Genomic DNA, 144,179 nt, shown 5'->3' with positions numbered 1-144,179 from the left:
CTGGGGATGGGCCTATAGTGGTGGGAGTGAAGATGAGGTGCATTGGGAGCCACTTGTAGAATTTGGTTTTCCTTTTTTTTTTAAATTATTTTATTTTATTTTATTTCAAAAGAAAATCCCAAAAGTCTACAAATGTAGCCAAAAGCTAATATGAAATGAAGAATTAACCTAATGATCAACTTAGGATTTATAGATATCCTAAGTTGATATTACAGATGACTAAACAATAATCAAATAATAAAGCAACTATAAGTGCTCCAATGTCTTATGAAATGAGCATACTGGAACCTAGTCAATACATAGGTCATGATTGTCATAAGTCATGATTGCCTTTGCAGCATGTATATAGCACATCCAGCAGATCCAACATGGCAATATAACACAACATTTTCCATATGTTGACCCTCCCTCTAGGGAATGAGCACTAGGTGCTAATACCACCCAATGAGGTAGAGTCATCAAGTGGATCATGTGTGTGCTATCATGTAAAGACCTGCAAGTCAAAAAACCAATTCATTCAAAGCCAAGCTCATTTCCTATATGTACAGCAACAGCAGCAGCAGTGCACTGCCTCCTTCTATGTTGCATGTTTCTGAGCCTACTTTGTATAAACAATTCCAGCTGCAATATTTCAGAAGCTTCAGCAGCTGTTTATAGCGAACGTAACAGCCAAGTAGCAGCTTAAGAGTGCAGCAATTTGGACTCAAAGATGGCATCTTTCAGTCTCAAAATGCTCTGCCCTTGAAGGGCAGCGGTAAATGGCAAGAAAGCAGCAGCAAATATGTCTCGATGTAGCAGGAAAATGGCCAGCGAGCACAGCAGTCCGTGGCCCAAATGCATTTTCCTGTTCCAGTTGAATTTCCATCTTCTGCAAATTCTCAGTTTCAGCCAGTGTCATCTCATGTTGCTTTCGGCCTTTGTTGATGAGCTTTGAGTTGCTGAGTATGTTGATTTCGGAGTATATCATGCACATTTTCATGTTGTTTTTTATGTTGTTTTCGCTGGTTTCAGTGCGATTCACTCCTGTTGGTATCTCATTGAAGTCTTTTTTTTTTTTTCTTTCCATGTATCCTTGAATCTGTTTGTCTCCTGCTTTTTGGATTGTCCATGTTGTGGTCCTGCTTGTTTAATGCTTATGTATGAGGTAGCTGCAAAACAAGGAAACAATGTTAGATAAAAATTGTTTCCCATGTTCTCCTCCCACAACAGGATTTGAACATGGGAAAAATGACTTGTCCTGCTTCCTTCAATGTGTCCATTCATCTCTTGCATGGTCTGATCCTTATGTATGGTAATTGTAACTTATCATTGTTAATCCATCTCCTCCCTTGAATTCCCAACTCCTGGAAAGATTCTGAATCCACTTCTCCATGATCTAGTGCCAAATTAGCCAGGTGATCTGCTAGCATATTACCCTCTCTCATTATATGTATCACCCTAACTGTTTTATTATTCATTAATCTCCAGATTTCCTCCACCATTTCAATTATCTGCCAGGGAATTTCCCAAACTTTGAGTATGATATTCTTTAATAAAAGAGAGTCTGTTTCAATTATAATATGTTGATACTGCCTTTCCTTCATATATCTCAGAGCTTGTACTATAGCCATAGCTTCTGCCTGAGTATTAGTACAAGTTGGTTCTTCCATCTCCTTTGCCTTAGCAGCTATCAAGTCTCCAGTCTCATTTCTCACACAAAATCCCCATGATCCTCTTCCAGGATTTCCTCTAGACGCCCCATCGGTATTGCATTTCACCCAACCAGTATCAGGGGGCTTCCAGAGAACTCTAATAACCTTAGTTCTTGGGGTATAAGATTGCAAAGTCTGCACCAGTGTATTCCAGTTGTAGGCTGCCTGTTTGAAATTGCTTCTTCTTACCTTCATGAACATTATAATGGTGTGCATAATTTGATATATCAACTTTACCTTGGACATTTTCCCTCCATGTCTTATGGCATTTCTCCTCTTCCATAGTTCCCACACAATAATAGCTGGAACAACCTGAAAGATGTACTTCACATGATGATTAACATGAGTGTCCCACCATAAGTTAAAAAGCTGACTTAGATGTAGGTTTTGAATATTGATGCCTATAGGTCTGCAGAAGTACTTCCAGGTGTATTGTGCTACTGGTGACTGACGAAACACATGAGATATGGTTTCTATTTCTGGTTCCTCACAACAATAACACCTAGAAGGAAATTGAAAGCCCCATCTCTTCACTACATCATCCAGTGGTACCTTTGCTCCCCATAATCTCCACAAGAAGAAAGAGATTTTGATAGGCAAACCTTTTACCCACATCTTCTTGTATAGTATATTAGGTTCCATCCTTTGTCTAATTAAATTAAAAGTTGTCCCAACAGTGAATTTGCCTCTAGAATCAGGTTTCCAGTGAGGTTTGTCCAGTTCCTTCTCTTGACCAGGTGGCTGCAGTTTCTGGATAATATGATCAGCTAGATTCTCTGGTAGCAACTCCCTTATCATGTCTTCTTCCCATCTTCCTTCAGTCACCACTTCTTTAATTAGTACCACAGTATTGTCCCTTCTGAAGTTTTCAGGAATGAGTTTGTATAGTGCTCCCCATCCTGTCCAGTTATCAAGCCAAAAATAAGAATTTCCTTGCTTAGTTTGCCACCAGATTTCTGATTCTATCTCATCTCTACATTGCAACATTTTCTTCCATATGTATGTTCCTCTCTTCCAGTGGACAGTGACTGCATGATCTTTTTTTAGATACTTATTACTCATGTACATCCTCCACAATGATTGTTTGGTTCTGAAATTCCACCATAACTTTGAAAAGAGTGCCTTGGAAACATCTTGTAAGCTTCTAAAACCCAACCCCCCTTCCTCTTGAGGATGACACAAAGTAGTCCAGGAAACCCAATGCTTGCTAGAATTCCCAACTGAATTACTCCAAAAAAATTTAGCGAACATTCTATGGATTTGTGCCAATACCCCTGAGGGAGGATCACAAGCTGATAGCAAATGAATAGGCATACTCTGTAGTACATGCTTTATTAGTGTAACCCTTCCGCCAATCGATAACAATTTTCCTGTCCAAGATTTAAGCCTATTAAAGATCTTATCAGTAATTTCCTTGTAATGTGCTATCATTCTTCTTCCATAATATATTGGTACTCCCAAGTAGGTGAAAGAAAACTCCTTTCTAGGAATTCTGGTATTGTTATTTACCATGCTTTCCACCTCCTGGGTAACATTATGATGGAGAAATACTGCACTTTTTCCTTTATTGATCTTCTGCCCACTCACTTTCTCATATGCTGCTAAAGTTTCCATTACCACTTGTAGAGATTGTTCCTCAGCAGAAGTAAAGATGATGGTGTCATCTGCATATGCTAAGTGATTTATATAGGGGCTCCACTTAGGCATTCCAAATCCCGAAAACCTTGAGTTATAGTGCAACGCATTCAGCGCCCTAGATAGACATTCCGAAGCAAGTATGAATAAGGTAGGAGATAGAGGGTCTCCCTGCTTAACACCCCTTGTTGATTTGAAGAAGCCACAAGGCTGACCATTAATAAGAACCGAATACCAATTGTTGGAGATGATTCTATAGACCATGTCTATTAGAAATTCTCCAAAACCCATTTTCCGAAGCACTTTAGTTAAGAACAGCCATGATACTCTATCATATGCTTTTGTCATATCCAACTTGATAACAACATTAGCAGGCCTACCTCTTAACCTCATATCATGTACAATCTCCTGGACAAGCAAGATATTTTCTACAATACTTCTTCCCTTCACAAATCCTGCCTGCTGGGGGGAAATTAAGCTGGGAAGTATATGAACTAGCCTCTCATGAATGATTCTGGAGAATATTTTACTTGTAAAATTACTAAGACTGATAGGTCTCAGATCTGAGAAAGAATCAATCTCCTTCTTTTTAGGAATAAGCACTAGATTTGTACATGTGATGTATCTAGGAAGTTCATGGCCACAAAAGAAAGATCTCACCATCTGCATCACATCCTTTGCAATTATGCTCCAGCAAGATTGGAAGAATTTTCCCGTGTATCCATCAGGGCCACCTGCACTATTTGAATTTAGCCCAAACACTGCTTTCTTCACTTCCTCCTCTTCTGGTAGTTCATTAATTTGTGCATTCTGCTCAGCTGTTATGAGGTGGGGTATGTGATCCAATAACTCAAAATTTGTAGGTATCTGCTCCTCAGAGAATTGATCAGAATAGAATCTAATAGCTTCTTGAGTTATCTCCTCTTCCTGCTCCAGCCACACTCCATTTTGATCTTGAATTTTCTTGATTTGTAACCTTTTCCTTTTCCCATTCACATGCGCATGAAAGAATTTTGTATTTCTGTCTCCGTCTTTAAACCATTGTAACCCTGCCTTCTGTTTCCAGAACTTTTCCTCCACTGCATAAATCCTGATAAGATCTGCTTGTACTTTCTGCAACCTCTCTCTATTCGCCTTTGTAGGATGTTGTTCAAATTCTGCCTCATGGACTTTAATCACTTCTTCCAGTGTGGCCACCTGTTTAAAGATATCTCCAAATGTTTCTTTGCTCCATTTAGTCAATGCTCTACTCACCTTTTTCATTTTGTTGTGGATGTTGAAAAAAGGATCAGCTCCATAATGCCCCTCCCAATTTTCCCTAACAGTGGCCAAAAAACTATCTTCCTCGATCCAGAAGTTAAGAAACCTGAATGGTTTCTTAATAATTCTAGTGTCAGTTCTGTGGGATAGCTTCAATGGAGAATGGTCAGACCCTTGTTTGATTAAGTGTTCCACTTCAAAATTGGGGAAAAAATTATGAAAGGCCTGATTTCCAAGACATCTATCCAATCTTTTAAAAATACATGCTTCATCAGATCTTTCGTTCCACCAAGTATAAGTGCTTCCTGAAAATCCAAGATCCTCTAATTGGCAGATGCTCAAGAAATGTGCAAAGTCTTCTACTTCTGGATAATTAACAGGTAACCCACCAAATTTCTCTGTAGCATCTAGGATGACATTAAAATCTCCCCCAACCATCCATGGTGTCACCATGTTTGTTGATAGATCATATAAGTCATCCCACAAATTGATCCTATAAGCCCTTTCAGTGCTTGCATAAACCAGTGTAATATTGAACACTCGGCCAGATTCCAAGTTAGTCAGTGTAATGGATAATAATTGTGTAGTATCTTTTGTAACCTCCGCCTGAAAATCCTCATGTACAAAGACCCATATTTTTCCATTAATGTTGTGCCATGCAGTTCCCATTCCCAGCCATAATTTATACATGTCAATGTGTCGTGAATGTTGAAAAGGTTCCATTAGTGCGATATAGTTGAATTGATTTTGTCTATGCATCAAAACCACTCTCTCAAAGGCCTGTTGAGTGTTTACAGACCTAATATTCCAAATGAGTGTGCTATTCATTGAGAGTTTCCTTTGGCATAAGCTTTCCTTGTTAGCACACCACCTATTGCCTTAGGTGGTACACTTTTTCCTCTATTTTGTGTTGCTTGTCTGTTTGCTTTTGCTGTTTGTCTAGGAGAGATATTTCGCATATCTTGGTTTGCCAATGTGACTGATTCACTGCTTTTTTCCACTTCATCATCATCCCCTATGTCATCCACTTTGCCCGGTTCTACTGATTGTTCCTCAGGTGCATTGGTGGATATTGAGTCTGCAACCTCTCTTTCATTATCCTTAATTTTACCTTCCTGTTGATGATTACTGCCTGTTGCCCTATCTTTGTTTTCTCCTTTGTTAGTACTTTGAACCTTTTCAATATGTTGTTCTCCTGTATGAGTTCCTGCTAATGTGCCACCTTCCTTCTCATAAGTTTCATATGTTATGCCTATCCCATCAGGAGGTTTCTCAGAAATGACATTGAGTTGTTGCACTTCCCTATTCTTTGTTATCTCCTCTTGTTGAATTGAAGATAAGTTGTCACTGTTTTGTTCCTTAGTTAGCTCCTTATCAGTGATTTTGTTCTCAACATTCATCTCTACATTATCTGCATTTATATCTTGTGGCTGCATTTTATCATTGTCCCGTATTTCAAATGATTCCTGCACTGCTTCTGAGGATTGTTGAGTTTTGGCTTTGTTGTTTGTACTCTGAATATTGGTGCACTCATTTCCGTCTGTGTCCTTTTCTTGTGCGTACTTATTACATTGGTTTTCCTTGTTTATAATCTCCTTGCTTCCCCTTTTCTCCTTGTTGTGTGGTGTTTTTTCACTGGTATCATGTGTTGATTTCTTGTCCAGTGACTGATTTGTGTTGTTTTTGTCTTGCAGCTTTCCAAATGATGCTTCAACCCATGGTTTTGTTGTTTCTTTCACTGCTTCTGAAGAACCAACCATTGTTTTGCTTGTTTCAAGCTCATGTTCCTCCTCTAAATTCACCAAAGCATCAAACTTATTTTTTGTGCCTTCATTTTTATCATTGTTGATTGTATGTTCATTCGTCTTATTTGCATCTCTTGCATCTTTGTTTTCCTGAGTTGTAGCATTATGTTTGTTGGTCCCTTTTTTACTTTGAACCACATTCCATGCTTGATTTGTTGGTTTCCCATATTTGTGCACTTGTTTGTGCCTCTGATCTGTAGGTTGTTTATCTGCTTGATCTTTTTGTTTCTGTCTTTGATCCGCTCTTTGATTGGTTGCTTGCCCCTCTTCTCCCGGTCTGTCTTTAAGATTTTCTTGTATGTTTTGGTTATTCCTTTTGAGTTTATGTTTTCCATTGTTGTTTTCTTCTCCTCCGTCTTTTTGCTCTTCCTTTTCTGGTCTGTGCTCAGGATGTAGTACCCAGCAACCTTGCATATCGTGTCCTTGCAGTTTACAATGACTGCAGTATTTTGGCAAGTAATCATATTGTATAGTTTGCCACTTTGATCTGATTTCCCCGGTTTTCTCATCTAAACAGTTTATTTGCACTCTCTTTGGTAATTCTTTAAGAAGATCAACTTCCACTTTTACCCTAGCACAACTAGGTCTCGTTTGATTGTTCGTGGCCTTGTCAATCACTAATGGTTTCCCTACTGCATTGGCCAGGGAAAACATGGATTCCTTATCAAACAAATTAGTCGGTAATCCAGGGAAAGAAATCCATGCAATAGCTATTGTAGTTTCCTCTTCCGGGTTAAACCATGGATCCCATATTTGAAATCTTACTGGGAAAATTCTATTTCTGCATTTAATTTCCCAAGCACTTGATGCCAAAGCAGCATAATCTTCAAGTAAGGACAATCTAATCAGTATATGCCTATCCTCAAGGAGTCCAGTAACACACTCACCTTTGATCTCCAATTGAGTTGGAAGACATTTTCTCAGTTCATGAATATCTGGTCTGCCATACGAGAATTTTGCAATCAGTGCATATTGGAGTTTTTGTCTCACACATAATATTTCAAATTCTTTCTTCGTCCACATTAAAGTAGGTTCTCCGTGTAGATATGTAATAGGTTTGATGTTTAAAGGCTCTGGTGTTTGGGTATTTGCGAAAGTTTTTAGGGCTGTGGCATATCCAATTAGTGATGATGGTTGAGTCGCAGGCTGACCATCCACCGGAGGTGGCTGGCTGCCAGCCGTTGAGGCCATAGAATGATGATGTTGATGCTAGGGTTTTGGTGAGAAGAGAGTTATATCGAAAATGGCATGAAAACATCTGTCAGACAAATTATCGAACAGGTTGCAGGCGTCCTACTGTGAGCTTGGTTTCAACAACAATGGTGAGTAGTCAGCCCTTCCAAAAAGTTAGGAATAACACAGCAGACAATTCATGAGGCAATTCGAATTTCGAAAATAGTTGCTTCAACCTCGATTACCGACTAATTATTTTAGGCAATTGGTTTTCCTACTTCTATTAGGGAAATTATTTTCCTCATTTTTAAGGAACTTATTTTTGTAGAGAAAATATTTTCCAAAAATTATGACCAACCAAATGTGAAAAAATTGAAAACGTTTTCTGAAAAATATTTTCCTTCATATTGAACACACCCTTTATTTGTTTTAATCCTCCAAATTTTTGCTTCTTTAGTAAAAATAGAATCTTGTGTTTCTTTGTATTTAATAATTCTCCTTCCAAACTTCCTTCCTCATAAATAATTTATTCCTTAAAAGTTATTCAATTATGTGACTAAAATACTTTAATAATTATGAATACTTACCAACAAGAAATGATTAATGTGTCACTAGATTAAATTAATTATGCAACAGAAAAGTATGACATACATTATATTTTTTAAAATTTAATTTACTATTTTTATATAATGAGTTTGGAGCCAAACTTATATATATATATATATATATTATGTTTTTTATCTAATTGGATTTTCAAAGTCTCTTCATTCTACAGCTTCTATTTTTCACTTGGTTTGAGATTTCATAAGAATAAGTGATTCTGAAATTCACGTGTCCTATTCGAAGATTTTCCACATTTTTTCCTTTTTTCCCCATTCATTCTTGTCTGCTGATAAGAAATGGGAGTTATATTTGGCCCGATCCCCATCAACCATTGGCCACCACTATCAATTTATCAACCACAACATATTATTTTCTTTTCAGATAATATCTCACGTGGTCACTCAATTAAGTGTGGTTCACTCAAAAAGTCATTCAATTTTGTTTTCTAATCTAAAAGTCACTCAAGTAAGGGTAGTTTAGTCAGAGAATCACTTAACTTTGTTTTCTAACCCAAAAGTCACTTAACTATTGATATTTGACTTAGACAGTCACCTAGACTATTTAAGTGATTTTTTTGTTAAATTTTGCAGACAGAAAATTTTTATTTAAAGCCAAATTTAATTATAAGAAATTATAAGATACACGTTTTAACCATTTTAATGACTCGACTCACTAAAAATATATTGACGAAGAGCCAACAGATCTAACTTACATAAATTGATAAAAAAAAATATTGAAACTTTCTTGCAACACTGATTTGTCAATTTATGTAAGATGTATCCATTGGCTCGTGGTGCTTTCTGACTAAATTCGATTCTCCATTGCATGAAGGAAACTAGCATAATCTGAGGTCAATTTTCGATTTTTCTTCAAAGCAAGAAGCTTGAAAGTATGAATTTCTCATGTGTATCGTCTCACCGAGAAAATATCTGAATGTCTACAGATTTTCTCGATAAACTGATTAAGTGTTGTGTATCTATGAAAGGCACCAGGGATGAATTGAAAAAAAAAAAAGAAAAAAAAAGATGATGGCTCCTAGACAGGGCTTGAGGAGCCACTACAAAAAAACTATTAAGTTGTGGCGGCTTATTTATGGGGGTCATAAGAAATCCCCACTATAAATTTATTTTATGGTGTTTGTGTCAACCCCAACAAAATAGTTCTCTTATTGGCGGTTTAAGGGGGGGGGGGGGGGGGGGTTGTAAACGACCCCCACTATATATTCAATTTGTGGCATTTGTTTCAACCTCCCCAAAATTGTTCTTGTTGTGGAGGTTACTTTGTAGAGGTTTTTAATAACCTCCACAAATACATCAAATTTCAGTTGTTTTAAAAAAATTTGCAATTCGATATAAATTGACATTACTAACTAAACTTTTAGTCATTTTTCTACCTTATTTTTTTTAAAGGGAAAATAACACTGTATGATAATTTGAGGAAAATATTTACCCGGGTTAGTCAATGTTTATCTTTTTATCCAAGCTAGCCATCGACGGCAGCGATGGAGAAGAAGGAAGAGACGAGGTAATTGGGCACACTGTCGCCAGTTTGGACACGTTTGCCGGTGACTGTGCACTTTATGCTTGTTGATAAAGGAATCTTGTTGTCGCCGTCGCCAAATCTAGGTTTTCGGTAAAGTATTTATAAACACCTCTTATACACTATTATGCACTTTTATACGGTAGAAATGTGTATAACCACCTCTTATACATTATGTACAAACCCCTCTTATGCATAAACACCTCTTGTATAAGTTTTTATAACATTGCATACTAGTGTAAAAGTGTGTATAAACACCTCTCATACAATTATTATACACTTTTTATACAAGGTTGATACATTGTCTACAATAGATGTATAAAGTTGTATATTGTTGTATAATGTTGATACTGTGAAAAAGTGGCGATGCGAGTGTAATTTAACAATATGGCTAACTCAAATATAATTTTATATGTTGGATTATACATTAGAAATTTTTCCCTTTTTGAATTGAATCAAATTACACATTTTAGTTAAAACTCCGTGAATCAATGCAATTTACGTCAAGTTCTATCCCGTTGTAATTTGTTGTCCTTTTGTCCCTCACTTTCACAAACGATACTTATCTCTTAAGAAGATAGAAAAATAACATAGAGACGAGAGTACATCAGGGTAGTCAGTAAGTCTTATTGAACAATATGTAGGAACGACGAGGCCAAGTACAATGACTGTCGTGAAATAAAATGCTTTAGATTGACTATAAATGATATACTTCCAGAGCATCGATACATGATAACATTGATGCACCGCTAGCCCGGGTGGCAAAGCAAGTTTGTACGCAACTTAGTCAACCCGCTCCAAGTTCTCATATGACCCAATGTGCCTCAAAATCAGCTTCCTTTTCTTCCCTAACCTGATCATACCTCTCATAGACAATACTTTCAACAACACATGTTCTCCACCCATAAATATTGTACCAAATCACGTCTCTGTGTATCCTTATATAACTGTTGCCTACTCTGATTTGTATGAAGAAGCTCCTGAACCACTTTAACCTTTTGCAAGGCCTATCATACCACCTCTTGATCAAAAAGATGTTTCACCCGGTTTAAATTAACTAACAGTAGAACGACACCGACGCTGATATAATGCCTCAAACTGGACCATCTATATGTTGGACATCAAAGCATTATATCTCCTTTTCAAAATTGTAATTCATTTTTTCAAGTTTACATTAACATTAGAGCTGATATCAATTTGATTGAATTTTTTATATATTACAAAAAATTTAACCATGAGTTTTTGCTTGTAGCAAACACTTTAATCTTGTTGCAAAATTTTGTGGATAATATAATAAATTTATAGTGTAAAAATAAATTGACAACAATACATTTTCATGGCTGCTAAAAACTATTTTTTTTATTGATGACAAATATACTAGTAATTTTCTACACAAATTTTTCTTTCTTCATTTTTATTGTACCTTTTTCCTAAATTTGCAGGAAAAATAGGCGGCAAACGTTCCCTCCTTTTTCTTTTTCCTTTCCCAGAAAGAAATCCTCAATCTCATTCTTTCTCTATCACATTATCTCTAATTTTAATCTTCCCCCTGCTGTTTAATTTTGAGTGCTTTATCATTAGACCCATATTTCTTAAAAATAAGAATCTGCTAATATAATTCTATTTCTGCTTGGGAATATAATTTATTGGCTGCATCTTTTTGTGTGTTTTGTATTTCTGCCCGGATGTATCTATTTGGGCGAATAAACTTTAGAATGTGACTGCTCGGGTTCAGGTTATTTTTCTCTTTTTCTCTTAATTCTATTTATTTTCCTTATCTCAGGAGCCATAGAATTTGGGGTTTTCAGTATTGCAGTTATTGCTTGAACCAATAATGGAACCCTCATGCGCAATTTAGTTTAATTTTTTTTAAGGAGTGTTGACATTCAAGAAGGACTATTCCTTGGCAGATATTTTCTCACATAACTTGGAGAATATGATTAAGTATTGTTAAATAAGCTTCAAAATATATTAACATTTCACACAAATGGTACCTCCAATACTAGATCTTTTGTTTTTGACTACAGATTAGTCAGAGTTGTAGTAAAGAACTAAAGATTTCTTTTATTTAAAACCAAAAATTCAAATAGTATAATTTACTGCTTGTGCGATGTTGAAATTGCTTAAAAAGACCCATAAATTTCTATTCTTTCTTATTATATAGAAATGTCAATTTGAAGCACGAACATATGCCAATTTTGATCTGAGCTCCTGTTGTCTGTTTCTCTACTTTTGTTTTGTAAACTTTAAAAGCATCAAGTGCTTCTGATTTGTTAAACAGAAAATAGAGATACATGTACCTTGAATAGTCATCAATAAACCAGATATCTTTCACCATTCAAGCAGGTGGTAGGAAAAGGTCCACAAATATCTGTATGTATGATCTCAAGCAATTGAGAACTCTTATTGGCACATTTAGTGGATTTGTTGGTCTGCTTACCTTTTATGCAGTCCACACTAGTCCCAAAGTCAAAAAAATTAAGAGCTTCTAGAACCCTATCATTAACTAACCTTTTGATTCTGTCAATTGAGATATGTCCCAATCTCTTGTGCCAAAGACTTGATGAGTTCTCATTGATAATAGATCTCTTAGTGTCAACTTCTTTATCATGCAACAGAGTTAAAACATTACATTCAATCGTGGGGTCGAGCTCAAATTTAAATAATCTTCCATCCAAATTTCCAAACCAATAACTTTATTATCTTTCAAAAGTTTCACTGAAGAATAATGAAAATTGAAATCATAATTAGCAACTGATAGTCTTGAAAGAGAAATTAAATTTCTAGAATACGATGGAACATAAAAAGTTTTTTTTCTAAATCTAATTGAAATCCATCTTTCAAAATGAGCCTATAAGTCCCTACGCCTTCCACATGTGATGGCATCCCATTGCCGAATAAACTTTTTGTTCACTTGCTATCGCTTTCCTCACAGTTAGAAAACCCTGCATGGTTTTGGCAATATGAGTTGTGGAACCAGAATCGATCCACCATGTACTATCAGAAACTTCAGTAAAATTAGATTCATAACATACAATGGTAAAATTACCTTTCTTCTCAAGTCATTTCTTGTATTTTGGGCAATCTTTCTTCCAGTGTCCCTTCTTTCTGCAGAAACGGCAAGAATCTTTATCAATAATGCCTTTCTTCTTCATAGGAACACTTTTGCCCTTCTTCGCATTTCTCTTATCATGAGTCACCAGTTTAACACTTTCAGGTATCTCATGCTTCAACCTCTCCTCTTCTTGAACGCATGGTCAGGAGTTCATTGATTGACCATTTATCTTTATGTGTGTTGTAAGATACCTTGAACAGACCATATTCCGCAGGAAGAGAGTTAAGGATAAAATGCACAAGAAATGGTGTAGACATATCAACCTCAAGGGACTTGAGTTTAGCAGCAATGTATCTCATCTCCATAATGTGCTCGCACACTGTACTACGCCTATCAAAGGTCAAACTTGAGAGCCTCTTCATAAGGGTGCTGGCCAGCGCCTTGTCAGAGCTTACAAATTGTTCTTCAATAGCCTTCACGTAGGCTTTGACCTTATCACTATCAGGGATGGAACCCCTAATGCTTTGGTTTATATGAGCTTTTATGAGCATCAAGCTCAAGCGATTAAATCATTCCCACAACTCATAATAAGCCTTAGCATCTGGCGTACTTGATTCCGTTGCTTTAGGTGGTTCTTCCACACGGATTGCCATATCCAAATTCGAGCACCCTAAAGTGAGAAGGACTTTCTCCTTCCATTCAGTAAAGTTGTCACCAGATAGCATCGGAATACAAGCATTCTCGTTAAAGATAACAGTAGAAAAAGTTGTGTAAACTTCAAAACAAGGATGCACACATAAGCTATGAAGTACAAACAATCAAAGTGAATCGCGTAAATACCAATTCTAAGTAAATTCTAGACCTTCCTGTGGGCAGAGGTTGCAACACATGCACAGAATTTACTTAACTTTATTAGACTAGTAAACCAAAATAAAACTAGAAAACAATCCGTACCTGTGGGCATAGGATAATTTTCAAACTGAAAGGTTTACTATCTCATTCCAATTAATCTCACCAAAATAGTTACCTCCCTGTGGGGCCGGGTTACCATTTTAATGAGATAACTAGACTAAATAGATGTCATTAAAAATTTAATCACTAAACTTTATGCGATTAGATAACTTTATTTTCTTTTATATCAAGTACTCAAATGCTGTGGCTACTTTCAAGCACATGAGATAAAAGAAACTCAGAATGACATCTCAAATAATTAAACTTAATAATCAATGGGCTACTGGATATAAGCATAACGCTTACCCCAAAGGTTGATCTTTATAATTAAGCTGTATAAAACTTAAAGAGTAGCTAAAGTTTGTCAACATCAGAACATGACGAAAAGGCATAGTCAAAATTATCATGCTATTGGTTTCAGGACTTAATGAAAATCTCTTATCACTTTTATTAAATTAGATAACATTGAAGTTCTAAATATGTGAATAAGATTTTACCAAATAATGGATTCAACTTCAAATAGCCAGTGATGTCACCAATTCTTATACGTAAATGAATATAAAAGCTCACATTTGAATCCTTCAATCATTAGAATTCACGCATAAAGAAACTAAAATAATCAAAACAATTGCATAAGTACACATAGTTGGTTGTCAAGGTACTAAATTATGATTCCACGTCATATTCCTTAAACACAAAACTAGGTCTTTCATGTGCGCAGGCTATTGCCGCCACTCTTCAATCTGGAATCACTAAGTATTCTTTATGTGAACAAAGAAAAACATACTTGAATTCGGCAGTAAATGCATATTACACGGATAAATTTTTAAAACAAGAATCAGTGTTCAACTCCATTATCATCGCTTCAGAAAAATCAAATTGAATAAACCGGCACGAAGATTTGTTTTCAGAATTGAAATTCACGTTCTATAATTTCACAAACCTTTTCAGAGTTCAATACTATGGAGTAACACACAATTTTCATGAACACAAATAGATATTGAACAACACAGTAATAACCACAACAACCCACTAAGAACAGAATTCTATAGTTGTGCGTTCTTATCCCGTTTAGATCCAATCTAATTAGAATTGAACACTGAATACCACGGCAAAAGGTGGGCTCTAATACCACATGTAGCATTTCTAATAACAAACTGTAACAAGAAGCAAAGAAAATCGTAATATTCTCGAAATAATTTCAAGCTACTGCTTTCTATGAACAAACACGTGTGTACTTCAATGTTGCTTACTGGTTTCTATAAGCATGTGTATATTTATCTCCTCGATTAACTTTGTATGTGTGCTTTGTGTTATGATATACTATTAACCATGTGGTTCGATTATAGTATTATGTTTTATTCTTTTTGGAATAATTGTTTATTTATTTATTCAATTTAATAAAATCTTATTTTAAATAGATCATTTGTTCATATGTGTGCCTTTTTACTTATATAGTCGACGATTTGGTGTATCGAGTTTTAGCTCATGCACAGAAGATTAAATTGTCGGTTCTTATAAGTTATAAAGTTAATGTTCACAATCAAAGATGAAACTGGGCAAGGTATCTTGATGATTGTAGCATAAGATTAAAATATAGAACCCGTTTGGATTGGCTTATAAGTTGCTTATAAGCTGTTTTCAGCTTTTTTGAGTGTTTGGCTAGCCAGCTTAAAGTCATTTTGTGCTTAAAATAAACTCAAAAAAATAATTGGGCCCATTGGACTTAGCTTATCTAAAGCAGCTTATAAGCTGAAAACAACTTATAAGCCAAAAAAAAATAAGTTAGACTATCCCAATTTATTTATTTTAGCTTATAAGCTGTTTGCAGCTTATAGGCATAAGCCTATCCAAACAGGCTCATAATCTATCTTGATTATGAGAATGGTTTTATTCCAACTTCTTAGGCTAGTACATTTGTATGTATTGAACGGACCAATAGAGATAAGTGTTTTTGTACTGAATATATAAAACAACTTCTCTAGCTCATTAAATGTACTTATACTCTTAATCTTGATATGATTGTTATGATCGATGCGCTTTATTCATTATTTTGATTTATTAAAAGGTACGACTCAACTACTAGTCAATGTATTCCTGGTAAGTTGGATAATGACAAAGTGCATTTGTGAAATAACAATTAGTTGATAGAATCTATGTCTCGACCTTGAGATTGATGATACCCGTTTATGGATGCTTATAAGTTTTCATGTGAAAACCCTGCAGGTGGATTTTGTATTCGTCACATGAAATAAGTTAAGCGGAAGTATAAAGGATTAAATTAGTTGATGAATTAAATTTTCAGTAATTTAATTTATTTGATTGCTATCTGTAATCTTAACATGGGAAGTTAAATAAGTTTTAATGAAAGATTTCGAAATTAAACAGAGGAGTGCAATTATAGTTTTTTAGTGGAATAAATTATAATTTATTGTGGTAGGATTTAATTCACCCATATTCCGAATTAATACCGCAATAGGAAGCCTCGTTATTAAATCTGTGGTCCCTGTTCTGCCTGAATATTCTAGAATACGGAAAATAAAAGGAAAAATAATATCCTTAGTGGGTAAGGAAAGGGCTACACGTTTTTGGGTTAGGGTTTTACCCTAAAAACGTGTGTATATAAGCAAAGTCATTCAACCCTAAGTGATATTCATGTTTTAGCCGCAATACTTGCCACTCAAGTATTACGTTCACAGAAGTTCAGGATACACAGCAGAAGATCGTAGACCTGGAGAGCACGGCTGCTATTGAAGATTTGTGCAACAGCTTCAAAAGTTAGTGTTCCAATCTCGTGTTTGATTATGTTTGTCTAGTTTTCATGTAAGAATATGATCTTGGTTGCTTACTTCCGCTGCGTATATATGCTTATTTTCCATCACTTTGCAGTTAGAGTATAGGACATCTAGCGACTAGCGTGCTCTAAGATCCAACTTTGTTCCAACGAGGTAATTGTTTAGTTCAAATGTTTATTTGTTTGATCTATATTTTGTTTTGAATTGGTGATTGCGATTGTGTTGTTTGGGGGTTTTTTATTTTTGGATAGCATTCTAAACAGATGATGATAGAATGGTGTAAGGAAAGAAATTTTATAATCAGATTTAGAAAATATAGAACTTGTAGTCCAAACTGATACAAGTGCATTTAGAGAGTATACTTTGTTCTATTAGCCGGTGATACATTTTACAAGTCAAAAGTCTTTGGTACCAATTTAAAATGTAATGACCTTCCCAAGCAGAAATTTCTTATAGTGATTTGGGTGAAAACAAACAAACAGACCTCAAATTGAAAATATATTACACTTGTTCCAAATTGATGGTCTGAAACATTATTTGATTTTTATTATCTTTGGTTCCTAATTTGTTTGTATTTCACTTAGTTGATACTTTTTTGTATTTATGGCTGCACAATTCGCTTTATTTCAATTTGTATTCTCTTTGTAATTTGAGTTTCTATGCATTAGTTTGTCTCTGATATGCACGAATAACCAAGATGATTAAATTTCCTTTTGTTTCTTATTTTGGCCTTGACATTCTTGGTTATTATAGCAGTTGACTGACCTTGTATGCCTTTGTAGAAACAAAGTACTGCATTCAAACAACATTGTTGCGTCTTTAGCTTCTTGTAACAAAATCTTAGTTTTACACGTGTTCAATCTGTCTACAACTCTTGTTATCCGTAATTCTTATCGAAGTTCGATACATATTCTTCGAGCTCTATGCGCCTTAGTTGTCATATTCTAAGTTGCTCGAACTCGGGTGCAGGTACCCGATAGGGTACGGATCTGAGTGTCGGATTCGGCAAAATCTAAATTTTAAGATTCGGGGGTGCAAATATAGGTATGGATACGGGTGCAGGGATTCGGAAAAGAAAATTCAAACTAAAGGAATAGAGCTATAAAGAGCACCCCCCTTGAATTCTTGGTTTCTCTCTGTTTGGCCAATGAATATGAGACAAAGGGAATATAATATTGAAGGTATACCATTTTCCATTTCTTAAGTCTGTTTTATCTTTCATTTTGAGAAATCAAAATCTCAATTTTCCCCCAAAATTTATCCATTGACTCCGGTCAAAGTTTCCGAAGTTGGTTGACCGTATCCGAGACGTATCCCGCACCCGCACCCATTCCCTATCGAGACCGGTGCGACATAAAAAACGAAGAGTCCGTGCAAGTTAGGTCATGTTGACACCCAATTTTGTCCCTCATTTATTTCAATTTATTGCCTGGAGCTTCTAAATTTATCGACGAGCTAAACACTTTATTTTCACTATTATTTTTACTACTATTAATATCGTTACTTTCGTTTCACTATTTTACTATCAAAATTACTAGTATTACTTTATCACAAATTTTAAATGATTCGTCATCGTTTCATTTTAGGATTTGTACTTGTCAAATTAATTTTACTTTATTAAATCCTTTACATTCTACATACTAATTATTAATTGTCTTCACGTAGTATATATTGTACTAGTTGTTAAATTAGAAGCTCAGGAATAATTAAAATAAAGGAGGAAAGACCAATGTTTTTCAGCCAAATTAATGGCCCAAAATACATGACCATTTCTTACCCGTCCAGCCCATTACCCATTGAAATAAATCAACCACCTACGAACACCACTTATAACACACCACCTCCAGTACAAAACACTCCCACCGTCCAAACTTATCCAACCCAGCATATACAAGGGGGACATTTTGCCACTCCTAACGCACAATATGTTCCTCCGGTATATGCCGCAGAAACACAAGCCTTTACCAACCCAGTAACGGTCAGGTTCCAACCCGAGGTGGATCAATACGAGGAAATGGAAAAAGAGGAAAAAGCAAGGACAGATGATATGTTGTTAAAACAAATCCGTAGTCTCAAAGAAGCAATGAGAAATCTTCAAGTTGCTAGGGGAAGCAAGAGTGTAGAATACGAAGATCTGTGTGTTCAGCCTGACGTCAACTTGCCCGTAGGCTACAAGCCACCGAAATTTGACACATTTAATGGGACAGGAGACCCTCATACGCATTTAAGGGCCTATTGTGACAAACTGGTTGGAGTAGGTAGAGACCAAAATATAAGGATGAAGCTATTCATAAAAAGCTTATCTGGTGAGGCTCTTACCTGGTATACACAGCAGGACGTTCATAAGTGGCATGGTTGGAGTGATATGGCACGAGACTTTATGGACAGATTCAGTTTCAACACCGATATCACACCAGATAGAGTCTACATGACTAAGTTAACCAAGAAGTCAACTGAGTCGTTTCGTGAATATGCACTGCGTTGGAGATCAGAAGCAGCCAGGGTTCAACCTCCGATGAATGATAGAGAAATGACTGCTACCTTCAATGAATGCCAGGCTGGCGTATTTTATGAGAAAATGATAGGTATGATGGGACAAAAATTCACAGAAGTTGTCCGAACGGGAGAAGCCTTAGAAGAAGGAATCAAATCAGGAAAGATTCAGGATCTTACTGCTTTGCAAGCAGTAAATAAAGCTATTCAATCTGGTTCTATCAGCGGGGTAAAAAGGAAGAAAGAAGACGTAGCTGTAGTCATGAACATCCAAGGGCATAGGCCAAGCCAAGCCATTACATACTTTAACCACCCACAACAACCTTTCTACCCTTACCACTACACTGAACCCTACCAAGCTCCACTAACTCCTTACTCTGTCTACAACGCCCAAGAAAATTACTACCAACCCCGAGCACCTCCACATCAAAATCCACGTCCATATCAACCCGTCCAAGCTCCAACTTACCAAAATCGACCACATGCCACACATAAAGCCCGTCCAAACCCTGACACCAAAAACACCCGTAATTACACTCGGTTCGCTGAACCCTTGGCTCAATTGTTTGAAAGAATGAAAGCAGCAGGCGTGATACAACCGATTGAAGGGAAAATTCCCGATCCTATTCCAAAATGGTTTGATGGTTCCAAGCGTTGTGCATACCATTCTGGAGTTGCTGGGCACGCCACTGAGGATTGCTATGGCCTCAAAAACAAAATCGAAGCCCTGATTAAGGAAGGAGCGATCCGGCTCACTGGAGCTCGGCCCAATGTGGACAACAATCCTTTACCTGCTCACGAAGACGCCAAGATTTGAAAGAAGCCAGTGCATCAATTGGAAGGGTGGAAAGGGGCATGTCATCAACTTTTGTCGCTCCCGTGGGAACAATCCAAAGACAAACACACATGAAGATTATTGCTATAACTACTCACAATACCGAGACATCGACCATCCGGGGTGCCGAACCAGGAGAAACTTTGAAGAATTGGACTCTTACTCCGTCCCTGGTTCGCCAGGAGTCTTGGTAGTTTGAACATGTGAAAAACTTTTGGCAAATCTGTCAAATCTACGATTGTGACATAAAATGAACGAATAGACAACATACATCTCGAGGGAGTAACAAAGAAATTAGAGAACAAGACAAGATTCCACTTGGAAAGAAATTGAAATAGCCGATAAACAATGACACAAGCATGAAAGCTATCAGTCAAGAAGACATTTATCAGACTACGCTACGAACTACGCTGACCTGATTCCTGTGACGGGATACGTAGGCAGCCCACATAGGGTTCGGTTGCATTATAACATAAAATCAGAAATCCTTATGTAAGAAGAATTACACATGACTTGATTCCTTTGGCGGGATTCGCAGACCTTCGACATACGGGTCAGTCATATTTAGGTAGAAGTCCAACAAACCTTTTACCATTTACATAACAGAACTACGCTGACCTGATTCCCTCGGCGGGATACGTAGGCAATCCATATCGGGTTCGGTCCCTTTATTAGAAAATTTCAAACCACATTCTATGTACCTTACGAACTACGTTCTGACTTGATTCCCTTGGAGGGATACATATGCAACCTATACAAGGTTCGGTCACACCACAACATAAGTCTAGTATACCCTTCTGAGCCCAAAACTGGGGCATATTTTGAAAGATTAGATAAGAGAAAGTTGGACATCGACAATATTAAGGCTACCAGATAGGGAATAGTATAGACAAATGGCTTTTCAATTGTTTCAGAAGTGTCACAATCTGAAGTTGGCAGAAATATTTTACAACTTACATACGTATATTTACATATATATCTTTCCTTACATACATACATTTACATATATATATATATATATATATATATATATATATATATATATATATCACAACTTATATACATATAGTTACACTTCCTTATACATATACCTACATACCTACCTTTCAGATGAAATACTTTCTTTCAATTGTTTCACTACTATTCATTTACCGAGGCTTGAATGGAGATCACAAAATCCAAACAAACAAGACGAATGGAGCGCCAACAACGTCAAGCTTCGAGTCAACACGAATCAACTTCCCCCTCCCAAACTAAGAATTTTTCTTTGAGTGCAGGAACCTAAAACCGCGAGATCAACAGTCAAGTCTATCAATCAAGGCCAAAAGGAATCAACATCAAATCTCTGAAAACAACCGGAGGCATCATTTGGCTATTCAGCCTCATATGCATAAGCCAGACGGCTACACTATGACTTTACCAATTACTTTATCACTTACTTTACCAACTTTAACGACTTTACCCTGAACTTTACAGGAATTATCATTGAGCCTCCGAAGACAACCGGAGACATCATGCACTTTACGACTTTACCTCGGATTTTACGGGAATCTTCATCAAGTCTCCGAAGACAACCGGAGGCATCATTCGGATATACATCCTCATATGCATAAGCCAGACGGCTACATTATGACTTTACTCTCTACTTTATCATTTACCAACCTTAACGACTTTACCCTGAACTTTACAGGAATTATCATTGAGCCTTCGGAGACAACCGGAGACATCATCCACTTTACGACTTTACCCCAGACTGTACGGGAATTTTCATCATCTCCGAAGACAACTGGAGATATCATATCATTGAGTCCCGACAACAACCGGAGACATCACATGGCTACACGGCCTCATCTGCATAAGCCAAACGACTACACTTTTACTTTACTCTCTACTTTATTGCTTTACTTTACCATCCACTTTACCTTAAATTCCGCAGACATCATTTATCATCGAGTCCCGGAAGACAGCCGGAGGCCTTATTACTATCATTAAAATTTCTAAATACAACTGGAGATATTATTACATCCTCGGCATACGCATCACACATTCATTCAAGTCCCTGAAGGCAACCAGAGATAACAGTTGGCCACACTGCCTCATTATAAGCCGCACGGCTTCGCCTTCATTCTCACACTCATATTTACTATCATTTTACACTTTTTATAAGTTTTGCACTTTCAACTTTACCCGACTTTATTAATGATTATGACATGAATTTCAGCTTTGACACAAAGTACAATTTGCAGAGACACAGCGCAACGTGGAACTTTATCTTACGTAGTGAACTGGGCAAACATGCTGAAGAGGAATATCAAACTCACAAGCAAGGGTCACGGATCTACTCTCGAACTCGACTCTAGTACTTTAATTAACCCCGAAATTATCGGAATGTTATAAATTATTTTGACCCCGGTTAAAATAGGGTATAACAGCTTGGCGACTCTGTTGGGGATCACTTAGGTTCTAACCATAACGGACTTAGTTTAAATAGGATTTGTGTGCTTATTTTAATTACTTTATTTGTTTGTTAACTGTTTTACATGCTATTAATTGTTTGGTCGATATAAACTGTTTGTTTGATATAAACTGTTTATGTGTTACTTGCTTTGATAAAACTGTCATTCCGTATCATTTTCTTCCACTCCTGGAAAACTCACACACTTAAACCGGCTTCGCGGTTCGCGCCCGTGCACTACTAAATTACCCCTTAAGTTGGATTGGTCTAGTGGATTTAGTCGATCGGCGGTGCAGTCGACGGCCACGGACTTTTCACTCCCAAGTTGTCCGCTTGGGGGAGCCTTGTGTCATAGGAAGCCAACTTTTAGTTAGCCTAAGATAGAGCTAAACCAACACCTTTATTAGGAGCATACATCTCATGACCTAGGAGGCTTAATACCCTTGGTGTATTAAACCCATTAGTTGACTTTACCCAAACGTCCAAGCGGGTTCACGACCCCGAGTGACACTAATCATACTTTATGTGCATGTTTGAAGGATAATTGTGCCTAAATATTGACTATTTTCTCTAATTAATTAAACTTTAGGACGGAGGGAACGACTAATGTTTCTATGACAGGTATGGATTTGCATTGGAGTACAACAAATGACGAAGACCAAAGACATCACAAAATAGAGCTAGACGTTGTATTACTTTACTTAGGAAACATTTTATGTTGTACTCATTTGATATGTAATAAATATTACATTACTTTTGTACTTTATTTTGGGAAATAGAATTTGTTCAATTAAACAAAAGCAATGGGATGACGTATTATGACACACTTTACCCTTCAAACAAACGTTAGGCCTACCTCTGGCACAAAGAGGTCACATGCATATTAGGACGCGTTATTGTTTCATATACTCATTTACATCGGTTTGACAACTTGTTTGACTATTTGTTACATGACTTACTTGACTTTATGTGATCATGACTTTACCTAGATATGTTAATGAGACTAACATCATTTCCACTTTATGTTTCTTTTTATTTTATTCCCAAAAAAGTTAATTCGTGTTGACACTCGAGCTGGCTGACCATCCTTACCTCACAAGGTCAAAGACATCATCATTACCGCGACGTAGTTGGGCTATTCAAGGAAAAGGAATTATTATGTCTGATCCAGCCGCATCTATTTCAACTGGTTTGGAAAATATCGTGATCTCTAGTGATCCCCCCGAGACTTCCGAACACGGTACTACTATTCAACGTGATGAACATATCGCCCGCCTGACTCAAGAGATTGAGGATCTACGTGGAGAACTGAATCGGATTAGGGACTTGACCAATTTATCCATCACACTCCAAAGTCTGCCTCCTGAACCCAGAATTGTCGCACCAAATCTACCTCGTTTTCCATCATTCGAATCTCCAGTCCCTGAACATTTCCCTCTATAAAATAACGCGCCTAACAACAACAACTTACCTCCGATCACCCCCGCAAATCCACCAAATCCATCATCCGTCTATACCCCTCCACAGAGTCTTGGGCATACAACCCCGAACTCCAAAAAAAAAAAAAAAAAAAAAACTCCAGCTTGCACAAGAAGTCGCACAAGTACAAAAGAAAGGGCCAACAAAACGAAGCAGATCAGCGTCAGAGCACATAAATACCAAGCACAGACATAGTGCGACGCTCAGGGAAGGATTAGTCACTCCTTACGCAAATAATATCCTACCCTTTTCCCAAGCCTACATTACAACCCCATTAACAAGCCCTATGTGATTCTATGCTAAGGGTTCTCACATTAGTGGATACTTACATGGCGGCCAAGCTTATGGTATCACAATTGCAAGCATTGAACATCTTTCTGAGTTTGAGTGTACTTCTCTAGACGTCCCAAAGTTCAAAAATACTGAATATGTGTGAAAAAGGACTTTCTCTCTGGTGAGGGCACTTGAAACATGAGGAAAGGTATAGTTCAAATTCTTTGAAGCAAAATTAACTCTTGCTTGCTTGTAAGACAAGAACAAAACTAACCTCATTATTTCATGTGCATTGTGTGGTGAGCTTTAGACAGCGTTCAATTGCATTGCATTGTGATCTAGAACTTGGCCTGAATGTTTGTTGAGGCGAAATTATGAGTAACACTTGGTATAGGAAAGGATCGAAGGCCTTCTTTGACCCGTTTGAGCCTTTCTAGCCTACCAAATGACATTATCCCTAGCATTCCCCTTTTGAGCCTAAAGCCTTTTCTTTGACAACCACATCATAAGCCTATACCATTTCTGCGTGCTTACATGCACTATCCCTCTCTTGGCCCAACCTCCCTAAGCTAGCGTACTAGAAATGTGCAATCGCGGATAAAGATCCAAGCTGAAGTTTCCAATGACAAAAGATACAAAAGTCCCATAAAAACAATGACGAACAACGACCTCCAAAGCAAGAAGGAGCCCAAAAAAAAAAGTCATTCGGGATCTCAGACATACAACCCGTTATTCCTTTTTATTTTTTTTCACATTTCGGCATACATCCCGAGATTAGCATTAAGACTTCGGGCATACAACCCAGGTCAATTCTCTTAATCCCCAGCAGAGTCGCCAAGCTGTTATACCCCATTTTAACCGGGTTAAATTAGAGTACAATATATTGGAGATTCCTAAATTGCTTTATTTTAAAGGCCCAACACAACTCCTCTCGAGTCCGCCCATATGGTAGCAGCCAGTCCGCAGCCAAACAGGGAAATAAAAAATCTGGGCCGAAGCCCAATAGGCGTGACAACAGCAGCAACACATATAAATTGTTATTGGGCCGAAACCCAGCTGTAAACAGATCACAGCAGTCCAAATGGGCCAAGCCCATTTACATTACATCTACCCCTCTATTTTTTCTTTTTGTGTGTATTTAACGTGTATTGTATGACTAACATTTTTGTTTGTTAATTTAGATAAAACTTAGTGACATTAAGGGTTTCAGTTTAGTAATGAGTAGTTAATTCCACAAATTACATTCACTTCTATTTTCTAAACTATTTATAGTATCTATAATATTTATTTGGAGTAATTGATTTTCAAATAGCGTGCCTACACATTCTTGGGTTAAAGGAATCATTTTCCATTCTTACCATCTTAGGATTTTCAAAACATCACAAATTATACACAAATGTTAGCTTATTTTGAGAAATAAAAAGGCAAGCTAGTTCTGTGGGTAACCTCTTCATTTTAGCTTCAACGCTTGAACCATATATTTGTTAAAACAAAACCTTATGTAGTCTATATTAAACTATTAGTCTTTTGTAAGTCTTACTTTTAAATAGCACTTAAAATCTTATTTTATACAAATAATTATTTTCTACAAGTCCTATTTTAAATAGCATTCTTACAGGTCTATCTATAACTTTAGCCATATTTACAAAGCTACGTTTTTTTCTATAATACTATATTTACATTTAGCCTAACTAATCATAAGTCCGGTCGGTTAACCATTGTTAATGGGTCTTAAAGGATGCCTAATACCTTCCCTTTAGACTAATTGAACCCTTACCTAGAATTTTAAGTTTCGCAGACTTTTAAAACAGAGTTAACTTTAAAATAACTTTAATAAATTTAGGTGTCCTAATTCACCATAAATAATTAGGTGACGACTCTTTAAAATAAAGCAATTTAGGAATCTCCAATATGTTGTACTCTAATTTAACCCGGTTAAAATGGGGTATAACAGGTCATATTCCATCTTCAGTATGCTTTACCTGCAAACTCTGGCAATTTCTTAAGTAACTTCTTTCTGTACATCACCTCAATACAGATACATATGTGTTATTGATGCTTGATTATGGTATTTTGGCTGACTTTATTGGTTAATAGAGTTGTAAACGGTAAAAATCGGATATATGTTAAATCGGTAAGACCGGAGACCGAGGGAAGAAAGGGATAAGCATGTGCACGAAGGCTTTCTTTCTGAACTGGAGGAGCGCTTGAACCGAAGCAAAGGAAGGGCATCATTTGGCCCGGCTTCTCCATAGCCGAGTTGGTCGTGGCCGTTGGTCCGGGAGATCCGTTACGCGATTGCCACGCATCGATACAGTCCTGCCATGTTTAACTACCAATCGTACGGGTGTCAGACCGTACGACTAACCTAATCCAACCTAACCCATTTCAGATTTTTTCTTTATTTTTGAGGGGCCTCATGTTTTATGAAGCCCATGGGGCAATACTATAAATAGGGGTCATTGCCCATGTTGGCTTCCTCATATCAAGAACATTTTGTACTAGAAAATATATGCAAATCTCTCTCTCAATATCGGACTTTGGTCCGGATTCATTGTGTTCATCCCTTAAGTCTGTTCAATTAAGTAGTACTCATATATTAATAGACACTCCAATCTATAACGAATCTCTGGTCATTATTACTTTTTTCATATAATATCCATACATATCGTTTTCCACCGAATAGATTGAGGCTTAACCATATATCCTATAAAACTACTCACAAATTTAATTGATTATCCAAATTTAGGGTAAACAGTTTGGCGCCCACCGTGGGGCTAGGATAATAGTGGTCTTTGATCTTGATCTCTATCTTACCAATCAAAATTAAAAACATCTTCTGTTCGTCTCTGAAAAAACGGACCAAATGGCTAACAGTGGGCAATCTGGTCACGTCAACAACAATGAGACCGTGGCCGAAAATGAAGGCAGCGGGCCACGAGGATTACCAAACCCCGCTGACCCTAACCCCGTTAATTCGAAGGAGGGCCTCAACCGACAAAAAACAGTGGACCAGGAGAATGCCGCCCAGCCATCCACTGACCCTTTAAATACTCACAATTCAATTACTTTGTCCCGGACACAGGGCCGGAAAGAGCTGGATACCCCGAATGGTAATTTTTGAAATGTTGCAGGAACAGAGAGCGGCGATTGCCAAACAGGGAATCGTAATATCCCAGTTGCAAAACGGAAGAGATAAAACGACCCCGGAGAAGGCGAAGGGGGTTGCTGAACCCAGAAGAGATGAGGCACGGATGGTTGAAAGCAATGGGTCCGGAGCTGGTTCATCCACCGAGGTTCTGAGAATGCTCGAAACGTTGGCGAAGCGGGTAGACTCGACCGAAAAAAGGGTGGAAACATACAACTCTCGGGTGGATCAAATCCTGGGGGCTCCGCTTATTTTGAAAGGGTCGAATTCAAAGAGGTACATCCAAAGGCCTTTTCCTCCGAGTGCGGCTCCGAAATTGATCCCGAAAAGGTTCAAAATGCCGGATATCCAAAAATATGACGGCACAATGGACCCTCACGAACACGTGACCTCATACGCCTGCGCTATAAAAGGCAATGATATGGAGGAAGATGAAATCGAATCCGTGTTGCTGAAAAAGTTCGTGGAAACTCTGTCAAAAGGAGCATTGACTTGGTACGACCATCTGCCCGAGCATTCAATCACTTCTTTCGAAATGCTCGCCAATGCGTTTGTAAAAGTGCACGCCGGAGCAAAAAAGGTGCAGGCTCGGAAGGCGGATATTTTTCGTATAGCTCAAAGAGACGATGAGTTACTGCGTGAATTTGTCAACCGGTTCCAAAGGGAATGAATGGAGCTCCCCCCGGTTCCGGAGGAATGGGCTGCACAAGCTTTCACAAAGGGGCTCAATGTTCGGAGCTCGACGGCTTCGTTCAAATTAAAGGAAAGCTTGCTGGAATACGAGGCAGTGACATGGGCAGATGTCCATAATCGATACGAGTCGAAGATTCGGGTGGAGGATGACCAACTTGAGCTTCCCTCGGGGCCAGTAAACATGAACAAAAGTTATGAGAGACCAAGGAAAATTACGAACCGGAGGCGAGGTCATCGAGGGAAAGGTATCGGCCATATTCCCATTCAGAGAAACCAAGCTTCAGGACGGAGAAATCCAGGGATAGCCCGAGCCATTTCTCCGGTCGGGGTGATAAACGGGTCGAGCGCCCGTCGAACAGTCGAGGTCTCTCATTCAGGAGTGATGCCGGAAGCTCTGCCGGCAATAAAGATTCACCGAGGATATCGGAGTACAACTTCAACGCCAGCACCTCGGACCTCGTATTGGCCATTGGCCGTATTCCGGATGTAAGATGGCCGAGACCTCTAAGGTCGGATCCGGGCCAGCGGGACCCAAACATGATGTGTGAATATCATGGAACCCATGGACACAGAACTGAGGATTGTCGCCAGTTAAGAAAGGAGGTAGCCTGGTTACTGAAGAATGGCTATCTTCGAGAATTGCTAAGTGAAAGAGCCAAAGGTCACTACAAGGAAAGGGAGACCCATAAAAGGGCCGAGCCAGTGGAACCCCAGCATATAATCAACATGATAATTGGGGGCACCGATACCCCACGAGGGCTGGTGATGAAACGAACCAAGGTCTCTGCTGTGTATGAAAAGTGCGGCCGGGATTACATACCCGAGGGTTCCATCACTTTCAGTAACGAGGACGCAGAAGGCATCATTCAACCGCACAATGATGCATTGGTAATCTCTATTCTTATCTTTAAAACTCAAATTAAACGTATTTTGATTGACCCAGGTAGCTCGGCCAACATCATCCGGTGGAGAGTGGTCGAACAGCTAAGGCTACTCGATCAGATTGTACCGGTAGCCCGGGTACTCAGCGGGTTCAACATGGCAAGCGAAACCACAAAGGGGGAGATCTCATTGTCGGTAAACATCGATGGCACTATCCAGCAAACGGTGTTCTATGTAATAGAAGTTGATATGAAGTATAATGCATTACTGGGTAGACCCTGGATACATAGCATGAGGGCCGTGCCGTCGACATTGCATCAGCTGCTAAAATTCCCGACTCCAGAGGGTATAAAAACCATCCGAGGTGAACAACCCGCTACAAGGGAGATGTTTGCGGTCGAGGAAGCGACACCTCAACCCAAAAAATCGGATCAAAAGGAAGAAGATTCAACCGGGGAATAGGACACCAAATAGCAATCAAAGCAGCCGGGGTATGAAGAGGATGATTTTGGTGTACCCAGATCATTCGTCATGTCAGATGACTCGGATGCAACCAAGTCAACAGTAGAGGAGCTGGAGCAGATCATCTTGTTCGAATATTTACCGGACAGAAAGGTATACGTAGGCACGGGGTTAACCTCGGAGCTCAGGAACAAGTTAATTGAATTTCTTCGAGCTAATGCCGATTGCTTTGCATGGTCCCACATAAATATGACAGGTATACCACCGGAAGTAACAACTCACAAACTCAGTTTGGACGGGAGGTTTCCCCCGGTAAAGCAGAAGAGAAGGCCCATGGCAGAAGCAAAACACGCCTTCGTAAAAGACGAGGTAACAAAGCTTTTGAACATAGGCTCTATCCGAGAGGTAAAATACCTGGACTGGCTAGCTAACGTAGTAGTGGTGCCGAAGAAAGGTAATAAATTTTGAATGTGTGTTGATTACAAGGATCTAAACAAAGCGTGCCCGAAGGATTCAGTTCCGTTGCCTCACATCGATAGAATGATCGATGCGATAGCCGGGCATGAGATGTTAAGTTTTCTCGATGCCTACTCCGGGTATAACCAAATTCGGATGCACCCGGAGGATTAAGAGAAAACATCCTTTATTACCCGATATGGGACTTACTGTTATAATGTCATGCCTTTTGTACTAAAAAATACCGGTGCAACTTACCAACGCCTAGTTAATGCGATGTTCGAAGAACAAATAGGGAAAACAATAGAAGTTTATATTGACGACATGGTGGTCAAGTCCCTGGAAACAGAGGACCATTTAAAACATTTGCAGGAAACCTTCGATGTGCTCCGCAAGTATAACATGAAGCTCAACCCGGAAAAATGTGCCTTCGGTGTCCAGTCTGGCAAATTCTTGGGTTTCATGGTGTCAAACCGGGGGATTGAAATCAACCCGGACAAAATCAAGGCCATCGAGGACATCGAGGTAGTGAATAACGTCACAGGAGTGCAGAGGCTCACCGGATGGATAGCGGCGTTGAGTCGCTTCATATCGAGGTCCTCGGATAAGAGTCATCGTTTCTTCTCCTTACTGAGGAAGAAGAACGATTTCGTTTGGACACCGGAGTGTCAAAGAGCTTTACAATAATTAAAGCGATACTTGTCCAGCCCACCGCTGTTGCACACACCAAAAGTGGACGAGCAGTTTTTTCTCTACCTTGTTGTCTCCGAGGTAGCGGTAAAATGCGTTTTGGTCCGAGAAGAATCAGGTACGCAATTCAAAATTTATTATGTAAGTAGAACTTTGGGGGATGCGGAGACCCGTTATCCCCACTTGGAAAAATTGGCATTAGCATTGGTAAGTGCTTCTAGAAAACTCAAGCCCTACTTTCAATGCCATCCGATATGTGTAGTGACTACTTACCCCCTAAAAAACATCATGCATAAACCAGAATTATCGGGTAGACTAACTAAATGGGCCGTAGAAATTAGCGGATATGATATCGAATACAAACCTCGAACGGCCATCAAGTCCCAGATCTTGGCCGATTTTGTGGCGGATTTCACCTCGGCTATGGTCCCCGAGGTTGAGAAAGAACTTCTGCTAACCTCGGGAAAAGCCTCGGGTATTTGGTCGCTACATATAGACGGGGCCTCGAACCTCAAAGGTTCCGGGCTAGGAATCGTCCTTAGAACCCCGGCCGGGGATGCCGTTCGACAATCCATTAGAACTGTTAAATTGACTAACAATGAAGCCGAGTATGAGGCTATGGTTGTAGGTTTGGAATTAGCCTAAAGTATGGGGGACGAAATAATTGAGGCGAAGTGCGACTCGCTCTTGGTCGTAAACTAGGTGAACGACGTCTTCGAGGTCAAGGACGAACGGATACAGAGGTATCTGGAAAAAGTCCAAGTGATACTACGCCGATTTAAATAATGGACCATACAACATGTACCGAGGGAGAAGAACAGTGAAGCCGATGCATTGGCCAATTTGCGATCTTTGATCGAAGGGGAAGAAATCAACCTCGGGACTACGGTGCACTTGATGAATACGGCGATAGAAAACAGACATGCCGAAATAAACACAATGGGTTTAACTTGGGATTGGCGCAACAAGTACATCGATTACTTGCGTGAGGGAAAGTTCCCGAACGACCCAAAAGAATCACGGTCATTAAGGACGAAAGCTGCGCGTTTCTGCTTGGTAGACGGCCAATTGTATCGACGGTCTTTCTTCGGACCCCTGACCAAGTGTTTGGGTCCCGGAGAAACGGAATATGTGATGAGAGAGGTGCACGAAGGAACCTGCGGCAACCACTCCAGTGCTGAAGCTCTGGTCTGAAAGATTATCAGGGCCGGTTATTATTGGAACCGGATGGAAAAAGAATCAAAGAATTTTGTCCAGAAATGTGACGGGTGTCAGAAACATGCACCGATGATTCATCAGCCCGGGGAGTTGCTGCATTCGGTGGTGTCACCGTGGCCTTTCATGAAGTGGGGAATGGACATTATTGGTCCATTGCCATGGGCACCAGTTAAAGCCCGATTTATTTTGTTTATGACTGACTATTTCTCCAAATGGGTTGAAGCACAGGCCTTCGAAAAATTAGAGAAAAGGAAGTCATTGACTTCATAAGGGACCACATCATCTGTCATTTTGGCATCCCTGTCGAGATAACTTGTGATAACGGTCCCCAGTTCGTGGGCGGCAAAGTCAACGATTTCCTCGAAGGGTTGAAGATCAAGAAAATTGTATCAACTCCATATCACCCGTGTGCGAATGGACAGGCGGAATCCACGAACAAAACAATAATCCAAAATCTGAGGAAAAGACTCGAAGCATCAAAGGTATTGTTGGCTTACAGAACCACATCGAAATATAGCATGGGGGAAACTCCTTTATCATTGGTCTACGGGGCCGAAGCCCTTATTCCTGTAGAAGTTGGTGAACCGACTCTCCAGTTCAGCTATACCACCGAGGAGTCAAACGAGGAGGCTATGGCCGTAAAACTCGACCTCACGGATGAACTCCGCGAAAATGCGTTGGTCCGTATTGCGGCCCAGAAACATAGAATGGAAAGGTACTACAATCGGAGAGCCAATTTTCGGCATTTCCAAGTTGGGGACTTGGTGCTTCGGAAAGTTACCTTGAACACCAAGAATCCCAACGAAGGAAAATTGAGCCCGAACTGGGAAGGACCGTACAAGATAACCGAGATAACGGGCAAAGTATCGTACCAGTTGGAATCCATGGACGGGCAACGGTTGCGCAATAACTGGAATGTGGCTCATCTGAAAAGATACTATTGCTAAGGTATGGACTCCCCATGTTTTTCTTTTAACCTTTCTCTTTTGCAGGAGGTGAAGTACCGGATAAAGTTAGAATCTAGGTCTGAAATCACGTGTTGCACTTTTTTCCTTAGTACGGTTTTGTCCCAAAATGGGTTTTCCGACAAGATTTTTAACAAGGCAACAAGTACAACGTGTTACTCGACGAAGACAAGGGTAAACGCCCGAAAACTCGAGGCCACACCCTACGAATGGGGACTTAATAGCGCTTACCCGATCTTGCAGCTCGGATAAGCACTGGGGGACTATTATACCCACTTCGAAGTTTACCCCGGTTAGCGAAAATCGGAGGAGCTCAACAAAATAAAATCGGACCTATAATATTAGGTTTCGATGTAAGGACCAAACAATCAGAATGAATCGTGTCCACGCAATATTTACTACGACAAAACCAAGAACCGGACCTTCTGCATTAGGTTCCGATGTAAGGACCAAAAGATCACAATGAGTCGTGTCCACGCAATATTTGCTACGGCAAAACCAAGAACCAGACCTTCTGCATTAGGGTTCCGATGTAAGGACCAAACGATCAGAATGAATTGTGTCCATTTAGTATTTGCTACGGCAAAAGCAGAAGGAAATAGAACTCCCATAATGTATGTACAAATACTTGCAATACAAAAATCATAGAAAGTTTGGATAACGATATCTCAGATGTCTTCTTGTTAAAACACTACCCCGATGATTATCGCCGTATTTCGGCATTACTTCATTCATATACCCTATTCCTGGCGCTACGGTCGAAATTCGACGAAGGCGACAAGGTCATAGTGAACCGAGCCAAAGTTGTTAATCCCTTAAACGGGGACTTTTACATAAAAATTTAGCTTAGGCTGAGATTAAGGTGTTCGAGAAATACCGGCCCAATATATATAAAAAAAAAAATAGCCAAAAAATACCGGCCATAAAAATGCCCATCGTAATTCGGAGACGTCCGAATTCACAAAGCATAAGATAAGTCCCACGGGCAAAAACTCCAAAAATTCACGGACAAAATGTACTGGATGAAGAGAAAAGCCGATATTCAGGCACAGTCAGAAATAATGATTCCTTAAAACGGACCGACAATTCGGGCAGAAGTCATAACGAACATTCAAACAAGGTAAAGAAAAATGCATGTTCTATTTATACAAAAGATTTTACATCAGAGACTCCTACAAAGGCAAACAAAAAAAAGGCTAAGTACAGGCCCTAATCTATCTGGTATGGCTGGATCCGGAGTGTTCGGACACTATCCGCTCGGAGTCGTCGGAGTCAGCCCTGAGGACACCCTTAGCCTCTTCCTCGACTCTTTTAGCCTCGAGAATCAGGACCGGAAGATCCGCAAAGCCATGCTCGGCTTGCTCAAGGGTGATCCTCTGAGACTTCCATTTTTCATACTCAGCAGCAATGGTAGTATGAGCCTCGGCGGCCTCCATGCTCTTTAGAGCTTCTTCCAAATCGGCCTCGGCCTGGGCTAGCTTTGCCACCAGAACAGCCCGAGCCTCTTCGAGGACACTTTGCATTTGAATGTACGACTCGAGCTCGGCCTTGAGAGTGTCATTAGCATCGACTGTCTCCTGGAGCTCGGTTTTTAGATCATCACATATTTGGGCCCTCTTCTACGCCTTCTCCTCGAGCACCTTCATACGCTCTTTATACCGGGCACTTTCAGACTGGAGCAGCCGATGCCTCTCGGATATGCTCGTAGCTTCGGACTTGACAGAGTCCAGCTCCTCCCGGAGTTGAGAGATGGTGGTTTCGAGCTCACCAAGCTTTGAAGAAAGACGAGTGTTATCTTGGCTAAGGCCGATCTTATCCGTTCGAGACTCCGGTTATATTCGGCCATCTCGGCCAGCTCACCCTTTAATCGATGGTTTTCAGCCTTTGTTGCATCGAGCTCGGGTTGGAGGTTGGAAAGAGTAACTGCTCGGTTCAGCTCATCCTCCTTCACCCGCAGAAGGTGCTGAAATTTCTCCGTTTCTCGGCCTTGGGCATCCAGTTGGCCCTTAAGATCGTCCATCTCTTACTGAGCACGGACAAAGGCTTCGTTGACAAGCACCACACTCTGCAAATGAAGTCAAAAACTTGAATAAACGAGAATAAAATTCTCAATGAAATTACGCGAAGATGGCTGATATACTTACTCGATTGTCCGCCTGCATACCCTCATTAATGAGGCACTGCCAAGGGACTCCGTTCATCTTTCGTTCGTCCGAGTCCGAGACAAGAGGCCTCAGGTAGCTTGCCACACCCACCGGGCGAGAAAGAAAACTACCATCCTCGGGAACAGTGATCACATCCGATCTTGTCCTCCTCGGTTCCACACTAGGGGCCGAAAAGGTGCGGACCAAGCTATCCCAAGCACCGGACTCAGTGGTCCGACTAGCCGCCCTCATGGCTCGAGGGATCGAGAGATGTCCGAAACCAGCAGTTTCGCTGGTAGCAGGAGGGGTGTCCGAAAACATGTCTTCAAACTCATCCGATCTTGAAGCCGGGGCTGGAGAACTCGGAAGGACTTCAGCAGCTTCGGCAAAGGCAGGGATCTCCGAAGTTCCAGCAGCCTCATGGTCGGGCATCGGATGAACATCAATGGGGACTTCGGTCTCCGGGACCGACTCAGTCCTTTGACCGGCTTTGGCAGCGGGTGCCTCCCCAGGTCTTCTTGTCCTTTGCAGAGGTGTCTCTTCGGAAGAAACATCGCCTGAAATGTCAATGAATTCAATCGACCTTAGAGGAGTCGAGTAATGAATTTCTTCCTCACCTGTGTATAATGCCGGAGCTGAAGGTCCTTCCCTAGCTGAAGGAGGTGGTGAAATGGTAATGCCCCCCTCTGGAATGTAAGCCACGGAAGGGGAAACACTGATCCTCCGAACGAGGAGCTCGGGCTCTGCTTCATCCCTTAAAGTCCTAACGACACTCCTCGCCCTTTTCTTCGGTTTCGGCCCTTTTTCCGATGGCCTTTTTCTCTTGGCGGCGGCAATAAGGATACGAGATACACCTGCTGAATTGAACTCGAGTACTGACGTTGCGGGCTCAGCTGCTGACTCCGGCCTTAGATCCACCGAGCCCTTCGGTAAACCTGAAAATCAAAGACGTTACAGAAGGGTAGAAGATGCAATGAGTACGGATAAAAACAAAGTGTTACCGTGGTTCTGGGCGACCCATCGGCCACGTGACAGGTGACCCCACGTCCAATCGTCGTGGGTATGTTGGCTGAGGAGAGCAGTAACTCATTCATTGAGATTCCGAATGACCGGAGGAATCCAACCCACAGTTAATATAAATAAGAAGGCAAGTAATGAGAAGGTGGGAGAACTGAAGTTCGACAAAACATACAAAAGCAATTACTAAAGGAGTTCAGACTTACGATTATTATTCCACCTTTCCGGGAAAGGCATGCAGTTGTCCGGAATAATGTCCAAGGTCCGCGCCCGGACATATCGCTCCAACCAGTCCCGGTCTCTATCTTCGTCCATTTTTGAAAAAATTGGATTCCGGCTACGCTTTGCGAGTTTTATTACGCCACCCCGGAATAACCTAGGGGAGTATAACCGTATTAAGTGGGCCAGCGTGAATTCCTGCTCTATATTATTGGCTAACAGCCGGAGGCAGGCCACGACCCTCCAAACAATCGGACCAATCTGTGCCAAGGTTACGTTATCAGTCCGGCACATTTCTAAGATGACCGGATCGATCGGGGGGTCGAGCTTGAGGGTGAAAGGATAAGTATAAACATATAAGAAGCCCTCCCGATGGTCGGTAACCGATTCGTCCGGCCCAGGGGCAAAAACTTGGACTGAGCGGTTGTCCTACCCACAGTCAGCCCGGACTAAGTCGAGTTTATCCTCGGTAATGGACGAGGTATATCGTCTCACATCAAACCCTCTATCGGATACCGGAGAAAGTTTTTCAACCTCAAAATCTTTGTTGAAATTAGGTTTGGCCAGTACAATATCCGAAGCAGTAGGCTCGAAGGCGATTTTTGCCTTAGGCGGTGAGTTGGCTCGGTTCCTTGAGAAGAAACCGAGGGAACATCATGTGAAGTGGTTTCGGTGTTGGTAGACATTTGAAAATATGGAAAAGAGAGATTGGGTGAATTCGAAAAGGAAGTTAAGAACAGAAGTGAGAGGAACCGTCAGAATTCAAAAATGGTCAAGAACAAAGGAATGAAAGGTGATTAGAAGAAACGAAATGAAGAGATGAAATGAGGAACTGAAGATGATGAGATGAAATGGGTCGCAAAATGAAAATGTGAAGTGGAAGAAGGCGTTATATAGATACGAGATGGAGGCGGTTGTAGATCCCGGTCAACCGGGGAGCGCCACGTGTCCTATAATTAATGAGAAGCGGATTGAAACGACGTGCGTTACGGCGGTTGTCAGAGCTGGCCGTCCGGTGCGAGACACGTGGCTGATGACAGACGGGACGTGACATAATTGTTCCCGCCAAAATGAAAAGATAAGAACGAGCATTCGGAACCACCGGGTTTTGATTCATCCACTTCCCGTTACTCCGATAAAACTACGGTCCGGGAAGTGTGGGGACTATCTGTATACGGTAAAAAAATCGGATATATGTTAAATCGGTAAGACCGGAGACCGGGGGAAGAAAGGGATAAGCACGTGCACGAAGGCTTTCTTTCTGAACCGGAGGAGCGCTTGAACCGAAGCAAAGGAAGGGCATCATTTGGCCCGGCTTCTCCATAGCCGAGTTGGTCGTGGCCGTTGGTCCGTTTGATCGTGGCCGTTGGTCCGGGAGATCCGTTACGCGATTGCCACTCGTCGATACCGTCCTACCATGTTTAACTGCCAATCGTACGGGTGTCAGACCGTACGACCAACCTAATCCAACCTAACCCATTTCAGAGTTTTTCTTTATTATTGAGGGGCCTCATGTTGTATGAAGCCCATGGGGCAACACTATAAATAGGGGTCATTGCCCCACTTTTAGGGAGTTGGCTTCCTCGTATCAAGAACATTTTGTACTAGAAAATATATACAAATCTCTCTCTCAACATCGGACTTTGGTCCGGATTCATTGTGTTCATCCCTTAAGTTTGTTCAATTAAGTAGTACTCATATATTAATAGACACTTCAATCTATAACGAATCTCTGGTCATTATTACTTTCTTCATATAATATCCATACATATCTTTTTCCACCAAATAGATTGAGGCTTAACCATATATCTTATACCTACTCATAAATTTAATTGATTATCCAAATTTGGGGTAAACAAGAGTATTCATTTTTGTCTGTTGGTATTGTTGTATTTATCATTGTTGTTGTTTGATACAGAATCACGTGAATAGTATAGCAGAAAGAGGGAAGATTTAAAGGTTAAACTATAAAGACAAACATGGGAGGTTAGTCTTTATCATGAGACCTGATACCAAGTTCACTTTCACTTTTTCCCTCTTTATACCAAAAAAGACACCTGTGCAGATTTTAATAAAATCTGTATTGATGAAACTTTACTTAGGAATCATTGAGTTCATTTCTCACCTCTAGGCCCGCCGTATGATTTATGCTTAATCTCTTTGCTTGATATTGCAAGTTTTTTGAATAATTTTCTTAACCCTTGGGATAATACTACATCCACTGTTCTTTCACATGTACTTTGGTGCTGAACTTATCGTCTTTGATTCTTCATCTAGTGAATGATCTCTTTACTGACAATCTTCATTGATTCGTGACTTACTGAAAATTTGTGAAAGTTTACTAATATCTTCGATAGGGTGGAATCTAATTACACCTGTATGTAGTGGATGCAAATTTGCTTTAGGTCATGATTTCTTGTTATTTTCATTCCATTATTTCAGCCTAGTGATGCGGATCGAGAGTGAGCCTACATCGCCTTTGCAGAATCATCAATCAGTCACTTAGTATTTTTTTTCATATTTATCTATGTGAAAACATTTTATATCTTTATGAAGTTAAAGTTGTACAATTTAAATTATCAAAAGGAGCTTGTATTATTTTAGTTTGGCATGAAGTCAAATTTGTGTTGTTTCGTACTATAGAAAATTTATTGGGAATTTGGTTTATGTTATATGCAGTATTATAGTATGGTTATATATACACGCAGGCTTGAAGTAATTTTTTTGTTTAGAATTTGAAATAATTTTTGGTGGTTATAAACCCTCACAAATTAAATTATAAACAATATTTAGACTAAATTGTGGGGGTCATAAACCCTCCGAAACATGAGTTTTTAAAAATCTGAAATCACATTTTAGAGGTTATAAACTGCCAAAGATTGATTTTGAAAACCTCCACAAAGTCAAATTTTATTTTGTGACGGGCGTCGTGGAGGTTTTAGAAAACAGCACAATACCGCTCGCGGCATTGATAACCGTGGCGTTTTCAAAAACCACCACAATTATGTTTGTGGGGGTCGGAAACTGCCACAAATCGATTAAAAAACCTCCACAAATTAGGTGTTTTTGCAGACATGAAATTTTTATTTAAAGCCAAATTTAATTTTAAGAAATTACAAGATACGCGTTTTAATCATTTTAATGACTCGACTCACTAAAAATATATTGACGAAGAGCCAACAGATATAGCTTACATAAATTGACAAAAAAATATTGAAAATCAATATCTTAATTCAGAAACTTTCTTGCAACACTGATTTGTCAATTTATGTAAGATGTATCCGTTGGCTCGTGGTGCTTTCTGACTAAATTCGACTCTCCATTGCATGAAGGAAACTAGCAATATCTGAGGTCAATTTTCGATTTTCTTCAAAGCGAGAAGCTTGAAAGTATGAATTTCTCATGTGTATCGTCTCACCGAGGAAATATCTGAATGTCTACATATTTTCTCGATGAACTGATTAAGTGTTATGTATCTATGAAAGGCACTAGGGATGAAAGAAAAGAAAAAGAAAAAAAAAAAAGATGATGGCTTTCTAGACAGGACTTGAGGAGCTTACAGAATCCAAAAATAGATTTCCTTCGTTCAACCCTCTCCCAAATTTTTGTGTGTGAATTAAGATATTGATTTTTCATATATTTTCTAATATATGTTTTATATGAATTAAGATATTTATTTTTTAATATATTTTTGTCAATTTCAGTAAGTTGTACCCGTTGACTCTTGGTCAATATACTTTTAGCAGCTTGGATCGAGTGGGGCGAGTTAATAAAATGGTTAAAATTAGGTATCTTTTTATTTCTTAAAATTTGACTTTAAATAAAAATTTCATGTTAACAAAATTTTAATGAAAAAATCACTTCAATAGGTTGAGTGAACTTCTAAGTAAAATACCAACAGTTGAGTGACTTTCCGAGTAAACTATCCATAGTTGAGTGACTATTGAATTTAAAAGTAAAATTGAGTGACTTTTTGAGAGAACTGACCTTAAGTGACCATACCCATATTTTCTTCCCCACACCATTATCCTTAAAATTATAAAAGTTCTTTTAGCCACTAATTTATTGCGAGGAATCATTATAGACATTCCAATATTTTAATTAAAGCTGTCAGAGTGTTCTAGATCAATGTCCAAAGTCCTCATGAATGGCCACGGATTCTTTATTAGCACTTGTCATTATTTTTATGTCCAAAAATTGTTAATGCAACTTGAACCACAAAAACCGTAACAACTTCTCACGGTCTGGATTAATCAGAGGCATGTTTCAGAAGGGACAACTTAACACTTGCTTACTGTTCTCATCACCAAATACTTATAAAATCTTAATAAACAATAATAAGGCTTCTTAAACCTCTCCTAAGCTTGCTCACATGAATTACTTAACAAGTAGGTTGGTAAGCTTAATTTTAAAAATGCTTAACTTCTTTGAACAATAACATGTTTCTCCATTTCTTATCAAAAGCTTATTTCTACCAACAATATTCGCAGGAATTTGAATGCACAGTTCAACTACTTGTGTGGTCTTATGCACATATCAAAAGATGATATTATGTGAAGATAGATGGTATGTCGAAATTAGAAAAGGAAATATAAATAAATGAAGACCAAGACCCCTCCACAATCTTAAATTAATAGCTACAAAATGAGTTAGGTCATTGCACATATTTCAAAAATATTAAAAATGACCCTCAGTTAATATGAACTAATTAACATGTATTTTTCTTCAATCTAAGAATTAAAGTAATAATATTGTATGGGAATTAAAAGTTTACCTCATATATATATTTCATGATTTAATTAAGTGTCCTAGAATTTGAGATGGGGAAATAATATTCAGTCTTATCTTGCTTGAAATTAAAAAAGAAAACTTCTTGAATTAATATTTTATGTTATGTAATATGCTATTTTAAGTTTTCAAATAGAATAAAAACCTTTCTACTTGTAAAATAAATAAAAATTAAAAATTAAAAACAAGACAGGCCTTCCATATTTTGAAATAGAATGCCATAAAGATCTAGTACTACTAAGTTATTTTCGCTTGAAGACTACTACTAAGTTAATGGTACATAATAACACACATTGAATGGAAATTTCACCAAATTATCATATTAGAATCTAGTCACTTTCAATGGTGGAACCAATTGGCTCCAGAGTCCGGAGGCCTTAAAAAAATAAAGCCAATATAAGTGTCACAGTTGGACCAATGCCATGCTTGATTCTTTAAATTACACTCCACTAGAAAACCTAGAAGACGCGAGGGTTTTGAAGTCAATTATAAGAAAGTCTTTTGTTGGAGAATGACGAGAGATCATAATAAATACTCCCTCCATCCTGATTTAAGTGTCCCAAAAAAAGTATCTCTTTCTATTTTTAGTAAGTTGATAATTCAAATATCATACATGACAAAGAGTCCGGAACCTATATGACCCAAAAAAAAAAGTGAAAATGAATCAAAATACCCCACGAAAAAAAAGTGATACCAAAGTACCCTCAAAGAAGTAAATTACTGCATTATTCTGTTTTTTTTTTGTTAATTACTTTCTTTCAAATTTCACACTTTTCCATACTTTGGTCATAGATTAATCATACTTCGAGACTCCGGAACTTCAATTTTTTATATAGAACCCAAATTTTTTTGTGCGATTAATAATGTAGGCTCAATACATCAAGGATACACAAAAATAAAAAATAAAAAATAAACTTAAAGCTAATGATAACAAATTTTCAAACAAAAACTTACTTCGAGCACTTTTCAACCACTAAAACGACGACCCGAAGTTTTGCGATTAAAATGTAGGCTCAATACATCAAGGATACGCAAAACTTCGGGTCGTCGTTTTAGTGGTTGAAAAGTGCTCGAAGTAAGTTTTTGTTTGAAAATTTGTTATCATTAGCTTTAAGTTTATTTTTTATTTTTTAGGGTTTAGATTTAAGCATGTTATTTTTTAGTTAATGCGTAACTTTATTTCGAATATGTTGTGATTTTTTAAGAATTAATTTAGGATGTCACACAAGTTAGTTATAATTAACGATAACAAAGAGTAAAATAAATTTTATCATTAAGAGATAGATACGCAAAAAATATACTTAATATTTACTTAAACTATACAACTTATTACATATAGACAATCGTCAATTGGTCCCAGGTGTAGTAGACTTGAGAATACCATGAGGCCTAAGGCATATACGATCTTCACCACTCTCGTCATCGTCGCTGTCTCCTTTTCTCCTCTTAATAACAGGACGCTCTTCGTCATGATCATCCGCCCTTCCCTTCTTTGTGCTCTAGACGATAAAGTGCTTCTTCTTGAAATCTCGTACCGTTGATACGCTCAGAACGTCCGGTCAGATAGGCTCATCCTCATCGGGGTACGGGATCGCACGCGCCAAAGGATGAACGTGAACAAACATATAAAAATTAGTACTAATTTTAATTTATATTGAATACATTAACGATTGTTAAAAATCAAACCTGTGTATAGACGGGTGCATGAGTAGTCTCCTGAAAGGGCCCCTAAGGTGGGTCTGGTGCAGGCTGAAGTTGGAGCGGTGTCCTGTCAATATAATTTTAAAAAATAATTATATTGAATATATTATAGTTTGTTGGAAATCAAACCGGTGTACCGACGGGATTTAGTTTATCGTTCGTTATTCATTTTATGATTGTAACATTATGTTGTATATTAACTATCTAATTCATAATTAATAATTGCTAACTAATTATTCTTCTAACTACAATTAAATTAATAACGAACTAATCATTTAACGAAAAATTATATTAACTAACTAATTAATCATTAATTAAATAATTAACACATAAGATAGATAACTACTTAGCACATTAACAATTAACATATGATAAAAAAAATTGAATGAATAAATTAGAAATTACTTAATTAACAAATAATAAGGGATTAATTTTCTAACTAACAAATTAGCATAGAATAAACAACTAATAAATAGTTTAAGTAAATATTAAGTATATTTTTTGGGTATTTATTTCTTAATGATAGAATTTATTTTACTCTTTGTTATCGTTTATAACTAACTCGTGTGACATCCTAAATTAATTATAGAAAAGTGAAAAAATGTTCGAAATAAAGTTACGCATTAACTAAAAATAACACGCTTAAATCTAAACTCTAAAATAAAATAAAAACTTAAAGCTAATGATAACAAGTTTTCAAACAAAAACTTACTTCGAGCACTTTTCAACCACTAAAACGATGACCTCAAGTTTGGCGTATCCTTGATGTATTGAGCCTACATTATTAATCGCACAAAAAAAAAGAGTTCTATATAAAATATTAAAGTTCCGGAGTCTCGAAGCATGATTAATCTATGGCCAAAGTACGAAAAAAGTGTGAAAATTTAAAAGAAAGAGAGTAATTAACCGGAAAAAATAGAATAACGCAGTAATTTACTATGTTAGTGGACTTAACTGAGCCGTTACAGTTAAGTCCAATCATGCATTAAATTAATGTGCTATGGGTACTTTGATATCACTTTTTCTTGTGGTATTTTTGATCATTTCCACTTTTTTTGGGTCATTTAGGTTAAGGGTACTTTGGTATCCTTATAACCACAAGATTAAAAGTGCGGATTGCCCTTCAAAGGCACTGGTCTTTAATTTTTGTCCCTCAAATTGATGGTCTTTAATTTTTGCTCTTCCCCTAATACCCCGAGGTTCTGGATTTGAACCCCAGCTCAGTAAAAAAAAAAAAAGGAATTTCGCAAGGCAGAGGTTTAAAACTCTGCCTTAAGAGAGAGTTTGAAACTCTGCCTGAGGTAGAGTTTTGCATTCAAAACTCTGCCTGAGGCCTAACTTTGCTACTAAACTCTGTCTTGCGAATTTATTTTTTGACTGAGCCAGGGTTCGAACCCCAAACGTCATGGTATTAAGCGAAGAAAAAAAATTAAAGACCGTCAATTTGAGGGACAAAAATTAAAGATCAGTGCATTTGAAAAAAAGTTAAAAAGTGTAGTCTTTCTTAAATGCCACGTTAAAAACATCGATAAATATTTTTGGAGGGTAGCAGAAACTATTTTTCAAAAGTTAAAAAAAGTAGTTTTTCTTAAACTATTTTTATTGAGAAAATACACGAACACTTTTAAAAACTTGGTCAAACATTATTTGTTACTTAAAAGTGCTTTTCAAATTGATTAGTAAAACACTTTAAAAAGCATTGCTTCTATACTTTTTTTAAAGAAAAAGTTACATGGTGTAAATAACATTTAAGAGGTATTTACTTATAGTAACTATACTTTCAATTAATTATTTGCCATAGCTAATACTATGTAAATAATTACTTAGCATAGACGGAGAGGGTCGGCGACGGTGGTGTTGTTGGTATGGAAGTGACGAAGAGGAGAGGAGAAGTAGCGGTAGTGGTAGTGGTAGTGGTGTTGTTGTGGCGGATGGCGGCGGAGATACGCTGAGATGGGAGGAAGAGGACGAGGGTTGTTGGAGGCGGCTGTAGGAGTGACGGTGGCGTTATCGATCTGGTCGGCGCCTCCGCCTCTTCCTCCTTCACACCGCCGGCACTTACGCCTCAGTTGATTCACTGGAGTTCAATGTGATTTTTCTGGCATGCTTCGTCGTTGCTGCTACTGTCATAGATCTGGCCTACTCAGATCTGAGTACATTTTAGTGTATTTTATTTCTTGTATCTCAGATGAGTGTATATTTTATTTCTTGTATCTAAAATAAGAGTATATTTTGTTTTTTGTATATCAGATCTGGGTGTATTTGAGTGTATTGGTTATTCTTTTTAGTGTAAATACGGTGTTTCTTTTTATATTTTTCGCATGTATTTATGTATTTCGAATGAGAGTATTTTGTATACAAATGAATATAGTGAATTGAATACATATTTTTGTATAGAAATGACTATAGCGAATTGAATACGGCTGAATCTCTCTCTCTCCCTCTCTCTCTCTCCCTCTCTCTCTCTCTCTCTACATATATATATATATATATATATATATATATATATATATATATATATATATATATATATATATATATATATATATATATATTTGCACTTATGTTGTTTAAATACAACGGAATTTAAATATAATAAGTTTAATACAGTATAAAAGTAGCTACGAATGAATACATTCGAATTGAATACAGTCGAATTGGAATACAATCGAATATGAATACATGTTACTTTAGCTACGAAATGTAATTAGTAAAGGCGTAGCTATGTGTCACGTCCTTAGTCTTCAACTAAGCGCACGTGCGACACTTGACAACTCCCTCAAGTTCTTGTACAACTTGCTCATGATCTTGCTATGCCAAGTCAACCTAGTTTACTACGGTCAAGATCGCTAAGGGAATAGCAATTGAGAAAGACACGAGAAATTTGCTAGAAGGAAGTTTTTTATTATAGAAGACTTAATTGATTTGCTTGATGGTTTTTTACAAATGAATGACCCTCCTATTTATACTACTCACCTAGGGACTAGTATGTAAATAATAATTATTATACAAGTCCCCACATATTTACAAATAAGCCCCTATTCTAGAAATCTCTACACAACTAGATTATTCTAAGGACTTTCTATGCAATTCCATAAGGTTCTAAGGACTTCATGAGAAATCTTCATATTTCTCTAAAACCTTCTCACATAAGCTAGCCTCCTTTCTATGTAAGCATTCACATAAGCTTCCTACATGGCAAAAATAGTTCCACGTGGCACCTAGGTGGCATGATGACGTGGCGGGTCATCACACTCTCCCCCACCTGATGTTGCGACGACCACGGCGCACTGCTGCTGCTTAAACTCTTGACTCTTGTTTTTAAATTTCCACAAGTCTTCGTATCGTTCACATGTGACCTCTTCCGGTGATTGCCCTTTCCAATGCACGAGAAAAATGGCAATGGCTTCTTGCCCTTGTTTCCGCCTGGCCTGGTAGTCAATGATAGCTTCAATCTTCCTATCGTGTGAAGTGGTGACGGTAATCGGTGCATGACTTGACCCTTTTCCGGTTCATGCTCCAACGCAATCTTGTGATCCTGCTCACGCCTAAGAGGCAAGCATTTAGGTAGCTCTTTGGAAATACCATTTTTGTTTTCTTCGAGCAAATTATCTTCCTCCAAACTTGTAATGGTTGCCATGAATGTTGACTCCTCTTTCTTGAGCCTCTTGACAAGCTGCATAGCTGAAAGTTGTGCATGGCCCTGTCCATGCGACATAGTCACTGTAGGCACCATGCAAGCGCCTTCTCGCTCCATGACCAAGAGACGTTGGAGGTAAGGATCGATCATCGCGTGGCAATGTGTAAAGAATTCTTGCCGCAAAACAATGTCAAAAATATCCATAGTAGTGGCGGTAAAATTTGTCATACCTTTCCAATCGCCCAATTTGACACTAACGCCATTAGCTACATGATGTGCCGTGATTTCGGCACATTTTATGCCTTTGTAACTGTCACGACCCAGCTAGGGGCCACGACGGGTACCCGGAGCTAGTTACCGAACACCGCTCATTCTACTGCTTATCTTGATCATTTAATACTCTTTTATCAATTTTACATACCAATTGTAGGAAAAATCATATTTAATCAAAATATAAATACTTTATATACATTTGCCCTTGGCCATCAAAATAATATACATACATATGAAAACATCTTGTGAGACCATCTAACCCACACTGCGTATCTACGAGCCTCTACTAACATAATGAATACATGGACGGAACAAGACTCCGTCATGCCCAAAATATGCATATATGAATGTACATCAAAAGAATAGTCATAAGCACCTCCGAACAATGGAGTGCTATCTACCAGCTGACAGCTACTGAGGGCCTGGGCCAAGCTCTCCTCCCTGTCTACCTGTGGGCATGAACACAGCGTCCGAAGAAAGGACGTCAGTACGAATATTGTACCGAGTATGAGAGGCGTACATAATGAAAGGAAACATCAGTAATCTGCGAATAACATCAACATGAGACATATGGATCTGACTGATAATCATAAATGAAGTAATGCATGCTATCTTACTCATACTCATCATCATAACATGTATGCATCATATGCAAGCTGCCCGTCCATGTCGGAACGGTGTGATAATCAATAATATTAGCCCGCGTCCAGGCCTCCCGCGTCCGGGGTACCATCTCATGCCGCCCACTAGTGGTGTCTGCCCACGCCCGTAGGTCGTGGTGTATCCGTATCGCCGCCCGCCGAAGCGGTGTCTGCCCGGCCAACTAGGCCCGGTGTGAAATGCTCAAGACATGCTCAATATAAATGCTCATAGTAATATGCTTATCGTAAAATACTTATCTTATCATAATACGTATATAAGACTCATGATTAACTTTACTCTATCGGGGTGACGTAAGGTCGTGATCCCCCGATTACATTATGAAACCATCATGGACATTCCGCCTCACCTTGAAAGGACTAGTACATAAGGTGAGTGTAGGCAAGGAATAACATCATCATCATTCTAGTGTCATCATATCGTATAACTCATCTCATATAGACACTCATAAGTATAAGCTTTTAACTTCTTAGAATGCAAGAACTTATTAAAGGAATAGGAATTCAAGTTAAAGGATTCATGTCATTAGAAAGAAGGACTAGCCTCACATACCTTGGTCGTTTAGCTAAGATATATCTCGCTTGTTCTCCGTCGATATCACATCTTTACCTTCATAAGAGAATTCGGATCAACATTAGTAAACTAACTACAAGAACGCATCGCTCATTCTAGGAAAAGTTGGGCAACGCTTCCTTCGCTGATACTACCTTTCTCGCGTTCTATATCAACTCCCAATATTCATAATATTATTCGCAATATCATAATCGACAATCGTCATTTACGTACATTTGGCAAAATCCACCATTTTCCTAAAATTTTCCTTTATTTCTACTTCTAGCTCATCCTTGCGTTTTCATGCATTTAATGCCTGTTTCATGATAAGAACATCATTTATAACGTATTTGTATTCACAACACTTCAATATTCATAGTCCAATTCCACTATCATTCCTTTATGTCACTATTCACTCAATAATGACTCATTTCTATGTTCTTCTACATTTCAAGTGTCTAAGCTTTCCAATACTTCAAACAACATGGAATAATCATGAAACTTACCTTGGATGATGGTTGAACAATCCCTAAGTTGAAATACTTCAATTAGCCAAAACCCTAGTTCTACCTTCTTGGGAATTTCTTGACTTAGAAGATCCTTTGATGTGTTCTTACACTTGATTCCATGAAATTAGTGTTGTTGGTCTTGATGTTCCCTTTAATTCTCTTGAATTCTTGTGGAGGAATTATTTGGAGAGTTCTAGAATGTCTCTTGAGGTGTATGGATGAAAATGAAGTGAAATGAGGCTTAAGTCCCTTTTAAAAATCACAAATCTGATCTTTAATGAATTCTTGTCGGGGTGAATAGTGGTCGTAAACCACCATATACGAACCGTATTTTGATTTACGGTCCGTCCACTGTGGTCGTTTTTAAGCATTCCAAAAACAGAAAGTTTGGCTGGGGATTATGGCGATTTACGACTGAGGTTTACGGTCCGTAAACCAGTTTACGGGTCGTCCTCCAAGTCGTGTTTAACCATTTCAAAGACAGAAAGTTTTGGCTGATGGACATGGTAGTTTACGACCTGTTTTACGGTCCGTATACCAGTTTACGGGCCGTAAACTGGATCGTATTTAACCATATTCAACATTTACATAAAGTTGAGATTTTTGACAAGCTGGAGGACGACTGCACTATACGGTCCGTAAATCACTTTACGGGCCGTATAGTGCCATATACGACCACTGTGCTGAAAATTTTCCACGACTTTCTTATTTCCAAAAATTCTTAATTAGCCATTCCCAACTTAATAAAACATCATTCACTCAAACTCTTCATCACTCCACTCATCATACAAGTACGGAGAAATTTCCGAAGTGTAACAGTAACTAGAAGTGTTGCTTGTTTTTAAGTGTTTTTACATCGTTTCTTATGTTATTTTTGTGTTTTATAGGGTTGGTTGAATAAGGATCGGAATTGATATGAAATGCCGAAAAAACAGACAACTTGGAGCTAAATGACGGTCCGTAACTCGAGTTACGGACCGTAACGTGATCCGTACCAGAGAGGATACGTGCCGCTATGAAGGACGGGTCGTAACGCGTATGACGGTCCGTCGATCATGTTACGCTTCCCGTGTTATAAATGAAACATTTGAGTTACGGTTGAAGCTACGGCCCGTAACACCATCGACGGTCCGTCGACTGTGTTACGGTGCCTAAGCTAATTGAAGTCCTTAATTTGAACCAATGAAATGTATAATTGAACAGCTTCTCGTATATCATATCTAACTTTGCCTTCCACAGCTATGGGTAACCCAATGCAAGGAAAGAAGGTTTCACCCAAGGTTGCAGGCAAAGGAAATGGTCGTGCTGCAAGCAAAGTCACCTCACGGTTGCGCGATGAAGATCAAAGCAAGGCCACCAGAGCTACAAAGCAGCCTGCTGCATCTACCAGGCCAGCCACACCATCCAAAAGTTCCTCCGGGTCTGATACGGAGAGTTCGTCTAGTTCGTCGAGCCATAGTGAACCCAGGCGGGCTGTCACTGCAACACACCCGAGCTTGCAAGAAAAATGATATTCAACCTGGAGAATTTCGGGGCAGTGGTCCTGCAAGCGGATCGAACAGATAGGCAAGTCAAGCAGCTCATGACTGAGCTGAAATTGTACACAAAAAGAGCTATTGATGCAGCGTTGCGGCCAATAAAAGAACAGATGGATAATGACCACCTACGGATCCACTCTCGGATAGATAGTATTGAGAACAGAATGACTGAGCTGACTAGGACATACCCTGCTATGGAGTTGGGCACTATTCAGAGTGAGTTGCGGTCTGTCAAGGATGATGTGCAGAAATTGAAGGCACAGGAAGTGGCTGTTGTGACGGACCAGCATCCGAAAGTACACACAGAGTTGGTACAGAGCTTATACCAGCCGGTTCAGAGTCTACTTGGGGATGATGAGATCGAGGACACAGTTGAGGAGGAGCACGACGAGGAGTTGGAAGAGGATACCCATTCTTTGGCTAAAGGGAAGCGCAGGAGAGCCACGTCAGATGATGAAAACCTCGAGCCCATCCTCCAGAGTCTTGATCCATTTGCTGCTTTGCGCCCACAGAATGAGGAGGAGGAGCGGCGCACTTTGAAGAAGCTCCGACATGAGTCTCGGCTGGGTTCTGACACCACTGGAGCTACTTCTAGCTCTGCCCATCCCATTGAGCCGGCTCGCCATACTTCTCCCCCACCATCTGCGACTGGGACTTCTAGTGTTGGCTAGCCTGACACCATTATTGCTCCACCTCATGATGCTGCTGCAGATCCGAGCGCCTAGTGTGCTCCAAGGAGGCCCTCCGTTCTTTTGATGCATTATATAGATGCCTTGAGGGGATGCATGTTTCTAAGTTGGGGGTGTGGGTAATTGCTGTTTTTATTGGTATTATTGGTATTTCTTTGGTATATTGGATATTATTTGTTATGGTTTTTATTTTTGTGGGTATTTTATCCCAAATTGTGATAGTAGGTATGTGTTTAGGACAATTGTTATTGCTTTTGTTTTTGTTGGTATTGTTTTTATTATTAAGTATGTGTTAGGACCTTCTTCGGTTGTTCTTTGCCATGTGTTCTATTCCCGAAGAATGTTATTTTTATGTTGAACCTGGCATGTTTAGGATGTTTAATTAAGAGTAAAGTAATGATGACTTAAGTGGTGGTGGTCCGTGTTTCTAGCATATATAAAAGTGGTTTTTACAAGTCAATGATATCCCACCGAAAAATAATTTGTGATGTACATCAAGAATGGGTTGTTGATATTGACATGTATAGTTCTTTTAATGACATTGCAAATAAAGGGTGTCCATGTACGTGAAATCTTCAAACGGAAGTGAAGTTAGAATATTTAAACAATCCTTATGCCATTGGGTTGTGAGTTCTTAGTTTCTATTTGTATATGATGCGTGTAATCTAGAACTTGCCCGGTTGGTTGTGCGTGAATTCTAAGGAGAGTTTGATTGTGAAGTGATCTTAGGCTTTCTTTGTATTGACTCCAAAACCGGTTTATCTTAAATGAGCCTAGCCCATCAGAAAATGATCCCTAGTCTCCCATTTTGAGCCTATAAACTTTTTCTTTGATTAGCCGTGAACTAACCTCCTTCCCTTCTGTGAATAAACCCATTTGGCACCAAGTCCCTCCTTGACACTGAAGAATGACAAATGAGGCTAAAAGCCTAAGTTGGGGGTGATAAGTGAAAAATGCGGAAAATGAGCTTAAAAGCCTAAGTTGGGGGTGATAAGTGAAACATGCGGAAAGTAAGGCCAAAGGCCTGTTGGGGGGTGATCGTGAGTATTGCGGGGCATGATTCAGTGTGGATATATATATAAAAAGAGAAGTAGATATATAGATATATAAGTTCTAAATAAATCCACGCTGAAGCTGTAGGGTCAGAAATAAGAGGAAGAAAGGTGAATGAAGTCAAAAAGAAGCGTCAAGGAGGGTGAGTCACCACTATCCAAATATTCATCCTAACCGTCCCTAAGCCAATGTTACAAGCCTAAAAAGACCTAATGTGATCACAATCAAACTGTTCAAAGTTGAAGGCATGGAAAATAAAGGCAAGCCTATGGTATGTGCACGCATGGTATGCAAATTTCTTTGTGAGTGTGAGTGTCCTTCTGTCTCTTTAGTCTTCTGTCCCATTTATTTTGTAAATATGTGTTGGGACATTCTTTGGTCTATGTGAGGGTGTATGGATTGTAGATTGCAAAGTAACTAGCTTTCCGAAAGATGAAATTCATGTGCATAGAGACTCCCATACTATGATTGTGTCATTAATTGAGGTTGCATAGTGAATTTCAATTCTTCTGAAATGTGCGTCTTGTGTCGCAAATAGGAGATGGACAAGAGCATAAATATTTTTCTTGGATTGAAAAGTCTGTGCTAGAAACACATGCCAAAACCACCGTAGTCATTCTTATTTTTCTAGATGTCGTGTGTTAGTAGTGAGTCTTATTGTAGTTTCTTGAGGACAAGCAAAAGCTTAAGTTGGGGGTGTTGATGTGCCGTGAATTTCGGCACATTTTATGCCTTTGTAACTAGAAGTGTTGCTTGTTTTTAAGTGTTTTTACATCGTTTCTTATGTTATTTTTGTGTTTTATAGGGTTGGTTGAATAAGGATCGGAATTGATATGTACTGCTGAAAAAATGGACAACTTGGAGCTAAATAACGGTCCGTAACTCGAGTTACGGACCGTAACGTGATCCGTACCAGAGAGGATACGTGCCGCTATGAAGGACGGTCCGTAACTCATGTTACGGGCCGTTACGTGTACCGTAAGCTGAGGAAAATTTCCAGAAAGTTGCCAAGTAGTGTCACAGGTTACGCCCAGAAGGACGGTCCGTAACTTAGGTTACGGGGCGTAACGTCGTGGCGTAACGCATTGAGCACTGAACACTGAGGCCAGGATACGCTGGGAGATACGGACCGTAACCTAAGTTACGATCCGTCGCATAGTGGCCGTGACATCATGCTGACAAAAGGACGGACCGTAACCTGTGTTAAGGTCCGTAACGATGCCACGTAGGGGTGTTTTTGTCCAGAAACATGACGCGATTTTTGGCCCTATAAATACTTAAAGTAGGGTTTTAAATTCATAATTCAGATTTCTCTTGGGAGCATTAACTTTAGGTCTTTAATATTAGAAGTGGTTGGAGCATTTAAACCAATAACTTCACTTTCATTCCATATTGTATTTGCATCGTAAGTGTTGACACCCAATTTTGTCCCTCCTTTATTTAATTCTATTCATTCAGACGTCTAAATTTATTGACGAGCTAGATACTTTATTTTCACTGCCATTTATATCCGCTACTTTTATTTTTTTTACAAGTATTAATTTATCACAAATTTTAAATGTTCATCGTCATTTCACTTTCGGGTTTGGAATCGTTAAATTTATTACAAGACAACATTTTGTAAATCCTTACTTTCTATATACTGTTGACACCTAATTTTGTCCCGCATCTCCTCCGAAATACCTATTTATACTTCTGGTATTTCGAGAAATTAAAAAATATGCATTTAAGTTTTACTATAATTATTAGTCTTTTATTAACACCCACGTTTTATTTATACTTCTGCAGTTTATTATTATCATTATTATTATTATTGTTATTATTATTATTATTATTATTCTTAAATTATCATTTTTATTATTAATTGTCATTAATTATTATTTCTTGTTATTTTCATTATCATTATCATTATCATTATTATTATTATTAATTACTAATCATTATTATCAGCGTTATTTGTTATCAATTATTAATCATCATTATCATCGTTATTTTTTATTATTAATTATTATCATTATTCTATCAATAATTGTTATTTATTATTTATTATTATCATCATTATTATTTCTTATTATTTTTATCATTATTATTTTATTATTACCCCTATTATTGTTATTATTATTAATTTATTATCATCTTGTTATTATCAATAATTGTTATTTATCGTTATTATTTTTTGTTTATTAATTACTATCATCTTTATTGTTATTATTAATTATTATCATTTTTAATTATCAATGTTTGTTATTTACCATTATTATTATATCTATTATTATTTTTATCACCATTATCATTATTACCATTATCATTGTTATTTAGCAGTATTACTACCGCTATTTATTTGCTACTATTATTTAGTATTATTGAAACTTGCATTTCTCGACGTTTCTACCAACTTCCGCACACACATCGCATTTATTTCGCACATTTAAATGATAGCGTTTGTTATTAAATATTATTGCACGGTCATTTGCGACATCATATAATTTTTACCCGGGACTTTTTATAATTACATATTTCCGTATTAGGTGATATTCTGGCATCCTTAGTATATCGTTAATCAAAATGTGTCTCTTATTCAAATTTAAAAGTCAAACTATTTCTTGCACTCAGTCCGTATTTTGACTTACCGAACCCCAAATCAAAGTCCGATTAATTCCTAATATTTTTGGACTAGACCATATTTTTTATCTCAATTTTTAGATCAGTCCATATTTAGTTTACCAATCCATTATTTTAAATACCCAGTCTAAAATTTGACTCGGTCCACAAATGGACCGGGTCCAATTCATTTTTTCAGCAAAATGAGGGAAACCCTAAAAAGGGTTTCCCCTTCATCTCCTCATTTCACACCGCCGCACCCCTTCCTCCCTTTCCCTCATTCCCGCTCCTCCTTTTTCTTCTTTTCTTCTTTTTCCGCCTCCCTTATCTCTCTCTCCCTTTCGCCGCCGCTCCCATCTCCCACCATTTCTGCTCCACTTCCCTCTGTCCCCCACTATTCTCTTCTACGCTCCTCTCTCTCTTCCTCAAACCCGAATCGAAAACCCTATAAATCTAGGACGAATTGTTCTGTCAAAGGGCGGAAATTTGGGGAATATCTTTAGGGATTTGGGGGAGATAATACTCAACACTTTTTTTTACTCTACCTAAGCTTGTTCCAAATTCTTTTGTTAGAGTTCGTGGAGTTGAAAACGAAATCAGTCCTACGAAAGGGGAACAAGAAGCCGTAACCGCAAAAATCCCCTACTAAAATATCGATTTTGATCATAAAAGAGTCTTTACTCGAAAGGGAACAGCCAACAATCACCCTATTTTTGGTTGGAAATTTTTGTTACTTTAATCGGGTTCTTCGAGTTCGAGTTTAAATCCGAGACGTCAACACCCACTTCACTGCACCCACAAAAGGTCAGCGTATTTCTTTCATTTCGAATTTAAAATCCGTGATGTTGTTCGTGTATGTCGTTGCTTCGGTTTTGGTTAAATTTCAGTTTACCAGTTTAGTGGTATTGTGTATGTCCAAGTTTTAGTTAGTCTAATTTCAGTTTAGTAACGAATAATGTTTAATTTACCTGCTGGTTATGTTAGTTGGACAATGTTTGTGAGTTGATGTTTTGATCGAAATTGTTTTATTGGGTCTGAATTACTGCTACTATGCGACCAGATATCCCAGTATGCCTTAGCAGGGTTAATTTCAACTGTGATTAAGTAATCAGGTACAGAAATATTTTCTATAGTTTCACAATTTCATCTTGATATAGAAATGAAGCCATTTTCATTTGGTCTGAAGGTATTTTGTAAAAAATAGCAAAGATCCTCCACATTTCGTGTTTTGAAAATTTTGTTTTGATCTGTTAACCTTTGTCTAGATACGATTTAATGATAAATACATTTTCATAAGTTTGGATGAAAGATCTATACATGTTGTCTTATGGTTAAACTGCAAATGTCTCCTTTAAGTCAAGAAGAAATTTGTTGCTGTTGAAGCCAAATGCATTTGCTTGTGATCAGTTTACCTCACTTTCCAGGGAGCACAGAGAGGTTTTGGCTTAGTTGATTTTCTGGTTTGATCTTTTCTTTGCCCAGTCGTAACAACTTTCCTAGCATTGGTTTTTCCATGTCCTGCTTAGTCATTGAATTCTAAAGGAAAACATGCTATGTATTTAAAATCTAGAATACTACCAAATGTTTTCTCTCAATCTTAATACATGTTTAGTTGGGGTTCCAATTTGCTCATTCTTTTAAAAAAAAAAAGAGTTTGCTTCTCTGTCAAACTGAACGTGGGGTGCTGTTAAAACAATTTGAAGGTTCACTTTGCTAAATTTAAAGTCTGCATCCCTACATCTGCTTTCAATATGTCTACAAAATCAATTGACGAGTGTATGTTCCAGTTGGTCTGGCCTGAGATTTAGCTCTAAAGATTCTGGGCATGCATAGTTTTATTAAGGCCTTGTATGTGTTCATTTCAGTCTGCTGCAGTGCCTTCCTGTTTGAAACCTCTATGTATTACTGTATGGAAAAACTCCACTCAGCTCTACATCAATGTTTGAGTTGGTCATCAACCTAATCTGCCTTGGCTTGTCCTCAGCAGCTGCATACTTCTCCCCTTTGCCTTGCCTATGGCTGCTGCCTGCTATTTGTCTTTGCTCTTTCAAAGGGATATATGTTCGATTTTGTTACTGTTTGTGTCATTAAGGTCTTTTATGACGCGAATTTCATACGTACTTGCCTGTGCATTGTCTCCTGCTCATGCCTACATATGCTTCTGAGATTATTTCTGATTTAATCTGTTGTGTAGTGACTGCTATACGACTTGCCTTGGTTTATTCCCTTTATGTTGAACATGCTAATCGACCATGATACATCCCTACTGTCATACTCAGTTTGTTATTTGGGCTATGTTTCATCCAGAGTTGATTGTTCTCTCTTTGCTGCTACCTGTCTAAATTGTTTAACTCTTCACATACATTTAGTCATTGCATAGTACTTTACCAAGATCTCTGTGTGACTCTGTTTTGGGGTTGGGCAGTATGTGCTATAATCTTGCTAGCTAATCTGGAATTCTGGGTCCTAGAATGTAGATAGAGGGTTCTAAAGTTTGTTTTCTTTCAATACAAAACATGGTATCTATGACCTTCACTGGGTAATCTGAGGAACTTGCACATGTTGGGGATCTTATTTTGGTCAGAATGTGATTGAAATATACCATGCAATCTGCCTATGGGAACTTCCACTGTTTTCCTGGTCTGTCTCATTTTTAGTAGCTATGTACTGCTAAGCCCATGTCTGAAAGTTGCTTTGCTTGTATATTGCAAAGTATGTTTATATTTTGTATATTTAACATTATTCATTGATCGTATACTAATCATTTTTTTCTCATTTTTATGCATGAACATCGCATATGGGTCCTTCGGACTCGTTTTCTTTCATATCTGGCGTTGGGCTAAAAGCCCAACACAACTCCTCTTGTGTCCAGATCCCTGACCGCAGCCCAACAAGAAAACAAAAATCCGGGCTGAAGCCCAATAGATGAACAGTTCTCGCAGCAATACATTAAAGCTGCTGGGCCGAAGCCCAACAGCCAACAGATCACAGCAGCAACATAAGTAGATTTGTTGGGCCTGAGCCCAATAAACGTGAACAGTTCAGCTGGGCCCTAATAAATAGGCCAAACCCGTTTACCCGTTTACCCGTTTACTCTCTCCCTTATTTCTATTGTTGTGTATTCTTATTTGCTTTGTATGACTAACATTTTACCTTTTAGGTAATTTAGATAAATCCTAGTGACGTTAAGGGTTTTAGTTTAGTGATGGGTAGTTAATTTCACAAATTACATTCACTTCTATTTTCTAAACTATTTATAATATCTATAACATTTATTCGAGCAATTGATTTTCAAATAATATGACTACATATTTTGGGTTAAAGGAATCATTTTTCACTCTTACTATCTTATAAATTTCAAAACGTCGTTAAATAGGGATCCAATTATATTTTATAAACATTTTTAAGATTTACCCAATTATACATTTTTTTTAGCCGAAATTGGTTAAATAATGAGTGATAAAAAAATAGAAAGAAACTTATGAACTTTTCATCATACTTAAGAATATAAGTCTAGGCATTTCTACACCATCGTATTCATATAACATCATTTTTATTTTCACATTTGACGAATCATCTTTTAAAAGGCTATCAATCATAAGCAAATTACCCTATTTTTCACGAATCTTGTTTTTGAATAATATTACTATATTTTCAAATTAGGCTTTAGCAATATCTTCATGTCTCATTTAACATTTAGAATCTTTTGTTACACAAATTATTATGTTTTCTATAAGTATTATTTTAAATCACACTATTATACTTCCGCTTAAAACTTTAACAACATTTATAAGTCGTATTAAAGTACTCTTTTATACAAATTATTATTTTCTACAAATTCTATTTTAAATAGCATTCTTACATATCTATCTATATCTTTCGTCATAGTTACAAAGCTACTTTCTTTTTTTATAATACTATATTTACACTTAGCCTAATTAATTATAAGTCCGGTCGGTTAACCATTGTTAATGGGTTTTAAAGGATGCCTAATACCTTCCCTTTAGACTAATTGAACCCTTACCTAGAATCATTTGGTTTCGTAGACTTTACAATAATATCAACTTTAGATTATAACTTTAATAAACTTTAGGTGTCCTAATTCACCATAAATAATTAGGTGGCGACTCCTTAAAACAAATAAACAAAAAACAGGAATCTCCAATATGTCGTACTTCTACTTTAACTCCGGTTAAAAAGGGGTATGACAGTAAGTATATCATGTTAACTTTCAAGCTTTCTTTGTTAGCAAAAATTATGAGTAGCTAATTTTAACGCTAAGGTTGTGGATCCCATGATGGATATTATGTGAATGGGTTTCTACTATTGATATATGCGTAATGGTTGTTAGTATTTATTCTATCTTTGTGCGTTAGCGTTGGTTAATGATTGCAAGCATTAGCCTAAGCCATTATATTAACTTTTCTTGGGAAAGAGAGTTAGTATTGGTAAGATCGAATAACAATGACTCGAGGCGTTAACACTCATTTAATAGACTAACTTAGGGATAAGAACAAGTCTAAATTGGCATTGTTGGTCGCTCTTCTTTTGCAACTCTTTTATATTCGAAAGAATCATAAAGAGGAAATACGGCTTAACTGTTGGGAAACATTAGGAAGTCCTTAAGAGATCAAGTGCATATTCATAGAACAACCATTAGAAATATATCACATTGAAACCTGAAGCATAATATCTAATCAAGTTGGGGAACACAACCTTAGTATTTATCTCGCATTAAATACAATGCCAGTCAAAATATTCAATTACATTATTCAACAAATATTTCAAACTATCAGGGATAGGATTAAAGTCTTTAAAGACTAGTATCGCATACGATTAGTATCCTTTTCTCTCCATATTCCCTGTGAGATTCGACCCCAACCTTGTTTGGGTTACTATATTTGACAACGTCCGCTTTACGCCATTAATAGGTGTAATTTGAGTGTATCACTACACCACGAGCATTTTCTGGCTTAGCATTCACAGTCTTGACGAGGGCGTTAATTGGAGCAAGCTTCAACTCTAGTCTCTTCGCTGCAGCCTCGGTCACAAAATTGTGAGTCGCCCCAGTGTCTACCAGTGCCCTAGCGGACTTGTTATTGATGGTGAGATCCACGTACTGGTTTTTATTATCATTGGTTTGACTTGCTTCGCAACAACGCCATATAGTCTAATCGTCCCCAACTGTGCGATTCCCGTACTCTGTGTTTGCGTCTGCTCATTTCTTTCATGCACCATAGCGCTAAGGCTCTTCAAGTCAGGGCAATTTTTTAAGTTGTGCGGCCCTCCGCATAAGTAGCATCCCTTCTTCTCGTTCTGTGCCTTATTTTCGGCATAGCCCTGACGACCACTTGACTTCTTACCGTCGAACCTATTCTCATTTTGAGTCTTAGAGTATTGTTGATGCGACTCCTTGCTCTCGCCACGATCTCCCCCACCTTTGGCATCGCTACCCCTTGACTCATTGCCTTGGCCTTTGTCGTGCTTGTCATGCTTGAAGTCCATCAAAGACTCGGCCTCCGCTATGGCCTGGTCTATGTCTGCGACTCGACGGCGTTGCAACTCCTGCTTAGCCCAATTTTGCAACCCGTTAATAAAGTGAAACAATAAGTCATCATTAGTGAGGTTAGGAATTTGAAGCGTAAGGGTGGTAACTCCTTAACATAGTCTCGTATGCTCCCTATTTGCTTCAACTCCCTAAGTTTGTGCCTTGCCTCGTACAAAACATTACTTGGTACGAACTGTCGCTTGAAGTTGTTCTTGAACTGATCCCATGTGCTAATTGTGCATAGACCTCTCTCAGCATCGGCGACCTTTCTTCTCCACCATAGCATGGCAGTCTTTGTTAGGTACAACACAGCGGTGTTGATCTTGGCCTCATCATCCCTCACTTTGCCATGTCTGAAATAGTTCTCCAAGTGCCAAAGAAAGTTCTCCACCTCTTATGCATCACGAACCCCTTTAAATACTGGTGGCTTGGGAGCCTCGATCTTAGCTTCCCTCGTCATGACAACATTGTTGGCTGCCTCGGTCACGCCAACATTGACCTGCTCTTCGAGTGCCACTATCTTTGCCTTCATGGCATCGATAGTACTCAACGCCTCCATGAGTCTGCACTCTAAGGCAGTGATGGTTTGCTTTACCTCAATCTCAGCCTGCATACGCCCCTCCAAGTCATTTTGGATGCTTTCAATTTCTTCAAGAGTATGCCCCTCAAGAATGCTAAGAGTGCCCTCCACCTTTCCCAAACGTTGGCCAAATATGTCGATGGCGTTCATCCCCACATTAACCTTCATAACCCACTCTTTACCGAGCGAGGCATCTTCGGACAGGACCTCCACGTCATCCTTGCTCGCCTTAGTGGTAGATGGTTCTTAGGAAGTAAGCCCTTCATTTGACACAACCTCTGGTGGCACCTCTTGGCTCTAGTTGGCGACAATCCTCTTTTTGTTATGGCCTTTCTTGCCAGCAGCATCCTGGATGACGTTGGCTTGGGTTTTAGCAGCGTTGATTTCTCCGTCGTTTGTCATTCCCTTAGTCGTAACCTTCGCTCTGATACCACGTTGTCACGTCCTTAGTCTTCAACTAAGCGCACGTGCGGCACTTGACAACTCGCTCACATTCTTGCACAACTTACTCATGATCTTGCTATGCCAAGTCAGCCTAGTTTACTACACTCAAGATTGCTAAAGGAATAGTAATTGAGAAAGACAAGAGAAATTTTCTAGAAGGAAGCTTTTTATTATAGAAGACTTAATTGATTTGCTTGATGGTTTTTTACAAATGAATGACCCTCCTATTTATACTACTCACCTAGGGACTAGTATGTAAATAATAATTATTACACAAGTCCTCACATATTTACAAATAAGCCCCTATTCTAGAAATCTCTACACAACTAAATTATTCTAAGGATTTTCCATGCAATTCCATAAGGTTCTAAGGTCTTCATGAGAAATCTCCATATTTCTCTAGAACCTTCTCACATAAGCTAGCCTCCTTTCCATGTAAGCATCCATATAAGCTTCCTACATGGCAAAAATAGTTCCACGTGGCGCCTAGGTGGCATGATGACGTGGCGGGTCATCACATATGCCTAAAAAAACCCAAAGTGTAGTCATTTGTGTAAGTTTTCTTTTTTTAAAAGCACTTCTCATAAGTTGATTATGCTGTGTCAAACATGAAGTCAAAATAGGGCAATTTGCACGATTGCCCTTATTCGGGAGTGATCTTTAATTCCCCCCCCCCCCCCCCCCCCTTAAATTACTGGTTTTTAATTTTCACTCTTCGCCTAATATCCCAAAATTTTTGGGTTTGAACCCCGCTCAAAAAATAAATAAATCCCAAAATAGAGTTTTGTAGCAAAATTAGACCTATTCGGGCAAAAGTTAGGCCTTAAAGCAGAGGTTTGCCTTAAGGCAAACTTTTGTCCAAAATTAGGCATTAAGATAAGTCTTTGTCTTAAGGCCTAACTTTTGCCCAAAATTAGGCCTATTCGGATAAAATTTAGGCATTAAGGCAGAGTTTGCCTTAAGACGAACTTTTGTCCAAAATTAGGCCTTAAGGCAAACCTCTGCCTTAAGATCTAACTTTTGCCGAATAAGCTTAATTTTGAGATAAATGTTAGGCCTTAAATCGAGGTTTCACAAAAAGTCTAGCCTTGTGAGGCTCTTAGAGTGAAAATTCGAATTCAAAACCTTAAAATATTTTCAACCACTTTGTTAAATCAATGGCGAAAATTAAAGACTAGCAATTTAAGGTACAAAAATTAAAGAACAGTGCGTTTGAAGGACAATTGACACAAAAAATGATCAAAATACGGACTTTATTAAGCCTCTCCACTTAACTCGGGGCAGGACTCGTTTCTTCTAGGGTCTTCCATTCATGATTCATCCCAAATTCCCATGCAACAATTCCCTAATTAAATTAATTTTCAGCCTTATCTTGCATGAAATTAAAAAAGAAATCTTCGTGAATTAATATTTTATGTTATGTAATATGCTATTTTTAGTTTTCAAATAGAATAAAAATCTTTCTACTTGTAAAATAAATAAAAATTAAAAATTAAAGATAAGATAGGCCTTCCATATTTTGAAATGAAATGTCATAAAGATCTACTACTACTAAGTTATTTTTGCTTAAAGAGTACTACTAAGTTAATGGTACATAATAACACACATTGAATGGAAATTTCACCAAATTATCATATTAGAATCTAGTCACTTTCAATGGTGGAACCAATTGGCTCCAGAGTCCCGAGGCCTTAAAAAAATAAAGACAATATAAGTGTCACAGTTGGACCAATGCCATGCTTGATTCTTTAAATTACACTCCACTAGAAAACCTAGAAGACGCGAGGGTTTTGAAGCCAATTATAAGAAAGTCTTTTGTTGGGGAATGACGAGAGATCATAACAAAATACTCCCTCCATCTTTAAATGTCTCAAAAAGAATATCTCTTTTTATTTTTAGTAAGTTGATAATTCAAACATCATACATAATAAGAAGTTCGGAACTTAAATGACCCAAAAACAAAAGTCAAAATGAATCAAAATACCCCAAGAAAAAAAGTGATACCAAAGTTACAATTAATGCGGTAATTTACTACGTTTTTGGACTTAACTGTAACGGCTCAGTTAAGTCCATTAACGCAGTAAATTACTGCGTTATTCTTTTTTTTTTTTTTGGTTAATTACTCTCTTTCTTTTAAATTTTCACACTTTTTCCGTACTTTAGCCATAGATTAATCATGTTTCGAGACTCCGGAACTTCAATATTTTAGATAGAACTGATTTATTTTTGTGCGATTAATAATGTTTCAGTGGTTGAAAAGTGCTTGAAAAAAGTTTTGTTACGTTGTTATCATTACCTTTAAGTTTTTTTATTTTTTAGGGTTTAGATTTAGGCATGTTATTTTTTAGTTAATGCGTAAATTTATTTCGAATATGTTACAATTTTTTAATAATTAATTTAGGATGTGACACGAGTTACTTATAAACGATAATAAAGAGAAATAAATTTTATCATTAAGAAATAGATACGCAAAAATATACTTAATATTGACTTAAACTATACAACTTATTACATATAGACAATCATCAATCGGTCCCACATGTAGTAGACTTTAGAATACCATGAGGCCTAAGGCATATATGATCTCCACCACTCTCGTCATTATCCCTGCCCCCCTTTCTCCTCTTAATAACAGGACGCTCTTCATCATGATCATCCGCCTTTTCCTTCTTTGCGCTCTTGACGATAAAGTGCTTCCTCTTGGGATCTCGTACCGTTGGTACGTTCAGAGCATCCGGTCAGATGGGCTCATCCTCATCGGGAGACGGGACCGCAACATAATCATCCTCATCGGGATACGGGACCACAGGCGCCAAAGGGTGAATGTGAAAAAACATATAAAAATTAGTATTAATTTAATTTATATTGAATACATTGACGTTTGTTAAAAATCAAAACCTGTGTATCAACGGGTGCATGAGTAGGCTCCTGAAAGGGCCCCTGAGGTGAGTCTGGTGCAGAATCTGAAGTAGTCTCATGAACGGGATGCTGAGAGGATCAAGCTGGAGCGGTGTCCTGTCAATATAATTATTCAATATAATTAAAAAATTATATTGAATATATTAACGTTTGCTAAAAATCAAACCGGTGTACCGACGGAATTTAGTTTATCGTTTGTTATTCATTTTATGATTGTAAAAATTATGTTATATATTAACTAACTAATTCATAATTAACAATCACTAACTAATTATTCTTCTAACTACAATTAAAGTAATAACGAACTAATTCATTTAACGAAAAATTATATTAACTAACTAATTAATCATTAATTAAATAATTAACACATAAATTAGATAACTACTTAGCACATTAACAATTAACATATGATAAACAATTTGAATGAACAAATTAGCAATTACATAATTAACAAATAATAAGTGATTAATTTTCTAATTAACAAATTAGCATAGAATAAACAATTAATAACTAGTTTAACTAAATATTAAGTATATTTTTGGCGTATATATTTCTTAATGATAGAATTTATTTTACTCTTTGTTACTGTTTATAACTAACTCGTGTGACATCCTAAATTAACTATAGAAAAACTGTAAAATATTCTAAATAAAATTACGCATTAACTAAAAAATAACACACTTAAATCTAAACCCTAAAAAATAAAAAATAAAACAACTTAAAGCTATTGATAACAAGATTTCAAACAAAAACTTACTTCGACCACTTTTCAACCACTAAAACGACGACCCGAAGTTTTGCGTATCCTTGATGTATTGAGCCTACATTATTAATCGCACAAAAAAAAAAAAATGGGTTTTATATAAATATTGAAGTTCTGGAGTCTTGAAGCATGATTAATCTATGACCAAAGTACGAAAAAAGTGTGAAAATTTAAAAGAAAGTAATTAGCCAAAAAAAAGCATTAAATTACTGCGTTAAGGGTACTTTGGTATCACTTTTTTTTTTCTTGGAGTATTTTGGTTCATTTTCACTTTTTTGGTGTCATTTAGGTTAAGGGTACTTTGGTACCTTAAAATCACAAGATTAAAAGATATTTCATTCTTTTGTGCGGATTGCCCTTCAAAGTCACTGGTCTTTAATTTTTGCCCCTCAAATTGGTGGTCTTTAATTTTTGCCTTCGCCTAATAACCCGAGGTTCTGGGTTCGAACCCCAGCTCAGTTAAAAAAAAATATATCGCAAGGCAGAGGTTTGGATTCGCAAGACAGAGGTTTGAATTCGCAAGGCAAAGTTATGCATGCTTGAGGTGGAGTTTAAAAGTTTGCCTGAAATAGAGTTTTGCATTCAAAACTTTGCCTGAGGCCTAACTTTGCTACAAAACTATGCCTTGTGGTTTATTTTTTCTTGACTGAGCCAAGGTTCGAACCCCAAACCTCAGGGGCGAATTTGTGTGTAAATTTTAGGTCATGGAAACACATGGTCACTCGACTAATCTCGATATATTATGTGTATAATTCTGAAAATATATCTAATATTAGCTAAGTGAACACATGGTCATAATAGGAAGTGGAGCATTGGTCAAAGGTTATATTTGTATTCTCAAGGTCACGGGTTCAATCCCCAGCTTGGGCAACTTTTTTAATCTTTACTATTATTTTCTAAAGCTACCTTTTTACCTTCCTTTTTATATTATTACTCAAGTAAAAAAGTGTTTTTACTTCATATTGCATCATATACTTTTCTTTCCTTTATTTCTAATTATACCAAGTCCCAATAAGTATAAAAAAAAAAAAAAAAAAAAACTTCATGCCTGCACTACAACGATGAACTCATGAGTCATGACAATCAAGAAACTTAGAAACTAATGTAATTAATTATCTTTTGCTCGGGAAGTCGATGTCCCCATAAAAATTTATATCTTATCTTAAAGCAATGGTGAACCCATCCTCATGAAATCCTGGATTCGCCTCTGCCAAACCTCATGGTATTAGGCGAAGAACAAAAATTAAAGACCACCAATTTGAGGGGCAAAAATTAAAGACCAGTGCCTTTGAAGGGTAATCGTGCAAATGACTAGTATAGTATACATATCTTTAATTTAAGACCACAAAATTTATAAATCACTCTTTATTTCTTAAACTCCTTGCCTAATCAAACTAAGACAATGGAACGGAGTATGAAATCAAATCACAGGGGGCCGGTACCAAAGATTTCTGTTATACTCTAAAATTTGCATATTAATTTGCCATTCAAATGCTTTGGATACCTTACTTTAATGGTTGATTCATTCAACATCCTGTAAAATTTTCAATGTTATGAGGTTTTATAATTTGAATAATAACGGTAAATGCATAGTTTGTATGGTAAAATCAATTAATTTCTAAAACTTGCACACACTGCACACACTTACCTTACCTTCTATTATTTGTTACTTTTACATAAATATTTCTTTGAAGTTGGTACGACGGATACTATCTAATCTTAATTTGTCCACATGAGGTGACTAAATCAATCCAAAAAGGTACTAGTTTATTACTCCTATGAAGTAAAAATTGTGTAAACTCATATAAAGAGATTATAATTACTCTCAAACAACTTGGTACTTTAATGGATTTATCGACAACTAATAAATCTCCTGATCCTTGAGCCTCATACTATGACTTAGGTACCTGTTATTTATAGTACTTAAACCATCGTGTAGTATTTGTTTATATTAGTTATTTATATCTAAGTTCATCCAGTTTATGTGCCACAACTATCATTTGGGAGTCAAAGGAATAATTTTTATTTTTTCTCATACATTTTTAACCATTTTAACTATTAGTATGACAAGTAGTTGCTGTCTATATAAGTTCTAAATGTTACATATATCATTTCTTAGAAATGAAACTTTTACATTCGAGTTTACACAAATAATTTGATCGTCATACTTAAGCACCGGGAATAATAGCCTGTTTGGTCAAGCTTAGGCAACTCAAAAGTGATTATTATTATTATTATTATTTAAAAAAAAAAAGTGTTTGACCAAACTTTTAGGAGAAAATAAATATTTTTAGAGGGTAACAAAAACTATTTTTCAAAAGTTAAAAAGTGTAGTTTTTCTTAAACTATTTTTATTGAGAAAATAAACACACTTTAAAAAACTTGGTCAAAAATTATTTGTTACTTAAAAGTGTTTTTCAAATTGGTTAGTCAAACACTTTAAAAGGCACTGCTTCTATACTTTTTTTAAAGAAAAATTTACATGGTGTAAATAACATTTAAGAGGTATTTACTTATAATAATTATAATTTAAATTAATTATTTGCTATAGCTAATACTTACTATGTAAATAATTACTTAGCATAGCTATAACATATATATATATATATATATATATATATATATATATATATTTAAAGAAAATACTGCATTAGAGAAAAAAGTACATTGAGAAAACAAAAAAGCAGTCTATTTTCTCCACCAAATCTGACTTGATGGCTTTGGATTTGCTGGTTATATCTTTGCTGCTCTGATGACTCGTCAGAGGTGAGCTCCACCACCGCTATCGACGGAGAGGGTCGGCGACGGTAGTGCTGTTGGTGTGGGAGTGACAAAGAGGAGAGGAGAAGTAGTGGTAGTGGTGGTGTTGTGGCGGATGGCGGCGGAGATACATCGAGATGGGAGGAAGAGGACGAGGACGAGGGTTGTTGGAGGCGGCGGTGGCGTTATCGATCTAGCCGGCGCCTCCACCTCTTCCTCCTCCACGCCGCCCTCAGTTGATTCGCCAGAGTTCAATGTGGTTTTTCCAGCGTGCTTCGTCGTTGCTGCTACTGTCATGGATCTGGCCGGCTCAGCTGAATATCTCTATTTTTTTTTTTTTGCACCTATGTTGTTTGAATACAACGGAATTTAAATACAATAATTTGATATAGTATAAAAATAGCTACGAATGAATATAGTGAAATACAGCCGAATTAAAATACAATCGAATTTGAATACATATTACTGTAGCTACAAAATATAATTAGTAAAAACGTAGCTATATCTAAAAAAAAAAAAAAAAAACAAAGTGTAATCATTTATATAAGTTTTCCTTTTTGATAATCACTTCTGATAAGCTGATTTTGCTCTATCAAACATGAAGTCAAAATAGGCAATTTGCACGATTCCCTTTATCTGGGGGTGGTCTTTAATTTTTTACCCTGAAATTGCTAATTTTTTAATTTTCTCCTTTCGCCTAATATTTTGAGATTTTGAGTTTGAATTTTAATTTAGTTAAAAAAATCGCAAGATAGAATTTCATAGTAAAATTAGACTTATTCGAAGTAGAAATTTGTCTTAAGGTAAACTTTTATTCAAAATTAGGCATTAAGATAAATTTCTATCTTAAAATTTAACTTTTGACCAAAATTAGATCTATTCGGGCAAAATTTAAGCCTTAAGGTAGGTTAAAATTAGGCTTTAAAGCAAATCTCTGTTTTAAGGTTTAATTTTTGTCTGAATAAATCTAATTTTGAGACAAATGTTAGACATTAAGATTGAGGTTTCATGAAAAGTCTTGTCTTATGAAACTCTTGTTCTTTTTTTTACTGAGTGAAAATTTAAACTTAAAATCTTAAAATATTTTTAACCGCTTAAAAAAATTAAAGGGGCAATTTAAGGGACAAAAATTAAAGGGGGCAGTGCGTTTGAAGGGCAATCCGCACAAAAAAAAAAGGGTCAAAATACGGACTTTATTAAGCCTCTCCACTTAACTCGGGGCAGGACTGGTTTCTTCTAGGGTCTTCCATTCATGATTCATCCCAAATTCCCATGCAACAATTCCTTAATTAAATACTACTTTCAGATCAAAATGAGCGTTCATTTATTTTTTTTATTAAAAAAAATATTTACTTGTTAAATTTAAAAAATTAATCTTATTTTTTAAAATTTAGCTCTATTATTAAATGTTATGGGATTAAATTTCAATACTAATTTTTTTATTAAAAAACTATTTACTTATTAAATTTAAAAAATTAATCTTATTTTTTTTAATTTATTTCTATTAAATGTTATGGGATTAAATTTCAATAGTGATTTAATTAGAAATTATTTGATCAGATTATTTATTTTTATTTAAAAATTAATATTTTTTTAAAAGATATGCAAATGACTAAATAAATATTTTTTTTACGTGGAGGGAGTAACTACTAGTAATATTACAAGCATAATCCCCAGTTCCAGAGTCTTCCCCGCAACTTCAATCTCAGCCTTATTTAACACGTGGTAGGCCACAATCAAATAATCATGAGAAACCAAGTACCCTTGCGTTACTTCTAATTCATCTGCTCTCTTTTCACTTCACCTCTATATATTTCACCACTTCCCCATAATATTTTCTTCAATTCAGTCCACTGAGACCAAATTAATTAAATTTTCTCCATTATCTACAACTAAAATCCATTAACCTCCTCAATTAGCATGGCTCCGTCAATTGTGAGTGTAGGTGACAAAATGGTGAAACCAGTAATTAATGATAGGGCCTACGTAACGTTTTTAGCTGGTACTGGTGACTATGTTAAGGGTGTGGTTGGGTTAGCAAAGGGTTTAAGAAAGGTTAAATCAGCGTATCCGCTTGTGGTGGCAGTTCTGCCGGATGTACCGCCGGAGCACCGCCGTATACTGGAGGCGCAAGGCTGTATAGTAAGGGAGATTGAGCCTGTTTACCCACCTGACAACCAAACTCAATTTGCCATGGCTTATTATGTCATCAACTACTCTAAGCTTCGTATTTGGGAGGTAAGTGGACCCCTTTTTTGACACGTGTCATGTTTCTAGTATTGCTGTCACATTTGTCGTCACACGTGGGTGGACCATGGGATATGTCACATTTTTACTGTTGCTACGTCCCGTTATTCTCGTGGATGACCCATTAGGTAGGGGTGGACATGTTACCATGCATCTACCGATTATCATATGTAATTAACTTGTTATAATGTGCTAAAATACACCTAATTCTCTTTTAAAAAAAAAATAGATTGTCGGTAGCCAAATTTTGGAGTTTTGTATGTTACATTGGAGATTTGTGCATCAAATATTAAACTTGGTATTGGGGTGTAGTTAATTAACTAAAGGTTATTGATATAGTGTATTGTACATTACGTGGATGCAGTTTGTGGAATACAAGAAGATGATATACCTGGACGGTGACATTCAGGTGTATGACAACATTGATCATTTGTTTGAATTGCCAGATGGATATTTCTACGCAGTAATGGACTGTTTCTGTGAGAAAACATGGAGTCACACGCCTCAATATAAAATCGGCTACTGCCAGCAGTGTCCGGACAAGGTTAAGTGGCCTACTGAGGAGTTGGGTCAGCCACCATCCCTTTATTTCAACGCTGGCATGTTTGTGTTTGAGCCCAGTCTTCATACTTATGAAGACCTACTAAAGACTCTTCAAATCACCCCTTCTACTCCTTTTGCAGAGCAGGTAAATACTTTTGTTGATCTTATTATCTGTTTTCATCGGTCAAGCTAAGGCAATTGATTGATTATATGAATATGAATGGCAGGACTTCTTAAATATGTATTTCAAGAACATCTACAGACCAATACCTCTAGTGTACAATCTTGTTCTAGCAATGTTATGGCGTCACCCCGAGAATGTTGAGCTGGATAAAGTCAAAGTTGTACACTATTGTGCAGCGGTGAGTTACTCAACTAAATGTAGAAAGTTGATATTTCTTTTGGGGACAGATTAAAATAGAAAGTTACCTACATGAATCATTAATATGGGAACAGAGGGAGTAAGTATTTAGTAATCCTCTATTTCAATTTTTGTCTTATTTTTTGTTTTTGTCTTTTTAAGACTACAAGATTCAAAAAGTGTTCTGGTACAATAGACACGTTTAGTTTAAGAAAAATTCAAAAGTTCTTTATTTTCATCGTTTGGAATCCTGTATTCAGTCTAACTAAGACACACATAAAATAAGACCGACGGAGTGCATGAAAAAGGAGAGCATAAGTGCTGATTTTTTTATGATATTGGAGCAGGGATCAAAGCCATGGAGGTATACAGGGAAAGAAGAGAACATGCAAAGGGAGGACATAAAATTACTGGTAAAGAAATGGTGGGACATTTACAGCGACGAATCATTGGATTACAAGAAACCGGTTGCTGTGAACCAGGTGATAGCTGATGCAGGAGCAGTGAACCAGCTGCAACCATTGATTGCTGCTGCTATGTCACAGGCTGGTGCAGTCACATACGTGACTACTCCTTCCGCTGCTTAATTTTATTGTACTTAGCCACATGGCAGTATATTAGGTCAATGTCCCAAGCCCCAGAGGTCCTTGCATTTTCAAATGACAGGGTGAACGGACAAATGGTTGAAGTTTTGTTGATAGATTTGCAGAGGTTCTTTTAGGCAAATGAAGTTGTGGATGATTTGTTTGTCACTTCCGATTTCGTTGTATATGAATTGAAATGTGTGAGCAGGTGCCCAAAGTAATGTATAGTATTTTCGATGTACTAAAGTATGGTTTGGTTCTTCGTTGCAACTTGCAGCTTTCATTCACCATTTTAAGTCTCCCTTATTTCTTTTTTCCTTTTCTCTTACGGCTAATGTGGAAATTTTGATAAACTGCACTAGGATTCTAATCAGTAACCTCGGCAATATATCTGTATGTTGTAAATGAAATTGACTATGAATCTTGTTTCAACCCAAAATTAACTTATGAGTAGATAAGATGTAAAGAAATAATAGTTCAATCTTTCAACCGAATGTGAGACGTTCTATTACAGACTGCATGTCCAGAACTGGACCAGCTAAACTTCTAAAAGCATAGCACCGAAAATGGAGAATAATTTGGCTACGTAACCGTAATCAAAAGTCGGCTAATGAAATATGAAACACGCAAAACACTGTAAAGAGATAACTTAGATCAAAGTGAAACAAACACTCCTGGAACACATTTTCATTGCTATATTGGTTTTTAACCATACTGTTAATGATTCCGGTCCTTTTTTCTTTGCCAATACCCTTAGTTGGTTTTCCTTCTTTTTCTGTGTGTTACCAGTGAAAAGCTGACGTTGGTCTTTTAAATTGTCCTCTGACATGGTTCAGCTGGTATGAACATTAACTAAGAGTAATTAAAAAAAGATATATACCTTAATTTCGCATATATTGAACATAAAAAGCCCTTGAATATACGACACGGGATATCAATCGAAGATGTAGCTAATGAATACTTGGAGTTGACCCCCTATCCTTCCCAACCAAGAAGGGAACAACCAGAGCATCCACCCAACAGAATAGAGCTACGGATCCAGAGACAAATTAATAACCACTAAGATGATTAAATTCAAAATTTATTTTGACACTGCAGTAAACATAGTAAGGAATCCTTGAGAAAGAAAACCTTGGACAAAAGAAAGATAACAAATGAACCGTTTACAAGTAATTGACAAAGCCTATTCTGTGAGAGTCTCACTACTCCATAATCCAGAGTCCAAAGATGCTTAGCCTCTATGCCTGCAAATTGGAATAGGCAATAACATGGAGTTAAAATCAATACTGTATGTGATTACTTGGGATGACGATAAGAAGTTGAACATCTCACACTAACCTTATTTGCTATGTTGTTTGACAGCCAATCTAGCCCTTCGTACAGACCTTCACCAGAAGTCGCGCAAGTGCTCTGGATGTACCTGCGTAGAGATGCAATCAACCGTTAATCAACCAGCTCCCAAAACTCTGTGAGGGTGGGGGTTGGGGGACGCGAAGCTAACATAGCTGAGTTAGTATACCAGTGACGCTGGCGGAGAGAATGGAGACCAAGCTTGTCAGTTATCTCTGCTGCGTTCATAGCATTTGGAAGATCTTGCTTGTTAGCAAACACTAGCAGAACAGCATCCCTCAATTCATCCTGTGAAGGTGAGGACAATATTAGAATTGAGTCTCCTTTTAGTTTTCTTCGAATAGGGAGGAATCAAGCACAAATTTGCTAACCCCCCATACTGGGGAAATACTACTTGACAGGAGAATTTGTGACATCAAAATCAGAAGAGACTTAAAAGTTGCAATATACCTCATTCAACATCCTGTGAAGCTCATCCCTAGCTTCAACTACACGATCTCTGTCGTTGCTATCAACAACAAAGATAAGTCCCTGGGTGTTTTGGAAGTAGTGTCTCCACAAAGGACGAATCTGCAGATCACATAGACAATTCTCATTAGTACCTTCCTAAACCTCCCATATGTTAAATTTATCCTTAAATCTATTTGAATCTGGGTGTTACTTTTAGTAAGAATCACAATGACAATTGCAAGCCAAAAGACATCAAACCTAGTTGATTGGCACAAAATTCTCTTCTTTCGGTTAGTATATTACTCATAAAGGTCCTAATTCTTTCTTCCACCTCCTCGTTATCAGAAGTTTATATATATCTTTCAATTTTAACTATACCCTATATATTCTTAAGAGTCAGATAATTCTTGTTTTTCCTTTGAATAATGTAAGGATCCTTTTCTTTTTTTTTGGGGGGGGGGGGGGGGGGGGGGGATGTAATGGTGGCGTGAGGTTGAAAGAATGCTGCTTCCGTTGGTGTTTTGATGAATTGTTTAACAAACAAAGAAGATTATCAGAACTCATACTTATAAGACTGCTCCTTCAATAAGGTAACAAAAAGAAAAGGTATAGTTTCTTCAGTTAAGAATGCATTGTACTTTAATGGGATCACTTGCCACCTCTAGGTCTGCAATGCATATTCTTATAAAATGAAGTAATGAACTTGTTGAAATTAGTGATGACCAAATAAAGATATGGATCTTCAACAAAAAGGAGAGGTTTATTAAGCCTTTAACTAGACTGTATTTTTTGACACTCCTCACTAGGGGATTAAACGAGCTTAGCTGAAGCAAGCTTTTGTATGGAATGCTCAGCTCGACTCATGCATTTGGCCAAAGCTTTAGCTTGCCTTGAGACGAACCAAGCCTTAACTTCCATAGCTCGAGGTTGAAGCAAAAGTCTGAGTTAGGGAGGTTGAAATTTTTACAAGTAGATTTAATCGGCACAAAATGAAACCAAAAGCAATACTTTCTTTAAGCAATTCGCTTAATCAGAAAGGAATTTGTGGATCTTGAACATTAACAATTTGAACAAGTTTAATCAGAGCCAACCCAACAAGTCAGCAAGCTTGCTCAGCTCATTTTCCCCTATTCCTAAAGCATCAAATTCCTACCACAAATGGCCAATCCAAACAAAGTGATTGATTAACCTTGGTTCGATTCCAATGCCTTAATTAAGTTTAACAACAGCATAGCCTGGTAACAACTTATTTGAAGTAAGTTGATTAAGTTTTTTCTACTGTTTTCACAAGAAACCAAAGGATGGGGAATGCTGAAAGTCTTCCAGAACACATACCTTGTCCTGACCCCCGACATCCCAAACTGTAAAGCTAATGTTCTTATATTCCACTGTCTCCACATTGAAACCTGAAATGTATGGTAGCTGGCATTCAATAACAAGTGTAAAAACAATAACAAGAATTGTGGTGCATATTCATAAGAAATAAGCAAATAAAAAATAGATTATAGAATGAAAATCATCTTTCTTTTGGCGGGACGAGTATTATAGAATGAAAAGGCATCTTAAAGCCACTGATTGATTGAATAGATTACAAAGACCACATAACGAATAAACCAAAGAACTAAATACAGATTCTGGTGAATTGCATTAATGAAAAAGCCATTTGAAGCTACAGTTGATTGGAAAGACAACAAAAACAGTAAATTGCATTCACCGCGCAATCCTTTTGTGCAAGAAATTAAAAATAGAATAAATTGTTAAGCCAATTAAAGAAAACTTGAATGCCCTCATACAGAACTTCTCAAAATGAGAACACAAATGTTAGTAGCATACCAATGGTAGGGATGGTGGTGACAATCTCTCCCAGTTTGAGTTTGTATAAAATGGTTGTTTTACCAGCAGCATCAAGACCCACCATCAGTATGCGCATCTCTTTCTTGGCAAAAAGCCGACTGAAAAGCTTGCCAAAAGACAGCCCCATCTTTGAATTTTTCTGCACATTTCACAACATTTTAAACGACTAGGTAGCAGAGTTAAGGAAGTATACATCTTTATCAGTTGTAACACAATAGTAATAAACAAATAGATATTAGAATAAGATCATAAGATCTATCAAATACTCCGCATCATCAATCACAGTAAATGTGTCAAATAATTTACTGACGCTAAGAGGTAAAAATTACTCCCTCCGTCCCAATATATTAACACATATCGCTTTTCTCGAGTCAATTTGACTAAATTGGATTAGATTAACTCAATACTTCAAGATTAAAATTTATATATTTGAAAACTACACGAAAAGTACTATAAGTCACAACTTTTCGCATATCAATTTGATGAAAATATACATCTTAAAACATCGGTTAAAGTTAAAGTTCATGCAGTTTGAATCTCGGAAAGCGAAAAGTGTCGCGTAGGTTTGGAATAAAGGGAGTATTAAAATAAGATCATAAGATCTGTCAAATAATGCTTACTGACGCCGTAATAACATAACAGGTAAAAATCAACAAATACATGGATCATATAAAATGTCAACAACGGTAATAATTAACATAGAGAATGAGGCGGAATTGATTAGTATAATATAAGAAGCAGATAATTCATTAATCCACTATATCGTACAGAAGAATGAACGGTTGATATGCAAGATCAGATCAAAACAACGGCAGAGATATCAAACTAGGAGGATTTCAGATCGACTAACAAAATCAAATAAGAACAAAAAAACACGATCCATATTACGTGAACAATCAAGAGACTAATGCGAATCGAGATCACCGTTGAAAAAGACAATAAATCAAATCAGAGTCGTTGGATCTAGGAATTTAGGCATTTGTTTTTAGATTCAAATTACAAGAGGATAAACAGGTAGATTTATTAAAATGAAGATTAAAGAAGAAAAAGGAAATACCAGAGAAAGAGGAGAGAAATGACGAAAGCAGAGATCTCGTCCTCTTGGGGAGCTGTCTTGTTTGTTTTCGGTGGTGAATGAAGAGGAAGAAATAGAAGCAAGCCTCCCCCACGATTTATAAGGTCATCCAGCTAATTGCAAATATTTCAACTTTCTTTTATATTTTATATTTCTCTTGTCTACTAGACGCGCTTCTCCCTTCACCTCTGACCCTTATACTATGTAATTTGCAACCTTTTCCCCACTAACTAGTGTCACTTTTTTTTTCCTTTTGGTATATTGGAAAAGACTAAGAGCATGTTTGGATTGACTTACTACATACTTTTAAACCAAAATTACTTTTAAGCATTTTTAAGTGTTTGAGTAAAATAAAAAAGTTTTTTTAAGCACTTCTTTTTAAGCTAAAATAACAATATAAGTGAAAAGTCATAAGTTCAAATTCCTAACTTATAGCTTTTCACTTATAAGTCATAAGTTATAATCCCATCCAAACAGGCTCTAAATAAACTTCTTAAGATCTTTCACAAATTGCATTGCTCAAAGTAGGCCTGCTCATCGATCGGACCGGGTCGGGTTTAGCATGTTTCATATTATAATTTCGATTTTTGGGTTTCGCAAAATGTAATTTGAATACAATCCAAATACTATCGGATTGGATCGGAATTTTTAAGTCCGGTTTCGGATAAATTGATTTGGATAATTCGGATTTTCGGTTCGGCCTGTAAGTTGAATTGCTTCTTCTTACAAAATGAACAACCAACAACAACAACAACAATACCCAGTGAAATCTCACAATGCGGGGTCTGGGGAGGGTAAAGTGTACGCAGACCTTACCCTTATCTCGGAAGATAGGGAGACTGTTTCCGAAAGACCCCTGGCTCAAGAGAAAACACGACGAGAAAAGGTCAGATAAGCACATGCAGTTCAAAGCAAAATGAAAACGAAACTAAAGAAAGCGAATAAATCATGATAGAGCAGTCTGAAAAAAGGAAGCAGTTGCTACCACAGATAAACAAGATAATCAAAGTATAAGAAACAACATATAGTAGCAAGAATCAAAGGACAATAGACTATAGATCAAAACTACGACTACCTACTAGCCTTCTACCCCAATCTGAGTCCTCCATACCCTCCTATCTAAGGTCATGTCCTCGGTAAGCTGAAACTACAAAACTTAGTAATAAAATATTCTTACCAAATGTCCTTAATATATAGTTCCTCGTTGCTACAACAATTATATAAATAAAGTATTCATACAAGCAACTTAGTAATATTTTTGAATATATGGGTTGATGTGTAATGAGTAGGGTATATTTGATTTATTAGATTGGACATATAGGTAATGCACTAATATCTAACGGATTGTCGGGTAGGCAAAACATAAGGTATAAGAAATTTGGTTTTCGGATATTCAAAAATTCGAAGTTCCAAATTTGAAATCTGATTCAAAATCTTAAAAATTAAATCTGAATTCAAATCCAGAATTTGAAATTTTCAAAATTTAAGTCCAAAATGTTCAAATTTCGGTTTGAATTTTAGGTTTACCTAAATTATGCACACCCCTAGCTCAACGCAGTCATGAGAAGAAACTCCATTTTCTTGAGTGTATCTTCACATATTAGCAAATCTGCTTCGTATCTGTGACCTTCATTTGCTAGGTTGCTTGTACATTTATTTCCCTCCCTCCAAATATGTTTAACAGTGGCCTTGTTAACTTCAAGCAGATATTTACAATCTTCAATAATAGCATTAAGAGGATGATATTGTATGTCTTCCTCTTCGACAAACTTGACAACATGTAGGCATAGTTTCCACTTCTACTTCTTTGTCTCTCATATGTCTTTAGCCAACTTTAGTCCTTATTTGATACTCCATAATTCTGTAACAGGGTCTGAAGTAGGCTTTATTTTACCCGAGTATTCTAGCATTCATTTTTCATAATCATCTCAAGAAAGTCGTCCAAAAACAGTATCTACAATGTGAGTCTTGACGTTGGCATCGGTATTAAGTTTTATCTTTCCAGCACAAAGGGAAGATCAAGCTATTAATTTGATTTATTTGGATACAGAAGACTGACTAGAAAATGTTTCAGCAATTTTCATTTCATAATCACTAATTTATTTTTGCATATGAGTTTAGTAGGTAGACATTTCTTCTCAATTAGATTTCTATTTCGCTCATTTATGCTATATAATTAAAAATATAAGTATTGCCTTACAAAAGAATTGACATGCATCATTTATAATATCGTCAAGTCATTCAGTCACTGGCTTAGTTCATAGCATCAATAACATTTAGCGAAATGAAATAGCTTCATATTTCAGAGCCTGATAATATGTGAAGTATAATCCACATCACTATCACTTCGTTCACATTTTGATGATTCAATAATTTTTTTAGTAAATCTAAGTTTATTTGACATAATTATATTACGTCTTACAAGCCATATGAAGTGTATGATCTTCTCATAAATGCGAAGTTTTCATATATTAGTCTATTTCTTGTCACTTGGGGTGAAATCATTATCACAAGTAACATCATATGCCGATTTGATACTAAATCTGTCATTACTTGCTCCATTCCACGATATAGTATTTACAAACACAACATGATCACAAATAAAATAAGATAATCTATAATTTATCTCATATGAGTCAAGGAAATGAGCTATAAATGTGTTATTCCATTCTCCATCCAATAACACGTCAATTATTTTAACAAAAATGTCAACTCGATCAACGTCCACAGTAATTTGTCGATGAGTGGCTCTTCACCTCGCTACCAATTAAGCCAAAAGCTTATCAATATGCCATGACTTAAAATCCATTTTTCTTCGTTAAGCAAAACATCCTTAGCCCCTGGAAGATTCTTCTTTTAAAAATAGGATGCTAGCAAGTTGATATATTTTGATTTTGAAAATGCTTCTAATCACTTTAGTTTAAAAAAAAAATGTTAGTAGCCCGTCTGAAACCTAATTTTATAAGGCTTGTAATATTTGTTTCTTTACACTTTCTATAGCCAAACAATAATTACTTTAGCTCGTATAAACAGTATCCCAATTGATAAAGTGTGTTTTTTTTCTCCTCTCTATCAACTCACAAGAAATTCCTGTTAATTTTATATATCGATCTTTGGCAAGTCATTAGTAAACATTGCATATGTTTGTAGGGCTCAAATCACAAAATTAGTAAGAGTAGCTCTATTTGCAATAAATAATATTCTAACTTTCCATCCAGATAACCACGTTTTGATTTTTTAATTATGTAATCAAAATGGGAGGAAACCCAGCGAATTAAGGAACACCCAAACACCTTCCCAAGTCATTCGTTATGGGAATACCTATTGATAACTAATATATTAAAAGCATTTTGTCTAAATAAATTGGGAAAGACAAACTTTTGATTTTGAGAAGTTGATGGAATGTCCCGACATACAAAAATTCATGTAGCGTCTCCACAACATGTAAATATACCACAATAAGAATTAACAGGCTAGAAGACATGACAAGCAATTTATAGAACTAGACTCTCATATTGAATTGAAACTGATTAAATGTTTCTGTTGCCCGTCCTAAGCTAGTGTTCTTTTCCCCAAAATCTTCTATAAGAATCCAAGATGCCCTAATTGGACGAGTTAGAATCTTATATAGGATGCAGGTATGTCACACAAATTCCCCGAATTCACCTTAACTTAAAGCAGTATGTCATCACGATGTGCGATCGCGCAATTGAAGCCCCAAACGTGCGATGACTGCGCGACATCTCCAGTGAAAAAATTGATTGTCGTCTTTCCTGAGCGCTGGCCTTTCCAGCTGCGTGTTCGTGCAACCCCTTTTTGTCTATTATGCACTTATTTCTTCTTTGATTCATTCATCTTGATCTCAATGTTAGTCTTGACTTCACCTATACAATAAGTGACATAAATTAGTAATATCCACATCTAACCATCATTTACGACTCTTTCGTCAGTTACTTTTCATGCTCAATTTCCTAATTGCCAGACAAACAAGCATGTTGATGAAATATGTGGGTTAAGCTACTCAACTGCAACTTCTTATATAACAGAACGTGCAATATAAGTTCAGTTCTGAAACAGTACTGTAATGACCTGTTTGGTCGTTATAGTGTTTTGGCCCATTTAACCTTGTTGATGCTTTCACCGAGTCCCGTTAGGACGATTTATGACTTAGTGAAGTCATTGGTTTGGGTCCCAAGGCATTCGGGATGTTTTGAGTCTCAATTGAAGGCTTAGTTTAATAGTATTAGGGTTGACTTGGTCAATGACGAGACCAATGTGCATAGGTATTTTCTGCTCGCACTCTGTCAAATTATAGTAAGTTTAAGATATCGTCCCATAGAGATTGGAACCACCTAGGCTACAGATTTGTATTATTTTTGTTACTATTTGAGAGGATCAACTGATGAAAAGAGAGTTGTTCAAAAATATTGAAAATTATATTAATAAAATAAGAAATATTTTTGGATTTTTCTAATAAAAGATAGAGGTTGGGATATTTTGAATCCGCAAGATAAAATTATTATAATAAAATCAAAAGTTTATTACTTATTTCTCCGTTAAAAAATGATTGCTTATTTCTAATACAATCACTCCACATAACGACAATATGTTAATAACATCACTCTCGCTTATACTATTAATTTATTAACAATTAATTAGTGACATTAAACAATAATTAATTAATAACACCTCTTTCAATTAATGTAGTTAACCAATTAAAGTAATGGCTTCAACCAAGAATTATCTTAGTTGAGTGCACCAAGTGAACAAAAGCCTCTTTCGATTAGCTTTTGCTAAATCAATAAACTTATTTTGAGTCAATCCCTCCGTGAGAATTAGGACTGAAAGAAATAAGATAAAGATCATTTAAATCAATAACTTATTTGAGTTAACCCCTCCGCGAGAATTAGGACTAAAAGAAATAAGATAAAGATCATTTAAATCAATAAACTTGTTTAGGCCGTTCTCTTCTCCCGAATAAGAAATAAAATAACAAGATAAAGATTTTTGTAAAGAGATATAATTATATCCAATAATAGATATAATTAATATCAAATACCTTGGTGTATAAAGATGATAAAGAGAAAATCTCAACATAAGAAGATAATAAAATAAAAATATTTATTATAATAGCTTCATCAAGCTTCATCTAGTATCCCAAACGAAGGAAACTTACTCCATTATGGAGTAGAAAACTAAATACAAATAAAGACTCAGAGAATATTTTTTTACTACAAGAAAGAGCCAAGAGAGACACCAAGACTAGTTCTTGTGTCCTCTTCACTCTTGCATGCAAATAAGATGAAAGATTTGTCCCTTTTCTTCTACAAAACATATGCCTATTTATAGAAAAATTCCTAGAAGTCTTGGAGAGACATTGCAAGAGAAATTCAATATAATAATATTTCCTTGATGAGAAATTGGCATGGCAAATTATCATGCAATCTTGAGAAATTGGCATGGCAATTTATCATGAAATTTTGGTGAGAATTTGTCATAACTTTGTTTCTCTTGACTTTGTGTAGTCTTTGATGAAGTTGTCACGGATGCATCCTCCTTTCTTGGCTTTTAGTTCTTGCTTCTTCTCTTTTTCCATGTATTCTTTTCCTTCAAGATTTGTTAGAAAAGTGCTAGAATATGATATAAATTATTCATGTTTTATTTTTAAAATATTATATTTTTATATTGAAATTACATGAATAATTTATACCCATCAGTCAACATCGGGTTAAAATGATCTCTTTTGGAAATTTCGAGGTCACGGGTGAGTCCGTAATGTGGTTTACAATCAAAACGCATATATGGTTTGTGTTCGGGAGGTTCTGGATGAGTTTCGGGGGCTAAAACGAAATTTTGATCATGGCAGAAAATTGGGCACTGGTTGTAGCGAAGGGTGCACTCGCTGCAGCGAACCATTGGGCAGAAAAGTCCGTTTTTAAGTGTAAATTTCGAGCCTTTCCCCACAAAACCCCAAAATCACTTCCTTAGAAAGTGAGAGGCTATTTTCTTAGGGCTAGGGTGAAGTTCGTCGTTGAAGGTAAGTGCAAAACCTTACGTGATTCATTATCATTCCTTCTTCAAATCCCACGACAATTTTAAGCTCCATTAAGGGTGGGTGAAATATTAGAACTCAAGAATTGATTAAACCTCTAATAGTTGAAGGGATAACAATGAAAAAGCATTTACAAGCACTTTGGGGTAAGATTCTAACCTAGTATTCAGTATTTATTGTTGATTATCTGCATCTCATAGTCATCTTACACACTTATTGTGAAGAAGTAATGGTTTAAGAACCCTAGGGATAAAAATAGAAAAGATGAATTTGGATATATTGTGATTAATAGAATTTCATGAAATTAAGATTGAAGTTTAACTAGATGATGGGTAACATAATTGTGCACTAAGTTTCCCGTTTTACCCTCATGAACCCGGAGTCACATTGTAGGAGCATTTTGGGTATTTTTCTGAAAGTTTACCAATATGGGTATTGTTGGCCTTGTTTTCTGATGTAGATTAATTATTTGATCGACGTTAATCATTTCGAGGCTCTCCAAAGAGGAAGGCAAGGCTAAGGTTTGACGATTCGAGACTGTTGTTCGACATTCCAGGTAGGTTACTGCTTACTTTAGTTAGACTTTAATTAGTGAAACGTATGTATCATGTAGAATTGACGAGAGAAAGCATGATTAGGTCTTTGGACACGGTGTTTTGGTTGGATATTAGCTAGGTTGGTATGACTTCTCATGTTGTGGGCTCGTTGCCATTACTTTATATACTGAAATATGAGGTGTAGTTGTATTCATACTGTGGTGATTCGGGATGGAGTTCTATTAGGTTGATTGTTGTTGATGATGGCTTGTTGCCCTATTATTGTGATTAGACTTGTTACCTGAATTGTTGTGTTGTAATACGTGTTGCACCCAATTTTCTCTTTTTGTGACACATATCATCGCAGAAAAGAAGGATAATGAGTTTAGACCTGAATCGTGATATATACTTAAGATCGTACTCAGATGAAAACTTGATGTATGATTTATTGTTGATGATGATATATAGAAAAATGGAGCACCTTGATGATACAAGACTTAGTTGTGAAGCGTACTTGCTATATGTGGAGGTAAAAAGGGATATAGACTCTTATGTTGGTTGAGATGGTTTGTATGATTCATTTCATGGTTGAGTTGATCTAAGTCTTGATATGACTTGTGGCTTTGTGACTTGCACCTTCACTGTTGCTTTATTTGTTTGCATTGATTTACCATGTTTACACTCAGTTATGCATTCATATACTCATGCATGATGGAAATGGTTCGGAAATGATTCATGAAAGACTTGTGGCATGATGTCTTGTGTTTGATATTGATATTGTTAATTGTTCATAGTCCATACATACTAATGCACTGGAATACGTTGAGACATATAATTGTGGTGAGAAGTTAATATGATTTTCTTGATGAAAATGATATACTACTTGATAATCGCTCATTAAAAGTGAGGTGACAATATATATATGCATATATATGAAAAGACGCATTTGATTTGATAGGGGGTGAGGATGTGGCCTAAGTTACAGCATCGTGATCCGAGGTAAGATTCCGAAGCGAGGGTATATGGACACCATGGGTCCCCTGCAGGTCATAGCTATTGGGCAAAGATGCCAATTAGCATGTATGTACAGGTCGAGTGATTGGCCAGTGCATTGCATTGCACATCATCATATTTTGCATTGCACATCATTACATTTTATTCTGCATTATTATATGCTCGTTTGGTTCTGATTTTGGTATAGATGTTGAATTCCTATTGTGATATAAATGTGACCATTGACTGAGTTAAATTGTGGATTAGTGACTCTACCTAGGGACGGAACTTGGACCTGTGATTATCAGGTGAGATTATTGAAACTTGACAGACTTGTGGTTTAGAAGCTTCATCTTAGGTTGTGACTCTGTTATGGGATACTAGTGAATTTATCTGCGCTTCGCGCGGTCGAACAAATATTTTTTAAGATGATCAATAGGCCAATAATGAATTCACATTATTATATATATAAAAACGCTTATAAATACATACAATAGAGATGATTTAAGGAGTGCAAACAAATAAAAAGATAAAACTAAAACTACATAGAAAAAAAAAAGAATCTTATATATTAATTAGCGCAAGAAAACACTAAGTAGCCTACTACTTTATGAACTTTTCAAAATATCAATGCTTGAGTCCAGCTACTTCTCTGTAGCAATAGAAATTTAGCACAAACAATTTCTCGAATTCTCCACATAGTTGTGACTCATAAATCTGTTAGGGTCAACTTTTCCCAACCTTTCAATACACTGTTCTTCCCTTCTAATCTTTTTTCCTATAAGCCGATCTTCCCTCCTCGTAAAAGCTCTTGACAGCCTTGAGAAAATCGTATTTTTAAATTTCATCCAATTCTCAAAATTGAAAGAAAAAAAATTAACTATATCAAAACTTTAGGTGAGAAAACCTTCCTACGGATGCATGATGGTCACAAGCATTTGCCTCAATCACATGTATACATATATACATGACTATTGCATTAGTGGTTCTCAATTCCATAATAGTTCATATAAAAAAACTCACTTACCTAGATTTGAACACTCCTAATTAAGGCACAATTAATGGGTTCTTCAGCTTTGTTTATGTACACCACAAAGCCTTTGAAGCAGAATTTCTAGGGCCTAATCATGCTGTATGTATGATTAGCACTGTCAATAATCAACTGCCAAAAACTGTTTCATTCAACGCTATAATTTAGCAGGACAAGTTTTGCAAGTAGCATATTTTCCTATCCTAATTATTAAAGAAGAAAAAAGAAGAGAGATTGAGGAAAGTTTTGTCATTGCTCAAAAAATTTGAGTCTCAATAATTCCCGGAATCATAAACTCTATTTTCACTTCAATTTATTCTAACCCACGTTCAAAGAACTCTTTGCAACATACCTGTGAACCCAAAGAAATTAAGTTGAACTGGAAGTAAAAAGGAAAAAGCTATAATACCTAACAAAAATCATAACAATGCTTACTCTTTATATGAAGTGCTTGCTTGAGAGGAAAGACCAACCGTTCCACCAATCACAAGCCCAAATTAAGTCGGAAATAGCACAGATAGCATATGATAGGATTACATATAAAAAAACATCTCTCTTCCATATGGCCATAATAAAGTATCATAAATTTGCACATTAAATATTTGTGGTTATGGACGTGAAAGACATGGAAGTTATGAGAATTTAAAGTATAGGTTATAAAAATAGTGATGTGTGAGTTATGGAGAAAGTAGATTTTTTAATAAGAGATAAATGAGAAAAATGATGAAAAAGGAGAAAAAAGAAGAAAAAAGACAAATGCAATTGGTGGTCATAGAGGGGTGTCATATCACTTTGTCTATGCTTAGCTTTATATTATATATAGATTCTGTGACTTGGATTTGAGTATTAAGTGTCTATCTGTTTATCTTGTTGATTTATGCTTATATACGTGAATAATCTTAGTCGGCCTATGATGCTTACCGGTATATAGTGTTTGTACTGATACTACCTTGTTGCGCCCTTTTTGAGTGCAGATTGTGTTCCAGAGATTTCATCCAGACTACATCTCTAGCTTGAAGCTAGTTTACTCGATCAGATTTGAGGGTGAGCTTCTACCATGCCATGCCACGCCACCTGAAGATCTCTATTTCCAAATGTTTTTTTTTAAAAAATTAAAGGCCACTAGGATTTTCAACCCCTAGTGGCTATTTTATTAACAATCAAGTAAATAAAACAAAACCTAAGTACTGTATAGCAAAAACAAACGAAAAAAAAAAAGTCTTGAGCTAAGAAAGAAATGAAATGGCCAAATGAGCAGATCGGAGTGGCCCTTAGTTGCCCGTGTTGATGCTTTTGCCGGAGCTTCCACATGTGATCCTCTAGTTGATTCCGACGTATTTGAGCAAGGATCTGAGGTTTGTTGCTTTTTTTTTTTCCTTGTTTTGAAGATGAAACCCTTCATTCCTCTTCTTCCATGTCTGATGAGATTCACCATGTATATATTTCTGATTTAGTGTTGCTGGGCCAGATCTTGTTCCGTCTTTGCAATTTTCGCCCATCTCCATAGTTGTTGAATTTATATGATTACGTTTTGGAGTTTATTCCCGTTTTGCCCCTTATGTTTTTGATTGATTTTGCCTGTGCTGTCTCTTTGTGGGTATAAAACACTGCTCTTCCTTGATGATTTTGCCTGCACTATTTTGTTGTGTGTATAGAACACTGCCTTTCCTCTTGTTGTTTCCCTTGGTTGTCTTGTTTGCTTAATTTTTTTTTCTGTTGTTAATGCCCTTTTCCATTGATGTGTGATTTGCTCTCCTCACATGGTGTATTTTCACTATCTTTCTGTCCAACGGAATGAGCATCCAAGGATGCTAATACCACACATTGGATAGTCCATAGTGAAAACATTATGTATGCTAAACCTGCAAAACAAAGCTATGTTAGTGTAAAAAATTCTGCATTCTCTCCTTCCACGGAATTTGAGAAATTAGAACTCTATTCTGTCTCCTTGTCCATCTCATTTTTCCTTTCTCCTGTAACATTTCCTCTTCTATCCTGGAAATCATCATTTACAACTCCTAATTCTCATATAAGGGATTTTACTCTTGTCACTATTGATCAGTTTCCTTCCCCAAATCTCTTCGTCCAGGAAGTTAGTAGCTATAACATCCCCTTTATTAGAAAAATGGCCATCCTTCATTTCCTTTGCTTGAGCATATATCAAATCTCCATCTGAATTTCTAACACAAAAGCTCCAAGAACTTCTTCCAGGATTTCCCCTAGATGCCCCATTAGTGTTACATTTTATCCAACCATTATCTGGAGGTTTCCAACACACTTGGATTACCTTCAGTTTAGGTGAATAAGCATGTAATACCTTGATAAGATCCATCCAACTGTAAGGTGCATATCTAAAATTCTTTCTGCTTGCCTTCATGAATAAATTTAAAGTACGCAATATTTGATACTTTAATTTATTAACAGTCATCTTTCCTCCATGTAGAATAGCATTCCTCCTCTTCCATATTTCCCACACTATAATTGCTGGAATCACCTGATAAATTCTCCTGATGTGCTGATTAACTGTAGCTTCCCACCATAGATTTATTACCTGAGAAAGATGCATACCAGAAATGTTAAAACCATCAGGACCACAAAAATATTTCCATATTATTTGGGCCACATGAGAATTTAAGAAAACATGTGATATGGTCTCTTCCTTAGGTATTTCACAGCAATTACATCTTGATGCAAATTGAAAACCCCACTTCTTCAGTGTCTCATCTAATGGCAGCTTGGATTTCCACATTCTCCACATGAAGAAACATATTTTAGTAGGCAAACCTTTAATCCATATGTATTCATACACCTTGTTAACCTCTCTTCTTTGTCTCATTTCCTGGTATGTTGAACTCAGTGTGAAAATACCTCCAGAATCCAACTTCCAGTAAGCTTTATCTACAATATCTTCTCCAGTACGTGGCTGAACATGTTGTAAATTGTGGTTGGCTATCTCTTCAGGTACCAGTGCCCTTATCTGCTCCTCCTTCCATCTTCCATCTTCCTGAACTTCTTTCACTAGCACTACTGTAAGATCACATGGATGATTAGGTGGCAGATTATGACATAAAGATCCTTTTCCACTCCAATTGTCTAACCTGAAGTAAGAGTTTCCTTGTTTTAATTGCCACCAGATGTCCTGATCAATTGTGTCTCTACATTGCAGCATTTTTTTCCACACATATGTTCCCCCTTTCCACTGTGCTACTACAACATTGGCCTTCTTTAAGTATTTATTGCTCATATAGGTCCTCCATAAGGATTGTTTTGTTCTAAAGTTACACCACAACTTAGAAAATAAGGCTTTGGACGTATCCTGCAAAGATCTGAAACCCATTCCACCTTCTACCTTAGGATGACATAAAGTTGTCCAAGATACCCAATGCTTACTTGAGTTTCCAACTGAATTACTCCAGAAAAACTTAGCAAACATTCTATGAATTTGTGCAAACACTCCAGATGGTGGAACACATGCTAATAATAAATGGATAGGCATACTCTGTAGCACATGATTAATAAGAGTTGTTCTTCCTCCTATTGACAATAGTTTTCCAGTCCATAGGCCTAACCTGTTCTGTATCTTCTCAGTGATCTCCTTAAAGTGAGCAATTCTTCTCCTCCCATAGTAGATTGGTATACCAAGATATGTAAAAGGGAATTCCTTTCTAGGAATCTGGGTACACTCTACTACACTATTTGCCAAAGTCTGAGAAACAGATTGGTGCAGGTAAACTGCACTCTTTTCTTTATTGATTTTCTGGCCACTGATCTTCTCGTATTCTGCCAATGTGTCCATTACAAGCTTCAAAGTATGTGGTTGTGCAGATGTGAAAATAATTGTGTCATCTGCATATGCCAAGTGATTAATATATGGACTCCATTTTGGCATGCCATAACCTACATATCCTTCTTTCTTGTGTAACTCATTCAATGCCCTGGTCATACACTCTGCTGCTATTATGAATAAAGTAGGCAATAGAGAATCACCTTGCTTTACTCCCCTAGTTGATTTAAAGAATCCCTGAGCTTGTTCATTGATTAAAATAGAGTACCAGTTGTTTGAAATGAGCTTGTATACCATATCAATCAAAAACTCTCCAAATCCCATCTTTCTCAGTACTTTTGTTAAGAATAGCCAAGAGACTCTATCATAAGCCTTTGCCATATCAAGTTTGATAACTGTGTTGGCTGGCTTGCCCCTTATTCTGATTTCAAGGACTATTTCTTGAACAAGAAGTATATTTTCCACAATGCTTCTGCCTTTCACAAACCTAGTCTACTGAGGAGATATAATAAGTGGCAGTAATTTCACTAGCCTCTCATGGATAATTCTGGAGAACACTTTACTAATAAAATTACTCAGACTTATCGGTCTAAGATCTGAACAAGTAACCACATCTTTCTTCTTAGGTAATAATATAATATTAGTGCATGTAATATACCTTGGAAGTTCATGTCCATAAAAAAAGGAATGTACCATGGTAATGATATCTTTTGCAATAATCTCCCAGGTTGCTTGGAAGAACTTCCCAGGATAACCATCTGGACCCCCTACACTATTAGCATTCAATCCAAAAATAGCATTCTTGATTTCATTCTCCTTTGGAAACTCATTTATCTCCTTATTCTGTTCTTCTGATATCAACTTTGGGATGTGCTTTAGCAACTCAAAATCTGTGGCTTCTGTTTCAGCAGTGAACTGAGACTGAAAAAATGTGATGGCCTCCTCCACAATATCCTCCTCTCTATCCAACCACACTCCATTTTGATTCTGGATTCTTGTCAATTGCAATTTCTTTCTTTTTCCTTGTACATGGGCATGGAAAAATTTTGTATTCCTGTCTCCATCTAAGAACCACTGCATTCCTGATTTCTGCTTCCAGAATTTCTCCTCCACTGCATAGAAATTAATAAGCTCTGCTTGAACCTTTTGCAACCTCTCTGTTAGCACCAGAAGGATTTTCCTCAAATTCTTGCTCATGGATCTTAACAATTTCCTCCAAAGTATCTATCTGTTTGAAAATATCTCCATAGGTATCTCTACTCCATTTAGATAATACTTTGCTCAACTTCTTTAATCTGCTATGAAAAATATAAAACGGATCTGATCCATGTATTCCATTCCAATTATTTTTCACAACATCCAGAAAAGAGGGATGATCAATCCAGAAATTTAAGAATCTGAAAGATTTTCTAATTACCCTGCTATCAGCTTTACAAGTAATTAAAAGAGGTGAATGATCAGATCCATGTTTGATAAAATCCTCCACTTCAAAATTAGGATATAGACTCTGCAGTCCCTGATTAGCTAAGCACATATCCAACCTTTTGAAAATACATTGCCCATCCGCTCTACCATTCCACCAAGTGTACATGCTGCCCTTGAAACCCATATCTGTAAGTTGACATATGTTAATACACTGATTGAAATCTTCTACTTCCACAAATGGCACTTCCAAACCCCCATATTTCTCACTTTCATCAACTATCACATTAAAGTCTCCTCCCATAAGCCAAGGTAAGTTAATACTACAAGAAATATGGTATAGATCATTCCACAATGCCATTCTAGTTGCTCTTTCTGTGCTAGCATACACGATGGTGGTGATGATCTCTTGACCCCCATCAAGATTTATCAATTTAATGGACAAAAGCTGATCTGTATCCAATTGAATCTCCACCTGGTATCCTTCCTGAACAAATAGCCAGATTTTTCCATTAATATTATGCAAAGCAGTTTCCATTCCAACCCACAACTTGTACATCTCTATGTGTCTTTGATGCTGAAAAGGTTCCATTAATGCAATAAAATTGAATTTTTGTTTGTTTGTTTAACATCACCACTCTTTCAAAAGCTTGTTGAGTGTTAACATATCGTATCTTCCATATGAGAGCACTATTCATTGGGAACCTTTTGATTTAGATATTGTTTTCCTTGTTTGTACACCCCCACTGATTGCTGGTGGCACACTTTTCTCCCTGCCTTGCTTTTTGATAGCCTCCTTTTTGCCTTTGGCATAATGTCTTGGTGATACGCCCCCTTTATTCATAACCTGGTTCAAGCACTGAGTTAAATTCTGATCATCCACTTCATCATCATCCCCTATATCTATTTCCTTGTGATGTTCTTCAAATAGTTGTTGTCCTCCTGGCTCAAAAGTTATAACAGTCAACTGGCAAGTTTCCTTCAGTACATTACTTCCTTTGTCCAGTTTTTTCTCCAAACTCTTGTTTGCAACATTCGCTATAGTTGCATCAATTTTTCCAGCAGTTGATTTCTGAGTATCCACTTCATGTTGTCTCTCTATATCCATACTTTTATTTCCCTTTGATGCTGATGGAGTGTCACCATCCGTAAGTCCAATATCTTTTGTACCTCCAGTTGACATTGCACTAATATCATCTGGGGGTTTGTCAGGTTCTTTGTTGAGGTCCACACTCATCTTCTTATGTCTAATTTCAACATCCCCGGATTTATTTTCATCATGTGCCCCTTCTCCGATTGCCTGGCTGTTTGCATTTTGAGGAGAAAGTTCAGTCTGTCTGTTTTCTTTATTGTCATCCTTCTCTTTGTCCACTATTTGTTGTTGATCATTATCTTCATGCTGCATCACTTTGCTGCTGATTGTTTCCTCCTTATTGTTATTGTTGTTTACTGTATCATTGGTGCTGCTACATTCTCCTTTGGTTTCCTTGCTAGCAGATTTTCCATTTGAAATGTATTCCTCAAGTATTTGACTGTGTATTTTATTGCAGGCTCTTGTGTTTTCCCAAATAAGTCTCCCACCCAAGGTTTGGCTGATTCTGTTTTCCCCTGTTTTGGCTGGTTCTCACTGGACTGATCCTCCTCCACAGTTGTGAGTGCCTCAAAGTTGTTCTTTGATTATATTTCATGCCCTTTAGTGACCCCTTTCTCACCATCAGTTCTTTGCACCACCTCATTACTGTTGATTCTCTTCTTTTTATTAGTCACAACATTCCATTCCTTAGTGATATTGTTGTCATTTGTGTTTGCTCCATTTCCTTTTGTGTGAACAGGCTTAGTACTTACTTGTTTTTTAGCATTCTCCTTAGTCTGAGCATTATCCTGCTTATGCTGCACATTATCCTGCTTGGTCTAATCATTATCTTGTTTCTGCTTTTGGCTTTTAGGTATTGTTGTTGTCTCTAGCTTTGGTCTAAATTCAGGATGCACCACCCAACAACCTTGTAAATCATGCCCCTGCAATCTACAATTGGTGCAATATTTAGGGAGATAGTCATATTGTATTCTTTGCCATTTAGACTTTATATCTCTAGTCTCCTCATCTACACAACTAATATGTATTCTCTTTGGTAATTCTCGTAATAAATCAACTTGTACTTTCACCCGAGCACAACTTCGTCGTGTCCTATTACTTGTTGCTTTGTCAATGACCAAAGGTGTGCTAACTGCATGTGCCATTGAGAATATTGCTTCCTTATCAAACAGGTTTGTAGGTAAACCAGGAAAAGATATCCATGCCACAGAGATCGTAGTCTCCTCCTCCGAATTAAACCAAGGATCCCAAACTAAAAATCTTAGAGGATATATTCTTCCCCTGAATTATAATTCCCACGCAATTGATGTGAGAGTAGCATAGTCTTCAAGTCTAGATAATCGGATTAGAATGTGTCTCTCTTCTAAAAAACCAATGTCACAGGGACCTTTAATCTCTAATTCAATTCTTTCAAATCTGGCCGCCCATATGAAAACTTAGCAATCACAGCATATTTCAATTTTTGACGCTTCGTGAACTCCTCAAACTCCTTCTTTGTCCACGCAATAGTCGGTTCACCATGCAAATACGTGATAGGTTAATGGGTACATCTTCCTCTTGTGTGACTGGTTGTACTGCAGTAACATAATTGAGTTTTAGGTTATTGGTTGTGATGTTGGGGGGATCGGTAGGAGGCAAACCATCCACCGGTGGTGGCTGGCCGCCGGCCGCCGTGGCCATTACGAGATCTAGGTTTTAGGTTTATTTTCGTGAATATTGAAGAGAGAGATAGTGCCACTCAAAGAGAGAGATTTTTTTTTCTAGTAATTGGCTGTCATTAGCTGTGTAAGTTTACTTTAAATTCCAGACATTATTTATTATTACATTTGACATATATTTCATTCTTTAGACATTGTTGGTTAGAGTCCTTGTACAATGACTTTCAGATTTTGGGGGTGTAATAGTTAAGACTTCCGCACTTATATTATTTATTATTTATGACTTGGTTAGACTATTTATTCATTCACTTATTTATTGATTGTTAGAGTATAAATGACTAAAGAAGTTGAAATTGGCTCGTGATTAATGGGTTAACGGGTAAGGGTTCGCCGACTAGTGATAATAAGGTAGGTGCCCTCGCAATCAGTAAATTAGGTCGTGACAAGTACTATATGTGCAAGAATGAAGGTGCAAAGCCTTATCGTATGATCCGACATAAGTTTGCATTTCATCTAATTTTTTGTCACTTTTTACTGTCAACATTTTCAATTCATGTGACACAGTTTGTTTTGATACAAAACGTGTAAAAAAATTATTTTAATGTATGTAATTTTAAATATGTCATAATATTTGTGTGATTATAAAATCTTTTTGAAAAATAAAAGGGAGCAAAACATTTTTTATCTCTTAATTATTGAGTTAATATCTCATGTGGTCACTCAACTATGAGTGTTTCACTAGTCACTCAACTAAACCTGCCAATTGGGCCAGGTCGGCCCGGGACCGGCCCACCTAACCCGACCCATAACCACCTCGCCCCCCAACCCGGTAAGAGGGTGGTGGGCTGGGCTAGTGGAAAAAATTAGGGGGTTGGGCCGGACATGCCATTTAGCCCGGTAGCCCAGCCCACCAACAATCCAGGTTCTGGCCCACCGGGGGCCCGACCCACTTTGTATTAATTTTTTATTTTATTTTTTATTTAAGTGGTATATTTGTGTATATCTTGAATATGTTAATAGTATATATGTGTATATCTTGAATATGTTGTTGGAATGAAGACTCCCAACGGCTATTTAAGTGCTAAAAATTATAAAAAGTTGAGAATGTGATACAAGACTACATAAGTAATTTAAAATAAAACTTCAAACTTAAATTGATAACATTGCAAATTCAAAACATACAAACTTGAACGGTTAACTTATTACAAATGAAAAGTTCAAAACTCTAGCATCGATGGAGAAATTTAAAGAAGAGATAAACTTCAAAGTTCAATTTTGTGCCTTTTGTCCAAGTGCTTACGTAACGAACCGGTACCCCTAAAAACCGGTTCGGACTTATGGAGATATATTTGACCACAATGTTGACATTTAACATGTTCCTCGTCTACTCGCTCAAAATGTAACCACACCGGACTTGAAATTGATCTTCGGACTGGAGGAGGAGGTGGAGGATTATCATTATCCATTAAATTTAAATTTTGAAATTTGAACTTGGAAGTTGGAAGAGAGAGAGAGAGAGAGAGATGAGTGGGAAATTTAGGGAAAGAGGAGAGTAGGGAATTGTGAGACAATATGAAGAAGAATGAATGGTATTTATAGATTGAAAATAGAGCCAAAGTATAATTTAAGGAACTTGATGGTTAAAATAAAGTTGACAACAACTAGATTTTAAAGTATCAAACTTAATAAATTTTAGTATTAGATTTTTTTTAAAAAATAATTAAAATCCGGCCCGGCCCACTAACTCAAACTCGGCCCGGCCCACTTAGCCCACTATGTACCCCTACCCGGGTAGAGGGCTGGGTCGGACACCCCTTTCCCTTCTCCAACCCGGCCCCCAACCCGGCCCACTAACTATGGCCCGGCCCGACCCCATGTGACCCTCATTTATATGGCTCGACCCGACCCGACCCGACCTACTTGACAGGCTTACACTCAACTATGACTGTTTCACTCAGAAAGTCACTCAACTTTGTTTTTTAACCAGAAAGTCACTGTACTATTGGTGTTTCACCTACAAAGTCCTCAACCTATTTAAGTGATTTTTAATTACATTTTATTGATTTTTATTTAAAGCCAAATTGTAAAAAATAAACAAATACCCAATTTAATCATTTTATTGACCCGACCCACTAAAAATATATTGATCAATGCCTTTTATTTCAATTCTACTAAAACTAGTTTAAGTTTATAAACATATAATGCGGTTAAGAAATTTTTTATTCATATGCTGAGATATCTTACCAGATTTTACGAAGGCATAGAAAAATCTCAAAGCTATTACTCATTTTATTGAAGTCCTAAATATAGGATAGAAATGTATGTTTGTTTAAAATCTGATAATACTCATTAATTATTATACTATAGAAGAACAAAGAGGAAAAACCCAAATATAAAGGTATTTATACATTAAAGGTTCTAAGTTTAAGGTAGAGTTGTATGTTTTTAAAACTCTAATTATGCATTGAATATAATTGTCATTTAATAACTTTTCTAATGTTTAGGACTTCAAATTAATTAAAATATTGATTTTCAGGATTTTGCGTGATATAACTTTCAAACTTACCACAATTTTGTCCAGGTAAATCACAGACAGTAAAAGAAAGATCCTAGTTTGCACTGGATTATGATAGAATTTAGACATGGTGTTCTTTATAATAAACTTAAATTAGAATAAATTGTGGTTTTACGTGTAATCGATTGTACTGTCTTTTGATAGCATATTTTGCCAAACAATATTGAGCTTTTTCCTTCCTTTTTTTTTTTTTAATATCTCAAGTCATTTATTTTTCTTCCAGTATTGACGTGGTTTTATATATATATATATATATATCTAAATCATTTACCTTGGTCAATAAATTTTTAGTGGACGGATCAATAAAATAATTAAAATGGATACTTGTTTATTTTTACAATTTTGGCTTTAAATAAAAATTAGCAAAATATAATTAAAAAAATCACTTAAATAGGTTGAATGACTTTGTAGGTGAGATACTAATAGTTGAGTGACTTTCTGATTAGAAAACAAAGTTGAGTCACTTTCTGAGTGAAACACTCATAGTTGAACTACTTTCTAGTTAGAAAAAAAAGTTGAGTAACTTTCTGAATGAAACGCCCATAGTTAAGTGACCATCTGAGATATTAACTTCTTAATTATTGGTAAATTATAATATTGGTCCTCGTGATATATGACTCAACACATTTAACATTCAATCATTAAATGTGTCTTTTGGATCCATTAATATAGGTAATACTCCCTCCGTCACATGTAACTTGTTCACTTTCCCATTTACAAGCCCTTTAAAAAATCATAAATAAAAGTATATTTTTACTATATTTCCCTTATTTCTCTCCAATAAATTGCACTCCAATCAATATTGGTTACTTTACAAAACAATTAATGTTAAGGATACAATAGGAAAAATTTAATTAATTCTATCTTGATTTTGTAAATGAACAAGTATTTTGGAACGGATATTTTTAGTAATTTGGACAACTAATATGGGACAGAGGGAGTATGTTATACTTACACTATTTTTAGAAATATATTACCTTCAAATATGGAGCAACATAACATTTTTAATGTAAATATGGGTAATTAAATGGTGAAAAGTTTAATAATTCTAAAAATTTAAGAATATTCATAAGCAGAACAATCAAAAGTGCACATTTGTAATAATTGAAGGTAAATGTGCTTAATTAGATATTATAAGGATTATAGTTAAAATTTACTAATAATCGAGGGATCAAAAGTACTATTAATCCTAAATAAAAATTTAATTTTTTTCTCTCTTTCAAATACATAATATTCAGAAAAAAACAACAAAAATGGTTAAAACGACAAAAATAGAGACTATTAACTTTAAGTGTGCACAAAGTGAGCACAGTTAACTTTTGTCAAATACTTAACAAATTATGTACGCTAGTCTTGACGAGCTAAAGTACAAAAGTTTTTGAAAGTTTAGTCAATTCATAATCAAATTCAGACCTATGGGACTGAAGTTGAAATTCGGGTTTGAAGTTACAAACTTCAGACCATTTTATATAAAATATGACTTGGTGTAGTCCCAACTTGAGATTTGTATGTTTGAAATTTAAACTACCAAGCCTAACTTCAAATCCAAATATCACTTTTTTTCCGATTCTTTTAGGAACATACCTTTTTTTCACTATGTACAGATGCATTTTTAATCTATCATTTAATAATTAAAAAGTTGCGTGTTGTTAATTATAATCTTTTAGATTGTATTGGGCAAATACGGAGAATACTACTGTACCAATACGGTTGAGGCACGTGGCATAAGGGATAAGATACTAAATGAGCACGCATTGTTACTACCGGTTGCGGAATCGTGGTACCGGAGGAAGCGACAGGTCCGGTGTAGCATTACACGTACTCTGGACCAGGGGGTCAACGGACGTCCGTTATAAGGCAACTTGAACGTTACAGATTCAATATTATTACATTTTATTAGCCCTCTTCATTACCCATTATTGTCACTCATTAAAGGCTCATTATGAGCAGGGGGTGATACTTGGAAAATGTGCCCCTTGCTCTAAGTATAAATAGAGATATTCATTCCATTTTAAAGGACACGAGAAAAAAGCTAATATACTTAGTTCTCACTATTATACTCTGTGCAATTTCTATTTTAAATTGCTTATTGATCAAGTTCCGGAGCTACGGCCTACCTTGGACAAAGGAACCTCGGCCAGGAATTAGCATCAACAACTCAGGCTATTTCTTACTCTTCATTGTGTTTACATTATTTCAATATCAATATCTTAGCATACTAGTTACTCTGATCCACGTGTCTCTAATCACGTATATAAATTCAACTAAACCGTTTTACGGGTAAACATAGATATATTATTTGTGATTATAAATTTCCTGCTATAAATTGCTCTTGCAAGCTTATTTAATTGAACACCAAAGAATATTTTTTATTAATTTCTTACATGTCATATTTTCTCTTTGACTCATTAATTGTGACAACATGCTATATCACTAAATCAAGAACATGAAAATCACATTGATTGTGAAATGTCGCAACTCGATGGCCATTGCCGGAGTCGTACGCAGAAAAGGAGGACAACTACAAGGAGGATCATGAGAAGGAGAAGGGGAAGCAAAAGTGGTGGAGGAGGAGTATATAGACAGATGACTTTTATTTGAAGTTTGTCAATATTGATTATAAGTTAAATATTTGAAAAAATTAGACATGGTTAAAATGGCATAGCAAAAAACTGGCTAAGGGGTGTAATGTTTTACAAACCTAGCTCATCTCAGCCTAAGTAAATTTTGGACCTATCAGTTATTGATACGACCCATATAACTCGTTCAAATTTAACCCAACACGTTCAATTAATACCACTAATGGACATTTGCAAAACTAACTAGAGTCGCTAGAACTTTAATACAGCAACATTTTCCTCAAGTAAATCAAAGGTTTTTATCTGATTAAAACAGAAAGCTACAATATTGAGAGGTACAAGTAACCTAGCAAAGAATGGTGGGTCTAATTTGGTAGCCTTTTCTTACTTATGTCATTATTTTTGTAAGATGGTACATTCTAATCTTTGTTGAATTGTCAATCGTTTATCAAAAAATCGAAGTATTTATACCTTGCAAACAATTTGCGTATTAAAGAAACTTCATGCAGAGGCCGTGAGCAAAAAATATAGGAATAATACGTTTGAAATTCTAGTACCAGCGGGCATTGGCAACCACAAAGATTTTAGTGGAATTGTCCACTTCTCCATGAATGGGTTATCTAGGAAATTGGTAACAATTCTCTATGTAATCTCGTGAACGATAGTGGACAATGTCAATTTAAAATCATTACCGTCAATTAGGATTCTCCTCATCAGTAGTTATAAAAATAAAATAAAATAAAAAAAACATAAGTCCATATCGCAAGTATACCTATTATCTCGGAAACAGTGGCGGATTTAAAAATTTAAATTTGATGGGTCCAATCTTTAGGCTTTTACCATTAAACCATGTAACATCTTTGTGATTATAGGTTCATAATCTTTTATTTACTAAATTTTTAATGATTTTTTTTTACATATATTACTATGTTCAGTGTTAAAAATACTGAGTCGATCATATGAACCCAATACCTATATTCTCAATGGGCCTCCACTGCTATGAAGTGCTCTCTTACTCCACTTCTTGTGAAAAAATACGTGCCAAGTAGTTTAATCTCATTGTGTGTCCTAATTAGGTCCTTGGTTTTATATATATATATATATATATATATATATATATATAGGGCTCTATCATAAAATATGTAATACACTCAGTTAAAGCAGCACAGCAGCAAGTGTATATGAATATGAAGATGAAAACTAGTACTAGTAGAAGAACTTGTACGTTTATAATACGTGCTTGTTTTTCCATCTTGTGCATCTGTCAACTGGCCAACGTTGTTCTTTCAAAGTGTAGTAGAAATATGGTGATTTTCAATTTTGGAGATTCAAATTCAGACACAGGTGGTTATCCAGCTGCTCATGGAATCAGATTTGGACTTCCAGATGGCCGTTCCTTTTTTCATCAACCGTCTGATAGATTGTGTGATGGACGATTAGTCCTTGACTACCTTTGTAAGCCCTTCTTACTTTTCTTGTAAAAATTGTTACTTTCAATTTTTGTGACATGATTTAATTCTCGCATAGTTTTAAAAAAAGAAAATAAGAATTTAAAATAACTACATACATCAAAACACTTATATAAGTCTTTTTGAATCTTATTGTTTTGAATATGTCATAACATTTACGTGGCTATAAGAGTTTTTCATTAAGGATAAATAGGATTTTATAACAGGGGCTTAACTACTTTTACCGACTCTCTTCCCTGGAAAATTAGATTATGCAATTTGTTGAATAGGTTCATAACAGTTTGACATTCTTTTGGATCCCCTTACTAGAACTATTGGCTCCACTATTGGTTTAAAATTAAATTGTTTTCTATATAGAAATATGTATTGTTTGTTTTTGTTTTTAATATAGAAATTTATTCATTCTTTTAACTAAAAAGGATCACATAAACTGGAATGAAAGAATTACTTATTTTTATTTTCTAAGCAAAACTTTCATTCTTTTCCAACATCTATGCATCAAAATTACTTGCTTCCAATTTCCGAAGTAAAATCTGTCTGTCATGTTCAACTTATAAACCAGTATTAATCTCCATGGGCAATCTTGATTTATTTTGTAGAGTTGTCCACTTCGCAAGAACTCTTTAACCCGTGAAAGTATATGGTAGCCGGTAGGTAAACAATCAATCACCCTAAAGTTTTTTTAGAATATTTTTTTTAATCAACTTTGGTTTATAATCAATTAAATCAAATATTGCATATAAATTGGGATATTGAATTAATGAATACATAAATCAGCTTGTATACAATTGAATGAATTGATTGTTGATGAACTAACAAACTAAGCTTACAATTTTCCTGCACATGCACCACATGATTATGGGCACAAATACGAAGTTTTTTCAATATTCAACCTAGAACAACTTGTTAATTTTCAGAATATTTTATGAATGCATGAATTAATCAATTAGCTCAAGTCCTTTTTTGCTTTCTGAAGTGTCTTATGGTCGCATCTCAACATACCTGAACGTAGCCAAGAAACTTGTAGTTACTCCGTCCTTAATCAGAGGTATTGGGTATGGAAAAATACGCGACGCTAATTCAGATTAATCGGGCCCCCAATACGAACAGTGGCGGATCCAGGATTTTCATACAGGATGTTAAAAAAAAAATAAAAAAAAAATATACACTGTAATTTTTTGCCAAGAGTGTTCAAAAGTTAATATATGCACATAAACGCAAAAAATTTACCCTTTATATACACCGTAATTTTTTACCGAGGGTGTTCACAACACGTAGATCCGCCCCTGAATACGAATACCAGACACCGAACAAGAAGCCAAAAGCTAAAAAAAAAAAAAAAAAAAGAAAGAAACTTGTAGGCAGGGAATTCTACGTCTACTTACCTCTGCTCTACACCTATACCTTATCAAGAAAAGGATACCCCAAAAGAAGTCCCTTTCAGTTCATTTACCAGACGTACCTCAAGGGGACTAGCAGTATTGCCAGTAATTCAAGAGTTGATGACTAGCAAATATCTCTTGGATCATCAATCCTAGGATCATCTTAATTTTTATGCAAAATTCAACTTAATTAAATATAAACCTAATGGTGGTGACTCTGGAGGATGGTAGACGAAGAAGAGTTGGTCTTTGATGAGTTGGCATGTCATGTGACTAAAATGGATAAGATTAATGGAGGAAGGATAAATTTGAGTTTTATATGATCTAATAGTATACGGGGAATATATTGATTGATAGTATGACGAGGGAATGGGGGTGGGGGTGGGGGGTGGGGGGTGGGAGGTGGGTAATATTAAACCTTTTTAAATAGTAGAGGGGCAATTATCACCCTTTTCTCCACTTTAAATAAGTCAGTTATTTGTAATTCTATTTAATTATAATATTTTATTTTATAAATTTCTTTAGTTTATTCTTTCGATTAAGAATGTATGGTTAGATGGAGTTTTATTTATATAAATAGGTAAATGTTTTTAGAAAACAGGGGTAATATCATCGAGAGTGTCAGTGTAGAATATAGGAGGTGTAAATGTTTGATTTTAAAATACAGGGAGTTTATCGATAACTGAACCATAGAGTATAGTTGTTCAAGAGTGGTTAGTGTAATTAATCCTTTCATTTTTAATGTTACAAATTTAATATTTTAAAAAACTTACTTGTATAGATATTTTTTGAATGAACTGAAAATATAGGAAAAATTTTCTTTCTTGTTTTCCTAGTAGTGTATTATAATTAGAGTTCCTTTTATTTCCATGGAGGCCGTGAAGTCTATCTCGGTTCTGGCGTGCTGCCACCCTCGGTATTGTCAGTTCTCCTACTTGCGGCTTCATATACAGCCTGCATGCTTTTAGTTTTCAACAGCCCACGGTTTAATACTTTAATTTATCACTTCAACTACATAGAGGTGATCAATATTTTATTTGACAAATGTCTATAAGTTAGCATGTAATATATTCAAATTTAAACTGTTCAACAGCGTCCCGGGAGCCATCTCAATCACGAATAAGAGACTCCTGATCAGGACACATAATTATATACAAGTCGCTATTTTCTTGAATGCATGGTAGTAATTGGGGAAGCGCACATATATCCAATTTTACGACCACTATTTAAGTTCATCACTATTTAAGTTATGTCTTAAATTTATTTTTCTTTTATAAATTTATTCACTTCGAACACAACCAAAATATATATGACTAAAGTAGCAAAGTTTGCATTTGAAATTACAAGTTCCATCTAAAATTAGGAAGTCACAACATATTACGAAGTGTACCCCTTTTTTTCTGCACTTCATATGCACACATCTTAAGTTCATGCAAAAAAATTGGTTGCACTTCAATCACGTGCGTTTGAAGTGCAAAAATGACTCACTTACACACATGACCGAAGTGCACCCAATTCTTTAATTTCTACTTACTCTTTCATAGTATGGCAGCGCAATTGACACAACTACCATACACTATATATGTTACTCCCTCTGTCCTAATTTATGTGACAATTTTTCCTTTTTAGTTAGTACCACAAAAAATGGCACATTTCTATATCAAGTAACAATTTAATTTTAAACTTTCTATTTTACCTTTAATGAGATAATTTATAGCCACACAAATTTCTATGAGTTATTTTAGACCACAAATTTCAAATCGTTCCTTTTATTCTTAAATATCATGACCAGTCAAATATCATCAAATATATTGGGACGGAAGAAGTTTGAAAAACCAAGTATGTTTATATAAGGGCCTAAGAAGAGAGGCAACAACAACAACAACATATCCAGTGAAATCCCATAATGTAAGGTCTGGAGAGGGTAAAGTGTACGCAGACCTTATCCCTATCTTGAAGCCTGAGAGGACAGGCAACTGCAATTAATGAAACTATGATGTGCTCTCCCATTATAGCTCTCGTGAGATTGAGCATACATAATCGTCTTACTAGACCCACCAAATACATAATATACAACTTAATAACCAATTATCAAATTCATAATTGAGCTTACACTTTTGAATTATCATCGAATTCCGAATGCTTAAAATATAAATCAAGTATTTTTATTTTTGTAAGCCCATTATTCGAATAGAATCGTCAAGCATATATTGATCATAGATGCACTCATGCACCACATAGAAACGTACCCACATTCTTGTTACTTTATCTAGTGTGATACACATCCTCACGGGCGTAGGGGTAGCTACGTACGTACCTTGAGTGAAGGGAGTAAAATTAAATATCTTTTATTGGAATCTTTTTTTACTATATAGTGTATAGGATAAAAGTAAAGTTTGTATATAGTATTAATTGTTGAATCTTCTTGATATATAGGTTCATATTATAAGTTTGACATTTGTACATTTTTTAAAATTTCCTTATTCAAATTCGTGACTCCTCCGCTAACATGATTACAGGTGAAAGTTTGAACATGAGTTATTTGACTCCATATCTAGATTCTGTAAGGCCAAATTTTAAGAATGGAGTAAATTATGCAATTGGAGGTGCAACTACACTCCCAAAAAATGCTTTATTTACTTTGAGTACTCAAGTTGGTCAGCATATAAGGTTTCTTCAGTTACAATCCAAAGGTAATTAACTACAGTAGTATTTTGTTTGTAATTATTCACTACTGGGCCTCAGCCTCAAATAAAATGTGCTAACTGTTCGACTTTTAATTTGACAAGGTTTGGAAGACTTAATTGACAAAGAGGATTTGAAGAACGCAGTATACATGATAGACATAGGACAAAATGATGTTGCTGGTGCATTCACTTACCTTTCACAAACTTCTCAAGTTATGCAAAAGATCCCTTCTTTCATATCTGAAATTCAAGATGCAATCTGGGTGAGCTTTTATTTTTCTTCTGGGTAAAGGTCGAAACTTGTCCATGTATCATCTAAAATTGCTTAATTTTTCTCTCGGCTACACTTTTCATTCATTTGTTAGCAATTCGTCTCATATTTTCCTTTGTCATTTAACAGAATTAGTGGACTCCACATGTCCAAGTTCTTTGAAAAAAATTAAAAGTCTAGAAATTTACTCGTTAACTTTTGACTATGGTTCAAAACTACTCTCACTCACATTGGAGCTCTATTAAAAGTCAAGGGCAAACATGAGACTTTTTTCCTAACAAAAGAGTAACATGAGATCAAAAGCCTAACGAGGACAAAATTACTCAATTTCGAATAGTACACAAACAAATTTGACCATTTCCTTTTATCTCTTTGTTGAACAGAGTAAATTGAGTTGTAGAGTGATTACCATCACCATTAATTAACAAAAGTTACGTAATGCAGGCGATATACAAACATGGTGGGAAGAATTTCTGGGTTCATAACACGGGACCCTTGGGTTGTTTGCCACAAAAGATTGCCACAAGAAATGCAAGTAATTTGAACGATGTTGATGACTATGGATGTCTTAAGTCTATGAACAAAGCTGCAGAAGCATTTAACAATCAGTTGCGCGCTCTTTGTGAACAACTGAGGCTCCAAATGAAGGACGCAACCATCGTGTATGTGGATATGTATTCCATCAAGTATGACCTCATCGCCAATGCTAGAGCTTATGGTGAGTCTAAATTGCATATGTGTATATTTCTAGCCGTTAACATAAAAGATTTTGTTAGCAAAATAGGTAAACATAATCGAAAAAGATAATGGTTTGGAGGCGTGAAGAATCGACTTTCCTCCTCTAAATATGCGGTAAGAAATATATATGGCTTTGCAGGAAGACCTCCATGTTATTTACCCTCTTTAGTGGTTAGATTGAACATGAACAAGGGACAACGTGATTTCTTTGCCTCATCATCATCGTTTGCTTCTTTTCTTGCCTTTTGCACTTTCGGTTGTAAAGCAATTCCCTTCAACATACAAAAAAGTCTTAGATTATACCGGCAGATTTTTCATAACCACTTTATGAAGAAAGTCCTTATTTATAGAGTTAGAAAAATGACTATTCTGGATAGTCACCTTGTTCATGAATAGACATATTCATTTAAATAAAATTTTAAATAAAATCTGATAATACCATGACTTTTAATTTTCAAACTTTTTTTGCCTTATGTAGTGGGACAATCCCACTTCATATATACTCCTTATAACAAACTATCTAACAGGTTTCACATTCATTTATCACTTAGTTTTCCGACTTTTAGTAAATATCAAACTTATGTGAACGTTTTATGTACTAATTACTGGGGAACATGAATAAGCACAAGAAGGAACTTTTTGATTAGTCCTGATCATGAATTATCTGTTATGGTCTCAAATTTAGCTCACAAAAACATAATCCACCCATTACACAAGTTGAGTTGGGCATGTCTTGATTAACGGGCCCTTGTCCCTTCAAAAACTTGGGCTAATTTGAGTTGGGTATGTAGCCTAATTTTCTTAAAGAAAACTTATCCAAACATTGAAAATATGTTCTTTTTTTGGGAGTTTCATTTGCTTGATATAATCATATAAAAGAAAAGCTCTTATTAGATACATTTGGTAAGTGAACAAATTACCAAATAAATTAGTTAAAATGATTTTGAGTTGGGCAGTTTGAATTATAATTCATTGTTTAGCCCAAGTTAACTTGCCCATCTTACCAAAGCAAATGCTGTCACTGGTCACTTTTTGGCCACGTCTTGAAAAATACTAATTTCTTAGTTAGCATCTATAGATTGAAAATCCTGAATTTGCTTGTGATAATAGGTATTCAGAATCCATTGATGGTGTGCTGTGGTTATGGTGGTCTGCCTTACAACTATAATTCCAACATAACGTGTCGCCAAAGTGGGTATACTCTGTGCAAGGAAGGCTCTGCATATATCAGCTGGGATGGAGTTCACTACACTGAGTTTGCCAATGCAATTGTTGCCTCCAAAATACTCTCTACAAATTATTCCACTCCTCCTCTCGACTTGCATCACTTTTGTACCTAGAAATTACTACTCCTATATTTGCTTGTGTCAGAAGGCATGGGCAGAGCCAGCATAGTATTTGCGGGTTCGGCCAAACCCAATAACTTTGGTTGAACCTCTACATTTGTCTTGAAAAATTTATTGAATATATATAAATTATTACGTTAGAACCCATTAACTTAAATGAATTAGAATCCCGAACCCACAAGCTTCAAATTCTGACCCCGCCTCTGTCAGAAGGAACCTTTTTTCTTTTCTTTTCTTGTTACCGTGTTGTCAGCGGACAATATTACACTATATTAGCTTTTGTTTTAGCCCAACAGGATGCATCCTTAGATTCGATCTAAATTGTGATGATTCAACTGTTACTTCTAAATGGCTAATGCTAGACTTAGGATTAAAGGAAAAACGAAATCCTTCTCGTTGACCTTTCCTTTCATAAAGTCATTCCATTCACTCCTTTTGGTAAAACTTTCTTACTCTTTATTTTTTTGTTTTCCTCGTGACGTGGGTACTTGCATTGGAGCTCGACTAAATTTGAATTCTCGCTGCTTAGAGCCCATTTGGGGGAAGGAACCCTACAAAGGATTATCCCATACATAGGGCTCGAATCCGAGACCTCTGGTTAAGAGAGGAGCAGTCCCATCCACTGGACCACATCCTTTAGTGGGTTCGCATTAATTCTTAGGCCTCATTTGTTTTCATTAAGATTAAGACGTCTGAATCTGAATGCACATCTGAATGATTAAGATGTTGTCTCTAGGTCTGAACACTGAATGATTAAGACTGTTTGTTTTTCAATATCTGAATGTGCATAATGTATTTATTTAAACATAATAAATATACAATTTAAATTAAAAGTAACTAAATAGTAGAAAATAAATCCAAATTTAATAAAAAAAATATTATTTGATTAAAAAAAAAAGAAAAACATTTATGTTCACTAGTAATGGTGGAGATGTTTTGTAATCGTGGTGGGTGGTGAGTGGGGATGGAGGGGTGAGCGGGTGGTGGGTGGTTTGGGTGAGGGGTGGGAGGTAGTGGGGGTGGGGTTAGTGGGGAGTAGGGGTGGGGTTGGGGTTGGTGGTGGGGTTGGTAGGGAGTGTGGATAGGGTTAGTGGGGGTAGTCGGGGGTGGGTGGTATAGGGTAAGGGTTGGTGGTGGGGAGTGGGAGTGGGTGGTGTGTGGTGGGATTGGGGTTGTTGGTGGGGTGGGGGTGGGCGGAAGTGAGGGGTTGAAGTGGAGGGTGAGTGGGGGGTGGGGTGGGGTTGAGGTGGATGGGTAGGGTTGGAGTGGAGAGTGGGTGAGGGTAGGGTTGAGGTGGAGGGTTTGGGGTTAGGGTTGGGGTTGGAGCTGGTTCTAAAAAAGTTCCATACAAAAATACCTCTTAATGATATTAAGACTTGGTTCAAGATTTTAATGATTAAGAACTATTCAGACCCAATAAGTGTTTAGACCTTAATGCAAACAAATGCACTTGATGACAAATTTAGACCTCTAATAAGTGCAAACAAATGAGGCCTTAGTAGGCGTCAAAACCATTCAATAATAGCAATTGGTTAGAAGAAGAGAAGAAAATATGGTATTTAGATTAATAATTAATAACCATTTCTATCCACGTTCCAACAGAAGCCAAAAGAAGCTAGTAATTAAAAACGGCAGTTTGATACTTACAAGAAGGGATATATCTATAGCAATCAATTAATTGAAATAAGATTTGGTAATTTTTTTATATTGCACACTAAAGTAATATTTTAGTTCAAGACGTAACAAGAGTGATGAGTTAACAAGAATTATAAATGAATGCCAACAGCAGAGAGCACAACTAAATTCAATCATGTATCTGTTAATATTTTGAAACCTAAGGTCAATAAAGCCTAGGAGAGATTCGGAAATTTTTTATGTCGTCTAAATGGAATGTATAATATTAGTAAGATAGGTAATATTTTCAAGAAAAGAATGCCGACAAATTTAACTTTGAAAAATAGAGGGTTCGTTTTAGTTTTCGAGTGAAACACATTGCTTCAGTACGTAGAATTGTTGATTTGACGATACTTAAAAACAACAATAATTGATTGATGTATTGGACCGATCATGGAGGAAGCCAACCCACTCAGCACTCAAATAATAAAGTCAATGGTGAAGATGGAGGATCATTGATGTATCTTCTAGCTTTATTTTACACGTGGCTCTTTCATCACCCTACAAATTACAACAAGAATTATAGTCCTCAATTTTTTTGGAGAAAGAGTGTAAAGGGGTTCAGACAAAATCATTTGTGTTGCAATTGCAACACCAAAAAGAATGGGAAGTAATATGATTAAAGTCCAAATGAGGAAGGGATTGTTGATGAAAACATGAAGAAGGAAGGAAACAAAATAAGTGCGGTGCTTTAATTTGGCTAATTGTGAACTTTCGCTATTGCTATTATTTCTCATTATGCCAATTCATGCATGAGGTCGAGAAGCTAGTGGAGGTTTATGTGTTGTTTCGAATCACCTAATCTAAAGCAAACATTAACGTTTGGACTGCACTTGATGTTTTCCAGTGAAATTGGATTTAACAAAAAAATCAGTCAAAAGTTTATTTTCTAAGGGTTTGAAGATAGTGGGACATATATAACTCCGAGAATTCTTTTTATGAGCCCGGTCCGGAGAGTTTAGATCGTGATATAGAGCCCGTTTGGATTGACTTATAAGTTGCCTATAAGTTGCTTATAAGCTGTTTTTAGCTTTTTTGAGTGTTTGGCTGGCCAGCTTAAAGTCATTTTGTGCTTAAAATAAGCTAAAAAAAATAATTGGGTCCATTTAATTTAGCTTATCTAAAGCAGCTTATAAGCTGAAAACAACTTATAAGCCAAAAAAAATAAGTTGGGCTACCCCAACTTATTTTTTTTGACTTATAAGCTGTTTTCAGCTTATAGGCATAAGCCCATCCAAACAGGCTCATAGTCTAATGAGCAACAAAAGTAATATAATATGATCAAAGCAGATAAAAATGATTCCATGTATATACCCTATTCTTTAAAAAATAGAATGATGTTTTACAAAAGTATGGGAGAGAAGATCCTTTTATTCTTCCCTAAGGCTCCTTATATAAGCCAAAACAAGGCTTTTCTAACCTTAACGTTCGAATGATGTGACGCGATTGTGGCTCAACGCGCGCCTCTGCCACGACATGCTAATCGAGGTCTGCGGACATGACCTGAGTTGGTGGCAGCGAAGGACAGTTGTGTAGACACCCCCAGCTCTCCGAGCTTCCGGTTGCGAAGGCTCTTCTGAATACGCGTTTTGCCCATTGCACATTCCTTCTTCCCTAAGCTAGGTTTATATATGCCACTCCTCAACATTTCATTCCCTAAAGTACAAGTGATGTGACTTTTCTGTTCCCCCATACGTTAAAGTATACATAGGCATTCTGATCGAGGCGACTTGATGTAACCCGAGTAGGTAAGAGTGGAAGACAACTAGATAACTCTTATGGGCTTCCCACGTGACCAGATACAAGTCTTAACCCCGGATCTAATTTTTGACCAATACAGATAGTCCCCCACTTTAAGGCCTCGGGAAATGGAAGGGTTTCAAGGGTGTGGTCTTATTTCTTACCCCGAACCAAGTCACTCTTCAATTACTGTGAATGTGGTCTGACGCTTTACTCCCATTGCACGCTTTCTCTTTATCTTTAATGCCTTGTACCCAAGTCAGATGCTACAATATGCGTGTCTCATCCTCAGCCAAGATATCTTCTAGGGTACCACGTGCCATAATGATGATAATCATTTTCGGTTTCGAGGTGTGATTGGCGTATACGAAGGGGTTTTCCCTCTTTTTATTCCTTTTATATATCTTTTCCACCATCATTAGTTCTCATCCCTTCTGCTCTTCTCTGAAAATCATTTTATGTTCGCTTTCGTCCTTCTAGTGCCCAAAAAATCTTTTGTTTGCTTATTCCTCGCCCAATTTTCTCCAATTGACATTCTTTTATCTTTTCACTTTTACGATCAATCTCCGACATGTCTTCTGACTCGACTATTGGCGGAGGCACCGCTACGAGGACAAAAATCGCCGGTCGCAGTGATTTCGATGTTTCCGTTCATCAGGTACCGATTGGGGATCATCGGCCGCTGCTGGGTAGGACGTCTGAAAAGAAAGCCCATCATCAAACGTCGTCGATCAGCAAGCAAAGTCTTTTATCCCCGAGGAATGGACGAGTGAGAAAGATCTTGCAAAAAGTGCTACTTCTACTATTTCCGATAACGATAGAGATTGGCCGGCGAGCCTGTTTCATTCCTCCATCCGCAACGGCAGTCTCATCCAGTTTAAAGAAGACTGCGGGTGGAAGGACATCGAAGTACTTATCCCGGAGGAGAGAGAGAACATCACCTCTCATAGACCCGGTTATTCCTTGGTTTACACTTATTCTTTCCCATTTAGGGTGAGTGACAGGATTGACTCGGTCATGCTGGAATTTTGCAAGCGGTATGAGATATGCTTGGCCCAAGTCGGAAGGCTGTATGGAGGACCGTAGCGTGCCTTCGGTACCTTTCCTCCCAAGCAGGAGAAGGCTTCACTCTCTCTCATCTTATCCACCTCTACTCCCAGAAGATTTTTCGGAATGGAATTTTTCGACTGTAGCGCCATGGCCAGAATTCATTAGTTAAGAGCATTGATGATGACTTCGATCGGGGATAGATGGAAATATACATCATCGCTTCGATTGAGAACATAGTTAAATCGCTGGAGGCTCCTATTCCCGAATGGTGGAGCTCAAAACGCGAGCCTCAACTTCCTAGTTATTCTCTTTGCGATTATCCTATTTTTGAGTTTGCCTATTGATCTTTTCTTTTTGTCATGTTTTCGCATCCAGGGTGTGGAGACCGGAATCGTTGGAGGACCTGGCTACATGGGTCTAGATGATATTGGATTCCTCATCTCCTGCTCTTCGACTTCGAGTGTGGAAAGAGATTTCCGTGAGGAATAACTGGAAGGGAAAGAATCATTGTCTGCCTAAACAGTCTATGATGCGCCCCATGGTGGACGTGTCTGATGATCCTGCTGTGGCCTTTCAACAAATTAAGCAAGCCACGTCTGAGCTTTGCCGGGGTCAAGAAAAGGTATCCCCGACCCGAACTAAGAGAGCGTTCATCGGCTCCACCCCTCCAGCTAAAAGGACTAGGAAAAGCACATCGGGTCAAATTAGTGGGGGCTTGACCTTGGAGACTCCGGGAACTCCCCAAGTGGCAATTGATTAGAGGCCTACACGAGTGAGGGCGAGGCTGACTCGACTCAGGGGATCATTCGTAGGGGAAAAACTTCTCAGAGAACTTTCGAAAAGGCCTTTTTTGAGGAGATTAGACTTGCTCTGATGTTTGGCTCTTCCTTCCGCCTTATGTTTGTTTCCTTCAGCGTAGGAGTTAATACTCCGGCCCTGGTTCCTAGCTCATCTGCTCCTTCTTCTTCCCGGCCAGTCCCAATTCTGACAACACAGCAATAAATCACTCCTTCCTGGACCTGATCGGCTATCGGAAGGTCAAGCCACCCCCGAGGGGTCCCAAGGCGAGGTTCGATCAACTTTTTTTCTATTTCGATTCGCGGTTCCTCATCCTATCTGCAAGTCACCTTATCTGTCCCTTGAGAGAGCAACCTACTATCGCATCCGCTAGGAGTCGCCAGTTATTGAAGCCACTGACCACGGAGAAGGACCAAAAAAGATGAACACTGTGTCTTTAACGTTGCTTCTCATGCCGTTGCTAGGTATGTATTTCATCTCTTCACATCTTCTACTTTTATCTATCCCCAGGCACCTGCTGGCTCACACAATTTTATTTTTTCTTATGCACCAGGCCCACCTTCTTATGGCAAAGGGCCTTCAACGCAAACTTGCCGAAGAGAAGGAAAAGTGGGAGGAATATCACAAGCAGCATGAGCGCCTTCCTGCCCTTGAGGTGAGGCTGGTATCCTTGGAAGAGCTGAAGGAAAAGTTGGCCCAAATAGAGCAAGAGAGGAAAATTCATAGCGAAGAAGCGGATAAGTTCCATTCCTAGCATGCTGATCTCAAGAAGAAGGCCCACCAGGAGCATTATACCAACCTTATGAAAAGAGAGACCTCATTGGCGTAGTTGATGGGCAGCAAATCTCCACTATCTTCCCGTAGCAGTGCGACACTAACTGAAACTGCCGAAACGGTTAGGTATGTGAACAGACACTCCCCTCCATTGGGTTTTACCATTACGTGAGGTTCAGACAGATAGGCTTTGAGATCTTTTAGTCTTTGGTGGCATTCCTGCGTCCACCTGAATCCGTTATTTTTTTTCATTAGACAGAAAAATTCATGGCACCAATCTGAGGATCAAGACACGAATTTTCCCAAGGCCGCGACTCTTCCTGTTAGCCTTTGTACCGTTTTAACATTGCCTAAGGTGTTGGGCAGTTCCTGAATAGCCTTAACCTTATCCAGGTTCATTTCAATCCCTCGGTTGGAAACCAGAAAACCCAAGAACTTCCCCGACCTGACCCCGAAGGCGCACTTCTCTAAGGATCAGGACACGAATTTTCCCAAGGCCGCGACTCTTCCTGTTAGACTTTGTACCGTTTTAACATTGCCCAAGGTGTGGGGCAGTTCCTGAATAGCCTTGACCTTATCTAGGTTCATTTCAATCCCTCGGTTGGAAACCAGAAAACCCAAGAACTTCCCCGACCTGACCCCGAAGGCGCACTTCTCTGGATTCAACTTCATGCCGTGTTGACAGAGAATGTCAAAGGTTGTTTTCAAGGCGGATAAATAGTCTTTCACTCTCCGGGATTTGACCATCATGTCATCTATGTAAACCTCCATGGTTTTGCTAATCTGTCCTTCGAATATTTTGTTCACTAACTTTTGGTATGTCGCTTCTGTATTTTTAAGACCTAAAGGCATTATATTATAATAGAAATTACCATGATTGGTCATGAATGACGTCTTCTCTTGGTCCTCTGGGTGCAAGCTGAGTTCATTGTAGCCAGAACACGCATCTAAGAAACTAAGCAATTCACGCCCTGCTGTAGCATCGATCGTCTGATCGATGTGCGGCAATAGGAAGGAATCCTTTGAACAACTCTCATTTAAGTCCTTGAAATCCACGAAAATTCTGAGTTTGTTGATCTTCTTGGGCACCACCACCACATTGGCCATCCAATCTAGGTTTTCCACCCTTCGGACCGATCCTATGTTAAGCAATCGTGTTACTTCTTCGTTCACGAACTGGTCCCTAATGGCTAAGATTAGCATTTTCCTTTATTTTATAGGGGGATGGTCAGGATCACAGCTTAGCCGTTACATGGCTATTTCCACGAGAATTCCTATTATGTTAAGGTGAGACCAAGCAAAGCAATCTGAGTTAGCTTTTAAAGAATCTAAAAACCATCCCTGAGCTCGGATGAGAGTTCCGAGCCCAGGTGTACCTTTATTTCAGGAAGTTTTGCGAAAAGCTCCACGTGCTTCATTTCTTTTATCGTTGAATGAATGGGATTTTTGTCTTCCTGGGCTAAAAATCCCTTTGGGATGGCTTGATCCGAAATCCTCTTTTCCGTTATCCTTCCGGGCTCAGCACCTGAGCTCGGTCACTGTGATTACTATTTGTTGGACTTTCCCTCTTGGGCCTTCATCACTGGGCTTCCATTTCCCGGGCAGCCTTCTGTTCCCCTTTGATTTTCCCGACCCCCCAAGAAGTAGGGAACTTGACTTTTGGTGAAAAGTGGATTGGACCGCCCGCATAGAATGTATCCATATTGTAGGACATGTCTCTGAACTCTAGATCAAAGGTTATATTCTGCTCCGTACCGTCAGCATGCTTCCTAGTTCAGTTCACTTAACGTGTGAACCCTATCAATACCTTCGTTGCCGAGATGATTGATCCTTCTGCTCCCTTTTCTTTCAGGACCCTTAGTCGGATTATGTTTTGTCGAGCTCCCTGGATCAATAAACACACGTTTAATTAAAGAGCTAGCAATTTGAATAGATATTATCAGGGCGTCATTATGGGAAGGAGTCAGTCCCGAGCAGTCGTTGTCGGAGAAGGACATGCTTTCACTTTTGGAGGGTTCCCAGGCGCGACTTTTGTCGTGATGGAGACTTTATACTTTTTGAGTGACGGGTATGTTATCTTGTTTATCATGTCACCCCAAAAATCATGTAGATAATGTGAGTTGGTTGGGGCACGTTATCTGGTTTCTGTCCCTGAATTAGATTCAGAGTGAGCTTCGCACTGTCACTGATGTACTCTTTCATGTGTCCTGCCTGTAGTAACTGGCCTACCTCAATTCTTATATTTTTACAATCCTCCGTGGCGAGCCCATGCATGCTGTGAAAGTGTACACCAGAGCCTCGTGTTCCTTTTACCCCGATTGGTCCGAATCTCATCAGGAAACCTTGTTTCTTTCATCGTTTTCATTACCGCTACGAGCTCCACAGCGTCGATATTAAAATTGTGATCTGACAACTTAAGGGGTCCAGTTCCTCTTGACATCGTTCCTTCAAAGCGTGGGAGCCCCCTCCCGATAAGGCCCCGATTGCTTTTATCACTCCCTCTGTTCGAGCTTTGGCTGGGGAGCCCACGAGCTTTGTATGGTTCAAACCGTTCTCTCTAGTTCATGGAATTTGCGTTGAACCTCGGATCTGGTCTCTTAAGGGGGGCGTCTTCCCCCTTCTGTCGGTTCGGTTGCTCGCTAATCTTCCTCAATTCGCATTTTAGCCATGTACCTAAGGTTTATTTCACTCCATGTATTTGCAGGGAATTCCCTAAAGCTTTCGTTCAATTTTTTGGATGCGTCCAAACTGTTTGGGTTTAGTCCATCTGTGAAGGCGGCCACGGCCCAATTTTCTGGGATCGCAGGTAATAACATCCTCTCCCTTTGGAATTTGTCTACAAATCCCCCTCAGCAGCTCATCTTATGTTGCTTTATGAAAAATACATCTTGCTAATGTGTCTCGACCCTCTGGGCCCCTGCGTGAGCTTTGACGAAAGCATCTGCCATCGAGGTGAAAGAGTCAATAGAATATTCGAGTAAATGATTGTACCTAGAAAGTGTTCCCTTAACAAGCGTGTGTTGGAATTTTTTCAGTATGATCGATTCAACGTCGTGCTGTTTGAGGTCATGTCTGGCGATGGCCGCTTCAAAGGTCGTTATGTGCTCTTTTAGGTCTGTGGTTCCGTCGTATTTAGACATGTCAGGCGTACTCTCCGAGTATAGTGATATCTCGTATTTTCAAGCTCTTATGCCCTTCACGATAGATAGCGCCCCAAGTATTTGGTTCATCCTTTCATGCACCTCCTTTTCGACCTTGATGAGAGCTTTGTTGAACTAGCCCAACCGTTCTTTCTCACCGTCAGTTTCCCCTCTTTTGACCTGCAGTGTTGTGGAGGCTTTTTCAACGTTTTGGCTGGATGTCAGAGTTCCAACCCTGGAATGGTTGATCATAGCGGCCATAGCCGTCTCCATTCGCCGCATCATATCATTTTGCGGCTTGAGTGTGGCTACAACCTCATCTCTAGTCAACGAGCCTCCCTTCTGAGGACCTCCCTTCTGAGGACCTCCCTTTTGCACGGGTTTATGCTTTCTCGCCCGAAACTTGGGTCGAGCCCTTTCAGCAAACACGCGTCTCCAAGGCTCCTTTGATTTCTCCACGCTTAAAATGCCTCCGCTCCGCTCCGCTCTTCACTAAGTTGCATTTGTGGAATCCTACCTCCGACATTCCTGTGCTCCTGAGAGAACTCATCGTTATGTTCAGATACTATCACTTTTACCAGGTTTATCACAGCTCGCGTATCCTCAGGTTTATGAGACTCACGAGAACTATCGCTTATCATTTATATGCTTGGTTATGTATCATAATCGTGCATGCTTTCCTATGGGTGAGCTCTTGCTGCAGATCAGGATGACACCACAACTGTCTATCCCCACAGATGGCGCCAAACTATTTTCCGGTGAAATCGGGGTTAACCAAAAAACCAATTAAAGATTTATTTTCTAAGGGTTTGAAGACAAGTGGGACGTATCTAACCCCGAGGACTCTTTCCATGAGCTCGGCCCGAAGAAGTTTAGATCATAATACAGTTTAATGAGAAACAAAAGCAATATAATAAGATCAAAGCAGCTAAAAATTATCAGAAAATAATGATTCTGTGTATATACCCTGTTCTTTTAAGAATAGAATGATGTTTTACAAGAGTGTGTGTGGGAGAGAAGATGATCCTTTTCTTCTCCCCTAGGGCTCCTTATATAAGCCAAACCAAGGCTTTTCTAACCCCTAACGTTCGGGTGATGTGACGCAACTGTGACTCAACGTGCGTCTCTGCTACGACACACTGACCCGAGTTAGTGGGAGTGGAGGACAGCTGTGTAGATACCCCGAACTCCCCGAGCTTCGGGTTACAAAGGCTTGCCCGGATATGCGTTTTTCCCATTGCACCTTCCTTCTTTCCTAAACTAGGTTTATATATGCCAGTCCTTAACTTTTCATTCTCTAAAGTATGGGTGATGTGACTTTTATGTTCCCCCATACATTAACGTATACATAGGCGTTGTGATCGAGACGACCTGATGTGAACGAGTAGGTGAGAGTGGAAGACAGCTAGATAACTCCTCCGGCTTCCCACGTAATCGGCTACAAGTCTTAACCCCGGATCCAATTTTTGGCCTATATACTTGATTGGTGCGACTGGTCAGGTGTTTGAACTTGATACGAATTTAGAAAAAAATTGAGTTTAAAGTTTATATATATATATATATATATATATATATATATATATATATATATATATATATATATATCTTTCGTTCTTTTTTAGTTATCATGATTACTAAAAAATATTTTAGCAAAAAATAATTGTCATTTTAAAAAATCACGATAGAATTAATGATTTTTTGCCGTACCCTTATTCTAATAATTGTGATGAATTCATATATATTACCTGACTGTTAATTAATTTAGAATTAAGACATAATCGATTTATTAAATTATGATATAATTAGTTGGAAGCACTAAGTATGATCTCGACTATTGTAGGAATAATTTTCTAGTCATGTGGTTAACTACAATGTACATATACACTTCTTGCACTTTATTCTTTATTTTATGGTTTTAATATCGCATCACAACCAGGAACCAATTTAACATACACGGCTTGAGTAGCCAAAATTACGTTATTACACCCGTATTACTAAGTACTGTAACATTTTATTGAATTATTAGTTTGCTTTATCTTGACGTCATTTTATTGATAGAAGCTTTTCCCCGTGATTGCACTCGTCTGGTAATTTGGTATCTTTTATTGGCCAAAAACATTAATGGAAAGAGAGAGATTCCTCCGCAAACACTTTTAAAATAAACATATTAATTTAGTACAATCACTCTAAATTGTTTCCGATATTGCTGGTATTTATATTGCATGCTTTATTTGGTGTTTGTCTCTGCTTTTGTCCAACTTTTTTCTTTAAAAACTAAGTGGTGGTTGCAACTTGCAATGATCATGGGTTATGATTAAACTCCTAATATAGAGATTAATAAATAAAAAACAGCTATGCAGTCGAGTTGGTAATATAGCCTCCAGTACTATGTATTTTATGCAGGGAGGGTTTTTAAGAGGTGTAATGGAAAATGAATAGGTGTTTAATTTCTCGAAAAGACACTAGGAGAAACTAGAAATGATGCAATTTGAATAACACCTTTTCACATTGAATAGGTTGTGACTTTTCCGATAAGGCACAATTTAGCACCCATTCATACTACCTTATGTTGGCTATAAATACATGTCCGTTCTCGCAGATTTTTACTTACGAAAATTTTGATTATCTTTTTCTTTCTTTCTGCACTTCAAATAAATTTTGTGTGATTTGTTGCCGCCTGTTGCATTCACGTTCACCTTTGTTTGAAGTACCGTTACGCTGATAAGTTAGTTTGTTCTATCATGGGAGGATGTATTCCATAACTTCAGATACATTGAGGGGAATAATTTCCTTACCAAACATTGTGAGTTCAGCGGAATTGAATTATTTCTTTTACATTTTTTTCTGCAGATTCTGTTCAAGTTATGGTCGAATGCAGATTAATAACAAATATCATGTGTACTACTTTCTTTCACTTCTTATTGACGAGTTCATTTTTCATCCAATAAAAAAGGAAGAAGAAATAAATGGAGTTTATTTTTTGTCACACTCACTTCTATCAAGTTGGCAAGATGTTGCTAGTTCTAAATTCTAAGAATCCACAATCCAAAGGCATTCACCTCATTTCAATTGTATTCAAGGAAGTTTCCCGTCACCTTCCTATTAAAGTATGGAATATGTTAGCGGTAGAGTTGGCAATTTGAGCCCATATTTAGAAAATTAGCCTATTTTACTCACGTGTTAGTGAGTTAGGTCACTCATATTTCAGGTGGATAAATATGAGCTTCAAGTCTCTCTTTAATCCATAAAAATATGGGCAATATGGGTAAAATATGAGTACCCATATAAGAACACACTAGACTCGATAACAACTCATTTTGAAAATGAGAAATTTCTTTCTTACTTCCTACCCCACCACCCACCCCGCACATTTTTTTTTATTTCATATATTTTATTTTTCTTTTGTAAAAAGCTTATAAAAAAGGAGAATTTTTTTTCTTACCTCCCACTCTGATCCCTACCCCGACCCCTACTATAACCCCCCCCCCCTCCCCCAAAAAATCAATTTCATATATTTTACCTTTATAAAATTTTATAAAAAATGGAAAAAAAAATCGTACGCCCACCCCACCCCTCCACGACTCCCCCACCCCACAAATTTCAATTTCAAATATTTTACTTTTATAAAAAATGGAAAAAATTCTTACCCTCTCCCCACACCTCTCAGACCCCCCCTCCCCCCTCCCCCCCTCCCCCCCCCCCCCCCCCCCCCAAATTTCAATTTTCATATATATTACTTCTATAAATTTTTTATAAATAATGGAAAAGAATTTCTGGTCCCCCACCCCACCCCTCCCCTACCTCCAACACCCCCCCCCACCCAAACAAAAAAATCAATTTCATATATTTTACTTTTATAAAAAATTATAAAAAATGAAAAAAAAAAACATACCCCCACCCCTCACCCTTGAAATTTATATGAAAAAATTAATTTAACTTGACAAAAGAAAAAAATTATAAGCATACACTTGAAATAATAGTACACTTGTATAATATAGGTTAACTCATAACCAACCCAACTATTTATCACCCAACTCATATTTACCCATATAAAATATGGGCGGTTTGAAATCCAACCCATTTTTGTTTAAACCATTTTCAACCGAATCAAATCCACCCATTTGCCACCCCTAGTTAGCGGTATGTATAAATCCTTCAATCCACGTAACGTCTTTTTATAGATGAATATATAAGATGCTTGTTAATTTGAATGAAAAAAATATATTGATGCTACTTATATGCACACACACAAAAAAAAAAACTTTATAGACTAAGAAAACGAAGCTGCAAAAATCTTCATTTCTAGTCCAACTAATAGATGATTTAAAAATGAAGGTGAGAATCATATTTAAGGTGGTTGTTGAGTGATGGGCCATCCTATTAAGAGAGTATCTTCGATTACATTCATTATTCTATTAAGTTACTGAAAATGCACTTAAATAAATATAGTAAGTGCTATTCCTATCGCTTTACGCTTTTGGGTGCAAATATTGTTGGACCTTTTTTCGTTGCTTTTTTCACAATGAAAAGGCTTTCTTCCCGCTATTTTTGTAGGATTTTATTTGCTAATCAGCATGTTCTGGGGAAAAGACACGCTACTAGTTACTTAGAATGCATTTAAATATTAGTATCACTAGAAATCTTCTCAAAGAAAGAAGATATTTTTTTCAAGAGGTCGAAAAAGTGTTTACATTCCTGGGTTTCGGTTTATGTTAAGTAGTTTTTTTCTTCCGTTTGTCTAAAAAAGAATGATACATTTCTCTTTTTGGAAACAATTTAAGTTTTAAACTTCTAATTCAATTAACGCATTGAGTGGATTAGTGGAATATATGAATACGTAGAATTTATTTCATTAAATGTAATTATTTTGAAATTAAGATGTCATTGATTAATCGATGGATGAATCACTGATCTATTTACCAGCAAGTGTAAAAATGAATTTCGGAGCAAACCAGCCAATGAAAGATGACGCAAAACAAACCTTCCCTGATCAACAAAAACAAGAAATAACATGTAAATTAATGTATATAAAGTACAAACAGTCGTCCCGCTATTCCATTCCCCTAAAAAGTATTACCTCCGTTCTCATTTAGTTGTCGTGTTATTGAAACTAATTATTCCCAAATACTTTATTCTGAAAAGATCAAAAAATAATATAATTAATCATTTTTTCCAACTTACACCTAGCATTAGTTGTTCTATAATGACGACGTAAATAAAGTTCACTTATTTATAAAAAAAGTTAGATGAATGCGGTCAAAGGTTAAAAGTCAATAAGCGTATATTAGTTAAATTGCCATTTTATTTAAAGACGTTTAAAAGCTTATTCTTACAATTAAATGGAACGGACAGAGTAAAAGGTAACGGATCTTTAAGCAACTAATCAACTTGCCGTGAAATGACGGCAAAAATTGGTTACAATGCAAGAATCTCACCGCCACCACTCCTCATTTTCAATATAAGAGTATCAAGTTGCCAAAAAATTCATGCATTGTATATTCATATCTATATTCATCGCTTTAATAACGTTTACAGGTATGATCGATGCTATAACAAACCTGTGGTTTGCTGTCGTAATAGTACATACCAATATACAATTGGCATATTTTTTTTTTTTTTTAACAATTGGCATATTCTGTTACATTGTTTACGTATTGTCACCCCCCCTTTTTTTTCCCCTCTAATACTCTCGTAGTTCTATCTTCTTGCCTTGTTGACTTGACGCTTCTTTTAAGAAATTATTTATTAGAGATCTATTTTACTAAATTATCTTGATTAATTATATTTTGGAAATTTAAATTCGATTACTGTTATTTTGTATAGTTACTTACTGATAAGAGTGTATTAGAAGAAAAAAAAAAATCACCCTTAATTTGCTAAAATGAACTAGTAAAAAGGACAATTTATTTTAAGTATACATGTCAAGTAAAATGGAATGAGAAAAAGGTAGTTTTAGTTGGGATTAGCACATTTACTTTCCTTTTTTGATTTCGGAACACTTCCGAGTGACAAACATGTCATTTAGAGCCCATTTGATTTAGCTAATTTAAACTTCAAAGTAGCTGATAAGAGAGGTAATTTCATCATAATCTTTGGGTCAAGCATTTTGAAAATGCAGTACCAGAAATTTTCTTTGTTTTGAGACATTGAATTATAATGGTTTGCCTTGCTCTCTGCCCAATAGGGTTGTTTAATCCGATTCATTTCATTTGACTATAGTATATATTATTCCGAAGTATGTGCTGATACTGCTGACCAAACCTGCAACAGTGACATACTGACATTAAAGAATCTGAATATCCTGTTTTCCTCTTTCACCCCACCTCCAATCTCCCGACCCGGGCCTCACGTTAGTCTCTCTAACTTTCTCTTTTTTTGGTTTCTATATATATTGGCATATTTCTGCACTTTCTTAGCGCGCACACATTTGTTTCCTTCCCTTAATACCATCAATTCCACTCCCAACATTTGAAATTCTGAGGAGCTATTCTCTTGATTTGTACTCTTTTCCACTGTCACTTGCGTGCATCATGTAAATCTGCTAAATTCTTTTTTTTAGTGTCTTTCTTTCTTCGTGCATTGCTTTCTTGTTCAAGTTTCCCCAGAAATATTTCGGCTAACTGTGACAAGAAAATGGTTTTTTGCTACTAAGATGGCCTTTTCTAGACTTGTTGCCATTCTTGCCACTTCTTTTCCAGGACATAATTCTTATCAAGTTCGTTAACTTATACGACTCCAACAATTTGTGTAAGTTAAGCAGAGATTTGATTTGTAAGTTGTCTTGAGTTGAGTGGATTCTTATACCTGCCCACATGGAAGAGACATTTGTACCTTTTCGTGGAATCAAGAATGATCTCCATGGACGCCTGCTGTGCTACAAGCAAGATTGGACCAGTGGGATCAAGGCCGGGTTCAGGTACCAAATTTTACCATATCTAAAGTAGCCTTAGAACATATTAGCTTAAACATGTTAAGTATGACATTTCTATGAGATTATGACCATAATAGAATGCTGTTAAATGAAAAGTTTAAAGTTAAAGAGTTTCTTAATATAGTGAAGTGCAACTCTTTTATTATAACATACTTACTAAAAAAGAAAGCGTGACATGTTGAATAGTATGTCATTGAGGGTTAATTGGGAGAAATACTATTGTTAGATTGTTCTTGTATGTCCATGGGGCTAAGCTGAGGTGAATTAATAGAGTTACTGGTTTTCAGGATCTTGGCACCCACCACATACATATTCTTTGCCTCGGCAATTCCTGTGATTTCATTTGGTGAGCAGCTGGAGAGAAATACTGGTATGTTATCACAGACTATTGCACTTTGTTTAACAAGCTTTTAAGTATTTAGACCTGCAAACTTTATGATTCTTTTTTTTTTTTTTTTTTTTTTTGCATTAATTTGGAAACTAAAACTCAAAGTGAACACTTTTACAGATGGAATTCTAACTGCAGTTCAAACATTAGCATCTACTGCAATATGTGGAATTATACACTCCATCATTGGTGGTCAACCTTTATTGATCTTAGGAGTTGCAGAACCAACTGTAATAATGTACACATTCATGTTCAACTTTGCTAAACAGAGAGCTGATCTTGGTCCTGGTCTCTTTCTTGCTTGGACTGGTTGGTGAGTGCTATTTTTTTGCTTTCCCTTGTACTCTTTCATCTTTTTGTCTAAACTTAAATCACCAGTTAGTTTAATTAACAATACAATCATCACGATTTCTCAGGGTATGCGTCTGGACTGCAGTTTTGCTCTTCTTATTGGCAGTGTTAGGAGCGTGCTCCATCATTAACAGGTTTACCCGTTTGGCTGGAGAACTCTTTGGCATGCTTATTGCCATGCTCTTCATGCAGCAAGCCATCAAAGTAAGTAAACTATTGTACTAATTAATCTATTCCCCTCTTAGTATCCAATCAGGAGGGCATTTGACTAATTAATCAATTAATCCTTTCAGGTTATCACTCCATTGTTTAGTTAAATATAATCGGAAAAATAATTTTCTGTTCTGTTTCTACCTTTTCACTTTAGGGCCTGGTAGATGAGTTTCGCGTTCCGAAAAGGGACAACCCTCGTTTAACCGAGTTCATGCCTTCGTGGAGGTTTGCTAATGGAATGTTCGCACTGGTTCTCTCATTTGGTCTACTGCTAACTGCTTTGAAAAGCAGGAAAGCAAGAGCATGGCGATATGGAACAGGTAAGCACAAATAACGTGTTCACATAATGATAACTGTTTATGACCGAGGATTTTTGTCATATTTATTAACCTCTGAACTCTATCTTTAATATTGGTTCCAAATTGACAACTCTGGACTTGGATGAGTTAAAATTTTGCTCCTCTTTCAACAGGTTGGCTTCGTAGTCTTATTGCAGACTACGGTGTGCCACTTATGGTTGTAGTGTGGACAGCAGTTTCCTATATACCATCTGAAAGTGTTCCTGAAGGAATTCCAAGGCGCCTCGTCAGCCCAAATCCATGGTCACCTGGTGCATATGAGAATTGGACTGTTATCAAGGCATATGTTTCTTCCTCACTGATATTAGTTCATCTTTACTTTTCAGACTTATGAACGACTAACTTTGATATTCTGATCATCTGCAGGACATGCTAAATGTACCAGTTCTCTACATACTTGGTGCTTTCATTCCTGCAACTATGATTGCTGTGCTTTACTATTTTGACCACAGTGTTGCCTCCCAATTAGCTCAGCAGAAAGAGTTCAATCTTAGAAAGCCATCCTCTTTCCACTATGACTTGCTTCTTTTGGGGTTCTTGGTATGCCGAAATTCATTTTGCTACACATAGCTTTGGTTTCCGTATTTTGCTTCTTTTCGTGACATTTTGGTTTGGGATTCCTTCGTTGTAGACACTAATGTGCGGCCTTGTTGGTATCCCTCCATCAAATGGTGTGATCCCACAGTCCCCAATGCATACTAAAAGTCTAGCTACTCTTAAGCACCAGGTAAATTCCAGCTTAGTGAGACTACAATCTGTTCTTCTTTAAATTGTTCCACAAACTAAGATATTCTTTTTGTGCAGCTGCTTCGTAACAGACTAGTTGACACAGCACGCAAAAGTATGCAGAAAAATTCAAGCTTGGGACAACTGTATGGGAATATGCAGGAAGCTTATCAACAGATGCAAACTCCTCTTATCTACCAGGAACCATCAGCTAGAGTATGTGACATGCCTCTTGACCGATGATGGAGCTTAAAGTTCTGAAACTATGCCAATAACCATTACTATCTACTAGTACTTGATTTTACCAAGTAGCTCAATTATAGCTTATTCAACAGCTTGATTTCCTTATTTTTGCAGGGTCTGAAGGAGTTAAAAGAATCAACAATTCAGTTAGCTTCAAGCATGGGACACATCGATGCTCCGGTGGATGAAACAATTTTCGATGTTGAGAAGGAAATTGATGATTTATTGCCTGTTGAAGTGAAAGAACAGCGCGTCAGTAACTTGCTTCAAGCCACTATGGTAGGGGGATGTGTTGCTGCCATGCCAGTACTCAGAATGATTCCAACCTCAGTGCTATGGGGCTATTTCGCTTACATGGCCATTGAAAGTCTGCCAGGCAACCAATTTTGGGAGAGAATATTACTCCTATTCACTGCACCAAGCCGAAGATACAAGTAATTAACCCTTTCAAAAAATGCCTTTAAATTTAGCTTTTCAAATTGTGTTTTTTTTTTTTTTAGGAATTTCCTTAACAAAATGATGAATCTTGCTTGCAGAGTTTTAGAGGACTATCATGCCACTTTTGTAGAGACTGTGCCTTTCAAGAGCATAGTGGCATTCACAATTTTCCAAACACTCTACTTGCTTGCTTGCTTTGGCATTACATGGGTTCCAATCGCGGGGCTCCTTTTCCCTCTGTTGATCATGCTTTTGGTTCCAGTTAGACAATATATATTGCCTACGTTTTTCAAAGGGGCACATCTTCAAGATTTAGATGCAGCAGATTATGAAGAGTCACCAGCTGTACCATTCAATCTTCCTACGGTAAATCCCCTCATCAGTAATCTGATATTTAATTGTAGTTTGATTTATTCAAAGACTGGAGGACTAATATTAACACATGCAGGACGGTGAATTTGGTTCAAGACCTTCCTATGCAGAAAGTGGAGAGATTTTTGACGAAATCATTACTAGAAGCAGGGGTGAGGTAAAGCGAGTTAACAGCCCTAAGATCACAAGTTCAACAGCAACTCCAATAAGAGATACTAAGCTCCTTCAAAGCCCGCGCATACCAGAAAAAGCATACAGTCCACAAATTAGCAAACTGAGAGGCCAACAAAGTCCACTTTCAGGTGGAAGGGGGCCGTTCAGTCCAAGGAACGGAGAACCTAAGCCATCCAAATTGGGCACAAGTCCTCGAACATTAAATTCTAATGACTAAGACGATTGACATCTTAAGACTAAGCTAGTTTAATATGCCTTAAGCTTTGTATTTTCATTTGCTTGCCTCCTTTATCCTGCATTTTTAAGCGGTGCATTAATTGGGAGTTTACTTGTAACATTAGCCGTGTATGTCTTAGAGTGATAATAGTTGATAAGTATTTTGTTCATATTTTCTTGTACTGCAAAGATGATATTAATAATATTAGCTGAAATGTATTTATTCATATTTTTCTTGTACAACATTGCACAAATCTATTTTTAACTCATATCTGGAAAACTTGGGAAGGAGTTTGGATTATGATTGTTGGTGTTGGGTTGTTGTTATAATCCTGGGATCGGAGTATAAACAGAGGAAATGCAGCCCGAATTTCCGTAACTCCGAAAGAATTGGATATAACACCTAGAATATTTCGCATGCAAGCTAAGAGAAGACTAACCCAGGTCGTATATTTCCATTTAGGTGCGAGAGAAGGACCAGCGTGGGAATAGGGAATTCCTCCAGGTCACTTGTTTGAAGATAAAGATATGTAAGGTTTTCGCTATCGTTTTCCTTGGCATGAATCAATAGAACTCCTAGCGTGCATTATCAATCTATTCGAGTCTATTCCGGATTTCCTACATTTTATGATATATATATATATATATTTTACGAAAAATACTTATTTTATGAGAAGTACATATATTTCTTGAAAGATGCTATTTTTCTGAAAATCTTTATTTATTTTTTTACGGAATTTCCGATATGTTTCGAAATTAAGTAAACGTCCCCAGCTAAGTCGTTCATTGACTCCTATTAAACCGTCCGTATAATTTATGAAAGATCCTTATAATGTTAATGTGAGTATTATCATTTGAGTCATTCCCCGTCCTCGATATGTGTCCCATAATATATTCGGAGGTATAACGACCTTACGTTACTCCAAAAGGCCCAATGTCACTTCTTTGACCCCTCATGCATTTATATATATATATATATATATATATATATATATATATATATATATATATATATATATGCACTATTTTACTCCACGGAGCCGCGCTATAGTCGGCCGGGTACGGCACGTAGATGTGCAACCACTGATCAGTTGGTTATTCACACCGAGTCCCATTAGGGTCGGGTACGTTGTGATATAATGATGTTTTCCCGGACGCAGGAAACCCCGGACGCGGGGAGGATGATGATATGATGATGAAGATGATATACACACCGAGTCCTGAAAAGGCCGGGTACGTTTCACACCGAGTCCCGAAAGGGTCGGGTACGTTATATTTATATATATATTATGTATATTTACTTGCATATGAAAAATGATTTTCCCATGCATGGCATATTGTATGGTTTCAGATGTCGGTTACCAGTTATCACTATTCTCCCATGTTTACATTTATATTTTACTGATGTCATTACTTCCCTGCCTTACATACTCAGTACTTTTATTCGTACTGACCGTTCCACTTCTTGAGGCGCTGCAGGTCCTGACAGGCAGAGCAGAAGGACCTTCTCAATAGGATCGCCAGCTTCAGCGAGACGTCAGCAAGTACCACTATGTCGGGCTTGCCAGTTGGTTATATATCAAGTCTACAGCTTATATATATGACAAATGTGCGTTCTCTTATAGGCTCATAAACAGTGTAGTGGGTGTCAGAGTCATGCATGTTTTCATTATACTTATGATACACATGTTATAGCCTGGGCGGCTATATGATATTTTATGATGTTCATATTGCGGCCTTGTCAGCTAGCTTATGTATACAGTCGTTCACAAAGAGGTTATGTTATCCTTGTGTTGGGCCTTTCTGTGTACCAATACTCTTATATGTACATGCTAATGATTGCGATCAGGATTGTTGTATTAAGGTTATATTATGTCACGTCAAGTGGTACTCGGCTGTTGGGGTCGGGTGCCCGTCATGCCCCTCATCGGGGTGTGACAATGTGGTATAAGTAAAGGCAACATTACATTCTATGTGGTAAAAATTGGTGTTAAACTAACAGCAATCTCTGTAATTTAAAGCTGGGATTAACTGCACATAACTTATTGATCAACTAAATCTACATCTAGATTAGTTGGGATAAAAAGAGAATTTATTGAGGCAGGTGACTCACTTCCACTGTATTCCTAAGGGCATATTGTGAGCAGTCATTGTTCATGAAAGTCTGAGCAAGGAACGTGAATAAAACAAGTTGCATACCTGTTTCCAGTGGCAGAGCAATCTTTGTCCAAGCGATGTCAATTGACAAACACCATGTAAATAGGTAAACATATATATATATGGGTTTGCTATGACTTTTTACTATCATTCTACCGTTACCGTGGCTTTTGCTTCTGTTTAATACATAATGACTCAATTTTGTTTGGTTAATCTGATCAGTTCATGGATGTTCGGCAAGTATGATGGTCTTAATGATTATCCTGCATGTATTTCATGTCCCTTTTACTTCTCATGTGCTTACTTCTTTTATATTTTGACTTCCCTATTTGAAAAATCCTGAATCCGCCATTACCTATTCATGATCATCAATGAGCTTAGAAACCTGATATGAACATGTGGAATTAATGACAAACATTGTCAAGGATATAGGAGTGAATTAAGTTTTGAGTGGTCAAATAAAGGGCTTGTTTCTAGACTGATAAACACCAAGACACTGTTTCATTTTTTATGAGTCGACAAAAAGTCTAACACTGGAAAGCATGATTTGATAAGAGGGAGGAGTTGAATATAGCCCAAGAATATAGAAAAGTAAATAAAGAAGAAAGGGGGTGATATAATCAGATAAGTAGTCATTATGAATGCTGGAGGAAAAGCAGAAGCCAGAATTGAATCTGAGAAAGCATATAGTAGGTGAAGAGACTAGAGGAATGTGAAAGCAAAGGGGAAATTTGTGGCTTTATGTCATTTGACTTTAAATAAGTGGGGAGCTTAGCAAATCACTATCTAATAATTTCAGGATCTGTTTCTGTTTTTGGCCTATCTGTGGGAATAATATTGAAAAGTGAAGATTGAAAAAGACCACTCTGAAAGCACCAAAAAGTCAGGTGACAATTCATTTCACGTATTCATGGTCGATCATAACCATAAGGCCCATATTGACTATGTAATTTTAGGCCCCTACCTAGCTAGTCGTGTCCTGCAAAATACTATAGAATTGCTAATGACACCATTGATTTATGGAATCAGTGTTGCCTGTCTAGCTAGTATTTGATCGCAACTGTCGTAGTAGTATTCTAGTACTTGCTTGATACTAGCTAGTATTTGCACGCAACTGTCGTCGTAGTATTCTAGTATTTGCTTGGCACTAGCTAGTATTTGCATGCAACTGTCGTCGTAGTATTCTAGTATTTGCTTGGTACTAGCTAGTATTTCGTCGTAGTTTTCTAAAAAAAAGTTTAAATTAAATCACTAACAGTAATGAAAACCAATACAGTTAATTACTTATAGCAGTTAGAGTCTATTTGGCTTATCTATTTGAAAGTAACTGATAAGCATTAAGTGTTAAAAGATACTTATAAGTGCATGTTTGGTTAGAATTGAAAAAACATATACTAAGCAATTGAAGTGTTCGGCAAAAAAAGGTGATGAGAAGTAGTTTAAAATGACTACCAAACCCCTGAAAGGTCTTCACAAAAATTGTACATTAAAAGGAATTTATACAAGAAAAGGAGGAATGATGTATATGAAATGAAGTGGGAGTAAGAGTTTTTATTTAGGAAGGGTATTTTGAGAATTAAAAAAGATGTCAGGGATAGAAAAAACTTGATCAAAGTAAAAGTGTTTATAAGCTAAAACAATTATGAGTATCTGACTTGTTATTTTGAGAATTTAAAAAGATGTTAGGGATACAATAGAAAAAACTTGATCAAAGAAAAAGTGTTTATAAGATAAAAAAATTATGAGTATCTGACTCGTAAATACGCCGAAAAGTATTTAGTCAATTTGACAAGATTGAAGCCAGGAGCAGCTCAATAAGATCGGGGGCCTAAAGTCAATTTAACGGGAGGTCTTATTTTTTCTGGTGAATATTTTTTAAAAGAAAATTAACCACTTTAACCGGCCTTGCGTGTCTCGACATCGAATTAATCGAAAAATTTAATACAAGTATCGAACACCATATGAAAAAAATGAAAACCCCAAAATTTTGGGCCTAAAGCCTCCACTTTAGTGGCTTGGCCCTCTGGCCGGCCCTGGTTGAAGCTTTACTCAAACACTCTCCTACTCTAGATAGTACACTACACAACTTCATGGGCGGAGACACCTTGGCTTGAGGGGTGTCAAGCGACACCCCTTCGCCGGAAAATTACATTATATATATAGGTGAAATTTTGATTTTATCGGTATGTATACTACTGTTGACACCCCTTAACACAAAGTGAAGGCTTAGCGTAGCGGTTAAGGGGTTGCAAAAAGTCTTTAAATCATGGGTTCAAACCTAGGTCACGACATTTCTACATTTTTTGACACCCCTTAATATGACTTAAATGTAAAAAGGAATCAGCTTCAAAGATCGAAAATAAACTTCAAAAAGAGTCAAATTTAAGAACAAAGATTGAAAAGAAAATGTAAAAACAACGAATAGCTCTCTAGTTCCTAATAAATTTGCACTTAATTCTTCAGTGATGAGTATGAAGAACTGAAGTTTCACAAATATTACAGATAGGGAACCTGTCAATGTTATATGGAAATGGAAGTTGGGACCCCAGAGACAAAATAATACTATTACCACTTTTCTTTAATTTCAATCTCACAATGTTGAAGCTGTGCAGCAAACATTGCTTGTTTTGGACCGCCTTGTAACAATTTGGCCGTAATCATGACAGAAGCTATGAAACTGGTAAATGTATGGAAAGCCACCAGCTAATTGGAATTACACAGTATTTTAGTAATTACACAGTCTAGTAATTACACAGTATTTTAGTTACAACGATCTGTTTGTTTGTCATAATATTATTACAGTATAATTACAAGCGTGTTGTTTGGTTGCACAAGTGTAATTACACAGTTAGTTTAATTTAAAACTAAAATAATTATAAAAAATTTAAAATTAATATTTAAAAAATATGTGCTTCTATAAATGATATTAAATTAGTTATTTAATAATACATTGTTTCTTGAAAATATGTTAATTAATAATCATATATTTGTAACTAATATTGTAAAAAATAATTGATATATAATTTTAAACTAATAATATTTTAATTTTAATTGATTATAAAAATTGAAAGCATACCTTTTTTGTGAGAACATCATAGGATTGGATATTTAACAAAAAAAAGAATATTTATAAATATAATGCATAACACTATTCAAATGTTTGACAATAATTCTATCAATTGTAGGTGAAAAATAAACAACATGCAATGTGAAATAACAAGTCAATAGTACTAAAGCAAATATTTTTAAAATCGAAAATATAACCTAAATTCAAAATCCGAAAGAATATTTTTAACATACTGTTCTTATGTCAAATTCTATCGTTACATAAGTAAGTTTCAACGTAACATAAGTAAATACTCCTATAGTTCAAAGGAAAGGGAAAATATAAGTCAATAACCTCATTCACAACGAAATTCTACTTTAATAACGTCACTTTTTATATGCCAAGTTTGCTAATGACTCATTCTTCCTAATATTAAGATATGCAGTTTCAAAAATTAGTATATTAACATGGTTATGCTAAATGAATAAAATTAAAAATTAAAAAAAATACGAGCAATTACACGGAACCACAAGAAGTAAAGGTTGGGAATGAGAAGAAAGGAAATGAAATATAAATTCTGTAAAAAGAAAAATATAATTTAAAAAATACAAATGATTAAAAAGTAAAAATAAAAAAGAAATTAAATAATAGAAGTAACAAATAAATTAGAAAAGAAAAGAAATTAAAAAATAAAAAATAAATTAAATAATAGAAATAAAAAATAAATTAAAAAATAAAACAAATTAAAAAGAAATAAACTAAAAAGTAATCCTGTAATTACAGGGTGTAATTACACCAAATTCTCAGCCCCCACTTGAGAATTGGAGAGTGTAATTACGCCCTCTTAATTACACCAAATTCCCACCTAACTGTGTAATTACCTGGTCAAACAAACAGGTCAAACTGTGTAATTACACCCAATTCCAATTACCTGGGTGACTTTCCAAACAGGCCCTTAATGTATTAATATGATAAAAATGGGTTTTTATGTATTCAAAAAAATGATCAATTTAGTCCCAAAACCATTAAATAAGATAATCACTACTTTCACTATCAAAATCAACATAGGCCCTCTGCATATGCAATGTACATGAGCTATCAAACTATAAAAAAAAAATAAAAAAAAAACTTTCTTGTATCGTTCAATTCGATTTCAGAACAAGATCAAAATTCCTAACCCTAACTTTGAAGAGCCATGGGAAAACTTTCTATGCAGAGGTAGAGCTTGAAGAAAATTGAAATTTTATGCTGAATATATTCAATGGAGTAGGAAGAAAGGCTAGAACATCCTAGCTCGATGGGGCTTAGTAGGTCCTAGCTCGATGGGGCTTAGTAGGTTATGTATGGAGGAATATGCCGAGGGCCTCAATAATTTCTGCTAATAAAAGTAGCTATAATCTTTACTGTTAGTAAATGTGTGTTCAAAATCAGTAAACCAGAAACATGATTTAATCTTGAAAAACGTAAAATGCATAAAACTGAAAATATCTGAGTTCACAGATTTCACTGTGTGTCCTTAAGGAATTTAATCCCCTCACTGTGCTCGAGGTTATAAATTCCTTCCTCTCAGGATAAAACGGATATACTTGTTGATGGCGTAGCGGTACCTCAAACCCCACCAACTTCGTCGAACGCAAATTCGGCAACAAATCACACGACCTACTATAATTTAGTTTTGAAAACTAATGCAAAGAACAATTTCAAAGGGAAAGAATTCAGATTTTTGGTTTCTAAAATCTGAGGCTAGGCCTCTGAGTTTATTGGCAATGAAAGGGTGCGATGGAGAGGTGCAATCCAAAAATGTGCCTTTTGGGTGCTCTCTAAAAGGTACCTTTTCTTAATTCTCATTCACACCTTAAAATCCCAACAATCTCCCACATGAATGGGGAATGACTCTATGGTTAAAACATGCATAAAAAATTGTGTGACTTGTAAGCAAGGATTAATTGCATCTCGATAAGTAGGTTTCCCTTTGAACTTTCCGTAGTGAACATATGTCGGATATACTCGGTTAATCGGTAGATTTGATATCTTTGAACTGTCGAGCTTTGGTGTATACCTAGACAACCACATGTCACATAATTAACCGTCTTTGGTTCCCACTGTTTTATTCATTTCAGCCATGAACACGGCCTGACTTCATGAGTGCGTAGAGCATGGGCCTTTAACTAACATAGGTGATTCCTAAATGTGTCATCCCCTAGATACACTATTTGGTCATACCAGCTAAAATTAGAAACCATTAAAAAGCTTAAGCTTTATTAACTCGTTAAAAAGCCTTAATGCTTTATCCTTGTTTCTGAACATTGTCTTCATCATGAGAATAGGTTGAGTTTATTTGACAGTGTTGAACCGTCAGTCATAACTTTGTTTGATCTCTTTGAACCTAGCTCTTGGGATCTCCAGAAGACTAGGTAGAGTTACCGCCATGATGACTTGTCCTAGGCCTCAAACCCATTCCCCTCGATGATCTTTTAACTGCCTCTCTAGTTAGGCCTTTTGTAAGTGGATCCGACACGTTATCTCTTGACTTTACGTAGTCAACAGTGATAACTCCACTAGAGAGTAGTTATCTAATAGTATCGTGTCTCTGTCTTATGTGACAGGATTTTCCGTTATACATAATGCTCCCTGCCCTACCTATTTTCGCTTGGCTATTGCAATGTACGCATATTGGTGCAAATGGTTAGGGCCAGAATGGAATATCTTTCATAAAAATTTAGAGCCATTCAACTTCTTCACCGATCATGTCTAAAGCTATGAACTTAGACTCCATTGTGGAGCGGGCGATACATGTTTGTTTGGAAGATTTCCAAGACACTGCTCATCCACCAATAGTAAGAGAGTATCCACCTGTGGATTTAGTTTCAGTTGATCCAGTGACCCAATTTGCACCACTGTATCCTTCAATAGCTGCTGGATATGTGTTGTAATGCAACGCAAAGTTTTGAGTATGTTTCAAATACCCTAAAACTCGTTTCATTGCCAGCTTATGATTTTGGTCAAAATTACTTGTGTAGCAACTCAGTTTACTGATAGCACAAGCGATATCTGGTGGTGTACAGTTTATGATATACATCAAACCATCACTTTGGCAAAACCCAATTGACAATGACTTTCACCTTTATTCTTAGTAAGAGCAAGATTCACATCAATTGGTGTCTTTGCAATTTTAAAGTCCATATGCTTGAACTTTTCAAGTACCTTTTGGATATAACGAATCGAGATAATGCTAGACCTTGAGAAGTCTTATGGATCTTAATTCCCAAAATTAAAGCAGCAACTCCTAAATTTTTCAAATCAAACTTACTAGCAAGCATGCGCTTAACATTTATGTTAGCCATTATTCATTATCACAATATCATCCACATACAAACAAACAGTGACTATATGATTCTGAGTGTTCTTAATGTAAACACATTTATCACACTCATTAATCTTGAATCCATTGGCCAACATCGTTTGGTAAAATTTTGCATGCCATTATTTGGTTGCTTGTTTTGGTCCGTAATGAGACCTAACAAGTCGACATACTTTCTTTTCTTTCCCAGGAACTTCAAACCCTTCTGTGTTACACCTCGATAAATTTTTGCATCGTTTGCGTCGTAAATAAAGTAAGGTAAGCCGGATAGGTCATGAAACTATTATAAAGTTAAGCAAGACCTTTAACAAGTATTAAGAGAGTATCTAAGGGTTCCAAGATCAAACAAAATAAAGGAATTAATTTTGTCAAAATTTTGGAAAAACTTGGCAGAATTCCGGACAAAATTTTTGGTATCACTTGAGGGAGTTATGGAATGAAAAACCTATGTAAATTGACGTTTATTGCGTCTAGTTTCTAATGCAATAAATCGTTCGTCAATACGATATCGGAGTAGAAAGTTATGAGTGTTTCAAGATAAACTGCCAGAGGCTTCTCTGTTAAGGCGAGCCAAGGCCTCACGAACGCAAAGGGCAATTAATGAGTCGGTCAAAACCGACCTTCCACTCTATAAATACCAACTCCCACCCATTTACACCCCATTCTTACAACTTTAAGGGTCGTTTGGTAGGATGTGATTGGAATTAATCTTATGTTTGGTTGGTGGGATGACTTCTTTGATATCCCATCTAATCCAATTTACATGGGATAAGAGGTAGGATAAGTTATCCCACATAAAAGGTGAGATTAGTTATCCCATCTTATCCCACACAATGCAATTAATCTACTGGGGTAACTTATCCCTCCTACCAAACAACCCCTTAGAGGTCTAGAAACATCTAGTGCACCTCTCCCAACATTCTTTATCAATAAAACCAAGAAATCATAAAGAGGTTAGGTAATCTAGGCTCGGGAAGCTCGTGGCAACATCATATTATCGTGATTATTGCGAAGCAAGGTGAAAGATGGAGGGATCCTAGGTTTGAAGCCATCAAGGATCAATTGGAAGTTAATAAGGTAAGATTGCTTCGTTATATTCATAGAATTATGTTGATTCGGGATTATATTCGTTAAATTATAACATAGTTAGTTGAATTGAAAAAAGGACGAAATAATCCTATATAGATGTTGTTGATTGGATGAATTAGTGGTTGAATTGAATTTGATGTTGTTGATATTGAGTTGTTTTCGGAGGATTTTAATGATTTAAAGTGAAGGAAAAACATAGTATAAAGGTCATAATTTTGTATGTTGATGTTGTTGGCTTATGGACTTATTTTGGAAGGAAGTTTCGGACGGATTTGTAGATGTTTGTCATATAGTATCTTGATTATGTTACTGTTGATGTTGTTAATGATGTTTGGGAGTTGTTTTGGAATTTGGAAGAAGTAGATAATATAGGGGAAATGCCACCCGAATTCTCGTAACCCGAATCATCCTTCGATATACAACTTATCTAAGTTGATGTATGAACATGATGGAATTTGATTAAGGATATATTTTTCAATACAGGTTCGGGTGAAGAGAGATCATTGGAATAAGGGATTCTTTCGAGTGGCGTCTTGACAAATAAGGTATGTAAGGTGTTGTTATCTTCATTTCCTTTGGCACGAATCCTAGAAGTCTACTAGCATGCACAGCGTAATGATTCCACTCTATTCTTGTTCCAATGCCTATATAAACGTTACTTGTTGAGATGTTGATTGATTCCTAAATACATGGATATGCTTCATAAAAGATTCTCCTAATATCATTATGATTACTCTTGTTGAGTTATTTCTTAGCTTCGATATGAGTTCCATAATATATTCGGAGGTTATCGACCTTACGTCACTTTGAAAGGCCCGATGTTATTTCACTGGCTCCTCATGCATTGTATATAAATATGTATGCACTATTTTACTACATCTAGCCGCGCTACAGTCCGCCGGGTACGACACCTATTGTGCAACCACTGATCAGTTGGGTGTTTTACATCGAGTCCCGTAAGGGCCGGGTACGTTACCTACCAATCCCGAAAAGGCCGGAAAAGTTACACACCGAGTCCCGAAAGGGCCGGGTACGTTTCACACCGAGTCCCGAAAAAGCCGGGTATGTTATGATAATATACATACATATATATATATATAAACTCATGCATTGCATAAACTCATATGGCTCAGGTTACTTCTATTCTTTTATATTTATGTCTTACTTACGTTATTGTTTCCTGCCTTACATACTCAGTACATTTTATCCGTACTGACATCCCATCCTACGAGACGCTGCATTTCGTGCTGTAAGCCTTGACAGACAGAGCAGAAGACCTCTTCAGTAGGATTATCAGCTTCAGTGGATCATCGTCAAGTGCCATTGTACCGGGCTTGCTCTTTTGGTATATGCAATGTTCATATGTTATGTATATGCACTCCTAGAGGCTCATAGACAGTATGATGTATGTATATGTTATGTGCAGCCTTGCCGGCTACATGTCATTATGAGGACACTTGTAGTAGCCTTGTCGGCTAGCGTGTGTGTGTGTGTCTATATATATGTGTGTGTGTGTGTGTGTGTGTGTGTGTGTGTGCGTGCGCGCATGTGTGTGTATGTATGTGTCACGAGCCAACCGGAGGGCCATGACGGGCACCCGGTGCTAACCCACCCGGGCACCTCTTATCGTACATTCATATTCACATCTAGATGAGCCACATGGCCTACACATGATTTCTATATATCAATAATACTAATCTCATAAGGCAACGACACATTTATAGCATCATCAACAACAATGCCCATATCCATATACACAAGCCGACGAGGCTAACAAAATGATATACTAAATATGAACCGAAAAGGCTACAAGACATCTAACTATACACAACTGTCTACGAGCCTCTAAAGAGAGTATGTAACATCATATAGACGGGACAGGACCCAACCATTCCCATATGTATGTACACAAAAGAATAATACCAACAGTTGTAATTCCGGATCAAATAGAGCTCTTCTATGCAGTCTCTGAACAAGAAGTCTATGGGTCAAGTCTATCTCCTTGTCCACCTGTGGGCATGACGCAACGTCCATAAACAAAAGGAAGTCAGAACGAATAATGTACTGAGTATGTAAAGCATAATCAATAGCATAATGGAAGCATGAGAAATAACATAAGATAGAAGAGTCATGGAATGAAAGATCCATCTACCTCTAACGACGTTCATCATATTTACTTACCCTCTTTCTAATGGGAAACTTCCATTTCATACATTTATATATATAGTAGTATCATACCCGACCATAAAGGTTCGATGTCTTACATACCCGACCATGAAAGATTCGGTGTTATACATACCTGGCCCTACCAAGGCTCAGTATCACCCATACCCAACTGCAGTGGTGTGCGCGCGATAGATATCATACCCGGCCATATAAGCTCGCTGTTCTTAGTAGTCATACTTTAATATATAAATATACATACATAAGAGTACATACATATCCTCAACATCAACGTCATTTTCATTATATCCTTCCTTAGAGGATCAACTATCATAGGATGGGACCAATGGTATCGTGAGAATATCAAGATTATAAGCTTTGGCGATTCTAGGAATAGAATCATTATGGAAGATACTATGGATTTCACATGAAGGTATACATCAATGGGATCATGCCTTAAGAAAGAAGGGTTAGCCTTACATGCCTCTTTGTCTTCTTAACTACTTAACGTTCACTGTCCAAGCTTGAGAAATCTACATTTAAAAGGATTCATACCATGGTTAAGTCTTAGAGACACTCTTAAATTCAAACTAGAATAGTTTATGAGCTAACGGAAATTGGGAAGCATTTCCCCTATTTTATCTACTTCTACCAAATTCCGAAACAACTCCCAATCAACAATGACATTATCAACAATACCACAATCAAGAGACTTCATTCAAGTTAAGCATCATTCAATCCCTACAAATCCCTTCAAGATCACTAATAATAATAATCTCAACACACTTTATATACACTTACATATAATACTTCCTCAGCATCATTAGACCCACCCACAACAAGGTTATACTCATAACATCCCAGGAATATCAATTCAAGTTAACATATAGCTTAAAATATCCTCAAATTCCTACTTAAACTCCATTTTCATTTTTTTCTTCCTTCACCCACATGGTATAACAATCAAACAATCAAACAACCTCAGCCATATGTAGAAGATATAAGAACTTACCTTAATCTCACAAGAACAAGTCTTGAATCAACGTACTCCACCAAAGTGAAAAACCCTAGCATCAACACCCAAGAAAAACTTGAGTTCCACAAGCCTTAGCAAGATCCTTATCACTTGGATCTCTTAATTCTCTTGGACTTGGCTTAGATTAGTTTATGGAGTTGAAGAGGGGGTTTTTGGAGAGCTCTTGGATCTGGTTTTGGGGAAATAATGAGTCTAAATGAAGTGGGACGAAATATATAAAGCGTGACTTAAAAACCCGACAGGAAATTCTACACCCACTTTGACGGACTGTCAAAATTCCTACGGCCCGACAAAGTGCACTGTCAAAGTGGTCAGCCCAACATGGCTCGCTGTGACCGTTTTACGCTGGAAGGATACAATTTGACAGGCCGCAAGAATTTCTACGGTCCGTCAAACTGGTCTGTCAAAGTGCCCAACTTTGCACAGCTCATTGTAATCGTTATACAGTGGTGCTCCACCATCTGACGAGCCGTCAAATAGCCTGCGGTCCGTCAAACTGCCATCTTTTGGTAAGTTGCTCCTTTCGATTGTTTGACTCCCAATCCTTATAGAACCTTCTTGGAACTTGCACAACACTTTATTAACCACAGAAGAGGCCCTATAGCAGCCCCTCAAGACATTACCAAATAAATATTAGCTCAATTATAGCGAAAACCCTTCCGAACACGACTTATATTTCACTTCCTTGGACAAACTAAATGTCGCATATTCGTATGACTTTAAAAATCTTATAGTACGCACTTTAAGCTACCTAATGCTATCTTTAATCTCGTAAGGACTCCATGTTCATCACAAGGCCAAAAATCTAGAATTTTCGAGGTGTAACAGTATGTATTTATGTATGTATGGTCATGCATAGGCTTTCCATTGTATTGGGCCTTTTCTGCGCGCAGGTGTTTTCTATGTTATGGAGAGCTAACATTTCAAGCTAGGATTGTTGTATTGAGATTATGTCAGTATACGCCAGGTGGTACAGGGTTGCTAGGGTCGGGTGCCCGTCATGCCCCTCGTCGGGGTATGACAAACTTGGTATCAGAGCAGGTTAGTCCTAGGGATATCTATGAGCTTTTCTAGTAGAGTCTTGTTTATGAGTATAAAGCGCGTCATATCTATAAACAGGAGGCTACAAGACATTTAGTAATGTATCCTTTCTTCATAATCTAGATCGTGCGATAGAGCAGAAACGTAGGAAAGTTCGTTCCTAATCCTATTTTACCCTTTGAATTGCAATAATGTCGATAAAGAGAAAAATTTCAGTTAGTAGAAGTGTGGGGACAACTCTGAGGGTGGATATTAGACCAGCGCCACCGGCTGATATAGGTCAGAGGTAATAGAAGAAAAGAGCAGAAGTATAAGTTACACTATTGAGACAGACCCCTCAGAGATCATTACTTCTATTGAGGAGGATCCGTCTGAGAGCTCATATTAGACAGTTGCCCGAGCGGCTTCAATTACGACCTCACCACAGGTCTTAGTTTCGCATTCGGGGCCTGTTAAGTAGAATGTGAGGGGAGCAGAGCAGGGGTTGACACGTCCAGTTTCCCCACTGGTCCAACATTATGTTAGGGCCTCTACGGACGTTTGTGTTACGGAGGTACCAGATACTCCTCAGTCTTGGGAGTCTGTTAATCAGGGATTGCCAGTATATGTTATGAGATATGTACAAATAGAAAGGGATATTTAGGCTAAGAGAAGGAGAATAGTTGATGAAGATAGGAGGGTTCCGCTTCGAAGCGTATCTGATCAAAGCTCTTATGTACATGACCAATACACGTTGCTTACAGGTGCACAAAACTTCTCCCATTGAAATTGTTTGTGTTTATATGTATGTATGTAGGGCCTGGAGTGCCATAATTTACTCGACAGATAAAGGTTCTAGGAATTTAATGTTAAAGGGAGATCAAAACAAAAGTGGCGAAATCGTGACGCCATTCAACAAACAAATAAGATACGGGACTTCACTACCCAAGACAATATAACTTATTGTTCCACCCCCTCCCATTAGTGATATCGAAGTAAGCTACCCCGGATTTACTTTATGCCGAATACTCGAGCGAGAGGAAGTAAGAAGTAGAGCCTAGTACTTGCGATATGATACGTGGTACATATAAAGGAGTAAGGGATTATAGAAGTGGGTAACATTAATGATGAAATGACACGAGATTCAAAGTACGCATTGGGAATCACGACTGATTAAATTCAAATTAAGTGAGGAGTCCAGGACACCATTAGAAAGTAAGAAGGAACTGAAATAAGATGAATTAGGGATACTGAGAACACCTTGGGCAAGTTTGTAAATAAATATGAGATAAGGTGCTAACAGATGAATTGGATGCCAATCAAGATGAACAAGTATAAGGAAATAAGAGGATCTGGAGGAAAGGAGAACTTAAGTGTGATAATGACAGAGAATCGTAGATAGAGGAATTAACTTAACAAGTAGACTACGCGAACCTAGGAATCTTATCTACTTTACACAGACATGACCATTTAAGCAAAATTTGGTCTGGAACGAGCTGTACGTAGCCAGTGGAGCGAGCCTTTAAATCTGATAAACACCGCAAGGAAATGAACGTTTTTGGCAAACGGAAGAAAGACACTAGTCCCAGAAAGTAACTTGAGTCAGAGATAATATCAAGATAAGGGTAAAAGGGAACCATCGTGATGGATGAGGACTCCCGGATGTACAGACGAATATTTAGACCTAGGGAAGGATATTGATAAGCGATAAAGGGAAAGTCCTTGTAAATCAATTGTGACGGACAATATTATGAGCATGCATTGTGATGCAAAAATGATTCTTAGCATGGCCAAATAAAGTATATATACATGTTTAGGTCTCGCTAAAAATGTCGGAGTCGCCCTAGTGTGAAATATGTACCCTAATGAGTAATTGGCTCTCTTGGAAGAAAGAGATTGAAAGTAACAAATGGCTCGAGAAAAGAAAGGAGGGGAATGAAAGACGGCGGTGACCTTACAAGTGAAGAGAATGAGCAATGTATTTCACCCGAATAGACCACAATGAAGTTAGGACAGTGGGAAAAAGGTCGGCAAACCATAAAGCGGAAAGGAAGAGAATGCATAGGTGCGGACGACAGAACTTCGATAAAGGAGATTAGAAGAGAAACAAGAGTTGGGTAATTGTGTGGTCAAAGGGCTAAGGCCATAAAGGTAAGGATAGGTCAGCACTAATAAGCGACGTAAAGAAACCCAAAGTTGGTAGTAGACTAAGAAAGATGTAGCTATGAACGAGGAGTTGTGCATGTGTCGAAGAAAGGTAAAAGACATCATAAGTGGAGATAAGAATATATAATGAAGGAGACGTTATCCGTGATTGAGTAAAGCGGAATAAAGTTTGAGGCTAGTGCAATGCAACAAAGGGACACAGTGACAGGAAACCTTAGGTCCAGACTCGAAGGGACGAATACTGAAGATGGTTAGAAAGGAAAGACATGTGAAGAAAACCTATAAGAAAGAGACGTCCTATAAGAACCTAAGTCGATGATAGTATATTGCAGCCAGGAAAGCTTCTCAACTGGTAACCGAGTAAAGGTATTAGCCGACAATGTTATACTTTGACCCTGATTCCTATGAATAATTTTTTTTCCACAACACCAAGAATATAATGAGAAGAAAAGGAAATTTTCGAAAATAGAATACTCACAAGGCATGGTGGGAACAGCTAGCTATGATTAAAGGTAAGCCAATGGCAAAAGATAAAGATGACATTCGGAGTATGAGGGTCCGAAGGTCCGTCTTTGCTAGTCCGGAAAAGTGGAACAACAGCTGATGTATGGGCTATTCGGGGCTAAACCATGAGGATGAGGCAGATAACCACGAATACAGGGACTGATATCTACGGATAGCTAATACATAACCAGTTGTACACGTGTATTGTTGAAATTGTATTATGACACATTAGTTTTTATTAATGATACCTCCCCTTATATTCGAGGAGGAATTCCCTCAATAGGGGAAGGATAATATACCTCGTACCAGATATTACATTTCGCACCATTCGCGCGATTAATACGTTTCAAGTCAGTTGGAGTAAGTTAGAGGAAAAGATCTTCCCTTAAGGATTATAAGTAAAGCTGATCCAGGAGCAATTGAAGACAACTTAAAGTCCTCAGAAATCCTATTCAGACATACGACAGCGAGACCTAGAATTTCCAGTTGGCAATGGATATTCTTAAAAATGAAAATATTATCTATGAAGTATGTTATGAGATTCGGTAAGAAGGAAGAACTCAACCCGAGATTCATTGGCCCTTATAAGATCCTTCGAAAAGTTGGTCAAGTAGCCTATGAATTAGGACTTCCGTCAGAACAAAAAGCAGTTTGTCTCGCCTTTCATGTGTCTATGATAAGGAAAACACATTGTAGATCATCCAAGGATTGTACCATTAAAAGATATGAAAATCACGGATAGCCTCCTTAACAGGCAAGTCCGCAGACTCAGAACTAAAGGTATGGCTTTTATAAAGGTACTGTGAAAGAAAAAAAAAGGGCAGGGAAGAGATGACATGAGAAGCCAAGAGAAATAAATTCCAGTACCTTCACTATTTCCCTGCTAAAAGTATCTAATTGTCGAACGTCCCTCAATTTCCCTCAACTTATACGTGTATGCCAAGACCAAATGTAACTCTTATTCTATTAATGAGACATCGATATAATTAAATAGGAGTTGTAATTTTCCCTCAAGGCAAGGCGTGGAAAGGATACGTATGTGTTTAAATATGATCCTTGAGTGTAAATATGCCAACGATTTACGAGCAGAAAGGGGTGAAATAGGAATTAAGAAAACGGAAAGAGCATCAATTAAAAGGATGATGATGCCAAAAGTCTAAAAATGATATGATACGAAACGCGAGATTTCGCCAAGGATAGTTATTGTTTGAATGTTTAAAAAGGGACATGATTGGCTAGGAAAGGTAAAAGAGCAATGTATGTCGCTCAATGAGCTAGATATTAATGAGGGCCTCCTTATTGTATAAAGTATATTGGCAAGGGTGTTATATAGAGATATAAGATTCATGTATCCGCATTTGTTATCACTCCCAGAGGAGGTTCAGACTAAGACATCATAGTCCTCAACCCTGTGTGGCATTGTGCTGTTGATTTGCTGTGTGACAGGTTGATAGTATTACAGTTACAGAAGAAGCTCTGCCGAAATTTCCATAAGATCTCTGAGAGTTTAACATACGAGGACGAATGTTCTTAAAAGGGGGGAAGAATGTTACACCTCAAAAATATTTCACACCGTAAGTAAAGTAATGTAAGCTGGAGAGGTCATGGAACTCTTATAAGGTTAAGCAAGACTTTTAACAAGTATTAAGAGAGTATTTAACGATTCCGGGATCAAGAGAAATGAAGGAGGTGTATCTCATAGGATATGAGGAGTTATGAAATGCATAACTATGTAAATTGAAGTTCATTGAGTCTAGTTTCCAAAGCAACAAACAATGTAAATTGAAGTTCATTGAGTCTAGTTTCCAAAGCAATAAACTGTTCATCGATACGACATCAGAGTAGAAAGTTATGGGTATTTCAAGATAGGCTACCAGATGCATCTCCACGAATGCGAGCAAAGGCCTCGCGAACGCGAAGGGCAATTATTGATTCGGTGGAAACCGACCTTACACCCTATAAATACCAACTCCCACCCATTTACACCCCCATTCTTACACCTTTAGAGGTCTAGAAACATCTAGTACACCTCTCCCAACATTCTTTATCATTAAAACTAAGAAATCATGAAGAGCTTATGTAATCTAGGATCCGGAAGCTCATGGCACATCGTATTATCGTGATTATTGTAAAGCAAGGTGAAATATCGGGGGATCTTGGGTTTGAAGCCATCAAGGATCAATTAGAAGTTAATAAGGTAATATCCCTTCGTTATATTCATAAAATCACATTGATTCGGGATTATATTCGTTAAATTATAATATACTTAGTTGAATTGAGCAAAGGACGGAATAATCCTATATAGATGTTGTTGATTGGATGAATTAGTGATTGAATTGAATTTGGTGTTGTTGATATTGAGTTGTTTTCGGAGGATTTTAATGATTTAAAGTGAAGGAAAAACATAGTATAAAGGTCGTAGTTTGATATGTTGATGTTGTTGGCTTATGGACCGACTTTCGAAGGAAGTTTCAAACGGATTTGTATATGTTTGTCATATAGTATCTTGATTATTTTATTGTTGATATTGTTAATGATGTTTGGGAGTTGTTTTGGAATTTGAAAGAAGTAGATGATATAGGGGAAATGCCACCTGAATTCTCGTAACCCGAATCATCCTTCGATATACAACTTATCTAAGTTGATGTATGAACATGATGGAATTTGATTAAGGATATATTTTTCAATATAGGTTCGGGTGAAGGGAGATCATTGGAATAAGGGATTCTTTCGAGTGGCGTCTTGACAAATAAGGTACATAAGGTGTTGCTATCTTCATTTCCTTTGGCACGAATCCTAGAAGTCCACTAGCGTGCATAGCATAATGACTCCACTCTATTCTTGTTCCAATGCCTACATAAAAGTTCCTTGTTGAGATGTTGATTGATTACTGAATACTTGTATATGCTTCATAAAAGATTCTCCTAATATCATTATGATTACTCTTACTGAGTTATTTCTTAGCTTCGATATGAGTTCCATAATATATTCGGAGGTTATCGACCTTATGTCACTTT

The 144,179-nt window shown here is 37.0% G+C and overlaps 4 protein-coding genes across 4 annotated transcripts; 3 read left to right on the top strand and 1 right to left on the bottom strand.

Annotated features, from left to right (window-relative positions):
• Positions 1-68,708: 68,708 nt before the first annotated feature.
• LOC132644908 (galactinol synthase 1) lies at positions 68,709-70,959 on the top strand. The gene is made up of 4 exons (XM_060361573.1): positions 68,709-69,192; positions 69,566-69,889; positions 69,972-70,106; positions 70,453-70,959. The coding sequence occupies exons 1-4, from the start codon at positions 68,875-68,877 to the stop codon at positions 70,690-70,692; spliced, it is 1,017 nt and encodes a 338-aa protein (XP_060217556.1). The 5' UTR covers positions 68,709-68,874; the 3' UTR covers positions 70,693-70,959.
• A 777-nt stretch (positions 70,960-71,736) lies between these two features.
• Positions 71,737-75,558, bottom strand: LOC132644909 (ADP-ribosylation factor 1). The gene is made up of 7 exons (XM_060361574.1): positions 75,401-75,558; positions 74,323-74,482; positions 73,825-73,895; positions 72,490-72,609; positions 72,209-72,327; positions 72,028-72,109; positions 71,737-71,933 (listed from the first exon to the last, which is right to left on the bottom strand). The coding sequence occupies exons 2-7, from the start codon at positions 74,468-74,470 to the stop codon at positions 71,928-71,930; spliced, it is 546 nt and encodes a 181-aa protein (XP_060217557.1). The 5' UTR covers positions 74,471-74,482; positions 75,401-75,558; the 3' UTR covers positions 71,737-71,927.
• A 22,699-nt stretch (positions 75,559-98,257) lies between these two features.
• Positions 98,258-105,316, top strand: LOC132599827 (GDSL esterase/lipase LIP-4-like). The gene is made up of 5 exons (XM_060313019.1): positions 98,258-98,595; positions 102,511-102,684; positions 102,781-102,941; positions 103,394-103,667; positions 104,798-105,316. Exons 1-5 carry the CDS (start codon positions 98,322-98,324, stop codon positions 105,025-105,027), a joined length of 1,113 nt encoding a protein of 370 aa, XP_060169002.1. The 5' UTR covers positions 98,258-98,321; the 3' UTR covers positions 105,028-105,316.
• A 15,293-nt stretch (positions 105,317-120,609) lies between these two features.
• Positions 120,610-124,847, top strand: LOC132644907 (boron transporter 1). The gene is made up of 12 exons (XM_060361572.1): positions 120,610-121,125; positions 121,428-121,510; positions 121,649-121,841; positions 121,945-122,083; positions 122,247-122,412; positions 122,565-122,731; positions 122,818-122,991; positions 123,083-123,178; positions 123,256-123,393; positions 123,535-123,854; positions 123,957-124,224; positions 124,307-124,847. The coding sequence occupies exons 1-12, from the start codon at positions 121,022-121,024 to the stop codon at positions 124,619-124,621; spliced, it is 2,163 nt and encodes a 720-aa protein (XP_060217555.1). The 5' UTR covers positions 120,610-121,021; the 3' UTR covers positions 124,622-124,847.
• Positions 124,848-144,179: the final 19,332 nt, after the last annotated feature.

This window comes from Lycium barbarum, chromosome 6, assembly GCF_019175385.1.
Source record: "Lycium barbarum isolate Lr01 chromosome 6, ASM1917538v2, whole genome shotgun sequence".
NCBI lineage: Eukaryota > Viridiplantae > Streptophyta > Magnoliopsida > Solanales > Solanaceae > Lycium > Lycium barbarum.
Note: the sequence above shows the minus strand (reverse complement) of the source record. Positions and strands in the feature narration are given on the sequence as shown.

What these genes read in the sequence shown, in the direction of transcription:
- LOC132644907 (XM_060361572.1), top strand. Translation starts at nt 121,022, where the DNA reads ATGGAAGAGACATTTGTACCTTTTCGTGGAATCAAGAATGATCTCCAT. An exon ending in TGCTTCTTTTGGGGTTCTTG is followed by an intron (nt 122,992 to 123,082) that starts GTATGCCGAAAT and finishes CCTTCGTTGTAG; the next exon opens with ACACTAATGTGCGGCCTTGT. An exon ending in GCACCAAGCCGAAGATACAA is followed by an intron (nt 123,855 to 123,956) that starts GTAATTAACCCT and finishes TCTTGCTTGCAG; the next exon opens with AGTTTTAGAGGACTATCATG.
- LOC132644909 (XM_060361574.1), bottom strand. Translation starts at nt 74,470, where the DNA reads ATGGGGCTGTCTTTTGGCAAGCTTTTCAGTCGGCTTTTTGCCAAGAAA. An exon ending in CACCACCATCCCTACCATTG is followed by an intron (nt 73,896 to 74,322) that starts GTATGCTACTAA and finishes CATACATTTCAG; the next exon opens with GTTTCAATGTGGAGACAGTG. An exon ending in TCTCTCCGCCAGCGTCACTG is followed by an intron (nt 72,110 to 72,208) that starts GTATACTAACTC and finishes ATCTCTACGCAG; the next exon opens with GTACATCCAGAGCACTTGCG.
- LOC132644908 (XM_060361573.1), top strand. Translation starts at nt 68,875, where the DNA reads ATGGCTCCGTCAATTGTGAGTGTAGGTGACAAAATGGTGAAACCAGTA. An exon ending in CTAAGCTTCGTATTTGGGAG is followed by an intron (nt 69,193 to 69,565) that starts GTAAGTGGACCC and finishes ACGTGGATGCAG; the next exon opens with TTTGTGGAATACAAGAAGAT. An exon ending in TTGTACACTATTGTGCAGCG is followed by an intron (nt 70,107 to 70,452) that starts GTGAGTTACTCA and finishes ATATTGGAGCAG; the next exon opens with GGATCAAAGCCATGGAGGTA.
- LOC132599827 (XM_060313019.1), top strand. Translation starts at nt 98,322, where the DNA reads ATGAATATGAAGATGAAAACTAGTACTAGTAGAAGAACTTGTACGTTT. An exon ending in ATTAGTCCTTGACTACCTTT is followed by an intron (nt 98,596 to 102,510) that starts GTAAGCCCTTCT and finishes ACATGATTACAG; the next exon opens with GTGAAAGTTTGAACATGAGT. An exon ending in AAATTCAAGATGCAATCTGG is followed by an intron (nt 102,942 to 103,393) that starts GTGAGCTTTTAT and finishes TACGTAATGCAG; the next exon opens with GCGATATACAAACATGGTGG.